We start from the raw sequence: 143,714 nt of genomic DNA on the forward strand, positions 1-143,714 counted from the left end.
ACTGGGTTTGGTTGTCCACCCAATACCTCCGCTCTCACTCGCCGCAAGAAAGCTTGCGCCTCGCTGCACGGGGCCTTTCCAGATTACGGCCCAGATTAACCCTGTTGCTTTTCGCCTGGCTCTCCCCCCCTCCATGAAGATCCATCCTGTTTTTCATTGGTCCTTGCTGTCCCCCCTGGTTTCTGGTGACCCTCGTTACTCAGTCGGCTCCCCCCCGCTGCCAGTGCTGGTGGAGGGGGAGGGGGAGTTTGAGGTCGTGGAGATTCTGGACTCCTGCCTTTCTCGCGGCCGCTTGCAATATCTGGTGGACTGGAAGGGGTACGGGCCTGATGAGCGATCCTGGGAACCCGTGGAAAATGTGCATGCTCCGTTGCTGCTGAGGTGCTTCCACCAGCTGTACCACCACAAACCCAGGGCCCCAGAGGAGGAGCACGAGGGGGGCCTCATGGGAGCGGGGATGATGTCAGGGTGGACACTAAGCCCATAGAATCCCAGAGTAGTTCTGATTCTGAGGAAGAGCAGCCGCTCCTGGGAGACGAGCGCGCTCATCCTTCCCAGGGCCAATAGCTGGCAGGGATTCCTCCCACTGGCATTCCTAGCATAGACAGCAGTCCCAGGAGTGAGAGAGCACGGGAAGCAGACTTGCTGGACGCACGACGCCGACGCAGGGAGCGGCACCAAATGGAGGGCGTGGAAAGGAGGCGTAGTGCCTGGTTGGCGCGCAAATAATGGTTGTGCCCAGAGGATCCAAGGGAAAAGGGGAGGGACTCTCCCTAGCCCATAAGTTCAGGGTCTACAAGTGATTCTCCTTTAAACGGGGACCAACTGTTCCAACTTAGGGCATAGGTACTCTGCTGCTCATATCTAGTTGCTAACAGTGGAGTTGTTAAGTTGTAAAAGAGGAATAAAGCTTTGAAAAGAATCCCTTTGTCTGTGTCTGGACTTGGCTACTGGATTAGACTGAGAGAGGCCTCCAAGGAGCCCTTGACAGTGACACCATGTGTGGATTTGGGCCTGAAAGACTTAGGAGAAATGTGGATGCATGGAGGGTATGTTGGTAAGCAAGCAGAATTCATGACATTGTACAACATCATCACTGATCGCGGGGCATGTCAGTTAAGGCACCTGACTTAGCTTCCAGTTTCCTGGATTTGTGGACCTTGAGTAAACATGAGATAGCTTGAACTCTGCTCTTAAACCAGCAAGCTTTTTTAATCATTGAATATAAATTACACTGGTTTAACAATAGACAAATTTAATTTGATGATGTCAAATGTTACTTAGCAGAGCTAAAAGTTAAAGACACATGTCAGTAATTTTTGAGGTGGGTTTGATTCTATGACATTATTGTAATATACATTAAAGATGGCTTTTAATTCTATATTAAGTGGTAGTGTTTGTTTATGGCGTATAGTATTCCTCCCATCTAGTCATGAGTTTGGTTGAGTTGGCTCACATTTAAGTGGCTGTTCGGGGCCATTTTTCAAGAATTCCAGGCTATTGCCTGGAACTGGTACCTGAACGTGATTTCTGTGGAAATTTTGTGGCTTATTGCATCCCTCCCATACAGTCATGTGTGACTGATGAATTTAGTTGATTTGGCTCACTTGGAAGTGGCAATTCTGGCCCATTTTTCAAGAATGCAGACTATTGCCTGGAATGGGTACCTGAACATGGTTTCTGTGGCTGTATTATGGCTTATTGCATCAGTCCCATGTGTGGCTGGTGAATTTGGTTGATTTGACTCATTTGGAAGTGGCTGTTCCGGCCCGGGCCATTCTGTTATGTTCCGGATGTGTTCTGGGCTTTAAGGGGTTAATAATACTATAAGTTTTCAAGGGATTATGTCCTAAAATATTGTTCTTAGGTGTCTCCAACACATGCCATAGTGCTTGGCATGTTTGTTTGTTTTTAAATAAAGGGTCCGTTCCGGCCTGTTCTGTTCCAGCTTTTACATCATCCCGATTATTAACCACTATAGAGTTATTAATCTCTACAGAGCTGGCATGGTATAGTACAGGGGTGGGCAACTCCAAGGGATCCAGGGGCTTCCAACCCCCCATGGGCTGCACTCTGCAGGGTGCATGCAAAACGATTGTTGTTTTTCCACTGAAATTCAGTGGCACATCGCTATGATGTGCTGCGAGGGTCAAATTTAGCTTGTGCTGAAGGTAGAATTTCTAACTTTTCACACTCCATAGTTGCTACAGAATGCTAAAAGGGTCAAGCTTCGCTTCAGCACAAGATAAATTTGTCCATTTTAGCACTCCGTATTGCTAATCCCACCATATTTTAAAGCCATTTTTGTTTGTTGCCACTGCTGAATTCGGCAGTGGGGGGCACATTGGTGGGGGCACATGGCCCACATTTGGCATAGTGGATAGAGCAGGGGTGGGCAACTTGTGTCCTACAATTCCCATCAGCCCTAGCCAGCATAGCCAATGGTGAGGGATGATGGGAGTTGAAGGCCAAAACATCTGGAGGGCAACAAGTTGCTCCAGCCATGGGTTAGAGTGAGTGTCAGGATAGGATGGGGGAGACTAGGTTCAAATCCCCCCCTCAGCCATGAAACTCACTGGGTGATCTTGGGCCAGTTACTCTTTCGCAGCCTAACCTACCTGACAGGGTCACTGTGAGGATAAAATGGATACAAAGGTGGGGGAGATCCATGTACATCACTTTGAGCTCCTTGAAGAAATGGCAGGATTAAAAAAAATGTCATAAATAAAAATAATAACAGTTTCAGTTTTCCTGGTCTTACAATAAACCAGTAAGTGGAACTATAAAGAAGGCGCCTTTTTTCCCTTTTTTTACCAAAAGCTGCAATTGTATTTTGGTTACTTTGATATTTGGCCATTTTAATTTAGCAATGGATACACTTCACACTATAATACACTGTACTGTCATAAACAGGCCCACATAAACTGTGAAACAAATAGCTGTGAACAGTATTATATTTAGCACTAGAAAGATGCCGACCAAATGGTGAAAACGTGTACGTTAAGATGGACATAGAGATCAGTGACAGCTAAGTGGGTGGGCAAACACCAGTCCAGCTTCCTTCTTTGTTCCAACTGTGTTTTCTTCCACCTTTCTTTTTTCTTGTTCCCTCTTCTCTTAGTCCCTTTGCTTCCTCTGCTCCTCCACCCTGGCTTCTTCCTTCTTTCCTGGGCCCCCAATGCCATCCTGCCCAGCTTCACTATCCTTTGAACTGTATCCCTGTCACAGGAGAATGAGTGGAGGAATGACTGACAGCAGAAGCCAGAGTGAAGTGATGGGCAGTTAGTGACTAGGGAGGCTGGAGAAATTCAAGACAGATGAGCTCGGATGTGTAAGAATCTGACCTGCAGAATTTGCTGTGGAGCGACCCCCCCCCCCCAGGCCACACAGAGTCCGTGGACTTTCAGGTGTTTTTTTTTTAACTTTCCCAAAATATACGCAAATATATTCGTAGAAAAATATGCAAGTATCTGCTGAGGGAAAGTTATATGGAATTGGAATGGAACTGGGGACAATATGCTAAATGATATGTACTAAGGTAAATTGTATAAATTGTTACGAAACCTCTTACACAATTATTTGTGTATTTTTCTGCGTGGCCAAAAAAAAAAATATCACAACTGTCTGTGAACGGACAATGGAACAAAAGGTGCCTGACAATCCATGAAGCACAGACAGAGTGGATTTTATACCATTCGTACATCCCTATTAGTGGCAGTTGGGAAAGTCAGTTCGGGTTCAGATGACACATTAACCCACAATGTGTTAAATAAACCTTGATGGTTTATTTAACCCATGATGGCTTAGCATGTTGTCTGCAAGCTCTTTTCCCACCCACAGTGGCTTATTTCCCCTAAATAAGCCTCCCTGGGAACCCACAGTCTGCAGTAAGGGTTATTTTACCTATGGTGGTTAGCACGTCATCCGCTGCACCAGCGTGGGGTACAGAGATTACCTACAGAGCTATTAGGCAAGAGCAGCCAAAAACGCTGCCATCGCTCTGCTCCTCTCAGGCGATCTGTCAGCAAATTTGTTTTCTTGCCACATTTACCTGTGTCACTGACTCCAAATCAGGTCACCCATCCACCCCTGCGTGCGGTTCCCAAACGGTTTCACATGTGGATAAATACTCACCTTTCCATGACAATGCAAAGTCCTGCATTTATCCAGTAATGCATGTGGTGGCTTCCCAACCTGTATATTAAATTTTGTCCCATTTCTGCAAACTTTCAAGGAATTAGAGTTCCCCCTTTTGTTGTTGTTGTTCTTGCTGCGCACAGGCGAAGAAAGGGGACTGGCCAAGGCTTGAAAATCCCCAAGGGAATCTGGGATACCTGCCCAGCCAGGCAGGAGGACCACGGGGGGTGGGGGGATAAACTATGCTGCATAGCTTCTTTGTCTTATTGTGTGAGCAGGCGCAGTAGGCTATTTGCAAAATAAGCTACTGTGTGTACCATGGCTTAATGTGACTTGACGTGTGAACAGCCCCAGTGAGTAGGATCAGAGACAGGGTCTGGGTTAGAACAGGGGTCCCCAACCCCCCGTGCCACAGACTGGTACCAGTCTGTGGCCCGATAGGGACTGGGCTGCAGTAGGGGTGTGAGAACCCCCCCTTACCTTGGGTCCCGGGGGGGGGGGAGGCGATTCGTCCCTCCCCCCCGCCCCGGAATCCTCACTGGCCCTGGCCAGCTCCGCTCCACAGCGAGTCTGCAGAGCTGCCAGCCGGCTCCGGCCCTGTTCTTTGCAGTAATAGCCAATACTGCAAAGAACAGGGATGTAAATGGCGTCCGCTATGCGGACGCCATTTGCATCCCAGCTGCTGGAAGTCCGCCCCCGGCCGGAGCTGGCCAGCAGCTCCGCAGTGAGTCCAGGGCCAACAAGGATTCTGGGGGGGGGGGGGACGGATCACCCCCCCCCTGCAGACCCAAGGTAAGGGGGGTTCCCACACCACTACTGTGGCCCAGTCCTATCCCCCCCCCCCGGTCTGTGGAAAAATTATCTTCCACGGACTGGTCCCTGGTCCCAAAAAGGTTGCAGGGAGAGCAGTTATTGAGAGCAGTGGTTATTAGAACCATTAGACATGACTTAACGACTGAACAACAACATCATATGACTACTTGTTCTAGATGTTGATATATTCAACAAATAAATATATGCTTAATCTTTTAACTTCCTGGTCTGGGTGGATTCTAAAGTTGGCATGTCTCACTCTGTGGGTTGGCTTTGGAGTACATAGTGAAGGAAATAAAGAGGAAAGGCCTACAGCTCTCTGCAAGTCAGTAAATGGTGGCAACTGGTTATTTGGGGGAGTATTAATGAGTCTGGATCCAGTGACCTCTAGTGGCCAAGACCTTGTAGGGAGCCCCTTGATATGTCACAATTTGGTGGCAAAGTAGTGAAGACTGAATTTGTGAGATTTAATTTTTTTTGGAAAAGTAGGATAAAAGCTTCCAGTTACTCAGAATTGTGATGGCAAGAACTTTTAAGGGGAAAAGGACACAGAACAATTACAATCAAGTATTTTGTGGTTTTGAGGGTATTTTGAGGGCCGTGGTGGCTTAGTGGTTAAGACGCTGAACTGCAGACTGGAAGGTCGGCAGGTCAGCAGTTCGAGACCCGGGTGCCGCGTGACAGAGTGAGCTCCTGTCTTCAGTCCCAGCTCCTGCCAACCTAGCAGTTCGAAAGCAAGAAATTGCAAGTAGATAAATAGGTACCGCCTTGGCGGGAAAGGTAACAGCGTTCCGTGCACCTCGGTGTTCAGTCATGCCGGCCACATGACCACAGAAGCGTCTTTGGACAGCGCTGGCTCTTCGGCTTAGAAACGGGGATGAGCACTGCACCCTAGAGTCGGACACGACTGGTTGGGAACACCTTTACCTTTTTTTTTTTATTTTGTGGTATTACTTTGATTTGGTTAAAGAGGTGTTTTAGGTTAGAGCAGCCTTCCCCAACCTGGTGCCCTTCGGATGTTTTGGACTACAACTCCCACCATTCCTTACCATAGACCATGCTGAATGGGGCTGATGGGAGTTGAAGTCCAAAACAGCTGGAAGATAGCAGGTTGGGGAAGGCTGGATTAGTGAATGCCATCAAAGAAAGCATCCAAGCCAAAGGAAACTGACAAAGATCCAGGAATAGTTGCTGACGCCATAGAGATTAGGAAGATAAAAGCAAATTTGAAGTTGGCACCTATGGAGAAAGATGCACAGCCTGAGCTTCAGCTGAGAGAGAACAAACTGGAGCCACAGTGGATGACAATCGAACAGAGTTGTGCAGCCCAGGCCCAACCTTGCATCCAGATGCTTAAAACCTTTCTCCGCCCAAATTGATATGATGTAACCCTCATACGACACAGAAGCTTTCTTTATCAGCTCTGAGAAACCACTCAGGGATTTTTAGTTACTTAATGATGAACGCTGGATATATCTATGATCTCATGTTTGATATGTATGTTCTCAGGTTTGTGGGGGTTTAAGTGAGCTTTGTGGAGAGCTGCAGCTGGAAGAGGCTAGAGAGACTATGATTTGTATAAGACACAAGTGAGGGAATGGTTTGCCTTATCACAGTCAAATTTGTTTTTTATTTGCACTGTCAAATTTGAGGGCTCTGAGGAAGAAGCCTAATGAGACATTAGTCAAGTGGGGTGCTGTGTGAACTGCCTAATGAGACACTGGTCCAAAGCCATAATGTAGGAATAGTAACATCCCTTACTATTCGCTTTACTGGAAGTCAGCAGTTCTACAAAGGAGACATACAAAACAAAGAGCCCACAAGTGAGCCAAGCAGCACAGATAGGTTCTTGCATTGCATGGAGGGGTAGTGGAACGGAGCCTGTAGTTTTCAGACTCCATGTCAGAAGACCTTGGCATCTTGTTGAAGGTGGTTCCAGTCAAGGAGGATACTGAAACAAGATTTTAGTTAAAGTTTTGGGGAAGACCTCCTTTTCCTGTGCCTATAGTCAGTGATGTGGGTTTTCTGGAAAATGTTGAATTGGAAAATATTCCTATGCAAATAAGTCTAAATTTGCATATGGTAATTTGCAGAAAATTTTCCATTTGCATTGGAAAATGTTCTGATGCCCTACAACATGATCTAATTTAGCATGTTTATTTTACTTGTATTTAGTAAACAAAGTTAAAAAACACCCCATGTTCATTTTTTGTCCAAAAACTCCACAAGTATTTGACCTGAAATATTTGATAAAAAATTAAAGCACGCTTAAGATGATTAAAATGTTATGTTATGTAGATTTTTTCCCTAGAATACTTGTAAAAATGGAAAGGCAATTAGGGATGTAAGAACTCACCCTAGCTCGGTTTCTCCAGGCACTCGCCGAAGCAGCACCCCTGCTCGCATCCCCCCCGGACCCATGCTCGGGCCGCCCACGTGCTCAGCGAGTTCCCCGGTATAATCCCTCTAATACTGCACTTATTTAGCTTTCCCAGCTCCAAACTGTGCATATTTAAATATGCACTTTTTTAACTTCCTGTTTTACGTAGAAATCAAAGGCACGAAAATGGTGGGCACTCACCGAACGGGATTGCGGTGAGTCCTGGAGAGCATGAGCGGGTATGAGCAGGGGGTGAACAAGGAGTGTCTCAGCGAGCGCAGGGGGCGCGTATGGGGGGAGCCTGACAAATTCCTGGACCCAGTCGGGTGCCCGCAACATTAGGGTATTAGGGTTAGGGTATTTTAGAAAATGTTTTTACTGTAGAATTTTATTGTTTTAAACTGTTTTATTGTATGCTGTACATTGCCCAGAGTGGCTGGGTGACCAGCCAGATGGGCGATTAATAAATTTAATAATAATAATAATAATAATAATAATAACAACAACAACATCCCTAAAGGCAATAGGATGTGTTTCCCTTGTATTTAATTGTTTAAATTAATAAAAAACAAAGGTGACAAAAATGACAAAGGTGACACATTAATTCAGCCTTCCCCAACCTGGTGCCTTTCAGATGTGTTGAACTACAACTCCCAGCACCTCACCCATGCTGATTGGGGATGCTGGGAGTTATAGTCCAACACACCTGGAGGGCACCAGGTTGGGGAAGGCTACACTAATTAATTCTAGCAACCCAAAGAACTGTGCATGATATGCTGACAACAACTCATCTAGTTCAAGAGAATTCAACTCTCTTCTACCGAGGTTGTTGGGGCACCTTCAGTTTCACTGTCACTACTTATTAGTTCCATTTCACACTAAGACATACATGTATTTCAGTTACATATATGTATTCTTTCACATACTTGCTAGGGATAAACATCCGAAACACATTCATTACAACTTTGAAACTGGCACACTTGCCTAATATTGTATTTGCAATTGGCATTCATTCATTGTTACTAATGAACTTATGAAATAGAAAAATTTCAATGGAAAAATAAAGCAATGGTCCATATAGTCCAGTATTGTCTATAGGGGTATCTCCACAACAACGGCAGGAGAAAAAAATGGTGGCTTACCCGGACTTTTCAAGGAACCAGCTTTGGTCCACGCAGGGCTCCATGAATGAGTGCACTGCACCATTCTAAGTCACTTCACAGGAACATACTTCTGGGTGAGATGGGGGGATTGGAATGAACATCATCAGAGTGGCAGGGGCCGCTCAACCAAATAATCTCCTCCCCCCCCTCCAGGCTCTCTACCTCCATCTTCTTCCCCTAAAGCTCCCGTAATGCGAAGCTTCACATTAATTACTTCCTTACAGCAACAAAGCAAACAGTAAAGAAACCCAGCATCGATGTTTAGGGAACAAGCCTCATTGACCACAATTACCTCCTTACTTCTGAGGAGACACCTGCTTCCACAACATATGCCCAATTCCCCCAATTTGGTTTTTATTTATTTCTCTCCCCAATCTCAGTATCGTGCATTTGCCAGCAAGTCCTTTAGGACTTGCTGGCAAATGCATGATAGTGAAATAGGGGGTGTAAGTATTGCCAGACAAAAGCGCTATTTCACTTTAATGCGCTACTTTAAAAAAAAAAAGTTAGAGGCTGCCCAGAGCACACCTATACTTTGTGGGGATGGCCACCAGAGTTTAATGGTAGGCAAGGTGAAGTAAGTGCCATGAGATAGCTCAGACCTCTGACAGCCAGCCCTGAAAGGCCGGAAACATCGGGGAAACACAGACAGGGAAAACATTGGGGAAACACATCAGTGAGGTCACGGCTAGTGAAAGACATACCCCTGGGCAGGGAAATCATGCTAGAGTAAATGCTGAGGGTGATGCACACCACAACAGGAGTACAGACAAGCCAAATGAAGGAAAACAATCAGACTAAAAGGGGTGTGTCTCTACCAGTAATTTACTCCAAGTTGGCTGAGTTTGGAAGTCGTTAAGGATACATGATGTCGTAGCCATCCAGCAGCCACCCTGGAGCTTATCACGGAATATTGGATTTCCCAAGACTGCTTAAAGTCTGATTATTTTCCTTAAGTCGGGTTCTCCCCAGTATAATTGTTGTGTGCCCCAACCCCCGCATTTACCTCAGGTACGCTAGCCCTGCCGAGGGGTGTGCTTTTCACCCTGACCCCGGTCATGGGGTGTTTACTATCCCTGTGTTTCCCAGCACAAACCAATTAGTGTTTACTCAGAAGTAACTCCCATTGTGATCAATGAGGCTTGTCCCCTGAATGCACACACCAGCATTTACAGAGATCCCCTCAACTGAAATAGCACATTTTAAAGCACTGCTTCCCTAAAGGCTGTAAAGCGTTTTCCCAAAGCTGCGATTCTCCATTGTTTGGTTTATTCCCTTTGGAAGTAAATAATTCACACCTTTGTTCCTGCACAGCATCAGGTTAGAAAGGGGGCTGGTTTCCCATTCCTTTGTTTCCCTGTCCCTATCTTTCCCAGCACAAACATATGTATGTCTACTCAGAAGTAACTCCCATTGTGGTGAATGAGGCTTGTTCCTGAAATGCACACTCCCAGAGTTACTGAGATTCCCACAAATTTAAATAACACATTTAGAGAGCCTTAATGTCAAAGCTTCAAAGCTTTGATTGATTGCAGCAAGGCACCAAGAACACTGTGTTCCTATAATGACTGTTTACTTAGGAAGGAAGTAATGGGGGGGGGGGGAGAGAGAGAGAGGAGATTGTTCACAGCCTCAGCAGCTTCAAGGCGGGCAGAATGCTGTGTTCCTGTGATGATTGTTGGTTTAAGGAAGTACGTAATTGGGGTGGGGTGGGGTGGGGTAGAGAGAGAGAGATGGAAAGTGATTTTTGGCAAGACACTGGAGGAAACCTCCCAGGATTTTATTGAAGGAGAAAGGCGAGGAGCGCCTCTTATTGGCTGAGCAGACCCTTTTAACCAGAGGTACTGGGGATCGGAACCTGTGATCTTTTGGGTCTTATGCATGAAAAGCATGTTCTCTATAGTCTGAACTATCACCTTTCTATGTGTAACGGGACATGGACAGATACTGTAAATCAGCTAACTCAACAACTAATTTTTATACAGCTTTTGATTATGATTTTTGAAAAATCTATGGAACCTCCTGAAGCAGGGCCAACTTTCTTCTTAATCCCTAATAACACAAATATGGGCCCTGTACTTCAAGATCCAGAAAAGCCTCCCCTGGACTTTATTAGCCTGTCTAAAAATAGAGGCATTTCTCTTTACCAAAAGTATCAGTGCTGAGAGTTATGGCGACTACTCACCTCAACTGCTCTGCACCTATGTATAGCTTTGTATATTTGTGACAACACAGACTAAATGAGAGCAGCTGCCCAGAGCAGCGAACACCTATCTGAATTTTTTTTAAAAAGCTCTACAACTACCTGCCTCCAAAAACAACTTCATTTATCCAGATGGCCTGGTAGGTGTCCAGCATTTCAGATATAACCAAGTATTTAGATAAACGGAAGTGCTATTTACATAGAGCAATATTTACGTAAAAGCTAAATATGGGATGCAATCTATACTTGGGTAAAGCCTATTTTCAAATAACATAAATTAGAAAGTTATATATTGAGTTATATTGCAATTTCCAAGAAACCAATGGGGTTACTTGTAGATGAGCGGTTCCCCAATTGTGTACCCAGTGGTAATTAGGTTAGGAAGATTTTCAAGCAGTGCCACTGATATATACATAAGCCTGTATGTGTTTCAGTGGAGGTATTAGTTTTCCTAAGTAAGCAAATGCTGGTGTCAGATTTATACTTTATAAAGCCTTCGACCCAGAAAAGGAGTATCAGAGTCCAACACTCTGCACTTACTATTATTTGTCTCCTTTTAAGATTTCCAGTGTAGCAGATTCCACAACTAAGGCAATTGATCAATTCCCTAACTTCTTAAAATTAAAAAAAAAAAAATCCCAAGTGTAATTTTTAATTTGAGGAAGAAGGCAGTTAAACCAGACACTCGCACTCAAAGCAGCAGCACCTGTGCCACAGGAAGCTTATCGTTCCCATTAGGGGGTCAAAGCGTTGCTCCTCAAAAAAACACAGTGGGCTAATTTGCACAGAAAGCTAAAACATAGTTTAATATGACTAGAATGAGCCTAGGATTCGCATGTTTCCCCCTTCCTCCTCCAGTGTGGCTGCGGAGAAAAGGTTAGTTAATCTAAAATCTCCTCCTTCCCTTGTGGAAATTTTAGTGTTCTGTGTGCAAACCAGGCCATGATGTGCTCTAGTGTGAATCTCTATTCCTATAGATTAAATCCATTCCCTCTTTTTCTCCCCGGAACTGGTTGTGGAGAACAGATAAGTGGGCTGGGCAAGACAGCGCCTTCATGTTTTTCAGTGCAAATCCAGGGGGCCAGTTATATATGCTGCTGTCACATGGAGGAGCATGGAAACAAGCCATGGCTTCTCTCCACATGACCACCAGTCACATTCTGCATACCCAATCACACCTCTTTTTCATTATGTAGAGAATTTCCATGCCGGCACCAGTCCTTACCAGGAACATAATGAAACAAAGGAAGAGAAAAAGACTTATACATATTGCAAATGGAAATGCTTGTTAAGAATTTTAATGAAAGAATGAAATTACATTTTAATCAATTTTAGCCTATTATTATTTATACTTGACTGTTGTGAACAGCTGTTCTTGTATTTTATTCCAGAGCACTAAGGATAGCCCAAACAAGTATGAAACTTTTGTTAAAAAAATGAAACTAAATAAAATACACATCATAACTATATAAAAACATCAATTGTTGTGCATGTTGGGATTAGGCATAAGACCTGCTCCTAAATTTGGGATAGATGTGTGTGGATCTTGATTTTTGCAAGGCTGATTTTTGCAAGGAGTCCTTACACCTGCCTTTACTAGGTATGCCACCACTTCACAAGAGCATTTGTGGCCATAATCAAATAATAAGCAATTCATTCATCCGTCCACTGATAATAACTGTTAAGTTATAAGCAACTACACAGGGAGACAACAGGTAGTGCTGTTGAGCTCAAGTGGTTATAGTCTCCTCACTGGCAAATCTACAACAAGCAGCACCCTTCCTTTGTTTATTCGGTCAGTCGCTTCCGACTCTTCGTGACTTCATGGACTAGTCACAGACATTTAGGGGCTAGTTGTGATTACACACTGGTGAGAAACTCTGCACCTGGTCAGAGGCACATTCATCTTTTTTACTTCATAGGTTTCAGAGCTGATCTCTGGCACTGAAAACAGATGCTCAGTGCTGTGGCCTGACAACAACTCTGCCATCATTACTTCAATTTGAAAGCTTCGGCTATTGAGCAGTATAGAAATGAAACGAAATGAATAAATAAACAAACACATACATACATGCAGCAGCAAAGGAACAGATAAGGGTTGCAGGTTTAATTTGAGTAAAGACCCCACCACTTCCTGTGACCTGGTCTACACATGTAACAGAATGAGGTGATGAAATGGACTGCTCCATCTCAGAATGCAAGGAAGAGATGCCATTTTTGAATGTTCCTGACCCTATCTCAAGGGTCAGCAGCTTGTGACCCTCCAGATGTTCCCATCATCCTTCATCGTTAGCTATGTTGTCTAGGGATGATGGGGGTTGTATGCCAAAACATCTGGAGGACCATAAGTTGTCTACGCCTGCCCTAACACAGGAGGGAAAGGTCTGGGTTAGAACCTGAGGTGCTAATTCTCCACGTTAGGGGAGTTTATTTTTAAATGCAGGGGGGCATTCAAAAGTGCTATCCCTGATTTATAGTCTGAATCTTATGCCACTGCCTATAGGATAGACCCAGCCTCAAGCGTTCTTATTTCAGTTGCATTCCCAGGCACTTCAGAACATCCCTCTCAAACAAAATCACTGCTGCAACAAAACAAAACACTCTCCTAACTTGAGCCCGCTCCTTTTGGCTATGTCTTAAATTCACCTTTGCTTCTAACGCGCAACACAGCGTTAAGACACACGCTCCCCTACGGCTCCACGCCCGCAGGCCGCCGATACTCAACTGCTTTAAAGCAAGCCGTGGAAGCCTTGGTGTAAGACTACGTTTCCCAGAAGCCTCGTCGAGCAGTTGTTCAGGGAACAGGAAGTGAAGTGTGCGCAGCAGATGCATGGTCAAAGGGTGGAGGAGCAGGAGGTTAGGGGTATATGGCTTATCAGCCGCCCGCCTGAGACGCTGGGCCTGTGCTGATGATCCTAATGCAGGCGGGATAAGGGCTGGCTGCCCCCAGATTCCGCGGAGGAATAGCATGGCGGCAGCAGGCAGCGAACAGAAAGAGTTGCTGGCTCTCATGCACCAGCACTTGGTCCAGACTGGCTATGCGAAAGCAGCAAAGGAGCTGTTGGAACAGAGCGGCCAGGTAACTGCACCGTCTCCCACGTGGGTTGAAATGTGGGGAACTGAGGCATTGCTGCCCTACCATAGTAATCCTTCTCGAGGCTCAGGTCATCAGCTAGGCAGTGCCAGCCACGTGGAAAACGAAACTGCTCTCTTACAAAGCCTTTCTTCCTGATCTGACGGGGTGTAGGAGTACTTGCCTGGCGAACAGGAATACTGTAGCTGAATGCTTTCTTTCCTCTTACTACCCCCATTAGGTCTGGAAGCAGATCATCCTGCAGTAGGGAAGAACTTGTACTGGGGCTGCATTTACTTCTTAAATCATACGTTCTGTATTTATCTTCATCTGTGGTGCCGATGTTCCATCTTCGTAATAATAGTTCTGGCCTGCCTTGCAGGGCTGTTTATAAGGACTATTTAGTTATAAACACACTTCTACCCAACCCTGATCTGTTCCTTTCAGGCACCTAAGCAGCTATCAAATAAGACAATACATATCTTGGGATTACTAGGATAATGTATATGAAGTACTTGGAACATGTTACATAAATGCTAGGCATGCTTATGTGTTTAAGCAGTCCTATGGAGTTGTATGGTATGGTTCATCATGTGACGGTGCTGCAGAATAAGGGACCACTTCTGAAATAAGAGACACTGGGCAAACTCTGACTTTAATTTTGCCACTTTGGGGCCTGTCTAATGAACCTTTCAGGAAGAAGGTTTTAGAAATGCACTGATTAGGAACATAGAAAGCTGCCTTATATCGAGTCAGACCCTTGCTCCATCTAGCCCAGTATGGTGGGCGCCGACTGGTAACAATGGCTCTCCAGCGTTTCAGGAAGGATTCTTTCCTAGCCCTACCTGAAAATGCCGGGGATTGAATCTGGGAGCTTCTGCATGCAAAGCATGTGCCCACAAGCCACATGGAGACTCATTGCTAGGTGAAAACAGGAAATTGGGTTCTAGCAGGATGGGTGTGAATGTCACAGTCCAAAAGAGTAACTGTAGCACAACTACTCCTGTCTGTACCCGTTGTATCACTTTACTTGAGGAACCTCTTCCCCCTATTTCCAATTTGGTTTTACCAGTTTGTTGATGAGGCAACAGTGACTGGATAAGCTGCTGCTTAGATATGCATCATAATTCATAAGTAATCTTGCAATTCCATTTCTTTGGAGAGTATTACTGTAAATCCAGATTAATGGCAGAGTTGCTATAGGTTAACTACTCAAGAGTAAAGTATTAATGTTTATGTGAGCCTTCCCCAACCTGGTGCCCTCCAGGTGTTTTGGACTTAAGCTACCATCAGCCCTAGCCAGTATGGCCAGTGGTCAGGAATGCTTGGAGGTGTAGTCCAAAATATCTGGAGGTCACCAGGTTGGAGAAGGCTGGTATATTGTGTTGATCTTTATGTTTTCACTGAACCTACTTGACTAATACTGCTCAAGTACCACCATACAGGATGATACGCATATCGAACAAGGACTGCCATCTTATATATGACTTGTGTTTATACCCTTGAACCTGCTAATTGGGTTCTTTAATAGTATAGGTGAGTGTGATGCTCACGCTCACATTAGGAGAAACCGTAGTTGATTTGCACATGCATCACTCAGTGACCAAGTTCTCATGGTGGATTTCCTGGTTTGAGCAGCACGAAACAATCCAGGAATGGGCTGTTCCTAGGCTGGGTTGTTGATTAAAATTAGAAATGGCTTATGTACAGCACTCTTCCCCGGCAATTAAACAACCCAGGAATTGCCACCATGATGTTCGAACCAGCTCAGCAACTTGTAGCTGAATGTGTGAACTATTAGGTAGAGGAAACGATTGAGTGTAAGGTGACCTGAAATAATCTGAACATGTCTGATCATGGAGGCTGGTTCATGGATGCAGGTTCACAGACGCACCTGTGAATTTGCCCTAAACCTGGAAAATCCAATTAAAGCAGATTTGCGACTTGCCCCATGTTTGTGAACCTGAAGCCAGTTCCTGATGAAGTACGTGAGTTTTACATTAACTGTAAACATGATGGATGTATATCATGGCTAAATATTGAATGTATTAAAAATATAAGCAATAGAGGAAGCAAAGCGTGCTGTTTGAATATAACCTCAAGAAACAAGGATTTTAGCCAATTTAATATTGACTCTGTTGCACACTTCAGCAAGTCACTTGTTCTCATTAGGTCTTGGTGGCCCATCCTAAAACTTGTTTACAGTTAGAGTGGTTTAGGCTCCAACCCAGAAACCACCGATGTGGTAAAGACTGATAGTTGCAGGTGATTTGAGGATGGGGAGTGGGGGGTTCAGAACGCGAAGAACGTGAACCCAGAACACACCAACTTCCAATGTTACTGCTGGTACTAATAGCCTTTTTTTCCCCACCAGATTTTAAAATAATGTCTATACCTTAAAATAGCTGACAATATAGTACAGCAAAACACTTTAAAAAGACTGGATATTTTTACCATGGTTGTCATGGAGGGTTGTATGTGTGGAAAACCCTTGCTTCATGCAAGTAGTGAGCTGGATGTTATTTCTGCCCTGAATTCTTTTACACCTGCACTAGCATTTTTCAGTTTGTCTGCTGGAGATTCTGTAGCCTCTCTTCCTCATCTCCAGTATGTTGTACTGTAAGCTCTAAGGCAGCCTTCCCCAACCTAGTGCCATCCTGATGTGTTGGACTACAACTCCCTCACGCCCAGCAAACATGGGCATTGGAAGGATGGTAGTTGTCATCCAACACCTCTGAAGGACACCAGGTTGGGGAAGGTTGCTCTAGATGAAACTCTTTTTCTCCTCCCACCTGTAACAAACATAGTGTTTTGGGACAGTGCTAGAGAGATCTGATGCGTATCATCCCTGATAGTTGCTTTGGACATTACCTTCCAAATCTTAACAGATTGGAACAAAAGCTAGAACTTAGGCAGTCAAAGTTGCTATCTGAAGGTGTTTTCTCCTGTGAAAGAGGAGGATGTTACTTGCATATGGGATGAGGCTAACCAGGCTTGAAGTCAGGAGACTTGATAGGGAGATTGTAAGGGCTTCCAAATTTTTTTTAAAAATAGATTAAAAAAAAAAGATTAAAGAAGTGGTTCACGGTTCAGGACTATCCACTAGCCCAATACAGGCTTTTACTAACCAGAAATAACCTTGTGGAGCAGTGTGTGTTAATTTGGGGGTTTTCAGACAAGCACCCCTTACACATTGATGGATTGAGTGGGGTTGTGTCCAGCTGCCACATCCCTCCCCCATGCCTGCTGTTGGCTGCATGTGAGAAGGGGCTCTGTGTGCATAGCAATGTATGTGCATAGCAATCGGGGCCGGTGTCAAGTATAGGCATGGTTGGGCACCTGCCAAGGTCCCACACCTCTGGAGGGGCTCACTAACAAGGGCCCCCTAGAGTTGCTCCTCCTCTTCACCACTGCAACCTGCCTGACTGTCTGGCCCAGACAAGACAACGGTGGTGGTAAAAAGGAAGAACAGTAGATGTCATTGCCTGCTTGTTCACTGGCTCCCTGCCTGTCGAGCAAGCAAGTGATAGGAGTGATGAGAAAGGGACTAATAGCAATAGCAGCTGGTGACAGTGGCCGTGAAAAGGTAGACTCACTGAGGGAGGGGGCCCACTGAGGATGCCTTTCCCAAGGGCCCTCAAAACCCTGGAGTTAGCACTGATAGCAGTAGAGCTCCTTCACGTGTGTGTGTCTGTGGGATGATCAAAGGGCTGGAGCAGGACAGATTACAACGTCTGGGACTGCTTAGCTTAGAGAAAAGGCAAGTGAGGAGACATGAAAGAGGTGTACAAAATTATGTATGGATTAGAGAAAGTGGATAAGGAGACATTTTTCTCCCTCTCTCATAAGACTAGAACTCGGGGGTCATCTCATGAAGCTGATTGGTGAGAGATTCAGGGCAGATAAAAGGAGGTAGTTCTGAATACACTGCATAGTTAAACTGTACTTCTTCACACAGCACATAGTTAAACTATGGAATCTGCTAACACAAGATGTAGTGATGGCCACCAAATTTGGATGGCTTTAAAGGGGGATTAGACAAATTCATGGAGGAGAAGGCTATCAATGGCTACTAATCATGATGGCTATATATTATCTCCAGTATCAGAGGCAGTATGCCTATGTGCTCCAGTTGATGGTGAACACAAGTGGAAGGATGCTGGTGCAGTCATGTCCCGCATGTGGGTTTTGTTTTGGGCAGCTGGTTGGCCACTGTGTGAAGACAGCCCTGGACTAGATGGACCCTTGGTCTGATCCAGCCTGGCTCTTCTTGTGTTTGTAATTGTTCAGTGAATTATTCACATTTTATATAAACCATTTCTAACATAGTTAAAAGTTATAACAATTTGCTAAAATTGTAATTAGCATAAATATGAAATCTGTTGATAAGTTGAATATAGTTCTAATGCTTTTTAATTGACCAGTTAGTACATCAAATCTATGTTTGACTGATCAAAAGTCCAACCTTTCTTGAAAGCCATAATCTCTGATATGGGACACCACCATCCCCTTTAATCCAGAGTATGTGTGGGCTGGTTGTCGGGAATGAACGAAACACACTCTGTGGATGCTAAGAGGCCATTATTATTTGCTTCCAATGTTCCAGGGCCAAGCCCTGTTCCAAGTGAGTTCTGTCCCTGATTTCACTGTTGTGTTGTAGCTCAAATTGTTTTGCAGCTATGTCTTTTGTGGGTGTGTCTCTGCAATCCTCAGGGCTAGAAATTCAAATGTCTTAATGAATGCTGAGTTTTTCAGTTCTCTTAAAAGCAAAACAGTATTATAGTTCGAATGTTGTTCACTCTAGACAGACATACTCGTGCTTTAGAATTGACTATATCATGAAACTGTTGCATTCCTACTGTTCAAGTTTCCTTTGGGTAAATATCGAGAAAAGACATTGTTTTGTACTGTGTGAAAGGCATTCCTGTATTTATATTCCATAAAAATCAGTTGGACTTATTTTTTTAATGTGTTTAGGATTACAAACTTAAGCTTCAATACTATCTATACACACTTACCCAAGAGTGTGTCCCATTGAACTCAAAGTGGCTTACTTCTCAATAGACTTGCATTGGATTGCATAGTTTGAGTCTTAAGCATATTTATTTATTTATTTATTTATTTATTTCATTTCTATACCGCCCAATAGCCGAAGCTCTCTGGGCGGTTCACAAAAATTAAATCCAAACAACACACAATAAAACAATTTAAAATATACAGAACATTGAAACCACAATATAACAATACAACCACAATGAAACTTAGCAGCAGTGCAGAAGTTTAAAATACAGATTTAAAACAGCAAAGATAAAAATTTAGAAAGCTAAAATGCTAAAATGCCTGGGAAAATAAAAAGGTCTTCACCTGGTGCCGAAAGGAATACAATGTAGGCGCCAGGTGAACCTCACTAGGGAGCTCATTCCAGAGCCGGGGTGCCACAGCAGAAAAAGCCCTCCTCCTAGTAGCCACCCGCCTCACTTCCTTTGGCAGGGGCTCACGGAGAAGGGCCGCTGATGATGATCTTAAGGTCCGGGGAGGCACATATGGGAGGAGGCGATCCTTCAGGTAACCTGGCCCCAAGCCGTTAAGGGCTTTGAATGTTAACACCAGCACTTTGAATCTGGCCCGGAAATGGACTGGCAGCCAGTGCAGCTGGAAAAGTACTGGCGTAATATGAGCTCGCAGGCCAGTCCCTGTTAACAATCTTGCTGCCCTATTTTGGACCAGCTGAAGTTTCCGGACCGTTTTCAAAGGCAGCCCCACGTATAACGCATTGCAGTAATCCAGACGAGAAGTTCTCAGAGCATGGATAACTAGCTAGGCTATCTCTGTCCAGATAAGGGCGTAGTTGGTATACCAGCCTAAGCTGATAAAAAGTGCTCCGTGCCACTGAGTTCACCTGTGCCTCAAGTGACAGCTCTGGATCCAAGAGCACCCCCAAACTACGAACCTGATCCTTTAGGGGGAGTGCAACCCCCTCCAGAACAGGTTGAATATCACCTAGCCGGGCAGACGAACCACCCACTAACAGTACCTCCGTCTTGTCTGGATTGAGTTTCAGTTTATTGGCCCTCATCCAGTCCATTACCGTGCCCAGGCACTGATTCAGAACAGTCACTGCCTCACCTGGTTTTGATGTAAAAGAGAGGTAGAGCTGGGTGTCATCTGCATATTGATGGCACCTCAGCCCACACCTCTGGATAACTTCCCCCAGCGGTTTCATGTAGATGTTAAACAGCATGGGGGATAAAATAGAGCCCTGTGGAACCCCATGGCACAATTACCATGGCACAGAGCAGTAATCCCCCAGCACCACCTTCTGGAATCGGCCATCCAAGTAGGAGTGGAACCACTGTAGTGCAGTGCCTCCTACTCCCAACCCAGACAACCTATCCAGAAGGATACCATGGTCGATGGTATCGAAAGCCGCTGAGAGGTCCAGGAGAATCAACAGGGTCGCACTCCCCCTGTCCCTCTCCCGGCAGAGGTCATCCCACAGGGCGACCAAGGCAGTTTCCATTCCAAAACCAGGCCTGAAGCCCGATTGAAATGGATCTAGATAATCCGTTTCATTCAAGAGTGCCTGGAGCTGTCCTGCAACCACCCGCTCAAGCACCTTGCCCAGGAAGGGGATGTTGGGCACTGGCCTATAATTGTTAACATCCTCTGGGTCCAGGTTGGGCTTTTTCAGGAGTGGTCTAATTACTGCCTCTTTTAAAGCAGCAGGCACCACTCCCTCTCTCAAGGAGGAATTTACAACCTCCTGGACCCAGCCGGACAACCCCTCCTTGTTTGATTTAATAAGCCATGAAGGGCAAGGGTCAAGCACACAAGTGGTCGATCGGACTTGGCCAAGCACCTTGTCCGCATCCTCAGGCCTCAGTAACTGAAACTCATCCAATAAAACTGGACCAGACAGTGCTCTGAACGCCTCTACCAATGGAACTGCATTAATGGTGGTGTCCAATTCATGACGAATCTGAGCGACTTTATCCTCAAAGTGCCGTGCAAACTCTTCACAGTGTGCTACCGAGGGTTCCACCGTCTCTCTCCCTGGCTCAGAATGTAACAGGCCGCGAACCACTTGGAAAATCTCCGCTGGACAGCACTGAGAAGATGCAGTGCTGGTGGAAAAGAACTGTCTCTTTGCCACCCTCACCGCCACAGAGTAGGCTCGATAGTGGGCTCTTACCTGTGTTCGGTCAGACTCAGCACGAGTTTTCCTCCACCTGCGTTCTAGCCGTCTCCCCTCTTGCTTCATTGCCCTCAGCTCAGGTGTATACCAAGGAGCTGGCCGGGCTCTGCTCAGAGGGAGAGGGCGCTTGGGCGCGATCGTGTCAACCGCCCGAGTCATCTCTGCATTCCACAGAGCGACCTGGGCTTCGACAGGAGCACCAGCCATACCAGCAGGAAAATCCCCCAGAACCCTCTGGAATCCATCGGAATCCATTAATCTCTGGGGGCGGACCATTTTAATAGGTCCCCCACCCTTGCAGAGGGGGAAGGCTGCCAGGAGTCTAAACCTCAGCAGGAAGTGATCTGACCATGACAAAGGGACAGATGTTAATTCCTCCACTTTCAGATCACCATCCTCCTGCCCAGTCGAGAAAACCAGATCAAGCGTGTGTCCTTTTGTATGCATTGGGCCGATGACATGTTGGGACAGCCCCATGGTTGTCATGGCGGCCATGAAGTCCTGAGCCGCCCCAGATACAGTGGCCTCAGCATGGAAGTTGAGATCCCCCAGGACCATCATCCTAGGGGTCCTCAACACCAAGTCTGAGACCACCTCCGTCAGCTCAGGCAAGGAGTCTGATGGGCAGCGGGGTGGGCGGTACACCAACAGAATCCCCAGTCTGTCCCGGGTACCCAACACAAGGCACAAACACTCAAGATCTGCACTCGAATGAGCAGGAAGCCTAGAGAGGGAGATTGAATTCCTATAGACCACGGCAACCCCCCCTCCCCGACCCTCAAGTCGGTGTTGGTGCTGCACCAAGTACCCAGGAGGGCACAGCTGGGAGAGAGTGACCCCTCCCAGTTCCCCCACCCAGGTCTCAGTAATACATGCCAGGTCAGCCCCCCCATCCACAATCAAATCATGGATGAGGGAGATTTTATTTTGGACCGACCTGGCATTCAGCAGCAGCACCACCAGACCCGAGGGCAGACTGGTAAGGCTGCCAGGAACCATCAGGTTGGGGGAAGAACCAGAAGAGGGGACAGCTGTAAGGTGTCTAGCCCCTCTTCTCCTCAGCTGGCCTGTTAATCCCCCAATGCCATACCTCCCCCTGCCCGTGACCACAGTTATGGTGGCACCTCTCTGACTCCCTGAGTTGCCCAATAGTCCTCCCAGGCACATATTAAAATGTTAAGATATAAATAGCACAACAGTTTAAAAAAATATAAAAGATAAAAGAGAACAGCAGCTAAGAAGGAGCAGATAAAGTCCACGTTTGCCCCTTTCCCCTTGTCTTTAAAGCTGCTGCCCTCTGCTGCTGCTATTTGCTGCTGGTATTGTGGCTGCTGGTGTCTCTGGAGAAGCAGGTGGGTAGGTCTTCAGGTCCTACGCGACTCCAAGTGCGACGCTAAGTGCGCACTTAGCGCGACATCGAGGCGCACGCCGAGGCGCTGCCTCTGGCAGCCCCGCCTTAAGTACCTGTGGGCGGGGGCAGAAGCAGGCTCAGGATCACCCGGTGCAGCTGCTGGCTGGTCCTCCTTTCCCAGGCTCCTTGCCTATTTGCTCAAATGTACAATTCCACTGAATTGTGTGGGCTTCTAGATTACAGCTGTAGCAACACCTTTTATTATTTGTATATAAACAAGACGGCAATTGTCTTTTTGTGGTTGATTTTCCCCAGAAACCACTCTCCAAGCTACTAACTAAGGAATAATCCCATGTTGTCCACAGCTCTGGATTAAAGCTGCTAACAAAAGATTCCAGGATTGTTGTTCCTGATATGAATAAAGACAAGAATTTGTTTTTCTTTTACAGAAAACCTTCCCATCGTCGCCCATCTCTCTCAGGGATATCTTCGTTCAGTGGAAGAAGTAAGTGTGTTTTTAACTATTATTGGTTGAGAGTTATTGTCTCCTTTTGTTAATAACCCAATTTTATTATGTTACTCTTTTATTTATGCACTTTCTTCAACTTTCCCATTCCCACTGGGAAATATTACCACAGGGCCAACATAACAGTCTAGCCTGAATAAAGTGTTCTTGACCAGTTTTGGCCTGCAATATAATGGGAAAAGGGGTCTAGTCAGTTCTTAAGATATATTTTTTTTGTTACAGTCAACAACTTACCTTGAAAATCTCTTACATTTGCCACTGACCATTGGGATGGCTATTTGGATCAGTTTGAAAATGAGTGCTATTGTTTTTCTGTGAAACTAATTGTTTTAACCTCTTCGAAGCTACTTGCGTCCAGAGTATCCTTTTCCACAAGAAAAAGAGACTGTAGAGCATGCTGGCCATGCTGGCTCGGCATAGTTCTGGGTGACTTCCACTTCCACACTGAGGCAGCCTCTGGAGCTCCAGCTTGGGACTTCATGGCCCCCATGACAATCATGGGGCTGTCTCAGTTTGTCATCGGCCCAACACATGAAGCAGGGCATACGCTTGATTTGGTTTTTGCTCCAAGCTGTGAGATGAGTAATCTGAAAATCGGGAGTGGGGGGTGTCCAAGTGACCCCGCTGTCATGATCAGGTCATTTCCTGGTGAGATTTGAACTCATGGCTTTACTTTTATTTCTTTATTAAATTTATTAATTGCCCATCTGGCTGGTCACCCAGGCACTCTGGGCGATGCACAGCATATAATAAAGCAGTTTAAAACAATAATATTCTACAATAAAAACATTTTCTAAAATACCCTAACCCACCCCAAATGCCTGCTGTCAGGGTGGACACTGAGCCCATAGAATCCCAGAGTAGTTCTGATTCTGAGGAAGATCAGTCGCTCCTGGGAGAGGAGCGTGCTCCTCTTTCCCAGGGCCAACAGCTGACAGAGTCCTCCCACCAGCATTCCTAGCTTAGATAGCAGTCCAGGGAGTGACAGAGTGCAGATAGCAGACTTGGTGGACGCACGACGCCGACACAGAGAGTGGCGCCAAATGGAGGGCGCAGAAAGGAGGCGTAGTGCCCGGTTGGCATGCAAACAACAGCTGCGCCCAGAGGATCCAAGGGAAAAGGGGAGGGACTCTCCCTAGTCCTTAAGTTCAGGGGTCTGCCAGTAATTCCCTTTCAAATGGGGACCAACTGTTCCAACTTAGGGCATAGGTACTGTGCTGCTCAGATCTAGTTGCAAACAGTAGAGTTGTTAAGTTGTTAAAGAAGAATAAAGCTTTGAAAGGAATCCCTTTGTCTGTGTCTGGACTTAGCTACTGGATTAGACTGAAAGAGGCCTCCAAGGAGCCCTTGACACCTGCCTGAACAACCACGTTTTTAATGCATGGGGGAAGCTCATTAAAGAGGGGGCATGGCGGAGTTCCCTAGGGAGGGAGTTCCACAGAGTGGGGGCCACTACAGAAAAGGCCCTCTCCCTCGTCCCCACCAGTCTAGCTGTCCTGGCTGATGGGACAGAGAGAAGGCCATCCGAGGCTGATCTTGTTAAGCGGCCTGTCTGGTGTTGCTGGAGGCGCTCCTTAAAATAGGCTGGGCCAGAACCATATAGGGTTTTAAAGGTCAAAACCAACACCTTGAATTTGGCCCGGAAAACAACTGGTAACCAGTGCAACTCCTTCAGCACTGGAGTGATGTGATCTTGCTGGCGGCTGCCTTTAATCAGGTGAGCCGCTGCATTCTGTACCAACTGCCTTCCGAACCGTCTTCAAGGATAACCCCACGTAGAGCGCATTACAGTAGTCTAAACAAGAGGAAACCAGGGCATGTACTACCGATGGGAGCAGATGGTCGGGAAGGAAGGGGCGCAACCTCCGTATCAGATGAAGTTGATACAGCGCTGTCCGGCTCACAGCTGACACCTGAGCCTCCATGGACAGCTGGGAGTCCAAAATGACCCCCAGGCTGCGGACCTGGTCTTTCAAGGGTAGCCGTACCCCATTCAACACCAGGTCAGCATCCCCCAGCCTCCTCTTGTCTCCCATCAAAAGTACCTTGGTCTTGTCAGGGTTCAGCTTCAGCTTATTCCTCCCCATCCAGCCACTCACCGTCTCCAGACATTTGGACAGGGATTCTACGGCCAACCTTGGTGAAGATTTGAACGAGAGGTAGAGCTGCATGTCATCCGCATATTGATGACACCGCACCCCAAACCTGATAGCCCCCAGCGGCTTCACATAGATGTTAAATAGCATCGGGGAGAGGATGGAACCCTGTGGCACCCCACAAGTGAGTGGCCACGGGTCCGAAACCTCCTCTCCCAGTGCTACCCTCTGGTACCTGCCGGAGAGGAAGGACTGGAACCACCACAATACGGTGTCTCCAGTGCCTAACCCCTCCAGGCAGTCCAGGAGGATACCGTGGTCAACGGTATCAAAAGCCGCTGAGAGGTCGAGGAGAACAAGGAAGGAGCATTCACCCTTATCCAGAGCCCTCCTCACATCATCCACCAAGGTAACCAAGGCCGTTTCTGTCCCATGCCCAAGCCTGAAGCCCGACTGAAATGGGTCTAGATAATCGGTTTCTTCCAAGTGTGCTTTCAACTGTATTGCCACCACCCACTCAATCACCTTGCCCAAAAATGGCAGATTTGAGACTGGGCGAAAGTTGTTCAGAACTTGGGGATCCAAGGAGGGCTTCTTTAAGAGCGGTCTTATCACTGCCTCCTTGAGGACTGATGGCATCACTCCCTCCTCAAGGGAGGCGTTCACCACTGCCCTGATCCCCTCACCCAGTCTCTCTCTGCAGCCCATAATGAGCCAAGATGGGCAAGGATCAAGTAAGCAGGTGGTCGGCCTTACAGATGAAAGCACGTTGTCCACTTCATCAGAAGGAAGAAGCTGGAACCGATCCCACAAAACTAGTTTGCCACAGGCTGCCTCTTGCTCACTAACTGTATCCACAGCGTGCGGAGTAGCACTTCTAATCTGATCAATTTTATCTGCAAAGTGCCTTGCCAAGGCCTCACAGGAGGCCTTAGAATGCTGCAGTGGTTCCGGAGCCACAGGACCGACCAGGCTTCGGACCACTTGGAACAGCCTCCTGGGACAGCACTCTGCAGATGCGATAGAGGCAGCATAATATTCCTTTTTTGCTGCCTTCACCGCCACGTGATAGGCTGAAGATACAGCTCTAGCCTGTGTCCGATCGTCTTTGGAGAGAGACTTCCGCCACCAGCGCTCTAGCCATCTCACCACCTGTTTCAGAACTCGTAACTGCAGATTGATTCATGGTGCAGTCTCAGGCCTATTCAGGGGGAGAGGGCGTTTCGGAGCCACGCATCCTAATGCTCCAGTGATTGCAGCATTCCACCCACTCACCAGGGTCTCGACCGAGTGGCCGTTGGCGCGCCCCAGAGAATCCCCAAGCGTGTTCAGGAATCCATTCGGATCCACAAGACGCCTGGGGCGGACCATTTTAATGGGTCCTCCACCCCTGCGGAGGGGTTGTGGAACTGAGAAGTCTAACGTCATGGTCAGATCACTATCTGGTGACAAGGGGGTGGTGGATATACTCCCGACTTCCAGATCACTCCCCGCTTCTCCAGAAACAAACACAAGGTCTAGTGCATGACCGGCTACGTGGGTGGGCCCAGTTAGAATATGGTGCAGCTCCCAGGAAGCCATGGTCTCCATGAAGTCCCGAGGTGTTCCTGTGAGGATGGCCTCTGAATGTACGTTGAAGTCCCCCAACATCAATAAGTTAGGGGACTGTACACGCACATCAGAGACCACCTCAAACACCTCAGCCAGGGAGTCAGTCGTGCAGCGGGGTGGACAGTACATGAGCAGAATCCCCAGACTGCCCTTCTGGCCCAACCTCCAGTACATGCACTCAGCAGATAACAGCCACTCCCCCTCCCCGATCCCCAGCCCTCAGCTGCTGTGCTTAAGAAAATCCGGCTGGACACATGGCTGCAAGAGTTGGAGCAGCAGCTTTGGCCATCCAGGTCTCCATAATACATGCCAGGTCTGCACCTTCATCCAGGATCATGTCATGGATGAGGGAGGTTTTCTGGGTAACAGACCTGGGTAACAGACCTTACTTCCCTCCTGCAGGGGTGGGGGACCCATTCAGATGGTCCATCCCAGGAGACTGATGGAATTTGATGGATTTCTGAACTCTCTTGGAGATTTCCCAGCGGAGAAGTTGGTGATCCAGCTGAGGCCCTAGCCTCACTGTGGAACAGTGAGATGTGGAGGGCCATCGACTCAGTTGCACCCGAGTGCCCTCTCCGGTGCAGTGGGACCCATTCTGGTCCCTGGTATACTGCGGAGCTACAGGCAATGAGACAGGCTAGAGCACAAATGGCACAAGTCTCAAAGCGAAGATGACCAAGCATGCTGTAGAGCACATAATTGTGCCTATTGTGTGGCAGTGTGGGCAGCAAAGAAGGCTTACTTTGCTGCATCCATTGCGTCCCCAAGTAGCTGTCCAGAGGAGCTCTTTCGGGTGATCCAGAGGCTGTCAACACCCTCCTCAGTGAATGGGGCCCTGGTCCCCTCAAGGACCCGCTGTGACCTTTTGGCATCACACTTTGAGGACAAAATCGTTTGTCTCTGCAGCAAACTTGATGCTGTTGTTAGAGCAGTTCCAGTCGAGGTGTCTGATGCCACCATCTGCCCGATTTTGTGGGATCAGTTTCAGTTGTTGCGGCCTGATGACGTCAATGAGGTGCTTGCAGCAATGCAACCGACCACATGCCCTCTCGATCCTTTCCCCTCCTGGCTAATAAAAGCTAGCCAAGGGGGTATGACTGGGTGGGTCCAGTGTGCGGTGAATGTTTCCCTTCAGGAAGTGGTGTTCCCTGCTGTCCTTAAGGAGGCAGCAGTGTGACCACTCCTGAAGAGGCCTGCTCTGGACCCAATGATATTAGACAACTACTGCCCAGTTGCAAATGCCCCCTTTCTGGGGAAGGTTCTGGAGAGTGTAGTGGCGGAACAACTGCAGGCACACTTGGGGGATACTGATTGTCTAGACCCATTTCAGTCCGAGTTTTGTTCTGGTGACGGGATTGAATCAGCTTTGGTCGCCCTGATGGATGACCCTTATCGACAGAGGGACAGGGGAGTGCAACCGTGTTAATTCTGTTCTGTCTCTCATTGGCTTTTGATATCACTGACCATGGTATCCCCCTGGATCGACTCTGTGGGATGGGTATCAGAGGCCCTGTGTTACAGTGGTTCTGGTCCTACCTACAGGGCCGATCTCAGAGAGTAACATTGGGTGACCGTTCCTCAGCCCCTTGGCAGTTGAGCTACGGGGTTCCGCAGGGTACCAGCATGTCCCGAATGTTATTTAACATCTACATGAAGCCTCTGGGAACGTTTGTTAGGGGATTTGGAGGCAAGTCCCATCAGTTTGTTGATGACACACAGCTCTATCTCCCTGTGACATCTGAATCAGGAGAGGCTGTGCAAGTCCTGGACCAGTGCCTGAACTCCGTAGTGGGCTGGATGAGGGCCAGTAAACTGAAGCTGAATCCTGGCAAGACGGAAGCCCTGTGAGTGAGTGGTTCCTGAGTCTGGGAGACAGGCTCATTACCTGTTCTGGATGGGGTTGCACTCCCTCTGAAAGTTCAGGTCTGTAGTTTGGGAGTACTCCTAGATCCATCACTGTCGCTGGAAGCCCAAGTGGCCATGCCGGCTCAGAGTGCCTTTTACCAGCTTTGGCTGGTTCACCAAATATGACCTCTCCTAGACAGGGATAGCTTGGCCACAGTGGTACAGGCGCTAGTAACCTCAAGACTGGATTACTGCAATGTGCTCTATGTGGGGCTGCCCTTAAGGCTGCTTTGGAAGTTAGAGCTTGTGCAGAACACGGCAGCTCAGCTCTTGTTGGGAGCTGCCCCTTTTCAGCATGGAACTCCTTGCTGGGGGAACTGCACTGGCTGCCTATTCACTACCGGGCCAGGTTTAAGGTTTTAGTACTTGTGTACAAAGCCCTAAACAACTCAGGCCCAGGATACCCAAGAGAGTGCCTTCTCCCTTACCAACCTGCCCAGTCACTGAGGTCATCGGAGGGCTTGCTCCTGGTGGTTCCACATGGACCTATGACCCAATTGGAGTCCACCAGGAGAAGAGCCTTCAGTGTGGTGTTCCCCTTTCTTTGGAACTCCCTGCCCTTGGAGGTCAGGCAGGCACCAACACTGTTTCTGGCGCCTCCTGAAAACAGCACTGTTCCAGGAGGCATTCCTTAATTGACCAATTACGGTTTTTATTGTTATTGTGTTTTTAAACAAGTATAATGTTAATACGTGTTTTACTCTTTTTATTCTTTTACTGTTTTATTTCTTGTGTTCACCACTCCAAAATCTGTTCTAGATGTGGAGTGGTATATAAATATTGTAAATAAATACATACGTATATAGATACATAATGGGAGTTTAGTGAAAATATCTGGAGCGTACCAGGTTGGACAAGGCTGCATTACAGAAATGCAGTGGCTTTCAAATTCCTGCTGCCCATAGCAAGGGAAACTTGTAGTTCTCCACTGCTTGGTGGGAAGCTTCACTCTCTACTTCCACTGAACCCGAAACCACAGACTGCCAAGACACAGCTTTGGGAAGCATAGAGCATCCATACACACCTATCTCTTACCATACACATCAGGAATAGTAAAATGTTGCTTGGGAATTATACTCCAGAAGGCGAAAGATAAAGGGCTGGTTCGCACAATACAGCCACCTCATCTTGGGTTATTTAACCCATGATGAGATGTGGTGTGTGCCAGGCATGTGTGGCTGCCATTTTGATTGTGCAACCTCCAATTGGGGGTTGCACCGTGTCATTCGAACCCAGTCATCAAGGGTTAATCGAGGTTTAGACAACTTTCGCTTAACCCCTGTTGCAAACCGTGGGTATAGTGATGTTTGTTTAACCCTTGAATAAACCATGATGACCAGGTTTGGACAACAGTCAAAATGGCTGTGTGATGCGCCCGGCACGCGCTGCAGTTCATCGTGGGTTAAATAACCCACGATGAGCTGGTCATGTCATGCGAACTAGGTCCATGAGTTAAAGGAAGCACAATACAGTGTTCTCAACTTGCAGTACATTACTTCTGCAAGGCGTCACCCAATACATCCAAATTATAGTCAATATTATTGGAAGGGGTGTAGTCAAATTGGTTCAGACTTCCATCTTAGGTGGGAACGTTCAACAGTGCAGGAACATGGTAGCTGATTAGTTTTTCCACGTTACACCACTGGTAACTCCTAAAGCTATGCTTTTTCATCTTTTTGAACCTAAATACCCTGGTTTCCTGTGTAAATACCTTCTTAAGAAATTATATACAACTGCAAATTCATGTACAGCATGTAATTGGATGTCTCTGAAGCAATTATCTAAAGAGCGGTGGCTTGATAACATTTGGGAGACCATGACTATGTATAAACTTACTCAGCAAGTAAGTTTTTTGCTGTAAGCAAAACCCCCCAATTTTAAGAAATATATTATAGCACCATGGTTTCCATTTATTCCTATGTAGAAGCCCTTTAAACTTTTGATCAAATTCCAACCAAGTACAGTTGCCTATATTTTTTCTGACTAACACACACGCGCGCACACATTTGCACATTCTCCTTTTGTATGCTGGATAACTTGTATTTTCAGTCATTCATTAGATAGTAAGCTCTTACTTTGACTGTTTTACTGTAGCTGTTCCACAAGCATATTGGTGATAGCCTAAGAAATATAATTAGATAATTTCTTTGTTTGGTGCTCTGCTTATATTATGTATCTTTTTTATTGCCTTTATTTTTTAAACTTTATTTCAAAGTAGAATAAAATTTCATGGAAAAAAGAAAAGACATTCCCTTTGTTACTTTCTTCCCATTCATTTTCATTTTTTACAGTTTGCATTGCATTAGAGGCATTTGCCTGCATCTGATACTTTGTCTGGACACAGTGTAGAGTTCATGGATAGGTCACGGCATGGAGGGAAGGCAGAGCAATGAAACTCAGCGGAAAGCTCTTTTAGTTTAGTAGCAGTCCTGCTCTGTGCACCTTTCTTAGTTGGCTCTAAGATGAGAGGACCCTTTGTCCAATCTGTCTGAAATTTTGCAGGGGTAAGAGAAGGCCAATTTCATGCCCTTTGGATGGGAAATGGCTAAGTAACAGGCAGCAAAAGACTGGCTTCCACTGGAGTAAATGGAAAGCAAAAATGAAACCACCTTTCGTATTGCATACCCCTATTAGACACTTCACATTTGGACTGTTCAGACAACCCTTGTCATGCATTCTTTGAGTGTGTGTGGCTGTGCTTGCTAGCCTTGTTGGCTGTGCGTTCAGCATGTATAAGAAGAGGCTCTACATGTGTACCAACACATACATGTAGAACTCCCCCGTGCAAAGGGGGCGGGGATCCTGGATGAACTGGGATCCTTCCTTGTGTGGAGGAACACTGCACGCGTAGAGTCCCTCTCAAATATGCAGGAGCAGGGCTAGTCTGTGTGGTCCCACACCCTCATTCATTCATTCATTCATTCAAAGAAAGCATGGGGGATAGTTTGAACGCACTACAATGAACCCCAAACACTTGTGGGTTATTCTTTCTTCTCCTGGGTCCTTGCAGCTTCCTTTGTATGAAGGTTACATAACACCTCTGGGACAAGCAAAAAAACACAAAGCTCTTCTGCTCATTTCATGAAATGTGCTATATTATACACTTATTCCTTTTACTAAAACAAAAGCCATATGAGGGAAACAGCTAGATGAATACATGACTTTATCAGACTCATTCCTTCTCACTCAGTTGATTGTTGTCCTCTTCTTGACCTTTTTGCACGTCCTCTGTTACGTCCAACGGAGAGTATGAAGTGGACTGGGGGAAAAGTGATATGGTTTTGTCTATAAATTACCATGCTCAAATAAGAAACTGTGTGCATAATGTACTTGATTATGTCTAATGTGATGGTCACAACTTTGACTTGTTCAGCTTTCCATTTCATTTTAATGTTTGTACTCTGCTTTCCATTCAAAGGGGAAGCCCAAAGCAACTTTCTGTGTACTCCTTAAATTTCTTATTTGTATTCTATCCATCAAGCGAAATGAGAATCTACTCAACCAAGTAGTACTATATCAGGCTTCCTGAACCTGGTGCCTTCCAGAAATTTTGGACTACAGTGGCCATTATCCCCAGCAGCATGACCAATCGGGTTCAGGCAGGCTGTACTCTGTAATATAGAACACTTCCTAAAGTGAAGTGTTTTCTTCTGTGATCCTCCCTCACTGAGCAGTGTAGCCTGGTAATTTCGCTATCTCCACAGTTGATGTTTCTTAAGGGTGCAGTGTGGGTCTTCCAGCAGGAAACTGCTAGGCCAAACTAACTGTGCTCTTGAATGATGCTGACTGTTGAGTCAGGGTTTGGGGTTTTTTTTGTTGTCCCCGGCTTATTCTGTCCCTCTTGCTACCCTCATTGATTTAGCCCTGAGAACCATTGCATGTAGGGGTGTTTCACCTTTTACACTCCTCTGTTTACTTCGACCTGTCTACCTAGCATGAGGGTGAGTGGTTCATTTATTCAAGCCCTTTTGTCTTTCTCCAGTATACTGTTTGAGGCTCAAATATTTTTACTTGACTAGTAGAGAATCGGTATTACAGTCTTGGAAAAACTCCAGGTTCAAATTAGCCATGCACATAGGATGAAACTATTACTAGGTTTAATTAAGTTCTCCATCCCAATTTCACGGTCTTGAATATGGTCGGCGTAGCTTTATTCTTATCACTAGTAAGTCAGTGTTGAAGTCTTATTAGCCATAACATCTTGTGTGGGAGTTTGCATAAACAAGAACCACTTGAGTCCCACTTTTTGTGTAAGACAAAGAAGTGCCAACCTTTTTCTTGTTGTGGCAAGCAAAGGGCAGCAGTGGTTTCTATCCAGAAGAGGCATGAGGCTCAATATTGTTGAACACCTTTTCCTTTTTAAGTTGGCTGCCCTTCTTCACACCAGCTTAACACGCTTGTACAATCTGTCCGACAGAACTTCCTCGCAAACCCTCAAACGAAAGGCAGATGATATCAGCAGAGGTACTCCGGCAAAGATCAGAGTTCCTGACCCCAAGAGTAGCTCGGAGAGCTCAGAGGAGGAGGAAACAGCAAACATAAAAAGTAAGAGCCAATCTTGCCCCAGCAGTTGGATGAGACATGCCAGTGATACGCTTTTGAGAGGAAAGATGCTTGTGTGGAATGGGCAGAAGAAACCAAATTTGAAATGCCTTCATGGTAAAAACTTGTAGTTTTCACAGTGCAATACTTTGGCAGGTGGCAGAGAGAAAAGAAAGAAGGAAGGGCTAGTTATGGGTGTGGGGACAGGGGCTAAATATAAGTTATTTATTTATGTATTTATTTAAAGGATTTTTACCCTGCTCTTCAGCCAAAAAGGCTCCCAGAGCAGTTTACAAAGATCAGAAATAAGATAGGCTTTCAGTTGCAGGTTTACAGTCTAAAAGACAAAACACCAAAAGAAAAGGGATTGGGAGGGAGGATGAAAAAAGCAAACTCAGCATTAGATTTTTAGTTACAAAGTTCAGCAAGGGAAACACTATATTCTCATAATCCTGCTCCTGCAGTGCTTGTTGAGAGTTCTCCTTTCCTTCCTTGAGACTTCTGCAGACACTGAGGGTGCAATCCTATGCATGTTTAGACTGAAAAGCCCTACAACTGCTGGAGAATGCTGGGATCTGTAGGACTTTTTTTTGGTCTAAACATGCGTAGGATTGCACCCTGAGTTACACATTTTCAGACTTACAGCATTCAACAAACGCAATTGCCAACAGATGCTCAGGGCGGGAGTTTGCATTGCACCAGCTAAATTAGACTGCCAGAAAAATCTGGAGTGGTTTTTGGAGAGTCTGTTCTCAAGTTCTGAATGGCATTGGCAAGGGTTTTATCTCTTCCCTTTCTGGGAATATTGCAGACCTGATTTGTGGGCTGAAGTGGGTATGTGTGCTGGCATTTAATTCTGTCTGTGGTGCTGCTTGGTATTATATTTTAATTTCTCTTCCTGTCCATGTGCAAAGCTGCTTTCCCCCATGTAGTCTCCTTTTGCTTCCTTCCCCCAGCAGTATCCTCCTCCTGGAACTCAGCTGCTGCTGCTAAAGAACATTGGTTGCCCCAGCCTCCACCCCTCAACCTCAGAATATATCCCTTCCAAATACCTCCTGACAAACTCCTGCCACTTCATTCCAATTGCATGTAGATTTTTTAAATGAAAAACAGGAAGGTTTTCTTTGTAAACTGATTGACTGACTGGATGAGAGATGGCAGGGGACAATTTCAAATCTCTCTTTTATTTCATTTAGTTGTTAGTGCTTGCTTCATTCTCTGTGTCTGTCTTTACAGCCTTTCTCCATTCCCCAACTGCAACTGCCTTCTCTCCTTGTTTCCGCACCAGAAAGAGAAGAAAAAAATACCAACTTCCTTTATGTTGTTCTCTAGAGTCTGATTACAATAAGAGACAAAAACAAGAATAAAAGACTGGGTTGTGAAAGGGGGCTGCTGCAGGGAAGGAAGAAAAATCTGGAATGGATTTCTTGGGAGAGAGGGAATGCCAGTGCCTCCTAGCCATTTTTATCCCTTACTTTTAAAACAGGTGTTTGCTGGGCTTGCAAGGGAAGAAGGGCCAATGTTTAATTTTCAGAAAGAGATCTGCAGGGGTCAACAATGTTATCTGCATGATTAGCCCTTAATTCTGTAGGAGGGACAGGCTGCCACTTGCCGGATAGAAAGGGAAAGGCACTCTGCATGTGTTCAGAGGCACTTTACTGTATTCTTACTGGCTAGTAGAAATTTTGCCTACTAAGCCTGGACATAATTTGTGGACCCCTGCAACCTTTATTGATTCCCTAGATAATCCACAACGGCATGTATCAGAAACAGCAAAACTGAGAATTCAGGACTCGAAAGTCACTTGCCAAGTGCATGCTTCTTTTCTATTTTGGTACATGTCCTATCTTACTTCTGCCCAAAGGGATTTAACATGAATGTCTTAGGCTGAGTCCAGCAGCTGGCAAGCGATGCTCTAAAGCCAGATTTATACATTACCCAGTAGGGAGTAATAATCTACCTGAAAACTGAACCATTGGATGCAGTTCATGTGTAAAGCAGTTTGTGTTGAGATCCTCAGCCAAAGAGGAGCTCATTTCCTCTTGCATACCACCAAAATAAGTGATGCTGGTGTGATTGAAACCACTTCAGTCATGTAGGGAGCCATTGCTCAAATTGCTTTCCCATGTAGGGCTACCACCAGCCAGCTTCATCAGACTTTGCTCTTCCCCCAAATATCATCCATGCCAGCAGTAATTCTGTCAGGCTGTAGAAGAGGGAGAGACAGGAAGAAGGGCTAACATCAGCTCAGCTGAGATACCAGCCATTTTTGGCTCCTTTTGACTTTGAGATATCTCCATTCCAGCTGATTGTGCTACAAAGGTCAACAAGGTGCATTCCAGCTGGTCTTTGTAAAAACCTCTTAACCTTAAGTATTGGTGCCTCATTTTTCTTTTCTCTTCCTATCCATTTTTTCCTTTGTGTCAACTCTTTTTAGATTGCACCCCAGAGGACAAAGGATGTCTTGTTTTTATAGATATGTAAGTCTGGGAACCTTTCCAGCTGAAGGGTAGGATATTAATGCCTTAAATTAAAAAATAAATAGAATGACACCTGTATAGTTCCATTTTCAAGCACCTTATTGTAACACTATTCTTAAATGTATGTTTTGAGCTTTAAATGCTGTTTGAAAAGAGTTAATACAAACCAGGGAACACCTTATCACTAACCATGGAATGGGTGGTTGCTAATGGAGGGGGTTTGCTCTGTAGGGCGGTAGGAAACTTTATGTGATACTTCCTAGAATTCCGTCACACTCTGTCTTTGAAGAGAGAGAGGTTTTATGCAACTTCAGTGTCCCGAGGTAGAGGGAAACGGAAGTCTGCAAATTTCTACACATTATGCCTCCCCCCTCACCTGTGTTTGCAGCTAACCTGCCTGTGAAAAACAGCTCCATGGCTAAAGCAGAGAGTAGCAGTGAGGATGAGGATTCATCTTCTGAAGAGGAAGCAGTCGCTGGAAAGACAGTAAGGAGGCATTGTTCGTTGCTGCTTGTGCTGGAAAGATGTGTGTATGTGTGTGTAACTAGAATAGTTGATTATGAGTATGAAAACTGGCTTCATAGTTTTTTCATAAATTTAGTGGCCTGTTTCTCATATAACAGCAACCCTGAGTAAAGTTTGTTGAATCATGGGTTGTTGTTACGTGCAAACCCTGCACAGTGTTAACCACGAACAACCCATAATTCATAACTCAAAAACAAACCATGGGCTCTCTTCCTGGATTGTTAGTGGTTTAACAGTCCATAGTAAACTGTAGTGCAGGATTTGCATGTAACGACAACCCATGACTCCAGTACAACCCACAATTCATCAATAACCCATACCCTGGGTTGTTGTTATGTGTGAACCAGGTCATTATGTTTTTGAAGACATTTGGAAAATTTTATTTTCTCAGGTAGAGATTAGGAGAGGATTTGAACTTCCAGAAAGGAAGTCCATATGCTTACTGTCACATATGCTTCTAATAGATAAGTGCTTTCACTCCAGTGGCTAAGCAAACTGTGAGTTGCTTGTGTTAACCAAGATGTGTGAGAATTACCCATTAAAAAACTACACATGCTTTGCAGGACCAACAGGTGTTGTACTGACATTGAATATTGTCAGTTTTTAAAAACATTGAGAAAAGGTTTCTATAAAAATGTACTTTGAAATTTTTCTAACAATATTTACATGATATAGAATACAAGAACATGCAAGAGCATAACACACAATTCTGGAAAGCTTAATGGTGACAAGAGAAATATATTTCAAAAACTTCCTAAGGATTTATAAAGAGCATGTCTTTAAATCAAAATCTTACCCAGCAGTTCAGTACAGTGCCAGTGCAGAGTTCTTTAGATCCAGAGCTGACCCAAGACATTTTTCTGCCTGCCTGTGGCAAAGGACAGGGTGGTGCCCTGGTTCCCCAATTCCATGTACAGAAAACAACTGGACTGGTAGTTGAAACTACCTATAACAGGACAGCGTGGTCCACTGCACCTGAGGGCAGCAGGCTACTTTAGGGGAGTCAGGTCACTCTTCACTTCCAGCACCTGATGCTCGAGATGTCCATCTCATTCTAATGGCAGGGCCAGTCCTGAATGTAATCTATTAACCTATTTTGAATTGGCAGCATTCCACCCAGTCCAGAGGTGCCAGTTGTCATGGGCTTATTGAAGCTTCTGTGTGAACATGAGGTCTCTGGAGCAGAATCCGGGTCAGGAAGATGGTCTGTGTACAGGACATGTATAAGATTCACTCAGCAGTATTCCATAAAAATGACTTGGAAAATCTAATCTAATTTCTTCGTTTGTTCCTGCCCACCCCCTTTTCTAGGTGAAAAATCCTGTGACAATAAACAAATCTGACTTTCTGCAACTTGCTGCTCAGAAAACAAATTCCTTCCCAGGCAAAGGGGTGGCTGTAGCTGCTGTCCAGGCAAAAGGGCGACAGAACAAAGCAACTCCAAATAAGCCTCCTCCTCCTCCAACTGTAACAAAAGCAGGACAGAATAAAGTCCTTTCGGGCAAACAAGGACTTGCTTCGCAGACTCCTGTTGTAGCAGGACAGAACACAGCACAGGGAGCTACTGCAAAGAAAGCAGCGAACTCTGAAAGTGACAGCAGCTCATCTGAGAGTGAGGAAGAAGAAACACTGACAGTCGTAAAAACTCCACCTCCAAAGCTAGGTAAGAAGTCACTTGGCTCGAGGTGTGTATTGCAGGGCACTGCACACAAATTGTTCCGGCTCTCAGACTCGCATCTTTGCTCTTGGCTTGCAGTGAGATTGGCCTGTAGTGGCTTCCAAATAATGCTGTAGGCCTGCTAGTTTCTGCACTTTTTGTGAGTGGATGATATCAAAAGTAATTAAACCCCCCTCGCTGTCAGGTGGAGCATATCGGTTCCAACCAGATAAAACAATCTTAAAGGATCTGAAGGCCACAAACTGTAGTTAAACGTATGTGCGTGCGCATGCAGCTTTGGGGGTTAAAGTCATAACAGTTATACTGAGCTGTCTAAAATGTATTTTCCCAGGCTGTCAATTTCCATTCTGATGGCAATCCAGATACTGTGTCTCTTGGTTGTTCGTTCTTTCTTTCTTTCTTTCTTTCCTAAGACAAAGCTTTAAAGAAAATAGTTTTTCAATATTAGGACTGGGACATGTAAAGAGTTTGGGGTTTTGGTTCCAGCTGCTACCATTAACTCTGAGAACACAAAACTGCTAAGTTATGACCTGATTCTGCTATGAATTATAAACATACTTAAGACATGGGTCTTAAAAACATAGCTAGCTTTCATGGAGGAAAAATACCCTAATATTGTGTATGTAGTTGGCATGAGCTCAGGCATGAGACCGACTCACATGTTCTGGACATGCTAACCGCAGCCTAAAGGCTCTTTTCAGTGACAAAAGACATGTAAATAGAATCATAGCTTTATGGCATGGGCTTCTCTCTCATCTCCAGGGCTGAGTAACAAGCAGCCAAGCCATACCTGTCAAAGTACAAATATTTTAGATAACTGAAATTATGTCTGATTAGTGTGGTTGAAGGCTGGGGGCAGGGGAGATGTCATTGTGAAAGTACCTTAAAACATGATAGGTGGAATTATGGGAGTTCTAACAAAAAAGATCTTAGGGCTTCCAACTTTTTGATCTTGGTAACCTTCATGCCACATTTAATGTTCTCTTAAGTTAAATGAGTTCAATGTAAATGCCGTTACTCCATATTTTAGCTCCACAGAAAGCAGAGAGTAGCAGTGAGGACTCAAGTGAAGATTCTGACTCCGAAGAAGAAGAAGAAGAAACAAGTGCAGCAACAGTCCAGGTAATGGCTCCTAAAGGTTCCTTTAATGCAGGGGTGGACTACCTTATATAAATATATGGCGGTTGACCAATGAGAGAAGTCAGTTGGGGGCAGCATCTGTCAGTGGGCAGAGTGAGATCCAAAAGTGCCCAGCTCTCTCTCTGTCCTCCGTCCACCTTCTGTATCTTGCCTCCACTATACCCCTCCATCGCATAGCCAGCTAGAGGGGGCTGGTTAAGGCTTGTCTTTGCACCTGCCAGGTAGTTGGAGGTCTTTGCACCTGCCAGGCATATAGGCAGAGAAAGCACCTTGAGGAAGTAGCACCCAACGCTTCCCCTCATCAGCCTTTTCAGAGGGAAAAGCCAAAAGTGCACACCACCAAAGGCACATGGAGTACCCTTGTGCAGCAGCACCTAATGCTCCTGGCACACCTAGTCTTTCCCAAGGGGCAGGGGCAGGCTGTGGGTGCTGTGGGCTGCAGCTTCCTTTGGGAGGTGGGTGCTTCATCAGGTGCTCTATGGATATGCCTGTGGGCCTGACTTACACTCAAGGATGTGGAATTGCATTGGAACATCCCTATCCTGCCTGTTCTCCCTGCCACTGGCTGAGAATGAGAAAGTTTGGACATTGTGATGATCCCTTATGTACAGTTGGTAGGAGAGCTGGCAGAGCCACCCAGGAGTATATTAGTATTCTTTAGCTCTATTTGTCTTCTTGAATTGAAGCTATTATAGTCAAAACTGGGATGGCACTCCTCTCTGGAATGGGATGTTAAAAATTGGTTGGTCCTGCTTTCTGGATCAGAGGAGGAGTCAACACCATCCGTCCTGTTCTTCTACCAACCAAAAAGAAGGGATCTTCATGGCGAGTCAAACTTCTTAATGGCCAAACACCCATTTTCAAGTTTGGCAGAATAACTACAAGTCTCCAAAACTGCTCAGGATTTGGATCCAACTTGCAGTTCAGTTTCTTGGAGGATCTTGACCCTGTACAGCTTTCTAAGCAAAGGCATCTCTGCCTTGGTGAGCAGAGAAGTCCTCTAGCTACCATGTGCTGATGCTGCCTATTCGGTACCCTTCCTTCTAGGTCAAACCTGCTGTTCGAAGTGCACAGGACAATACAACATTGGCAAAAAGATTACCAGCCATTCCTGTACCTTCCAAAGGAAATGCAGTAAAGGTATCTCCAGCAAAGACAACAGCGAACCAGATCAGAGCAGCATCTGGAAATGCAGCTAGAACCACAGAGCCAACAGACAGTTCAGAGACTAGTGACTCATCTGACAGCGAGGATGAAGAACCCCTCTCAGTAGCACAGGTGAGATGCGTTGGGGACAGTTGTCCCTAAGGTCTGGAGCCATCAGGCACAAGGGGCTGTAGTTTGAAAATGGGCTGCACTCGGACATCACATTCCCCGTTTGCCAAACTGTGCTTTGGAGGATCAGCAATATGATGTCTGAATGTAACTGTAATCAATATTTAATGTGAACTTTTAACATTAAAATGCATTGTTCTTCAACATTAAATTCTTTAATTTTGTAGTTTTGCTTGGTTGTATTTATAACTGTGTTTTACATAATTCTGTTCTTATGTTGTGAAATATTTGGAAATGTGATGTAAAATGTTCTCAAAGGTGTTTTATTGTATTACTTATTTAAAGGAGCCCTGTACTGAAAACACAAATACACAACTATCAGGGAATGGAATGTCCGTGGATGCTTCCTATAGCCCCCAAACAAGAAATCCAGTCTCAAAAGTTGCTTCTGATCTATTCTGTTAGAATATTTAAAAGTTTAACATGTGAACCACTTGAGTTCTTGAATTATTTTTATCAATACCATTCTTTTAATTTAACAATAGACACAGTCACCTGGAAAACCTCAGGCCTTCATAGCATCGGTGAAAAATGCACCATCAAGTCTACCATCAAACAAGGCAGTCTCTATGCCAGCTCTGTTGAAACAAATGCCAAAGCCATCTGTGACAGCCTTGGCGAAACTGCCGCCACCTGCAAAGGCTGCTGGGAGTGCAAAGAAAGCAGAGAGCTCGGAGAGCAGCGAGTCATCATCTGAGAGTGAAGATGAGGCTTCCCCAATTCCAGTGAGCCAGAAGGTTAGAAACTATTGCTCTTATATGGAATAATGGGACTGGCTGTCTTGCTTTCCATGTGGGCTGAAGTTTGAAGGATAATGCATCTTTTGTGCATAAAACCTCAGCTTTGCAGAGTGTGGTTGCTTTTCCCTATCCTCCATCCTTTACCTTGACTGTTTAGAGCCTCCTTCAGCATGTGGACAGTTAGATGATTACATCAACCTTCACCTCCCCATCCTCCGTCTTTGGTGATTTTTGCTAGATGGACTTTTCAGCCCATCTAGTGAGTGCGCTTTGGATGGGGTGTGGAGGAGGCTCAGGATATCTCATATCCTGGCCTCTCCAGTCTCCTCCCCTCCCTGTCCACCAGAACACCCCATTTCCTCCTCCAAGATTGCTTTTCTGACCTCAGAGGGCAACTAGCTGCAATGGATCGAGGGGTCAGATCTCTGACTCCCTCTTCTGAAGTCGGAGCACTGTCTCCAACCTCGGAAGGATTTTTCCAAGCAATCCTATGGTCCCTGGGACCCTCTCCCAGGGACCATAGAATCGTTCACCTATTTATTTATTATATTTTATTTTTAATCTGCCCAGTAACCAATGTTCTCTGGGTTGATTACAAAACATGTACAACATCTATAATTTCATGGCCAATGAATACTTTGTTAGATTATTGTTTTGCTTTGAACCTGCACCAGGCTCAAAGCAAAACAGTCAAAGTATTCATTGGGCATAAAATAATAAATGTTGTCGTTCAGTCGTGTCCGACTCTTCGTGACCCCATGGACCGTAGCACGCCAGGCCTTCCTGTCCTGCGCTCTCTCCCGGAGCGTGCTCAAGTCCATATTCATTGAATCAGTGATGCTATCTAGCAATTTCATCCTCTGCCGTCCCCTTCTTCTTTTGCTTTCAGTCTTTCCCAGCATCAGGGTCTTTTCCAGAGAGTTTTCTCTTCGCATTAGGCGGCCAAAATATTTGAGCTTCAGCTTCAGTATCTGTCCTTCCAATGAGCACTCAGGGTTGATTTCCTTTAGGATGGACTGATTTGACCTCCTTGCAGTCCAGGGGACTCGTAACAGTGTTCTCCAGCACCACAGTTCAAAAGCATCAATTCTTCGGCGCTCAGCCTTCCTTATAGTCCAGCTCTCACAGCCATACGTTGCTACTGGGAAAACCATAGCTTTGATTAGACGGACTTTTGTCGGCAAGGTGATGTCTCTGCTTCTTACTATGCTGTCTAGGTTTGCCATAGCTTTCCTCCCAAGGAGCAAGCGTCTTTTAATTTCATGGCTACAGTCACCGTCTGCGGTGATCTTGGAGCCCAAGAAAGTAAAATCTGTCACTGCTTCCATGTCTTCCCCTTCTATATGCCAGGAGGTGATGGGGCCAGATGCCATGATCTTTGTTTTGTTAATGTTGAGTTTCAAACCAGCTTTTGCACTCTCCACTTTCACCCTCAACAAGAGGCTCTTTATATCCTCTTCGCTTTCTGCCATTAGGGTGGTATCATATGCGTATCTGAGATTGTTGATCATTCTCCCAGCAATCTTAATTCTGACCTGTGATTCATCCAACCCAGCGTTTCTCATGATGTACTCTGCATATAAGTTAAATAAGCAGGGAGACAATATGAAGCCTTGTCGTACTCCTTTCCCAGTTTTGAACCAATCGGTTGTTCCATGTCTGGTTCTTACTGTTGCTTCTTGACCCTCGTACAGGTTTCTCAGGAGACAGGTAAGGTGGTCTGGTACTCCCATCTCTTTCAGAATTTGCCACAGTTTGTTGTGATCCACACAATCAAAGGCTTTAGCGTAGTCAATGAAGCAGAAATAGACGTTTTTCTGGAATTTTCTTGCTTTCTCCACGATCCAGCGAAAGTTGGCGATTTGATCTCTAGTTCCTCTGCCTCTTCGAAACCCAGCTTGTACTTCCGGTAGTTCCTGGTTTGCATACTGGTGAAGCCTAGCTTGTAGGATTTTGGGCATAACCTTGCTGGCATGTGAAATGAGCGCAATTGTACGGTAGTTTGAAAACTCTTTGGCGTTGCCCTTCTTTGGAATTGGAATGTAAACTGACCTTTTCCAGTCTTGTGGCCACTGTTGAGTGTTCCAAATTTGTTGGCATATTGAGTGCAGCACTTTAACAGCATCATCTTTTAGGATTTTAAATAGCTCAGCTGGAATACTGTCATCTCTGCTAGCTTTGTTAGTAATGCTTCCTAAGGCCCACTTGACTTCACTCTCTAGGATGTCCAGCTCAAGTTCAGTGACTGCACTATCATGGCTATCAGAGACGTTCAGATCTTTCCTGTATAGTTCTTCTGTGTATTCTTGCCACCTCTTCTTAATCTCATCTGCTTCTGTTAGGTCCCGGCCTTCTTTGTCCTTTATCCTGCCCGTCTTTGCACAAAATGTTCCATTGAGATCTCCGATTTTCTTGAAGAGATCTCTAACCTTTCCCATTCTGTTGTTTTCCTCGATTTCTTTGCGTTGTTCATTTAAGAAGGCCCTCTTGTCTCTCCTTGCTATTCTCTGGAACTCTGCATTCAGTTGGATATATCTTCCCCTTTCTCCCTTGCTTTTTGCTTCCCTTCTTTCCTCAGCTACTTGTAAAGCCTCATCAGACAGCCCCTTTGCTTTCTTGCATTTCTTGTTCTTTGGGATGGATTTAGCTGCTGCCTCCTGAACAGTGTTGCGGACCTCCATCCATAGTTCTTCAGGCACTCTGTCTATCAGGTCTAATCCCTTAAATCTATTCCTCACGTCCACTGTATATTCATCAGGGATATGATTGAGGTCATACCTGAATGGTTTAGTGGTTTTCCCTAAGTTCTTCAATTTAAGCTGAAATTTTGCAAGAAGCAGCTCATGATCTGAGCCACAGTCAGCTCCAGGTCTTGTTTTTACTGACTGTATAGAGCTTCTCCATCTTTGGCTGCAAAGGACATAATCAATCTGATTTTGATATTGACCATCTGGTGATGTCCATGTGTAGAGAGTCGCCTCTTGTGCTGTTGGAAAAGAGTGTTTGCTATGATCAGCGTGTTCTCTTGGCAAAACTCTATTAGCCTTTGTTCTGCTTCATTTTGTACACCAAGGCCATGCTTGCCTGTTATCCCAGTGATTTCTTGACTTCCTACTTTAGCATTCCAATCCCCTATGATGAAGAGGACATCTTTTTTTGGTGTTAGTTCTAGAAGGTGTTGTAGGTCTTCATAGAACTGAACAACCTCAGCTTCTTCGGCCTCAGTGGTTGGGGCATAGACTTGAATTACTGTGATGTTGAATGGTTTGCCTTGGATTCGTACTGAGATCATTCTGTTGTTTTTAAGATTGTACCCCAGTACTGCTTTTCCCACCCTTTTGTTGACTGTGAGTGCTACTGCATTTCTTCTAAGGGATTCTTGCCCACAGTAGTAGATATGATGGTCACCTGAATTAAATTTGCCCATGCTTGTCCATTTTAGTTTGCTGATTCCCAAGATGTCGATGTTCAATCTTGCCATCTCAAGTTTGACCACCTCCAGCTTGCCTTGATTCGTTGATCTTACATTCCAGGTTCCTAAACAATATTGTTCTTTACAGCATCGGATTTTCTTTTCACCACCAGACACATCCACAGCTGAGTGTCCTTTCAGCTTTGGCCCAGCCGCTTCACTCTTTCTGGCTCTACTTGGAAATACCCTCTGCTCTTCCCCAGTAGTATATTGGACACCTTCCGACCTGAGGGGCTCATCTTCCGGTGTCATATCTTTTAGCCTTGTGATACGTTCCATGGGGTTTTCTTGGCAAGAATACTGGAGTGGGTTGCCATTTCCTTCTCCAGTGGGCCACATTTTGTCAGAACTGTCTGCCATGACCTGTCCGTCTTGGGTGGCCCTGCACGGCATAGTTTATGGCTTCACTGAGTTACGCAAGCCCCTTCGCCACAACAAGGCAGTGATCCATGAAGGGGAAAATAATAGATACTGGTACTGCAAAATAAATGCAGGTACTACATACACACTTATGGGCAGAATCCAATGGAGTACTTATGCCCCGCTGATTCCTTTCCACCCTGCCGATTCCCTTCCACAAGCGATGGGTCCCACCAGTTCCATTACGCAAGTGGAAACCACCACTTACACGAGGGAGATTTAGTGCTTCCTAGAGAAAGCCCCCAAATAAGTGGAAATGCTGGTTTCTGGAAGGAGGCAGGGTGGCAGAGCTCCCTTATGCAAACTCCCCCAACCTTCCTCTTTCCAGAAACTAGTGGTTCCACTTATTTTGGATTGCATAGGAAGTGCTAAATCGCCATTGTGCAAGCAGTGAGGGCTGCTTGCATATTGAAATTGGCATAAGAGAATCAGCAGGGGTGTAAGCTGATTCTGCCCAAAATGTGGACAGAGTTAAATGAAGACCTAATGGGTTTCTCTAAATAAAAATTTTAAAGACATTGTACTTCTAAAAAAATAAATGTTCTTCATATTCACCTGTCTAGACAACTTCATTTGACATGTCAGTTTCTAAGAGCCTCCCTCACTTTTTCTTAGGAACTACAGCTTCCTTGTGAGTGGTTTGGGAATCTTTCTGTAGCTGAGTTATGGAGATTTTTGCAACAACAAATAAAGGAGCCAGAAGCTTTCTGTGCTTATAGGTTAGATTTATATGACTTAGGGCGCAATCCTATCTGGATAGGAATTTGGAGGTGACTGCCTATCCAAAGCAAGGCCTATCTTGGAGGTGACCGCCTATCCAAAGCAAGGCCTAGTGTTCCCTCCGCACCTCTCCTGCCCTGCTTTTTCTGCTAGCCAGCCATTTACGGCTGTCTAGCCGCAGGGGGACCGAGTGGGAGAGGAGGCTGCTGTACGACAAAGAAGGATGTGTTGTTCAGGCAGGTCCACTCTCCCTGCCCTGGAACGCTCCCAGCCCTGCCCCTTTTCAGCTGCTCCGTGCTGCTTCTGAGCAAGGAGGATGGGGCTTCTCCACACTGCCCCTGAGGCAGCGCGGACGTGGGAGGAGATCAGTTTTCCAGGAACTGACCTCAGAGCGTAGGCTCCAAGGTCAGTTCCCAGAAAACAGCATATCCTGTGGCCATTAGCCGCTGTCTAGTGGCCATAGGATTGCTCCCTCCAAACATCAAACAGCAAGAAGGACGGATTAAGATAATTGTGACCGATTGCATTGGAAGCCATTGCCCCGTTCTTGTTCATCAGCTTGTTTTCTCTGTGCCTTCTCAGAGGTTCAGACTTTAGGAACTACAGTAATTTGTTATATCAGTCTGTTCCTAGAGACTGGAAGCTGCTGCGTAATTGGCTTTTCTTGGTTCTTTCAAAATAATATACATAGTCCATCAGTTGGAATGCAAAACAAGTAATACTTCTGTTCACATTTCAATATTTGTTTGAATCCACCATCCACTCTTCCTTTGTGGAATTTTTATTTTATTGGCGGGGGAAGGGGAGGAGGTACTTCTGGGGTCTATGGTTAATTCTCCACCTCTATAAACAAGATCCAAACAAACACAGAAAACTGGAAATGGCTTCATTCGGTTTTGGGGGGGGGTGCAGGGGGTAGGTGGTGGGTAAGTGAATTGGCACGATTAAAATGAGCATCACATCTTTAAGATTTTGGATATTGGTTCAGCTGGTGAGGTGTTTGCATATTTCCTTCGAGATAGGGAAGCAAACAAGCATGACCTTGAATGAGCAGTCGGCTTGTGCTTCTCATCAGACATTCCCGGCACTACCCTGGACCACATCTTTGCATGCGGCTGCCGCTAGCAGTGCTTTATGTGATGGAAATCAGAGAGCCGCTGCCTTCAGAACACAGCTTAAAACCGTTACCTTGCCTAAGCCACAAAACAGCACAAACTCATTTATCCTCATAGTCTTGGACGGGGCATCCAAAATAATCGGAGCTTTTGAAAACGGTTGGGCTGTGGTGGAGGCAGGGGAGGAGGGTGTGTGTGAAATCCTGATAGCTAAAACTTTGGGGAAACTGAGGCTTTGTAGTTCAGACCCTAACCGAAGGATTGTCCTCTTGCAGTGCAATTTGGTTAATTTTTCATTGACCCGTCTAGGAGAGCAGGGAGGCCAACAAACTTTCAACGTACAGGAGCAAAACTTTGCCTTTGGTCAGGGATGCTCCTTTTCCTGACTGTTTCACTTCAGCACAAAAGTGTGTTCTATTTCAGGATCTAAAAAAGCTAAATAGCTGTGATCATGTTATCAGTGCCAGTCTTCTTGTTGTTGTTCACTTGTTAAGTCAGGGCCAACTCTTCGTGACCCCATGGACCATAGCACACCAGGCCTTCCTATCCTACGCTCTCTCCTGGAGTGTGCTCAGGTTCATATTCATTGCATCGGTGATGCTATCTAGCCATCTCATCCTCTGTCGTCCCCTTCTCCTTTTGCCTTCAATCTTTCCCAGCATCAGGGTCTTTTCCAGGGAGTTTTCTCTCCGCATTAGGTGGCCAAAATATTTGAGCTTCAGCTTCAGTATCTGTCCTTCCAATGAGCACTCAGGGTTGATTTCCTTTAGGACTGACTGATTTGACCTCCTTGCAGTTCAGGGGACTCGTAAGAGTCTTCTCCAGCAACACAGTTCGAAAGCAGCAAAGAATCTGTTGGCGTTCACTGTGGAGTTGCCATGCCTCATTCACTCGCTTTTTACCACTTGATGTCATTATCCATTTCTTCTGTCCTTTTATATTATTGCAGAAAATCTGGCCTGCGCAATTTCCAGAGGTACAGGTGCCAACACTGTGCTTCTGTCCCTTTGAAGAAGGGTGGTTTTGACTTGGGGAGTGACAATCCTGAGCAAGCGAACCTATCTCAATTCAGCCCACATTCACTGTGACCTTTGTAATTGGCACCATTTTATCACCCCATTGATTTTTGTTAAGAAAATGATTTTTAATTAGCTCTAAAATGCTTTCCAGCTATATTTCTTTTCAGTGTTGAAATATTAGCAAAATACTGCTTAAATGAAAGAGTGTTACAGTGCTATTAACGCTATAATACTAATTTTTGGTCGCCATTTTAGCAATGTGTTTTTTTCCTAATTAAACACATCCAACCTACACTTCTGATCCGGGCAAGTATGAAGAGCAATTCATTTAATGGCAGTCACCCTTAAATGAACAAGCACTTCACACTAAATAATTGGGGGGGGGTTAAAGGATCATTTGGACACACACACACACACACACACACACCCCCGCGCGCGCGCAAATGGCTGCTCAGGTGATCTTGGAGGGCAAATACAGATGTTTCCGAACTTTGAACTTTAGGCCTATTTGACCTTGATTTTGAATGCAATACCTCATTTATGGGCAAATAGGGTTGGAGAAAGCCCTTCAGCCTCTGCCGTCAACCCTTTGAGGGTTTCATTAACTTTTTCTCAAGAACTGATGATGACTTCAGCTGGAAATGAGGAAAACTGGCTAAAGGCACAATCTTATTCATGTTTGGACAGATAAAAATTGGGCAGACACTCCCAGCATTCCCTAGCCTACCAAAAGTGGTAGGACTTTTATCTATCCGAACATGCATAGGATTGCACCTTAAAACATGCTTTGTGATAGAAGACTAAATGGAACTCTTCCTAGGGTGGCCTGGCAGATTTAGCTTGGTTTTTCATGCTGAAGTTTCCACTCATTTCTCTATTTGAGGATGAACAAAAGATTCAGCGGCAGGAATTCTGCAGTGACACTAAAAGTTCTCCCTCCTTTTCCCCTTGCCCCTCCAAATGTACATGTGCCACAGACTGTTTGCATGAACCATCTGCGTTAGTTTTATGAGCAAACTTTATTCCATGTCCTACAGGCATATCTGGAAATTTGGCATACATTTGTGCTCATGCCACAGGCGTAGAGGAGACTAGAATCTAGCTGGTGTGACCTATTCCTTTGTGAGTGTGTTTGGCATAGAATATGGTACCCCAATGCAAAGGAATGGGCTAAATGTCCTTTTCAGCCCTTCAACGCCCCTGCCCCCTCTCTATCTGCTCTCTTAAATTTAATCTCTAGAGAGGAGAAAGCTTTAAAATATGCAGGCTGTGACTATTAAACTCTTACCCCACCCTACCCCCAACAGAGAGCAGGACCTGGTTGGTACTTCAGATCGTGGCTCAAGGACTTACATTTTGTGGTACGCCACAGTTCTGTGCTTTTTGTAGACCCTGGGTCCAGTATTCATGTCTCAAGAGACCCATGTTTCTCCTTCCAGCTCTATCAAAACTGTACTGTCTTCCTCCCCCCCTGCCCCACATTTTTAAAACTTGAATGATTCTGATCACAGAACATGCCTCTTCTTGCAACCGGTTGTCAGAGCTGTGTTGCACAGGACTCTACTCCATGTTATTGTGTTCCCTTCTTGCCACACAACGGGATGAGACTTCTAAGAAAGAACTCCTGCTGCTACAGGGCCACCAGCCCAGGTATCGGCTTGGTTAATAGATAAAAGCTGCTCAGAAAACTGCTGTCTTTTTTCCTCCTCCAAAGCCTTGTTCTACTCCCCAGAGCTCTTTAAAATGCAGCAGAACAGATGCCGAGCTTTTTGAAAAGGCTGCTTTGATTTTCCTTCCTTTGGGGGGGCCTTTGAACTTTGGTGTAATTCAGCCAACTATAACTTGTATTGCTTGCTGCATGGCGTCCTTCTAGGGCAATTGAATGGCTGGCTGTATTTCATAAAAAATGCTGCTGCTTTTTTCTTCCCCCTGCCCTTTCCAAAATGAGCTCTTTTCTATGCACCTCCACACATGCTTGAGTTTTACTCTCTGCCCAGCAGCTCCTTTTAAGCACTGTCAAGGAAAAGCATTTTGAAACTGCAGATATTTGTCTCGTGCCATTCGAGAAGCAATAGAGTTAGTGTGAGAGATTAACCTATTTGAACGTTACGAAAGAGTTGATGTTCAGACCCTTTAAGGTGGGGAGCCTGGTGCCTCTTAAGTTCAAATTAAGCCTATGCATCTGCTTTAAATCATGCTTCAGTTTGCCAAAGGATTTCCCTCCTGTGAGTCTCTCTTGAATTTAAACGTAAAAAAAACACAAGTTCATGGGGGCTTCATTTTCATAGAGTCTTCTGTTGTATAGGTTTTGAGCGTCAATATCCTTTAAGTGATGGTTTGTTTGTAACATGAGTTTTAGAACAGATACACACTTTGGTACTGTTGTCTGACTTATCTGCTGCAACTGCTGTTCACACAGTAGGATGCTCTGGTATCTGGTTTGATAGAAGCTCTTTCATCCTGTGGGTGCAGCAACTGTAACAAGCTCTGCAATGAAGGGAGGCTAGAATTCTGCAAACTAACTCCATTCAGGGGTGTGTGTCATGGACTCATAGAATAGTAGGGTTGGAAGGGGCCTATAAGACAATCGAGTCCAACCCCCTGTCAAGGTTAGAGACCTTGTGGTGTAAGGTAGAGGAGTGCTGAAAGGACCAGGAGCTCACCCTCAAAAAACAGGTAATCGGTTGAAGCAGAAGGATTATGTCCTAATCCACAGTCGGTTAGTTTAAGCAAAATAAAGGTAGGGTGTGGTGTCCAGTACCATGCAATATTACTACAGAACTGCTCTGCATAGACAACTGCCTTTATCATGGGCATTTCAGAATAGCAGTAGATGTAAAACCTGGGAGGTTTCTGCCGTATCGCATGTCTCCCATCCCCCCTGTTTTGCCGCTAGCCAAAGTATGTGAGAAGGTACTCCTATCTCCCTCTCCTTGTCAGACTAAAGAACTCTAGAAGAATGAAGGTGTAGAAGAGATTTGGCTAGAGTCCTATTTAAAAACAACATAAAAACACAACTAGATCAACATCTTTGGTAAAAACAACTTGTGCTTCTCAGCGAACGCACAGCACTCTGGGATGTGGAGTGACTATTCAGAGCCATGTTCTACGGCAGACTTGCCCAGACAGGTACCCTCTAGATGTGTTGGATGGCAACTCCCATAATTCCCTGCCCGCATGGCCATGCATGTGGGCTGGGAATTATGGGAGTTGCAGTCCAAGACACCCAGAGGATGCCTGGTTAGGGAAGGCTGTACTGAGGGGTTCATAAAATAGCTTGGCTAACTAATTTTGTAGTTGTGTGTTACACTGTTGATAACTGTACTAACTCTGTCACAACTCAACATGGTCCTTATGGCAAATCACATTTTACCTTTTGGTGTGAGATGAAGGCTGTTTACTGGGAGCTGTGACCAAGCACCAGCCATTAAATGTGTGCTGGTTGTAGTGGAATTGTTAGAGCCCACGCTTTGCATGCAGAAGGTTCCAGGTTCAATCCCTTGCATCTCCAGGCAGGACTCGGAGAGGTTCCAGTCTAAAACCTTCGAGAGCTGCTGCAGACAGTACTGAGTTAGATGGGCCAATAGTATGACTTCAGTACATGGCAGGTTCTTAACACTCCCTGAAAATATGTGTTCCTTCCACAAAGCTCACTGGGTGACCATGGGTTAGTCTTGAACTCTCAACCTAACCTACTGCACAGGCTTCTTCTGAGGACAGAATGGCAAAACACCAGTATAAAAACTTGGACATAAGAGTTAAAGTGGGAGGTGACTGGAACATAAACCAGAGGTTTAAAACAAACATGTGTATGCTGTGTAGGATCACCTGGGACCATCCTGCTCTAAAAGCCTTCTCTTTCTCCCCCCCCCCCATGTAAAGTGTTGGCCTAAAGGAATATTTCTTCACATCTAGTCCCAAATTCTTAGTTTCAAGGAATGCAAATAGTGACCTCGTGTCAATCCCATTTAACAACTGAGGTGATCATTCTTGACATCCTTTCTCATGCTAGGGATGTGCTTTTTTGGCCCTGTTGGCAGGTGGGGGATGGGAAGTGCCTAAGAAACCAGTGGGGCTCAACTGGAGCCTTTCAACTATGACAATAAATCACTGACTGGTGTGTGGGGGGTGCGTTGTTGTTTTTCCTGTGGTGCAGAACTTGCAGACTCCTCAGCCTCTAACTGGAGCTAAACAAAATTGGGCTGATAAACCAGACTCCCTCGTGAAAGCTGCATCAAGTGCTTTGAAAGGGCAGGAAGCGGCGAGCGAGAGCAGCAGCTCATCTGACAGTGAGGATGAAACTGTTCCAGCAGTGCCCAAACTGCCACCTCCATCCGGTAAGAAGCCTCTAGTTTTCGTTGGCGCTCAGGGCCTTTTGTTTTCAGCTTCCCTTTAAATGTCTTTGTTTGAGCAGCCTGTAGTGGCGGGGGCGCATGACAGTGGATGCACACAAAATGCATCCTGAGGATGCACACAAACTGCATTCAAGTGCCAAAACATAGGACTCTAAAGTCTTTAGAGTAACTCTTTAGTTACTCTAAAACTGACGTGAGCGACTTGTTAGTGTTTGCAGTTCTGTATTCTTTTCGTATTTTGTTTCAGAACATCCTTCCAAATTGGCTAAAGAACTGTTCTTTAAAGGGGAAAGGGGGTGCTCTTTGTTTCCAATTCCTTGTAGTATTGCTAGGCCCAGATCTGCTTCTAAGTGATGAGCTCTTTTGGAGACTGAAGAAAACAAACTTAACAAACTGCTTTATACTTACTGGAATCTCCATGTAGGAACATCGTAAGCAGGTTTAAAATTGGTCTGGAATGTGCTGTGTTCTGTGACATTGAAGGATATGGTATGAGACCCTCTGATTCAAGGGAGGGTAACCACTTTTGGTCCAGGATTAACCACCACCAAGACCAAGCTGGATGATGTCAAAGAGTGGGGCCTCACCCCCAACACCCCTGCCCTCCCAGGATGTACCCTGTCCACTTTTTCTTTTTTAATCTCCATGCGGTGAGAGGCATGGAGCTCCATGCTTTCTCTACATGGAGAAAGGGGCTCAGACGGGGCTTTCAGGACCCAGCTCCTGCAAGCCCCAGTCAAGTCGGGCTGCACCTTCATTTGTTAGTTTGTTAACTGATTAATGCTGTGCCATCTCCAAGGTCTTGCATTTTGCTGTTGCTGGGTTAAGACTAATTGGAATCTGCCATATGTCCTGTGATTTGAATTTTCTTATTACCCTGACTGAAGGCTGTAAGGTGCTGACCACTAGCAAAACTGGCTTGGCTTACACCTGTCAGGGCTTACTCTGCCCTTTTTCCCTGTCCTCTATTTTGGTAGCAAGGCTATCCACATTTTAAACCTAGAATCTAGATGAGCCATTAGACTTGTATTAACTTCTATTCTATTACTAGAATAGACCTCTATTCTAGTAAATGTAGGTCTCTTGCTCTAGCTATCCTTTGGTAGAATTTCCTTCTGCTGTTTTTATTGCATATAATAATACTGCTGTCAGTGTTATAGTCATGCCATATAAACATGTTCTTATATTTACATCTTGTATTTTTCCTCTGTGTTGTAGTTTAAAATGTCATGCTTTATTAGCACAACTTTACCGTTTCATTCTTCCCTGGTATTTAAGCTTAATAACTGTAATGGGTGGGCTGTGGCTCTGTGGCAGAGCGCCTGCTTTACATGCAGAAGGTCCCAGGTTCAGTCCCTGGCATCTCCAGGTAGGCGAGGTAAAATCCCTGCCTGAAACACCGGAGAGCCGCTGCCAGTCAGTGTCGACAGTACTGGGCTGGATGAACCAAAGGTCTGACTTGATATAAGGCAGCTTCCTATATTTCTGTAGCCTCTGAACTGTGGTAAATAGCCTTGACTAGAGCCTGCTTATTGGTTCGCCTTCCCACACACTGATCCACTTTACTTGGAAGTAAGTCCCATTGATTTCAGTGGGTCTTACTTCATAGGAAATAATGACGCTTTCTCTGAACTGTTTTGCTCTTCCACATGTCTTCTCTTGCCTTGACCTCTGCTCCACCTGCACGCCTCACATTTTTCAGGTAACCCAAGAGTGTGTGGGCAAGTCACTCTCTTTCAGCCTCAAATACTGAACAATGAAGTGAGACAAGGAGCATCTTATTTTGATTCCTTTAAACTGGCTATCAAGAAAATATAGAAATATTCCCATAAATATTGTAAATATTGACAGATGTGAATTGCCTGTAGCTCAAGACCTCAGTGCCTTCCCTTTCTTCCTACTCCTAGAGAAGTATGGTAGCCTGTTAATCTTTTTAATGAAGAGAGTTGCATTCTACAACCTAATGCATTCACTCCAAGTGGGCTCCACTGTGTACAGTTAGATACAGCCGGTGGCATGTGGTCACAGGAACAATTCCAGTGATGGTATTGGTGATGCATATTACACAGACCTTAAGAGGAAGGATTTCATATCCAGGTATTCCCTGTGTGGTCGTGCGCTGCAGGAGAGCAGAGCTCCATCAAAATGAGATTAAATCCTGTGCTGTTGTTGCCATTTTGATATCAGACATTAGAATAGTACCAGAGGAGTCATTTCTCTGAGTCACATTAAAGCTGCTGCCCTGGGCAGAGTAAGGTCTGCCTAAGTTCATTGATTTCAATGGGTTTAGTCATGCCAACTTTGAACAGGATTAGGCTGTAAGTCTAATAATAGTACAGTGCCTTTAGTTCTTGTGCCACATATGCTGACACAGGACATCCCAATGTTCAAGGACTGTTTTTCAGCAAAAAGTATACACTAAATCATCTTGCATATCTAACTGATTCATAACAGGACCAGAATTTTTTTTTCTGGAATCTTAGTCATATTGACAAAGGGGAAGCCCCTGAGGGACGAACTGTTCACAAGAACGCTTGCTCCTCTGGGAAATTCCTACAGAAGCAACTTCTTTCCATGGAACATTAGAGCTAATATCAGAAGTTTCTGATGTAATATGAATTCGAGTATATTAGGCATTTGTGTTCAACACTCTGAAATCTGTTCTAGATATGGAGCAGTATATAAACATTGTAAGTGGCCATCAGAGTCACTGCAGGCTTTTAAGAAGGCCTTGAAAACATATTATTTTACCTTGGCCTTCTCTTGATATGACTGCTATTGTTGCTGTTACTGCTGTTAACATTGTTGCTGGTTTTATTGTTGGCTTTTATTGTTTTTCTGTTTTTATCACTTTTAATATCTTAACTGTTTTTATGTATTTTATTGCTGTAAGCCGCCTTGGGAGGGCTTCTGCCCTGAAAGGTGGCCAAGAAATGTTATAAATAAATAAATAAATAAATAGATGTTTAGTGATGGAAAGACTATGAGAGTGAGTGTGTACCTCTCTTTGGAGCATACCGTGGTCTTTTGCAGAATTCTTTCATGCAAAAACTTAACAGTGAAAGCCAATAGAATACACTCAGTGGACAAACAAACCTTCATGGTTTTTTTGATGTTGGTGATGTTTATCTGCCTAGGTTTTATCTTTTGTATACATCATACTTTACTGCCATTTTATTGTATTTTATTATAGTTTATTATTGTTAGGTACCATGAGCAGTATTTGATGGAAAGGCAGGATGCAAATTTAATAAATAAGAATTTGTGCACCAGCCTTCCTATTTGGAGCTTGGGGTGGTATACTTTGAGGGTAACCATTTTTTTTCTTTACGGAGACAGTGAGAACCAAGGTTAGGATGAGGGAGAGAGGGAGACTTATTATTTGTTACATTTATATCCCACCTTTCCTCCAAGGAGCACAAGGCAGCATACATGTCCCTCCTCCCATTTTATCCACAGGTTAGACTAGTGCTAAACCAAGAGGAATCTTCTTGCAGCGAATTCTCTTCATAACACCAGTGCGGTGGATTTGCTTATTTAAAGGCTTTCAACTCACAAGGTCTTCCCTGTTGTAGGTTTGGCAGGCTGCATAGTGAGGAAAATATCAGGCATCAGCTTGTCTGTCATCAGCAGGTAGTTGCTAATAAGGTCTAGACTTCACTGCTTTAAACTGGATTCCAACTGACTTCTTGCTTATTGATTCAGAAATTTGAGGGAAAGTTATTTCTCAGTTCAGTGTCCAGTTATTCTAGCATGACTGTGGAACCGGTAATTATGGCTTCCTTCCTTCCTGTTTTTCTTCAACCGGTACCAGGAAATTGTAGGCAAGTATTGATCAGACCAGTCTTGAAGAGAGTAGTGGCCATTCCTAAGAGATGTGGGGGGTCGCTCCTGCCTGTGGAGACACCCCCTACCACCACCATTTTCCTTTTTGAGATATTTTTATTTATAGTACTGGCCACCTATAGAACAAAAATGCTCTCACAAGGCAGCTTATAAAATACATCAATGCACAAAAAAAATCCAATCAGCAACTTAATAACTAATAAAAACCAAACAGCGGGCCTAAAGCAAACCAAATGTAAACATTAAAACCAATAGTGCTCTAAAACAATTTCCATCAAGCAGTCCTATAAAACTCCTAGGAGAAGGCCACTGAGAATAAATGTGTCTCCAGGGCTCTTCTGAAGGACTGCAAAGATAAGAAGAAATGGCCAAGGCTGTGCATGCTAAGCATATGAGGTCTTATCTGAAGTTTTAGTCTTTTGACTGGCTGTCTTGTTTCCCATGATTTTCTCCTGCAGCCAAGGCGAACACTTTAGCTCAGCCAGCACGTGCCACAAAGCCCCAGCCTCCGGCAGGACCACTTCCCAAGGCCCAGGCGAGTGAAGACAGCAGCCAGGATTCTAGTGATGAGTCTGACTCGGAGGAAGACACGGTGTTCACTCAGGTGACTGAGGAGAGAACCGAGGGGAGGGAAGACATAATCTGTACAACTGCAGCTGTGCTCAGCAAGTTGATCCTAAGTCCACAGTACAAAGCCGGAAGGGTGTGCTTGGGACCATGAATGCTGAACCTTCTTTTAAAAAGTGGATACCTGGATATACATACCTATTGGGGAATTTGGTGTTTACAGAATTGCTGTGCTGATCACAGCACAGAAATGTGTATAATGAGTATGTCAGCGGTGGGTTGCGAATACTGGTCTGGCTTTGAGATTGCAAGGAGGTCTACATAGTGCTTGCAGATGGTTGGACTGCTCATTGAGCAGTCTCATTCTCTCTTCCCCGCCTGCCTGCCATTCCTGGTCCACATTTTAAGATTCCAGAATTGACAGGTGTGCTTCCCAACATGGTTCTTGGTCAGCATACCTGCTCAAAGGTGCTGCTCCTTTCAAGTTGCAAAAAGAGAGAGAAATCTGATAGAACCAATGCTGGAGTTGCCCAGACAGTTCCTTATGGTGTATAAAACAGTGGTTTTTATTTTGCACAGCTGTCAGATCTGAAACTCAGACTTGTTTTAATTAAGAAACCTGTTTTTTAAAAAGATTGTTTTTGTTAATATAAGCACAGCTTATAAATTGCAGCTGGGGTGTGTGTGTGTGTGTGTGTGTGTGTACTGGATACATAAAATATCCTTTATATTATTGTGCCAGATGTAAGTATATGAAAAACACATGAGAGCCCACAAAAAAATCCAGTCTGTAGTGTGGGGCAGGACCTTAATACTCTTGCTAGCATTTTCTCTAAAAATAAAAAAAATAGGAGGAAGGCTTGCAGCTTACATATGGGATTACAGAAAAACCTTTTCCTCCAAAGCGTGTTTTCAAGACAGTAGTCTTGTTACAGCACAATCCTCTCCGTACCTACTCTGAAGTAAGCCCCACTGGATTCAATGGGACTTACCCCCAGGTAAGTGTGTATAGGAGTTCAGCCTTAAGTGCCTCCGCTTTCCTCACACCCCCTCCCCTTGTTGTCATCCTGCCATTTGGGGGAAGCAGTTGGTCTTGTCAGTTGAGGTACTGATTAAATGTTACTGATTCTGAACACTCTTAAAAAGCTGAGGTGTGAGAGTGATGGTGCAATCCTTTATTTATGTATTTATTACATTTTTATACTTCCCAATAGCCAAAGCTGTCTGGGCAGTTCATACCTATTCAGAAGTAAATGCCATTGAGTTCAGTGAGACTTACTCTCAGGAAAGTTGGTGTAGGATTGCAGCTTGAGAGAACGCCCCCCCCCAAAAAATTATCTGTCTGAAACATACTATGTGAAGCATATCCCTCTACATAAATTTACGTCCATAATTCTGATTGGAGGATTTAAATCTCTATGAATTTGGAATGTCTCTACAAGAAAGGAGAGATGTGGAGAGCTGGAAGCATTTGTGCAGTGCTACGTCTACTCCACTCCAAGAAAAAGCTTAATCTAGCATGCATAGATTTAGGCCCTTCTACAAATACATCCTTAATATTCATGGTTTATTCTACATTCTATTAATGATGAAGAGAGGCACAGAGCTTTGCAGAGCGCTAAGTCCCACCTTCTGGCTACTTGGGAATCCTGTTCAGATTCTTCTGTTTCTCTCATTGATCTTGGAACAGAGGAGTACTGCACAAATGCTGAGGTTTCTCCAGTCACTTCATATGTTTCTTTATGCATGTCTTCTCTCTCACACTCACTCACAAGCTTATCTTTACAGTCACAGGGGAATGAAACTTGCTTTTTTAAAGGGGAAAAAGTGACAGCTGAGAATTCCTCAGGGTACCGTATTCTGTTCTCAGTACCAGCTTTTTTGCTTTCATGTGGCGCAATTCTAGAATCATGGAGTAAATACAGTTCCATCTATGGGTAAGGGCTGCAAGTTTGGGGGGCAGGCCATTGTCAGGGTATTTATATACTGTATTTTCTGCAAATACATTTTGCTCTGAAGCAGTTCAGAGTAAATAGTTTAATTGCAGTAGTAGCATAATGGTCATAATACATAATAATTATAATACCACTACAATATAACATTGACAATTCAACAACTAGTTCATTTACTGAGGTTTAAATGAGTATCAAACATACCAGTAGGTCAATTATCAATATCAAATACGGATAACATTAACACTGTATCAACATTAAGCGATCTATTCAGGTGTTCATATTAAGAGACCTAACACCAAGATACCTATCCCAAATCAAACTGGCAGCAAAAGAGAAAGAAAACTTTCAAAACTGAACCACCCTGAGTGGCAGCTATCTCCAGCCAAACATGGCTAAGCATATTATAGCCCTATACACAAAACACAACCAAACTGTCCAGTTAAAGGCCCCACTCTTGGCCTAGATGAGACTCCACCCTCTCTCACTGGGATCTCAACTATAGACCCCAAAGAGAAGACATAACCATGTCACATCAGACAGCCCCACCCTCCAGCAACAGAAGGAGGCCTTCCTCCTCCAGGGGTTCCTTGTCTTGAGCCAAGAAAGGCCACCATCATTCCCATGGCAACTCCCCTCCTGGCTGTCACTAGGAGAGGTGAGGTGGGAAAAGCCCCTCCTCTGGCAGACATCCTCACTGCTGCTGCTGACCTTGATAATGGATATTTACAGACCCCCTGGGGAGCCTTCACACACCCCAAAGAGTATCCCCAAGAGTGATGATGTTGGTCTCTGATGACTGCCCAAAGGTTTTTATAACTGGAGCCAAAAGGCCTTAAAGTCCCTTCAAGGTTCTTTCTGGTGGCAGCACCCATACAGAGGCTTCAAGCGCCCATGGGTTGAGGCAAGGCAAGTGGAAATAGCCACCTCCTGATGGCGATTGCAGCGCGTCTCTCTCCCCTCACGGTTCCTTCTGGCAGCACCTCCCTTCTGGAGGCTCTTGGGACCTGTGGCTTGGAGCAAGAGGAGGCAGGTAAGAACAGGACAGGGAGCGGCTCCGACACACCCCTTGATGATAGCAGAGCCCACCCCAACAAATACTCCCTTTGGAAGTGTGCAGGCAAGGTCTCTCGAAGTCTGCAAACCTAAGATTTCAACAGAAAGCCTTGTGGGTTTCCCCCTTTGTCTGTTTTATAAAAAAATGTTGAAATTCTCAGGAGGTCAAACACCATGTTGGTTGCCATCTTGTAAGTGCTTTGTGGCTTTACGATCTGTACTGTGTCTGCCCTTCCAGCCTTCTTATGAGGTAAAGCCCTATATGGCTCAGTCCCCAGATCACTAAAGGAGTGCCTGCTCCAATACCAACCTGTCCATGTATTGAGGGTGATCTTCAGAAGCTCTTCTCCAGATGCCCCTGCCATCTGAGGTAGGGCAGGTGGTGACCAGAGAGACAGGGCCTTCTCCGGCATGGTGCCCTATTTGGGGAACTCCCTCCCCAGGGAAGCCTACCTAGCAACGTTTTGGTGCCAGGCAAATACGTTCCTATTCTTCAAGGCATTTTAATGTATTTCTTCTCAAAATGTTGCTGTTATATTTGTATCTCTTATTTTATTTTTGTGAACTGCCCTAGAACTTCTGCTGAAAGGCAGTATATAATTTTAAAAAAATGAATAGAATGAAGAGGTCCCATTCTACAAATGGAGCGCTGAGGCTGAATATGTAACGAGCCCTGAGAGAAGTACAACTTCACTGTATTGGAAGATTGTGTATTAATAAGTCTGGTGCCCACTTCCCTCCCTCCCTTCTCAGTGAGCCCTGATTAAACTTGGAAGTTTTCAAATAACCATAGTTCTCCTGTTAAGTCCAAACCAGGAAAATATGGTTAACGGGTTCAGAACAAGCTAGGATCTTAAACCATGGTTTGAAGTTGGTTTAAGACCCTGGTTTGTTCCAAGCCTGATAACTATTGTTTCCTAGTTTGGACTGAATGGAAAATTATGGTTAAATGAAGACGTCCTGGCTTATTGTGGCACACTGAGGATGGAAAGGGCAGTGTGAGGATGGAGCGCATGGGCAGAAGGCTTGTGCATAGCTTAGCTTATCCAGCTTAGCTTAGGTATGATTGTCCACGTGCAGCCGCTGTCTCCACATTTCTGTTTCTGTCCTGTTCCGCTTGCCATCACACAGATATGGCAAACCTGTGTGTCGAACGCTACCACACTCCAATTTCCACAATTCCTAGGTTGTATCCAGGGCCCAGAAAACTATTGAAACAATGTGGTAGATGTGGTAGTAGGGGGTCCTTCCATTTGCATTACTGATTTAATTTCCTTGAATCAGGAGTGTTTGACTTCTTTTTTGTGTTCCTACACATTAGAGCCTCTATTCTTGCCACAGTCTAATTATATAATAATCTTCCTTTGCTAGAAACCAGCTCAGGTGATACGGAAACCTGCACCTGCTCCTGTGAAAGCCCTGACTGCAAAGAGTGCAGGTGCCACCTCAGGCAGGGCAGGCAGTGCCCAGTCAGCAGGAAAAGGGACAGCAAGCCTGGCAAAGTCAGCAGCTTCTTCTCTTCAGAAAGCCTCAGAGAGCTCGGAGACAGACAGCTCTGATTCTTCAGAGGGCGAGGAGACCGGGAAGCCAGCAAAAGCGGTACAAGCACAAGCAATTCAGTAGCACAGAAGCAGCATGCAGTATTCTAGGCAGGCCATTCTAACAGTGGCTCAAATGTCAATGGTGAAGCTGCCTGGGCCAGCACTGCTGGCATATGTTCTCTTCTCATTAACTTCTTGGAGAAGTGACATCATTAACGCACCATCAGTATACATCGTGCTTAGTAGCTTTAGTCTTGCCTGGTGCAGAAAGTACAGGTGTCGTACACACATTCCCTGGCACTGATTTCCCTAACTTAGGGTGCAATCCTATGACTTCCACCCTTGATGTTCATAAGCCTCTGAGCCTGGACACTTATGAGCATCCAGTGTAGAGCGGGAGGAGTGGCAGAGGCAATCTTCACCAATACCAGTCCTCCCGCTCTGCATTTTTGCTACGCTGTCTTTTTTTCCCATCTAGCTAGGGTGTTCTAGAGGGGGAGGGAAGGAGGCTGGAGAGGCCTGGGGATAGCTCATATCCTGGCATCTCCAGTCCCATCCCTGCCCACCGGAGCATCCCCTTTTCCCCCTCTCCAGGGTTGAGTTCCTGGCTTCGGAGAGGCAGCGGGGGGAGGGGGGGCACAGATTCTTGGATCCAAAGTCAGAGTGCTGTTTCTCACCTTGGATCCAGGAATCTGAAGTATCCTATCTCCCACCCCACCCCAATGCTCTCTAGGGACCATAGGATTGCTCGTTTATTTATTATATTTTTAATCTGCCCAATAACCAATGTTCTCTGGGCAGATTACGAGCAGTTAAAAGACTAACTTGATCCCACCTCCTTTCCACTCATATCGCCTTTCAGTAAAGATCTTACATGCCTCCTCATAAAGGCAGGAACTCAGTAAGGAAGCTCAGCTGATCTATATAATTATTAGTTAATGATTACATAAACCAGCTTAGCTTCCTCACTGAGTACCTGTGAGGCAGCTGGCGATAGGGAACTGAGGCGCACTGAAGATTTGGTTGGGTATATGTGCGTGCATTTTTGATACTGTTTCCTTAGCCAGAAGAAGATCTGTTATTTCTAAGAATGGTTGGTTGTGGGGCTTCTCTCTCCTTTTTTAATGTGCATCTCTGCTTTCTTACTCTTCCTCCACAGCCCCCTATTCACCCCTTTTTTAAGCAGATGACAGGTAAAGGAGCCATTTTTTCCGGAAAGGCCAACTCTAGTACATCAGACTCCATTTCCAACAAATGCCAAGCTCCTGCCACAATCACAGCAGAGAAAGTGGAGCAGAGCCCCTCCAAAAAGGCCAAATTGAGCCAGGGCCAGCCTCTGCCTGCGAAGCCGACTGGACTCTTCACAAGCAAGCAGGATCTGGGAAGCAGCAGTTCCTCAGACAGCGAGGAGGAGGAGGCGGCAGCGGCATTGACGACAGCCAGACAGATTCCACAGCCTGGTAAGATGGACAAGGCTCGACCTTGGGGAAGGCTTCAGTAATATCGGCCACCTAGCAAGCCCGGTAGAGAGTATGTGTTAGAACCACAGCTTGTTGTGCACAAAAGATGGCATTTCTCCCATGTCCAGAGGTTCTTTCTGGAGCGGAGAAGGGTTGAAGCTCACTCGTGGCATGTTTACATGATAACTGCAGAAATTATTTACCTTCTGAAAAGAAGTTGCTGCAGCTCAAGCCTCCTCAAAGCCACACCACCTTCCCTGAAAGGGCTTCTCCGCCCCACCCCACTCCCAATCTCAGATGTTTAGATGTAGGCAGGGAGGGAGAGGCACTCTGTAAATGCTTAAGTGCACACTTCATGCAAGCTAAGGCTGGACCACTGGCATTGTAAAAAGGTGATAAAGCAGAACTTTGGCTCAAGTTAACGTCTTTAATTCCACTCTCCCCCCAGTGGGTGTTTCTTGTTAAAATACACTCTTCATATACAGCCGTAGGTAGTGTCTCAGTGGAAGCAATTCCTTGCTTATATCTTTGTTTTGCCTTGTAAGGGAGGTGTTTTGAAGGCACCAGAGAGGAATTTCATGGCTAACTCACTCCTCCACCTGCCCCCTGCATCTCACAACAAGATTTTCTTATTTTTAAAAACTGTGCAGAGTTGCCTCCAGAGAAACCTTTAGTGTGCTAAAACATATTTAGGAGACAAGTTCTAGACTTGTGAGATCTGCAGAATTTGGCATAATTCCTATAATAAATACCTGTGGGCACTAGAATCTAGCAATAACCACCAATTGGGATAGTCAGAACAGTTCTAGGGCCAAGCGGCTGCCTGTAGTGATTTCAGGAGGTCTTGACTGTAATCTGCTTCTTTATTACTACCTGGGACAATTATCTGTTGTCCCAGTTTCTCCTTCAGTGTCTACCTTGAAAAAAAAAGTGTTGGAATTCTATAGCACAGCAAAAGCAACCTTTGTAGTTGCCATCACATTAGAAAGTTTTGAGCCCTTCTTGACTAGTAACTTGACAAAGTTTGACGCGAGTGGGGAACAATGTGGTGTATGAAAAGTTCCCAGTTCATCTACTCTTTATGCCATAGCAGTTTTGCAGTTGATAAAAAGGATCTCAGAGGACATCTCTTCTCTCTCTTAGCAGGCTCACCACAGAAACAAGGAGTGATAAAAGAACCAGAGAGCTCATCTGAAGAGTCCAGTGATGAAGACCAGGAGCCTTCGCAGGTATGGCTTCCTTATTTAGGTACCAGGTGCTGAGAAGAAAGCTGCAAACATTGGCACAAATTCCTTTAGGCTGCTTTGGACATTTGTCCTCTCCTAAACACTGTGTGTTTACACCAAGATTTTTTAAGATGGATGGTAGTAGCACCAGGTTGTCTCTACAGATATAATGCGGCTACTTAAGATGGACTTAACCACGCATCTTTTGTTTCTGTTGAGGACCACGTTCCCTCAGGAGGCATCTGAAAAGGGCCTCTTGCCAGCAGTGGACAGAGCCAGATCCAAAAGTGGGTGGGCAACCTCTTCTCTCTCTACTCCTCATCCGCCCCACCCAGCAGGTTGTTGGGGGAGGGACAGATCACTATTGCCAAGGTCTGATCACTTGTAGAGGGCTTTTGAAATTAGTCCAAGGGCCACAGGTTCCCAACCCCTGCATAGAACCAGATTTTCTACATAATTTTCACTCACCGGGTTAGTATGTTAGACTTGGACCTGGGGATCAGTTCACAGGTCAACCATGGATCCCAGCTGGAGGCACAATAGCACTGTTTCAACTCCCTAAGAGGAGGCTGCTATGAGCATGAATGGAATTGGTCATAAAGCATTTAGGGCTTGTAAAGGTGATTGTCAATAAGAGTGCTTACAGCTGCCCACTGAGGCCTGGTGAAGGAGGCTCTCCTCATTTAATTCTTTTTCAAACTGTCAGATTAATGGGATGAGGGTTGCTTTTGAAAGCGTATGCTCCAGTTCACTTACCTCACATAAGCCCAAATGAACCTACTTCCCTTCAGGCTAGAATCTGAAGGTGGTGACTTGGAGAGGAGGCAGGGGCAGCATAGAATCATAGAATAGTAGGGTTGGAAGGGGCCTACAAGGCCATCGAGTCCAACCCCCTGCTCAATGCAGGAATCCAAGTCGAGCATCCCTGGCAGATGGCCATCCAGCCTCATCTTGAATGCCTCTAGTGTGGGAGAGCCCACCACCTCCCTAAGTAATTGGTTCCATTGTCGTATTGTTCTCACAGTCAGAGAGTTTTTCCTGATGCTCAGCTGGAATCTGGGTTCCTGTCACTTGAGCCCATTATTCCGTGTCCTGCACTCTGGGGTGAGCGAGAAGAGATCCCAGCCTTCCTCTCTGTGACAACCTTTCAAGTGCTTGAAGAGCGCTGTCATATCTCCCCTCAGTCTTCTCAAGGCTAAACATGCCCAGTTCTTTCAGTCTCCTCATAGGGCTTTGTTTCCAGTCCCCTGATCATCGTTGTTGATGTGAAGTGCAGTGAAGTGAAGTGCACATCACAGCATGATGTGAAGTGCCGGGTTCAAACATGGAAAACAGGTTCAGTTGATAGAGTTCACTGCATCACCTTGGATATGTCATACGCTTGCAACTTAAAATACTTTTATTTATCTGATACTGAAATCATATGACGAATTAAGTGATAATTTAAAAAAAGGTGTATATGATAGTTAGTCCAGTTAAATGTAAAAAATATGAACATTGCATTGATTATTCATTGTACACAGGGAAACATTTAGGAATAGCATTTGGGGTCTGTAGTGACTCCCACTATTAACTTCTATGGGATATTGTAGACCACAATACCTTAATGGCACACTGTTTTCTTTAACTTAAAACCACACACATACACAACTGAATGTTTAACATGTCTTTAAGGTTGCAGTCTAAATTAGCTGTTGCTGGGGACATTTAGACCCCTAAAACTTTGGAGCCGCAGTGTTTGTTTTCCTTCCTTATTCTGACTTGGCCTTGTTTGCACATAAGAGTAAGTCAGGAGTCTGGGTTTATAATACATTTTGGAGGGAAAAAATCAGGATCCTGGGTTCGGAAGTCCATTTCTGGTTAGTTTTACCTGCACATGTGAAGGGAGAAGCAAAGCAAGAGCAAGCTGCATGCACAAGCACACTGCTCTTTCATAGTAAACCAGGATAAGGCAGGAATCCTGGCTTACTGTCATGTGAGAACATGGCCAGAGTCTTTAAACAACAAACACACACGTGCGCACACTCACACACAGAACTGGCTCTTCATTGTCAGAGAATCCATGGAGTATGAAATGGCAAAGGTTAAGGGAAAAAGGACACCAAAATATGCAGAGGTGCAGCAAGGTTAAATGAGTTAAGGATAAAATGGATTGGGTCTTTAAGAACATAAGAAGAGCCATGCTGGATCAGACCAAGGGTCCATCTAGTCCAGCATTCTGGTCACACAGTGGCCAACCAGCTGTCGACCAGGAACCCATAAGCAGGACACGAGTGCAACAGCACCCTCCCACCCATGTTCCCCAGCAACTGGTTTATACAGGCATATTGCCTCTGATACTGGAGGTAGCACTTAGCCATCAGGACTAGTAGCTATTGATAGCCTTCTCCTCCAGGTATTTATCTTAACCTCCTTTTAAAGCCATCCAAATTGGTGGCCATCACCACATCTTTAAAGCACGGTTTATATTTACACTGGGTGTAGGCACTAATAATCAGATTAAGTATGGAAATATATTCACAAAGGATACGGTCTGCTTAAATGCACCTGCTGAATTGCAGGGCCACAGAGTGAGAGGAGCACCCCATTGCGGATGGTGCTTTTCTGACCTTCTGTTAACCAGCTTGGCCTGAATAAAGGGCAGGTCCCGGGTGAAAACTGTAGGGTAATGAAATAGTTGAACAAGGGGAGCCGTGTTATGCACACAGCAGCAATTTTTACTTGTAATTTAAGCCATGTCTAAGCTATAAAACATGCTTTTATGAGCAATGTATAGTATGTGCTATACATCTGTGACGCATTAGACTTGCATGCAACCTTGGGAGTGTGCTAATGACCAACCACCTCCCCTATGCATGCTTAACAGGGAGAGAACAGAGAATCAAATTTACTGTATATGTCATAAACTCATAAAACACTCACATAAATGGTCTCTCTCCTCCCCAAATGAAAAATTGAAGTGTTTGAGAGCTTTCTTCTTCTTCTTTCGTTGTGCCTTTCTTCAGCTACTCTAATCCCAGCCTACAAGCTGCTTCCATGCTTCAACCCACACACTAGAGAGCCATGGCGTTGCCTTCACCAGGCAGAAAGCAGAGGTGTAGAGGAGCTTACATGGGCTTAATTGTGGAATTTGTAGCTTAGTCATAAAGCAATATGTCAGCTTTTCACCCCTGAATCCACAACATGCCTCCCTCAAATCTGTAGCCAGAGTTTAACAAGTAAGATCATGGATCCAGGAAGTTTGGAGAGGGAGCAGGAAACAGTTAAGTTTTTGGAGACATATTTTGCCATGAAGATGCAGGAGAACGTGAGTCACAGTGGAATGAAGGCTGGTCGTAACTCTCTCCAAAGGTTTTCTTCCCTAGTATCTCCTATATTGTGTGTGTGTGTGTGTGTGTGTGTGTGTGTGTGTGTGTGTGAGAGAGAGAGAGAGAGAGAGAGAGAGAGTGTGCCTCTCTTGCACATTCACACCACTGTTAGCTTTCCTTATCCTCAGGAATTAGCAACCTGTCCTGCCAGCTCATTCTTCTCCCGTTTTCCACCTGTGCGCCGTATCCCGTTAAAGTTCAGAGTAACAGATTGGAAAACCATATTCCTGGAGTTTGTGTGTCAGCACTGCTGACAAAAGGTGTTGGGTTTAGTGGCCACCTGATGATTCTTTTAGAAAGACTACTTTGAAGTGTCACTCGGTAACTACTCCTTCCTAACCCTTGTATGTGTACTCTTTCTCTCTGCAGTCCCTCTTAAAAGGTTTCTCAGGTCATGTGAAGATCCCAACATCCACTGGGGCAAAGAGCGCTCCCCCTGTGCTATCTAAACAGAGTTCTGGAAAAACTGGTATTCCTGTCATCAGTGCCCTTGCAAAGCCTTCTGGGAAAGCAACCCCTGCTGACAGCTCATCAAGCAACAGCAGTGATTCTGACACAGATGCTGAGGAAACAGTCGGAGCGAAGGCAGGTTAGTTTTGTAGGAGGAATCCTTGCCGAAGGCAGAAAGAGAGAGGAACACTCAAGTAACTCTGTAACTGGATTATGTGGGCACAAGCCTCCACAAATGGACCTGCCAGAAGCAAATGCCCCCTGAGCTCCTGTTCCCACCCTTTCCCTGTGAGCTGTTCTCACAGCTGCCTCTTTGCTCTTAAGATGGCAGTTGTGTTGTGATGCCGTCTTGTGGCACAGTGGTTGTTTTTCCTCAGAGAAGCAGCTGAATACCAGGAAATTAGCCCGCTCCCTTCTGCTAGTACAGCATTTGCTCAGCTTTTCCTTTAAATGTATGGAACAGTGGTGCTTGTTTCTTTAAACAGGGATCTGTATTTCATGGGATGTCTTGCTAAATCTCATTTAGGACTCTCCTAGGCTTAGATGTTTTAATGCGGGAGTGGGGCAACCTGGGGCCTTCCAGATGTTGGACTCCAACTCCTGTCAGGGGTCCACAAATCAATCTCAATCTCTCTCTCTCATGCACACATCCTCCCCATGTGACAGATCTCAGGGGAGCTTGCAAGCCATTGTGAGATTGAAAGACAGCATGACAAATGGTCATGGATTATCAGAGTTGCAGTCCAACAACATTTAGAAGGCTGCAGCTTCCTCATCCCTGATTTAGTGTATCTTCTCCATTTTTTGCCAACAAGATGGTTTAAAAGTGGGGAGCCCCATGTACTAAGTTCAACTTTTCTGAGTGAGGGTTGCCCGCACAAAACTTTACAAGTTTGGCACGCTGGAGCTCGAGTGTCTGGAATGCAAGGCTTCCATTCTGCTGTCCATACCGGTCAGGCCTATCCATTTATGTCCTGGGAGACACTAAGATTCTGTGATCAAGACAAATGATTAAGGGCTAGCCGACAGCCCCACCACTAAAGCTTCTGCTGCCATCTCTTGGCGATCCCCAGAAACACAGCAGTCTATTTTTACCTTGAGTGCTGCTTTTACGCATCCCTTGGGCTGGTTGCCTGAAGGGAATAACTGATCAGTGTTGGCTTTGCAGATTAGTCCCAAGTGTACCAGCCAAGTGAGGGTTTGGCATAGCTTTGTGTCAAATGTCCTTCCCCTTTCCTGCTGCCTACTGAAATTGTTCTACAGCTTTCTGAATGAACAAATCATGAAGTCTTGGCAAAGAAAATAGCAAAGAGGAACTTTATGTCTTGCTAAAAGCTGGAGAAAAATGGGCTGCAGAAAATGGTCATTTGGTTGGGTCCCCTGTTGGTTGCATGGCTGCACTGAGCAGGAGTTAATGCTGAGGTGACATGAAGGTTCAAAGGATCTATCTTGGGTCTGGTGCCAGTCATTTTATTAACAAACTGAAGAGTAAATGAAATCCACATCTTTGAAATGTTAGTACTAATTGAATAACATATGAACACTGTGGATAATGTTTTACTACATAGACCAGCCTTCTCCAACCTGGTGCTGTCCAGATGTTTTGGACCACAACTCCCAGCATTCCCAAACAATGGCCATTCTGGCTTGGGGGTTCTGAGAGTTGAAGTCCAAAACATCTGGAGGGCACCAGGCTGGGGAAGGCTGGCATAGATCCTTTTACATCTATATTGTGGCTCTTTTCCATTATGAAACCCAGGGTGACCTACATGGGGTTCCCAGGTGTTCTCCCATCCAGGCACTGACCAGATCCAGAAACCCACTTTGGCTTCAGAAAAGCTGCTGCATCATGTGCCTTCAGACCAGTGATTCTTGGTAAAGTGCGAGGGGCTAATCACATTTCAGACGCCTGCCAGGCTGATGCCTTTGTGAAACTAGGGGACAGAACAGCACAGTGCATGATGGGATGGGTGGAGCATGACCTCTTTGGGGAAAGCTTCAGGTCAATTTGGACATGCTAAAGCACAGTGCTTCTCAGTGCAGGTGGTAAAATGCCTGAAATGCCTGTTTTGGGTTCCTTGCTTTAAAGTTGTTATGCCACCAAAAAGCAGCCCAGCCATTGATGGTTTCCTGGAGCAACTCACCACTGGCCTCACCCCTGCCCCTGTACAAGAGCAGTGTACATTTCAAAAGCCATGGGGCTTGTCATGTGAAGTGTGCACCCAGAACCACTCTCTTCACCAAAGGAAACAAATCTCTCATGCAGGTTGCATATGCATAAGTCCAGCCTTCCCTCACCCTCTTTCAACATTTCATCATAAGCTTAGTTATTAATTTATTAATTAATTAATAACTTAGTTATTAATTTGGTGGGTGATATGATTTACCTGTAAGCTGCACTGTTTATGAGATGGAAGCACTCGATAGGCGTAAGCTTCTCAGTGGCTACTAAGACTGCAAAGAACACTTGTCACCATTTGTTTCCATTTGTTTCTACAGGGATTAGCTCCTTGCCCTATTCTGGAAGGGAAATGGTTGCGGCCAAGATGAGTAAGGGGGCTGTGGCAGGGAAAAGAGGACCAGGCGTTAAGTCCAAAGCCTCCACAGCAAAGAAATCTGCAGCAAAGGCTCAGAGCAATGGCAAAGCAAAAGGAACAGTTGCAGTACAATTGCCACTGCCCTTGTCCAAAGCTTGCCCTGCGGGAGTCAGCTCTGAGAGTGAAGAGGAAGAGGCTGTCGCCCACATTCCTGGTGCAGGAGCCCCGGAAGATGCACGAGCCACCCCTGTCGTAGCAGTCAAGACTCCAAAAGCAACAAAGTCATCTAAGGCTGGAGTGAAAGAGAAGCCATCCAAGAAACGGAAACCGGCAGCTGGGGACACTGGCACAGGGGAACCAAAAAGGAAGAAGCTTAAAGCGCAGAGTGACCTAGAGAAGCTGACGAAGAAGAAGAAGGCAAAGAAGAAATCGAAGTCTCCGAGCAGCACCAAAACACCAAAGGAAAAAGCTGGCAAAGAAAAGAAAGCCAAAAAGAGTAAGCGCACCACCTGCACACACACGTCTGAACTCCATGCAAATCGATGTTCCCTGCCCTCTTTTGTTTCTTCTATTTAGCACACTCTGCTGCCCTCAGATGGGCTCATGTGGTATTGCTTACCAGCAACAAATCTTAATCTGCACTTGTGTTAGTAACCAAAAGGAAGCCTTCAACATTTCAGACAGAACGTTACTCTATAGAGGAGGGCCTATGTAGCGGGTCCCGCCCTGGTATCCTCACCCAAGTCCAAAGATGGCTTTGGGTTTCCCAGAAGCTAACATTGCTGCTGGCCTTTGAAGGGGGATGAGCACAGCAAGAGGAACAGTGCAGCAAATGAATCACCTCCCATCCCATTCCCCTTGGGCTTTATAGTCCATGGGTGACAGCCCTGCCATAGTACCCCTTGGTTCTACCTCTGCTTCCAGCTTCAGACCCCAAAGGGAAGCATTAAGGGGAATGGGCCAAGAGATAGTCTCATCTGCTTGTGCTCAGCAAGAACCTATTCTCTCCTCTTCTGCTCCTCCTGCAGTCAGTTTTCCCAGTGGAAGATCTGGCTCTACTCACAACCATCCGTGTGCCTCTAGTTCTTTTTAGCTTCTTCCTCCTCCTCCCTTCCCTCATGCCTGGACTTATTCCTGCTGTGACCACCAGCCCGTCTCTGTCCTAGTTCCAGGCCACATGGAAGGCTGAGCTATGATTAGACTGTCTCCAGTAACATGATCCAAACCCAGGTATCAGGAGCTCCTTTCTTTCTGTTCCTGCTAAACCAGTGTGGACCCAGTATTGTTTTGGATACACCTATTTAGTTTGTCCCTTTAACTCATGAGACTATGCTACACACAGTCCAAGCTGCATTGCTTGTTTTTTGGTCATGTTGTATTTTTTTTTTATTGCAAGCTGCTTTGGCTGTTGATTTTAATGGAAAAGCAGCATATAAATATAACTCAAAAGCAAAATGAAAAACAAGCTTAATCTTTGCTAGCACTTTATCCCCATATAAACTGGCCCATCATATTGGCCTCTTTTGGTGCCTTCCCCAGCATGCGGGTGCATGGTTTGGGGTTGGTTCATGGACAAGCGCTTTGAGCGGCAAAATCTTTCCTGTTAAGGTTGTGGCACTGCTTAAAACATCATTCTGCAGCATGCATCTGAGCAGGAGCTCTGTCTTTTGCAAGTGCATCTAGGGACAAAAGCCACATCTGGGCATCATGTCCCATAAAAAGCACAACCCTCACAGCTGGGGTGTGTCTGCACATGCAGGAAGGGTGTATTCACTCTCAGCACCGACCTTCTCCCCCCACCCCCTCCACATAGCAAGGCAGACAACAGGGAGGAGGAGAAGGCTTGACTATTTCAAATGACAGGGCATTTGCATAGCCAGAGAGCTAGGAAATGGCAGCCTTCACTGTTATGGAAAAGGGAGTTCCGCCTTTAAAATTGGAATGGAGGCTATTTCCCTAGCTTCACAGACAGAGCAAAAATGCATGCTTCAGTTCCAAGAGCTGCTGGGGTGTTGTTGTTGTTGTTGTTGTTGCATGAAACAGTTAATTGGGTAAGTCATGAATATCTGTGCAGATGACTCAACAATATTAAACCTGTATTTAATCGCTGAGAACTGCTGTTCTCACAGAGAACAAGCGAGTTACTGGACCGCTCTTAAATACTCTGTTGGAAGGGCAGCTCTGGCCTGTGTGTAGCTCCTGCTAAAGCTTTGTATGTTGCTCTTCTTTCACTCTGCTGGCTCATAAGCGGCAGTTGCAGCCTTCCTCTAGCAAAGGATGAGAAAGGGAAATGGAGTGGGTGGAAAGAGAGCCAGGGGACGGTTTTTGATAGAGCTGACTAACCATAGCAGGGCACGTTTGGGGGGCACAGACTCTGGCAGGCTTAACATAATACCTCCCCACCTTTTTGAAAAAGCCATGTATGCACAGTTTTCTTGCAGTACTTCCTTTGATTGGTGTCTGCAAAAATGGGGCTTGATCCAGAAACTTGATCCAGAAACGGGGGGATCATATCTTTAATGTAAAAGGAAATGGGGTGTCCAGTATCTGCGCTCATGCCTGTTCTTAATCAGCCAGGCAAGGCAGACCTTCAGCTGGTCCCTCGACAGACCTGACTCTAACCTGAGCCGCCGCCACCACCACCTGTTTTCCCCCTTGGGCACGGTGCTAGTGATTGAGGGCCCGCTGAGCCACATGTTCTGAGAACACTTCTGTCATAGTGTTTCACCAGCCTGGGTAACTAGAGGTGATGTTCTGCATGCCACATCTGAGTGATCCCAAACACCTTACTGCATTGATTCAGGAAACACCCCGGCAGGACAGAACCTGCTTCCAAGGGCATCCCCTATATCTGGACCTCCTCTACCAAAAGAGGATCCATGGGCAAAGGGCCGGCCTTTATTATCTCTGCTGGCGATAATGGCCTCTTGAAATTGTGGGAATGTGTTTCTGGTGCTTCCCCCTAGACTACCTTGCCACAATATGGTGCCCTCCAGATGTATTGGATGTCAACCACCTGGCTGAGGATGATGGAGAGTCTTTTTTTTATTTATTTGCCTTATTTATTTATTTATTTATTTATTTCCCCCCACCGCCACCTTTCTGCTGAGAAGATGGCACTCAATGTGGCTTAAATCCATAGATAAGAACTCAATTAAAACAGTAATAAAACAAATATATTAAAACCACAGTGAAACACAACACTGACTAAAAATAGATCCGCTTATACGCCAAAGTCCTGCTTGAATAAAAAGGCCTTTGCCTGCAGGCGGAAGGACAGCAGAGAGGGAGCCAACCCAATACACCAGGCAGGGGGAGGCTGGTCTAGACCTAGGCCATCCACAGCTCCCTCTTGGGTCCCCCATTAAGAACATAGGAATCTGCCCTATACTGAGTCAGACCCTGGCTCCATCTAGCACAGTATTGCTGACACTGACTGGCAGCAGCGGCTCTCCAGGGTTTCAGGCAGGATTCTTTCCCAGCCCTACTCAGCCATGGAAGCTCTCTGGGTGACTTTGGGCCAGTCACAGACTCTCAGCCCAGCCCACCTCACAGGGCTGTTGTTGTGAGGATAAAATGGAGAGGAGGAGGATAATGTAAGCCGCCTTGGGTTCCTTGCAAGAGGAAAAAAGGCGGGGTATAAATGCAATAAATAAAATAAATAAATGCCAAGCATGTGCTCTATCACACTGAGCCATGGGCTCTCCAAGGAATGCATTCATGGACAAGTTGCTAAGGGAGAGCGGGATGTCTCTTTTGACTACTAGGCCCCAAGTTTCAAGCAACAACATCCACCAGAGCAGCCAAACCTTGGGCTAAATACATTCCCATCTTTGATTTTACCCAGTAAATGTTGAATCCCCTGGCAAGAGTAAAAGAAGGTTCCCGGAGTATTGTTGGTTCTTAACATGATCCTGTTTAAAGCTTGTCAGGTCAACCCACTTCCATGCAGCCCAGGACTTGCTTTTCACGCTCAGTATACTCTTGCTGCGCCCTGTTGAGCAGCTAGGCTATATAAGCATTGGGCCTGTGGTTCCCTCTCTGTTAACCACTAAGACAAAATCAGCCGTCCCCTCCTTGTCCATGGCCACTTCTAAGTAGAAGGCATCTTAAGATCAGGTGTTGACCCGAGGGCTGACTTGAGGTTTTTCTCTTGCCCTTTGGTGCCCCCCTGTCCAAACCCAAACTGCCTCCTCTTTCAGGAGCCTTTGCAGGGAAAGCAGCAGCAGTCTTGATGACCTCAAGAACGAATTCTCCAGAGAAGCTCAGCAGGCTTAAAAATCTCCACAATCTGTAGGAAGTGGGAGCCTTGTTGTTGTTGTTGTTCAGTCGTTCAGTCATGTCCGACTCTTCGTGACCCCATGGACCATAGCACGCCAGGCCTTCCTGTCCTGCGCTCTCTCCCGGAGTGTGCTCAAGTTCATATTCATTGCATCCGTGATGCTATCTAGCCATCTCATCCTCTGCCGTCCCCTTCTCCTTTTGCCTTCAGTCTTTCCCAGCATCAGGGTCTTTTCCAGGGACTTTTCTCTTCGCATTAGGTGGCCAAAATATTGGAGCTTCAGCTTCAGTATCTGTCCTTCCAATGAGCACTCAGGGTTGATTTCCTTTAGGATGGACTGATTTGACCTCCTTGCAGTCCAGGGGACTCGTAAGAGTCTTCTCCAGCACCACAGTTCGAAAGCATCAATTCTTCGGCGCTCAGCCTTCCTTATAGTCCAGCTCTCACAGCCATACATTACTACTGGGAAAACCATAGCTTTGATTAGACGGACCTTTGTCGGCAAGGTGATGTCTCTGCTTCTTACTATGCTGTCTAGGTTGGCCATAGCTTTCCTCCCAAGGAGCAAGCGTCTTTTAATTTCATGGGAGCCTAGGAATGAATTAATCTCTCTGCCTCTCCACTGCTCTCCTTCCCTCTCCCATGGGCACCCCTTGGAAAGATACTTCTTGCTTATATATCTGTGCTTTTTCACCATTTTGGTTTTGAGGGCTGCCTCCCTTGGTGCTTGCAACAGAATTGATAAAATCTCTCCCTTTTGCTCTCTAGTGTGAGTGTATATATCCAGACATTATTCACAGCAGCCCGCCTAGGAATGCTGGCTGTGTCAGCTGCCTGGAAGGGGGGTGAACAGATTATTTTATTCAGGGTGATCTGAACCAAGTGCGGGACTCATCATGTATCTGTCACCACTTGGAACTCCAACAACTTTGTCATCAATAAACTTTAATAAAAACACATATACTGATGACAATAATAAACAGTAAGCTCAGATAAATGAAAATAAAACACAACATAAGATGTAGGCTGATAATACTAATCTTAGGTACTCGGAGGAAACACCACCTCCTTGTGTTGAGTGATCTAAATGTAGATATTTCCTTAATCTAGGAAAAATTCCATGGAGCTCTGCAGATGATAACCTAGTGACTGAATAGCTTGTTCCGCTTGAGCCTCCCTTTTTATAGACAGCCAAGCAGACTTCAGTTACTCTGGTTAAGAACATCCTCTAAACAGAAAACAACCATTTTCTAACTAAAAACAAACACAAAATGGCTAGACAGTTTTCATTCATTTACACCAATATCGATATTCCAGGACTTATTTCTGCAATACACATCCCTTTGATGTGAAGCTGAATGTTGGTGGGAAAATAGTTGACTTAATGCTAGATATTTGCAGAACAGACACCCATCCACCACTCAGCTGCAGTTTTAATCTCTATCGTGAAGACTTCTTGTAGCTGTAGTAGTAGTAGTAATAATAATAATAATAATCCCCTTCAATTGCTTCAGAACCCATTTTCTCGTGACAATACTGGTGCAGTATCCTTGGGGAATCTGGTGTAAGAGTTCCTGCATTTAAAATCCTTAAAGTTGGGTGTGTTGTTTTGTGACTGACTATAGCACTGTTTTTGAAAAGCTGTGGTCTTACTCTTCTCTTCCTCACCCCCCGGCCTTTATGTTTTGTAGAGAAAAAAAGCAAAAAGCTGGCATCTCTTACTGAAGATGGGTCACAGAAGAAAAAGAAGAAAAAGAAGGTAAGAGGACATTAGGGAAGCTTGATCCTCTAATGTAAACCTATCTTTGACTACTTTTACGTATTACAGTGCCTTAGAATGGTGCTGGATGGAACCAACTGTTCTCTGTCTGCGCGCGCGCGTGTGTGTGTGCACGCGCCTGTGTACAGTGATTCTCATCAGCCTTTAGGATTTTACAAGGAATCCCTTTCAAATCACCATCAAATTCAAGTTTGCATTGAGGGGATATATGTAGGGGGGGGGGTGTACACACACATGTGAGAGAGAAGAGAAGGCTGGGTGCGAGGGAAAGAGCAGTCCTATGTAGGTCTACTCAGAACTTGAGACCTGCTGAGTTCTGTGGGACCTCCTCTCATGTAAGTGTGTACAGGATTTCAGTGGTGCCCGTGATATTTTCTCAAAATTCCAAATGTTCCCATGGGCCCAAAAAGGCTGGAGAGCCCTGCTTTAGAGAAATAAAGGCCAAATGTATCAGATCAGAAGGAGGTAAGGGAAGCTCTTTAGTGTGGGTATTATGTCGCAGAGGGGATATAGGAACAATATCCCCCAGTCAGGGATGCAAATGTACAGAATTAACGAATGCAGATGTCGTTTTTATTTTATTTCCTTTATATCCTGCTTAGAGCAGCTTACAGCAGTTTTCTAAATGTTAATAATCCTGTCCCCAATGGGCACACAGTCCTAAGGTACATGGCTCTGCTCCTCAGTGATTTGCCGCCGCCTCAAAACCATAACCTGTGAAGAGGGGTGGAGGTTTATTTTTTCCTTCTCAAACTTTATTTTTAGGGGACAGGTTTTCTTGAACATGAGAAAGGCCACCCTTTCCCTTGCACTTGTGTTGGGTGGGAAGACTTGCCCTCGCTCAGATGCAGCATCCAATTTGAGAACCCTCTGCTATGAGCTGGCATGTCGGGTGGAGGGATGGGTGAGGCTCCCAGCTCAGTTCTCTCCCTCCCATGCTAGCTTTGCATGTGTAGTGAATGACCTAACTTTGGGGCACATTCAGACATGTGTGTGTTTCCTCTTTCTCTCTCTCTCATGTACACGCACGGGCACGCACACACACAGTCCTGAGGCAGGACGGTGCCACACAAATTGCATCATGTTCCCTGGATGAGCTTGAACTTGTTTGGATGAGCTTCAACTCTGGCCACCTTGGAAATATTCAGAGTACAGTTAGAGTAGGCATCGCCTGCATGTCGGCACTTGGACTGAAGCTACGTGCAAAACAGTTCAGCTGGTTCCAATCTCCGTGTGCGTGCAGTGTGATGGAAAACTTCTACTGAACCAAGCCCATAAAATACTTTACTTTGCTCAGTCATGGTACACTCTCATACTGTGGGGCTCTGTTCTGTATGAATATTGTGATGGCACATAACAAAGCTGTTATAATCTTTTTACGACAGGAAACATCTGATCCTCCAAAACTTTGTCACTTTTCGGCCACACAGGTTTGGGATATGCATTTAACCCAGGAGGCAATCTTAAATTAAAAAGAAGAAAAGAGCAGTAGTGCTAGTTTTCCTTAACATGGCTATACTAGCAGGTGTCCTGAAAGATAAACTGGGCTGGACTGGCAGTTGGACACATAGTTTTTCTGCAGCTTGTATTCTTCACCAGGATGTCACAGGAGGTTTTTTGCTTTGGATGTCCTCCGGCATGCGGCCATGAGCAGGGAGCACTTGCTCAATTCTGACACAATTCCTCCCAGGGAGTTTACCCTCCTTCAGCCCAAATGGTAAACCAAACAGTGAGTCTTGAGGCTGACCCCCCACCCTTTCCAGAACTACATTTTGCATTGGAGCATGAGATGTCTTTGGATGTCCTTTCCCAATGTGCTTTTTATTTCTTAAAACAGGGCACTTGGCCAGTGTGCGAGATGGAGGCAGGAGAGAGGGTTTGTCAGGATTCCCCTTATGACCTGGCAACTCCTTAAGGATCTCTTGCCTCCTTAAGAGTCCCACCTTCTTTCTTTTAAACTTCCCTTCCCAATAATGCAGGGTTTACGCTGTAGGCGTGGGGCGACTGACACTCCAGACACCTGAGTGTTAACCACAACAGTTTACTGGTAAATTAAAGCAAGCAAATCACAACTAAAGGTATCAACATAACAGAGCTGAGTGATACAAAAGGCATTAAGAGAAAATAAAGGTTGCAAAGATGCAAGTTCCTTTACCCTAGCTGCGCTTAGACTTCTCCAGACTGCTTCTTCCTGCTCTCTCTTCAAGCTCTGGTCTTCTCTCTCTTTCTCACTGACTCTCTCCCTTTTTATCCCTTCCTTCCCCCAAAACCAAAAGTACTGTTTCAAACCTGGAGAAATGAAACCTGACACAGGAAAATCAAACTTAACCAGGGAAATGAAACTACTCTTCTCAGGGATACCCCCTCCCAACAAAAAAACCCAGGCCTCTAGGTAAAAAGGTAAAAAGGTAAAAAACCTTTTTACCTTTCCTTGCCTCTGTAGGCCTCAAACCTTCACAGGGGTGCATGGGTGGCTGACTCTAGGAAGAATTGTAAGGACTTATTTCACCATCTGAACCTGGGTCTGTGTTCTTTATGCTATGAAATGAGACAAGGATCTCCAAGGCAGCATCCACTGTGTGTGTGTGTGTGTGAGAGAGAGAGAGAGAGAGAGAGAGAGAGACCCACACAAATCTAAGTACCCTGTTTTGGATTTCTTTCAGAAAACTGGTGACCTTGAGGGAACAGCGTGAGCATGTAAGTAACGTTAAGTGCTCCACTGATTTATTTCGTGTTAACATGGCAAATCTTAGATTTATGTCTCTCTCTTTCTGGCTAGAATCTTTTGCTTAGAAAAAACACTCATTCAAGGGAGCTGGGGTTTTCTTTCCCTCTATGAACACTGTTAATTTTAAAGCAGCCTGCCCCATGTTGGATTACATCTCCCATAATCCCTGACTATTGCCATGCTGGCTGGAGCTGATGGGAGTTGCAGTCTGTCCATCAATAGCTGGAGGGACCCAGGCTCGAAAAGGCTGGTCGAGGGATATGCATATTTGTATTTTCTTTTAAAATATTTATGAGCTGCCTTTTTGGACCACATCCACCCAAGGCAATGAACAAAATACAAGTATAAAAATACAACAATATAAATAATATAAATAATGTACATATAAATGATATGCTTGTGTTGGCAGAAAAATCCACCATGATGCTTTTAGGCCCATTCCTTTAATAACTAAACCTACAGGTGGAAAAGGATATGGGGTGAATGGTGAGGGGTTTTCCCCTTCAAGTACGAGAATTTAGCTGAGGTTTCAGCTTGTCTATTTTCACTGCTTGGAAGAGGATAGGTAAAAATGTATATTTTCCACAATAACAATTCTTTTCAAACTTGTGATGACTATGTGATGGCTCTGTGTATGAGAGTGGGTGGGGCTGAATTTCTGGACCAAAACCTATTGGACCAATTTTAATGTTTACAGGTTTATGCATTTAAGCTGCCTCAAATCTGCTTGATGGGGTGGGATGCCGATACATAATAAATACATAAAGTGCAGCAACTGTAATGTCATAGACATTTTGCCTGAATTAGATCTCTTCCCAGTGGCTCTCCATGAAGCCTCCCGCCCCCTCGACACAGCTGAAGAGGGATTAATAAAAGACTCTCTTGTGTACCTTGTCCCCAGAACTGACCCTACAACAAGAAAAAAATGTTCCCCCTCCATTCCTGTTCTTTCCATAGGCAAATGTGGTAGAATACCAGCACCACCTCCCAGCACCTCAGATCAGCATTGAGGGTTCTCGGTTTATGTATGCATTCTATTTTTTAGTCCACTGAATAGCAAAAGTTCTCTGGGCTAGTTACATGATACCATTAGAATAAAATATGCAATAAATAACATCAGACAATACCAAGCAGCATCAGAGATCACCACTACAACCTGTTTTTTGGCTTTCGGGGGGGCGGGAGGGGAGGTTCTCTGGTAGCCTTCTATGCCATCTTAGGTAACTTTTGTCCTCTTTAGAGTTCAGGAGGGGAAACCTTACACTGCAACTGAACTGAAAATCAAGATCTTTCTTTTCCTTTCCTTTTTGGAGCACATCCTTTATCCATTTACCTTTAAGAAGACATTAAAAACAATTGTGTGACACAATCTGGAATAGGTCAGCTGAAGACTTATAAAAGCCTACAAGACTTCTTGCTTTGAGACGCAGGCTTGAGAATCCTCCTATGTGACAAGGTCCCTTTGTGTGGACAGTCAGGTGAAAGGAAGCTAAGTCATTGGCAGGAGAAAGAGGTGCTCCTCTTTAATGTGTGAATGCAAATAGTTGGCAGTTGCTCATAATAATGTTTGCAATCCACCCAGAGAACAGTAGTTATTGGGCAGATTAGAAATGTAATAAACACATAAAAATAAGATAAAATAATACAGTTGCAGACTGTGTTTCCCTTCTCGTTACTAGGCCCACCACTTACTGGCATGATCTCTCTCCTTGTAGTATAGAACTTTTTATCATTTCCTCTTCCCAACTCCCCTTTTCTTACAGTGGCTTCATAGGACGAAGTGAAGACTGGGAGCGTTCAGCAGAAAGGAACTGTTTTATCTTTTTTAAACAAAAGAAGACCTGAATGTCAAAGATTTGAATTTAAATCTTAATTTATAACTATTTTTTAACAGTGACTTTTAGAGCTAAGCATTGCTTGCAATTGACCTGGGTAAGGGGTTGGGAAGGTACACTGATTTCATTGCCAAGAGAGAAGATGTGAATACTGTCACTATGGAAATGGAATATGTGGGGATCGGGAGATGGCTTTGATTGCTCAATCTCTAATGCAGTAATTTCTTTAATTGCTATCTTCACTTCCTCCTCTACCCCCATTCAACCCTTAGGAGTTATATTTTTGAAAGGAAAACATCACCCTCCCTCTTCATCCTACCAGATTTCCAGTTAACTTTTATTTTAACCTTAAAGGAGGAGGAGGCCCACTGACTCTAGTCTGTATCTATCCTTCCTTCTGGTATTTGTGCTCCATATGTACGAAGCTTTGTTGTACCAAGATTGGCTTTTTGTCTCACCTTTTTTCTCTCTCTCCCTTTTTTTAAAAAATAGAACACAATAAAAGATTGACTGGAAAAAAGAGTGTGCGTATCTTTGGAAACTAAAACTGTACAAATCTCTCAGCAGCTTGAATGTACCTGAGGAATTTGGCTAACTAGACACACCTGTGATTTTGTATTGAAGCCGATCATGTGTTTTGCCTTTGTCTTTTTTCTTTTCATTTTGAAAGAGGAGCACGTTTCCAGGTCTCACAGTTTGAGGGAAAGGTTTAGGAAAACATATCTCAGGGCGGACCAGAGGACTAGTGGTTGTTCTAGAGAGTCCCGCCAGCTACTCTCCCACTGCAGCTGGAAAGCAGGGCCAGTGGGGCTCTCTGGAGCACCCACTGTATGCTGCTGGGCAGGCAAAAGCTCCAGAATGTCCCACCAACCCCGCTCTCCCCCTGTAGGAGGTGAGCAACTGACAGGGCTCTCCAGAGCACCTGGTGTAGTATCACCTCACTGGAGTGAAGTGGCAGCTGGGAGCTCTCTTTGTAGGGAGGGAGCATGCAGTTAGACATTTCTCCCACTCTGTCAGAGGGAATTCACCCCACCTCGTGGGTGGGTTGGACCTGAGCAGAGGCCATTTTGTGAGCAGCAGCCACTTTTTTACCTTAGTTTGGCCTCTGAAAATTAACTTAATTAATTTGCTGCAACCATTCTTATCTCTAATCAGAGATCTCCACTGAGCCGTGGATAAGCCCCACTCTTTACTTCAGTCCTGGTGCACGTGGGATAAGGGCTGAGCTGCAGAATGGTCAGTATCCCCATCATCATGCACTGGGCAGGGAAGTTTAAAACTCCCCACCCAGTGCACCAGGATGAAGATGAACGTGCTTCCTCCCTAGGTGATCTGCATGGATCTGAACATCTTCCAGATGAGGTTGCTCACATCCATGCTGACTCAGAAACCATTATTTTCACAGAGTGTATTGTACTAGTGGACCTTCTAATGTTATTATGGTTACCTTTCAGTTTGCACAGTCTGAGGACATGGACAAAATACTTTGAGGACTGAGGACCCCCCCCCCTTGTTCTCTGGACTGTTGCTCATCTTGATTGTGAAAGGAGCCAGGGCTGGGCTGGATGCTTGGACCTCAAAGGTGATTAAGGCTTTCTTGAGGGAGGTGAGAGAGAGCTTTGGCTATTGGGCGGTATAGAAATGAAATAAATAAATAAATAAATTAAATAGGTGGTGGTTCCCACTAGCTTAAAGGAAGCAGTAGTGAAGCCACTCTTGAAGAGACCAATCATTTCTGACAATTCCTGCCTTGTGTCAAGTTTGGTAGAGAATTTCCTGAACCTGGGAATGGCCACTGAGAAGACCCTCCTTCACATCGCCACCAAACACATCTCGGAAGGCGGTGGTCTCGAAAGAAGGTCTTAAGACCCAAGCAGGCTCTTATGGGAGAAGGCAGTCTTTCAGGTAGCCTGGTCCCAAGCTGTATAGGGCTTTATAGGTCATACGCAGCACTTTGAAGTCTGCCCAGAAACAGACCAGTAGCCAGTGAAGCAGCTGTAACAAAGGAGTCACATGCTCCCTGTAGCCGGCCCCAGTCAATGGTTTGGCTTCAGCATTCTGGACCAGCTGAAGTTTCTGAAAGCAGCTACGTGTAGAGCACATTCCAGTAGAACTAACGGATGTAACTAAGGCATGCGTAACCATGCCCCCACACCCCGGCAGCTGCTTTTCTAAGACAGGAAAGGCAGGGGTGCAGCACCTAAGTGGTAAGCCACACTTCTCCAGGGGTCCTGTCCACTTTCTTAGGCTGTACAAATGGAAAAGTATCCATCGTAACTGGACAATCGGGGGCAAAGTTTCATCCACCACACCTGTATCAATTATGGCATCCAAGTCAGCATGGATATGATCAATTTTTATCTGCAAAGTGTCACACAACTTGGTCACAGTGGGCTAGAGGGTTGTACCTTTAAAGGTGGCTTAAAATACATTTTAAAAATTAATTTTCTTCACTTTAGGACAAATTATATTTTTTAACGGTACCACTGTGCTTGTGGTAGGGATTAATAGTTGTACTTGTATGTCATTGAGTGGAATGAATGAATGAATTTGAGGGAACGTTTCCTTTAAGCCACAAGTAATTTTGCAAAGAATGTTCTGGAACGCTGCTGGAGTGATAACGGGTCAATCAATCCAATGGACAAGAGTGCTTCATTAGTGGGTTATTTTTATTTTTCAAAAGCTTGAAATTAAAATCATCACCTTGGTGATTTTGTTAACAACTCTTATACATTCAAGCAACATACATAATTAGAAAATACATAATTAGCATGCTACCGGCTACAATTTGGCATAGTACTGTCAAAGCATCCTTTTCTAGCAGTATATTAATAAACCACATGCTATTTGCTTACCTAACTGAAGAAACATATTACCACTTTAGATGAGAAAGAAGAAGCCTATACTTTGTCTTGATTAATGTTGATAGCCTTACCTGTAGCTCTGCTATTTTTATCTAAGAAATGCCCTTAAAGCAGACCCTAGGCTTAGCTGGCATTGTCATAGCTATGCAACCAACTCCACAGGGAACAGAGCCTGGGTGTCCTGGATTCACATAAGTATAGAATCTGTCTGTATCATCTTTAAGCCTTACATAAGTAATATCTCTTTCCATCTGGAGGCTGTTCATTCATGCCAATAACAGGCTATAATCCTATGCATGTTTAGACAGAAAAGTCCTATAACTCCCAGCATGCCCTAGCCAGCATGGCTGGCTGGAGCATGCTGGGAGTTGTAGGATGTTTTTCTGTCTAAACATGCAGAGGATTGCAGGCCTGTCCTGTCTCTTGTAGGGCTGGTTTAAAATCAGGAGCAGTCAAATGGAGACAGACTGAATAAGAGTATATATTTTTTATGCCCTGTTTGAGGGGAAACAACTCGCCTCGCAGAAGATGTTGTACTATCAGTGCCATTGTTGTGGAAAGGTTACAGTGAATGCTCTGCTACTCATGTAGCCTGTTAGCTACAAACATTGCTGCCGGCTTTAGTCAGCCAAAATGATCCTCTCTCCATGAGCTGAATATTAAGGAAAACACCCTCTCTCGCTCAGAACCTTTTACTGTTGAAGCCTTGGTCAGACAAGAGTTACTCCTTTGAAAAGGTAATTCAGGACTGAGCTCAGCAGGCAATGATATGTAATCAATTCCCTTTCCCCCCTTCCATTAAGGATAATGCTTAAGCCTAGGAATTTAGAAGTGGTTGCTGCTAATCTAATTCAAGAAATCAATACAGAAGCATGGCAGAAACTAGCGCAAGCTGGAGAAGATAAGCTGAGCTTCTTGAGCTGATGTGGCTCCTTGGTTGGGCATTTTCTAAGGAAATAAGAGAAAGAAAGACAGGTGAATGATAGCTAATATAAACCCAGAAATGTTTCCTGTTAATGGAAAGTTAAACAAAACAGTTTTTCACCATGCCATGCAAGGTTAGCGATGACCCCCCCCCCTTTTTTTTGAGAGAGAGAGATGGATGGGAATGTTTCACCATCACAAAGTGTGATTTTATATGCCGGAGTAATATCCAGGACTGGTGCAGAACCTGCAGTGCAGCAGTCCAATCTGGCCCTTGCAGCTCTTGGTGTTCCTCCAGGGGGCGGGGCTTGGGCTCTAGCCCCACCCCCTGGAGGAATCTCCTCAGAGGGCATCTCTTCTGGCATCTCTGCCCCACCAGCTGTTATCCCCAATCTCAGCAGGGATGAGAGATCTCAGATTGGAGATCGCAGTGGGGACGAAGGGTCACTCACCCTGGCGTGGGTGAATCCCAACACCTACCAGCCATCATCCTTGCTATCTCCAGTCAGGGGCAGGAGCAATGGGACTTGCCTGTGCCGGGGAGAGGGGCTGCCCTTGCTGGGGACAGTGACTGCTCTTCCCTGCATGGACGCGTCCCAAGGCCCAGGCTGCCCCGCATCCCTGCTGTGGGATGGCCTGGGTCTCTGTGCTGGGGGGAGGCGCCATTCCATGATTCCTTCCAGCACCGAGAAAAGGGGGTAACATACCCCTGATGTCATCTGGCCTGTGAGGGGGCCACCCCACCCCAAAACAGTTCTACATCCTTGCTCTATGGATTATTCCAGTAAAGATCACCTATTGTGTACTGAAACATCCTCTTACCTTTCCCCTGCCAGCTAATGGTGCTTTTCTATATAAAAATAAGCAAAAACCAGAATATTCAGATTTAGAATAGATAGTGCAATTTTAGCAAGTGTGGCAAAATAAACACATTTTACAGTGGGGATGTGCCCCGTTTAGCTTTTATACCCTTCGTCCTGTTCCCCATACACTCTGCCTTTGATACCCAAAGAATGTCTCCATGCCAGAAGTTTGAAAGAATTTGGGTGTGCATCATAGGTACATCCAGCTTCTACAATCCACCAGCACCTGTAATTTCATGCCATATTGGTCCCCAGTCAGCACTTGTCTGTTTACATAAGGGGTAACTACAGGATCCATGAGGCCCATGCAATCTATGTAGGTGAATAACATTTCTGAAACTATGAAAAAGGCCATCTGAATTTCACAAGATTTTTTGTATATTTAGGTGACAGCACCAGCACTGAACTGCAAGGTGCCTTCAAAATGCATTCCTAGGCCATCATGACCTAATCCAGCTCCTTTCATGGAGGATAAGCCTATCAATGGCTACTTGTCATGGTGAGTGTATGCAAGATCCAAGATCAGAGGCAGCAGGCTACTGAATAACACCAGTTACTAGGGCGATTGTCCTACTTGTGGATTTTCCAGAGACAACTGCTTGACTGCTGTGGGAAACGGGATACTACTGGTCTAGATAGGCCAGGGGTCTCTAAAACATATGGGCTTGTGGACACATTTGGGAAAAGTGTCATGGCTGCCATCACAAAATGGCTGCCATGGGGCAGGTTGCCCAATCATAAAATGGCTGCCATGATGGCCACAGCCAGTTACAAAACACCCATTTCACAGAAAGGCAAACTGGTTATGTTATAAGACTACTAATAAGCCCAATATCCTGAATATGTGGCAGAGGTAGAGACAATCCAAAAACACAAACCCACTCCTCTCATTCAGGATCAAACCGCCCAACCCCAAACTCTCTCGCGCCGCACTCCCAGCACACAAGATCTTCTCACCTCACACTCCCGGGACACAAGGACCACTCAGCCCAGTCCCTCGTTACTCTCTTTTTAAGGATCATCCCCCAACACTCAGCCTTACTCTCTCACACACAAACGTGCACACCCTTCCCGCTTTCTCCCCCCGTCGGGGCACCACGCAGGCCTCCGTAACCTGCCCCATTGCTCTCCACAGCTCTTCCAACCCCAGCACCGGTCTCCCTGCTTCCTCTTCCCACCCCCAGCCTCCCGCTGCCATCCCTGAGCCCCCCCAGCTACCAGGCAGTAGCGCTGGGGGCCCTTTTTTCCAGGCGCCTGAGAGTACCTCGAAGCAAAGCTCCGGCCTTAGGCCCCTGCCGTCTTTACTCCCTAAGAATGAGCCCCAGAGGCGTTCTGGGAATAAAGAGGGCAGGCCGCTTGAGACCAGTGCTTCACTCCCAGCCACGGGATAACAACATAAAATACATCCCAGGTATGAGTAGGGCACTTTGCAGGCGCAGGGGAGCTGTTTGCAAGTGCAGTGCATTGCCTGCCCCTGCAATAGGCCTTTGGTCTGATCCTGCACAGCTGTTACATTACCTTGAGTCTTCCACTAGATGAGCTCCAGCCCCGAAGAGGTCACATTCTCAGGATCCAGAGTTTTCCCCTTTCCTGCAGAGAGAGGGGGAGAGGGCAAGGGTCAGTGCTTTCCAGTGTCCTAGGAGAGCCCTTTGTCTCCCTCCTCACCACCTCTAGGAAGTTTCCTATTACCAGTTGTGCTTTCATATTCAGCAGCAACTGTTTGTTTTTGCTGCGCTTCAATTTTTAATCTACGCAAGTCTTTAGTCATCAACAAATTTATGAATATTTGGGTATATGTTCCACAGCTCGTAGATGGAAAAGTCATTTGAAATCTGTCAAGCAGGCACTCGCTGAGTCACATCTTTGGTCCATTCAGCTGAAAAGTGTGTACTAGTGGCAGGTAGAGATACTGATGGAATTATTTAAGGAGGCCTCTTTTGCAGAGGCTGCGGCTAATTGCACAAATTTTCTTTTTTGAGACGACAACACTATAATCATAATGACACAACTGAAGACATTAAAGACATTGGGTTGTATCCAATTGCATTGTTCCGTCAAGAAGGAGGGAACTGCTGGTAGGATGGATGTCCCACTCCCCCCTACAGCCCCTCATGCATGCCCCCCAAATCTGTGATGCAGGATTGGGGAGCTGTGGAGCATATTTGGGGCAAACGTGGGGGGCTGCAGGGGAGAGGAGAGGACAGGGAAGTCCTATAGCTCCAGTGGAATTCCATTCTTGTGTTAGTTGGATCCAACCCAGTGCCCCCTTAACTATTGATAAGCCAGCTTCCCCATGAATGCAAAGAACATCTCAGTGCCTATTCACCCCTTTCCCCTTGACAGCACAAACAAGCTCTTTACCAGTGCAGTCCAGATGTCCACGGACTTTAGTGCCCTCAATCATTGTGCCATTTTTGTAGACACACCAGCAATACCCAGTGCTGCCGTGGCATTGCTTAGGCAGATAGTCGCCATTCCCATCACACTGGGCACAGAATCTTCCAGGGTGGACCCCCTTAGTACACTCTTCTTGCTGGCATTGGGTCTTCACTTAAAAAAAGAATGAGGAAATTGAGTGTGTGCAGTCGACAGCTTGCCACTGTCAGCGCCCTTTAATGCACTCGTAAATGACTACAGACAGCTCCCTTATCCAAGTGCAATGCAGGAAGAAGGTGCATGTAGTGCAGGGGTGTGGAACCTGAGTCCCACCAGGTGCTGTGGGAATCGAGCGCCCATCAGTCCCAGCCAACATGGACAGTTTTCTAGGATGCTCCATCTGGAGGCCCACAGTTTCCCCAATCTTGACGTAGAGCACCCAGTGAAACAAATGGCTGGTTTATAGATGCAGCAAGAACCAGATGTGAAGCTTTTCCTGCACCGCAGGACTATATACTCCCTGCACATAGACAACTAGCATGTCAGGGAGAAGAGTTCAACAGTGCATTCTCCCTGCCCAGCTATTTTTCTGCATGCAGAGAGTATGTCAGATGGGGCAGGGTGCGTTCAAGCACACAACCTTCTCTCCCAACTTTACTCCACACACAAGCAGCTTGAAATAGATTGGTCCAGGAAAAGCATTACCTTTGGATTTGACTGAATGGATAATATAAAAATGGGCTGTTCCATTGTGGTTGCACCATGGGAGAGGAGAGGGGTAAGGAAAGAATGCTTTTTGTAACAATATACCAGTTTAATTAGGACAGCTATTTTATTGGGATGACTCCCAGGGAACCCATTTAGCCTAATGAGAGCAAATGCTAATGAGTACTGCTTAATAGAGGCAGTATTAATATAAATTCTGCTAATGGGGATGTGTCCGACCACTGCTGAGTGGCTAATTGGTATGAAAATTTCAGCTTCAGGCTTTCATTCCAGAAACCATTGAAATCACAGATGTAGGAATCATTCTTTTGAAATGTTATGTTTGTGCCCAAATTTGGTACAGAAAAGTTGTTGGCCATGTTGATGTCCAAGTTCAGGATCTTTAATAAGTCCTGTGGGGCTGCAGGGTGGGGGGTGGGGGCTGCTGAACTTATTAAGATGTTTCAGTGAGTATCTGTCTATCTGTCTATCTTGGAAGTGAGTCTTAATTCAAACAAGTATTCCTTCCATCCTCACGGGTACATCCTCTGGCTCAGATAATTGCAGCTTTCAATGAATTGCCCTCTGCCAATCCGTTTGAGTGCATTGTTCAGGCTTGTGATTTCCCTGACTATGTTTTTCTTCTTTTATGCTGTGATGAGCGGAGAGAGACTCAAAAACCAGTGGTTCCATATAGCACAAAGAGCTCATCAGCCTACCAATGCTCAATTTCAGATCAGCAGAGTGCCCCTTTGCAGTCGTGTCTCCTTGGAAGAGATAGCAAATGGATTTGGGCTCAAGCTGTTCCCAACATTAAGCATGGTGCAGTAGCAAAATTACCAATATTGCAACATGTATAATAAGCTGGGGGATTTTCTGCATCCTCTGCTACAAAAGACATTCATTTTAATTCCGCATTAATAATCTTTTAACCCCAAAAGACACCCACAGTGATGTACAATTTGTTTTAAAAGTAACTAAGATATGGAACAAACAACAATATAAAAACACTCTATATTTAGACTCAAGATGCATAGGTTGCTGCAAGGCCTCTCTGCATGATGAATTCAACAGCTGCAGTGCCATCACTGAGACAGCCTTATTCTTAGCCCCACAAGTTCTCCCATTAGGTGGGAACCCAGAGCATTGACTCCACAGAGCAGATCCCAAAGGACATAAAGGCCAACATGGGAGGAAATGTTACTGTGGATATACCCTGGGCCCAGGCCATATAAAGGTCATCACCGTTGGCAGCTGGAGCCCACTGGGGCTGATGGAGCTGGTAGAGGACAATAGAAGTTCATATGTGGCACTTGTCAGGTGCACACTGGAGCAAATGTACCTGCTCACGGGGGATCTCTCTGCCACAAGTGGGTGGGGGACAGGCGGGGGGGGGGGTCACTGCCCCATTTGCCCCAAATATAGAGCTGCCTATGCTCATCACCTACACTTTGAACAGGGCCCAGAGGAATCAGGGCAGCGAAGGCTGATGAGATGAGCCAAAATAACTCTAATACGTTGTTACGATATTATGAAGTCCCATTGATTACAAGGGAGGAGACTCAAGCAGATTTTTTAACTCTTCCATTTACACCAAAAGGGACTTTTCAACTGGCTGGATCATTGTCCTGTGTGTTTAAAATAAAATGGTGCTGATCCGTTAATTGTACCCAAATGGGCCATGTGTTCTGGCACCACCCTTCAGCAGCCATCTGGAGCTACTGCTTTCTGAAATATGTTGTGAGGTGGTTTGGAATTAGGGAAATGACGGGCGCATGAGTGGTATGCAGGAGGAAGGGAAAAGAAGCCACTGTGGCTTCTTTTCCTCTACTGATTGTCCAAACCCGGTCCATGGGTTCTCTTCATGGGTTTATCATGGTTAACAAACCACAGTTTGCTAGCACAGCTGGGTTCAGACAGCATGATAACCCACGTTTCAACAACCCACGGTTCAACGACAACCCACATTGAACCGATGCTCAGCCCTTGAGTGTGGGTTATTCTGTTGCCTGAACCAACTGCACGTCTTTTGGAGTGCCATAAAACTGTGACAAACAGAATTTCGTGTCGTGATCTGGCTGGAATACAACAGAACCAGCATTTAGGTTCAGACAATTTGCCCTGCAGTCCTAACATACCTTTTCCTTCTGCTTTCTCATTTTGGGCCAATTGGAAGAGGAGCCACTTGTGCATCCAGGTTTCAAAAGCCTGCAAGAGACCAGATATTGTTAAGAAAAGGCATCTCTATGAGTTAGTTTAAAGAAAAATAAAGACCAGGATAATTATAATTTTAAACATCGAGGGAGCAATCTTAGGTCCCAGTGAGGAGTGCTGAGGGGCCCACAGTATGGTTGAGATGTCTCTTTCTGTCCGGGGAGAAGGAGGGCATGTGCAGAGGCCTCACTAGAGCAGTGGCGGAGACCTCTGCTGCCATGGCTGAGCCACCCGCAGCATTCTGCAGGCATTGGGGACCAGAATGAAGCAGCCTGGAGGCTTCTTGGGGGAGGACATGGATCTGCAGGCCCCCTCATTCCCCCAACAGGTACCCAAACAGGCCCTGTAACTACATCTGCCCCACAGCTGGCACTGGTAATGCCCTCTTATTGGTTTCAACTGGCCAGCTGAGCTGCTGTGAGCCAGCAGGGCTTTGGAAGTGGTGGACACTCCGCCATGGAACTCCTTCTCCAGGTAAGTAGCATAGCTCTGCCCAACATAAAGTTACACCTGTCTAACTGGTAAATCATCATTGTGAGATCCACCCTATGTTACATTGGTGGTGTGGACACCACTCTACATAGTAAGCCATTGTGTAAAGGGTTCCCATATGGTTCAGCCAGTTTTAACTCCACTAGTAAATCTAAGACTTTGCTGCCAGTTCCCAAACGCAGCTCCAAGATTCCTGGGTGGCTAGCAAGTGAAACAGAGACCTCTTCAAATCCTACACATGAGCAACCCGACCCAAAAATGAACTAGAAGGCATTGAGTACTGCAGTGGATATATGTAGTATACCTCCTCAACTCTCTTGACATTCTATTGCATATTTCCTACCGAGAAGAGAAAATAGATACTGCTCACTTGTTAATGCTATGAAATGTAATATTCTACGTTGTCTATATTACTGAGCTTAAAAAACACATGGGTGACAAGCTTGAAAAAATATATAAACAATTGTTTTAAATGCCCTAAAGTATGTTATTCCCCCCCCCCCGATTACTAGGTTCTTATTGTCATATTTTTCTTCACCTGATTGTCTGCTGACTTAATGTCCTCCTAATTGCCTTCACAGTACACCATCACCTCCTGAGCATAAGAAGAAAAGGGCTGAGATCCCTTACAAAGTCTTAGGTTTCCATGGTAATAGGTCCCAAGGAAATAGACAGCATGATGACAGAGAGCAAATGTTGCTGTGAAATGGAAAGAACTTCTACCACACAAGAGCTCTCCATTGGAGATACGCCATTCTCTTTAAGACAGGAGAGAAAGAGGAGGCTTCAAAACAGCCTTTCTAGGAATGATGGCAGCACTTACCTGCCAATCCTCATAACCCAGGTGTGTCCTCAGCTGACTCATGTTGTCTAGGAAGCTGTTCTTCAGTTCAGGAAACTTTCTGGTTGGGTTTCCACGCTGTTGGGAGATATATATTAGCAAAGAATAAATATTGCAGGAAGATTTGAAAGAGGTCACCTAGTGTAGACCGATATTGCTGAAGCAAGGCTAAGACTATGCTCAAAGGATAGGACAAGTCTGGACTGGTAGTGTATGGAAAGGACTACTTGATCTTAGAGATTCAACCAGGTGGAGTAACAGTGAGGGTCACTAGACCTGACAGTAGCAGAATCGTATGTTAGAACTGGGTTTCCATCACATTCTTGTAAGACAGGGTACTGATGGAAAGTGGAAATGGTGTAGGTGGGAGGGATTGCTGAACATTCACCTCTCCACCCATGGTTTCTGCCACAGAACTGCTTCCCCCAGCTGTTCCCCTGCTTTGATGGGGTTCCAAGTCTGGATGTAACTCTTCACAGGAGAAAACCAGTTAGGCCAAAGTGGTTTCAGGGAGAACACGCAAACAGGAAGAAGGATTCAGCATCCCTTCCTCCTCCTTCTGTGCTTGACATTGCTCACCCCACCCCACTTTATAGGGATTTGGCACAACCCACTTTCTAACATATGGGTTGTAGTGTCATAACCTGCAGCTAGAGCATGAACCTAAGATAAGCAAGGATCAGAATAATTATTCACAGCATGCACAAAAACTCCTAGTGTCCGAACATTTGTTACCTAAAAGGTCTTATTATCTCAATCCATCTTTCTCGGCATTGTACCATAGAAAGAGCAGCCCAGTTTATCTAAATATCTGACCATCAAAATGTTTGGCATGCACGCCCCCCCCCCTGCCCCCCAAGTCATTTGGAAGAATTAATTTGTGCAGCATTTATTTGCCTCCTTTAGGTGGGGGAGGATTTTCAAAGTATCTACACATCGGCACCGTGCACTTTTCACAATTAATGTTATGGCGCTTAGACTATGGTCTCTGGACAGGATCCAAAGATTTTGTATGCACATTTGTGGAGGCAGTGCACATGTAGCTGCAAGTGTGTGCTGTTGCTTCTGATGCGGCAGGCTCCCACTGCTGAAGAAAAAAGCCGGTGTTCAACTGAGCAGTGTAAACTGGTGCGCCAAGAGCAACAATGCACAGGCACCTTCCTCAAGGTTCCCCACTTTGGATGGATTCCTCCATATACACTGTATCTACAGCCACAGGTCACTGCTGGTTCTGATTTCTAACAACACACACACAAATATTATGGCTCAAAAGCAGGGGCACCTTAACCATTCTTATGAATGTGAAGAATTCCCTAGATGTATCAAATCTCAGGTGTGTCTAGTTCAACTTCTGCCTCCAGAAGTTTGAATCCATACTTCAGATTGAGTCCCAGCAGCCTGAGTCATGCTACGATGCACTTTCATACAGGCAAAAAAAGAAGTTGAGACTCTTACCAAGAGCAGGCGTTTGACTTGGTCTTCAGTGCTATTAGTCAGCTTGGCTTCCTCCTCCAAAGACTGCAGGAGAGATAACAATAAGCAAGTTCAAATCTAAAGGTGAGATCTAGAATCAGCTTCAATTTCCCTTGAGTTATTATAGTAGGGACGGGAAGGGATACATCTAGTTTTGAGGGGGACAGTGACATTAAGGGCGCAATCCCATGCATATTTAGATAGAAAAAAGTCCTACAACTCCCAGCATGCCCTGGCCAACATGGACTTTTTTTCTGTCTAAACATGCATAGGATTGCATCTTAAGAGCATATATACACAACAAACATGAATTCATGTGCTCTTTCCCTGGTTAGTCCTGGGAAATGCAGTTTTGCGAGGCGTGGTCTAGGTCTGTGGTCTAGGGATCTCCAACTGAATATTGTCAGCTCTCTTAGCAGCCTACAGTTCTCAGGATTCTTTAGAGGAAGCCATGATAGATGGCTATAAAAGAGATATCAGTGTGTACCAGACAAGAGCTCTAATGAATGAGCTTGGACACAGCAAGTAGTTTTTAAAACCCTGATCTTTCCCCTTAGCCATAATAATTAGCATTGAAGCAAATATCACTCCGATGTACAAATCAAGTAGGGTGTTTGTGGTAAGCATCTGATCAAAAGCTGCCCACTTTTGAAACTCCACTCCACCGCGGACTCCTCTGACTGAATTTCCAAAACCTAAACCTCTTCAAGGACAGCTCCAGGAGGAGGTAAGATTGGGCATGAGCACTTTCTCAGTCCCTAAGGCTGGCAAAGGCAGGGCCCATAACATAACCTCAGCATCAGCACCTTTTCCATTATGGAAGAGCATCCAGGAAAGGCAGAGGCAGTGTTGGGGAACTCTCTGTTTGCACACTCTGCCGCTTTCAGGGATCCCAATAAGGCTGCCTTGCTCATGGGCATCCAGAATTCTGGAGCCAGCACTGCACCTCCTCTTCCTTCGATCCTTTGCCCAATTCCAAACAGCCTATAATTGGTGCCCCCCTGCCACGCCCCCCCGCCATCTTCCATATACTGTAGCAGCCTGATACATTGGGTTGGTTATTCAAGTTAGCTCCACTTAGGTCCCATTGAAGTCAATGTAAATATTAGTTACTATTTTTTATTTTAATTAATAATTACTATTATTATTATTATTATTCCCCACCTTTTTTCCTCTGAGGAACCCAAGGCAGCTTACGTGATCCTCTTCCTCTCCATTTTATCCTCACAACAACCCTGCGAGGTAGGTTAGGCTGAGAGTCAGTGACTGGCCCAAAGTCACCCAGTGAGCTTCCTGGCTGACTGGGGACTAGAACCCAGGTCTACTGAGGCCCAATCCATCACTCTAACCACTACGCCACACTGGATGTCATGATTATTTAAGTTCCGCTAATTCTGTTAATTCTGCTCTATCTCTCATCGGCTTTGGATACCATCGACCATGGTATCCTCCTGGATCGACTCCGTGGGATGGGTACTGGAGGCACTGTGTTACAGTAGTTCCGTTCCTACCTACGGGGCCGATTTGAGAGAGTAAAATTGGGTGACTATTCCTCGGCCCCTTGGCAATTGAGCTATGGGGTGCCGCAGGGTACCATCTTGTCCCCAATGTTGTTTAACATCTACATGAAGCCGCTGGGAGCATTCGTTAGGGGATTTGGAGGCAAGTCCCATCAGTATGCGGATGACACACAGCTCTATCTCCCTGTGACATCTGAATCGGGAGAGGCTGTGCAAGCCCTGGATCAGTGCCTAAACTCAGTAATGAGCTGGATGAGGGCCAATAAACTGAAGCTGAATCCTGGCAAGACAAAAGCCCTGTGGGTGAGTGGTTCCTGGGTCCGGGAGATAGGCTCATTGCCTATTCTGGACGGGGTTGCACTCCCTCTGAAAGATCAGGTCGGTAGTCTGGGGGTACTCCTAGATCCATCATTGTCGCTGGAGGTCCAAGTGGTTGCGGCAGTTCGGAGTGCCTTTTACCCGCTTCGGCTGGTTCGCCAGCTACGGCCTCTCCTGGACAGCTTGACCACGGTGGTACAGGCATTAGTAACCTCAAGACAGGATTACTGCAATGCACTCTATGTGGGGCTGCCTTTAAGGCTGGTCCAGAAGCTGGAGCTAGTGCAGAATGCAGCAGCTCGGCTGTTGTTGGGAGCAGACCCTTTTCAGCATGTAATTCCTCCGCTGAGGGAACTGCACTGGCTGCCTATTCGCTACCAGACCAGGTTTAAGGTATTAGTACTAGCGTACAAAGCCCTAAACAACTTGGGACCAGGATACCTGAGAGAGCGCCTCCTTCTTTACCAACCTGCCCAGTCACTGAGGTCATCGGAGGGCATGTTCCTGGTGGTTCCACATGGACCCATGGCCTGGTTGGAATCCACCAGGAAAAGAGCCTTCAGTGTGGTGGCCCCCTCCCTGTGGAATTACCTGCCTTTAGACGTCAGGCAGGCGCCAACATTGTGTTCCTTCCGGCGCCTCCTGAAGACGTTGTTATTTCAAGAGGCCTTCCTTGCATGACCAGCCGTGGTTTGTTAAATTCCAGTTTGTTGGGGTTTGTCTTTTTTTAAAAAATGTTTTAACTCTTTCAACCTGCTGTTTTATTATTTTACCATGTTGTTCACTGCTCTGAAATCTTCTGATATGGAGCGGTATATAAATATTGTAAATAAAATAAATAAATACAATTCCATTGATTTTAATTACGTTAATCTGAATCTAGCCCATTAACTAGAGCTTCCAACCAAGGGCTTCCACCCATATGTCCTTAAACCAGCTGGTAACCTTTGTCACCATCCTTTGAACAGAATCATAGAATCATAGAATAGTAGGGTTGGAAGGGGCCTACAAGGCCATCGAGTCCAACCCCCTGTTCAATGCAGGAATCCAAGTCAGAGCATCCCTGACAAATGGCTGTCCAGCCTCGTCTTGAAGGCCTCCAGTGTGGGAGAGCCCACCACCTCCCCAGATAATTCCTCCCCAGAACTCTAAGGAATATTGGCAAACCATTCCTGTGCCCTGCAAAGTGACCAAAAACATGCTGAGAGCAGGGCCGGCCTAATGGGCTGCCTGCTTCATTCGTGTCAGCTGGCCTAGATGAGCCAGCTTGCTCTCTGTGCTCTGAAAACGTTGTTTTAGGAAGAATCTGTCTTCAGAGCTTAATTTGAAGCTGGACTAGTCAGTTTCAAGAGCAGTCTTCCCCAATCTGGTACCCTCCAGATGTGTTAGACCGCAACTCCTATCATCCCCAGCCAGCATGGCCATTGATAGGAGTTGCTGTCCCAACACATCTGGAATGCTGCTCAAAAGCCTAAAATGTCTTTCTAAAGCTGGTGCGAGGCCTAAGAACTGGATACTTCATACTTTTGTCAGGACAGCTTATTTTTGTGCCAGCAGCCTGGTAGGAAAGGAAATCCAGAAGAACAGTGAATGTTTTCCCCTATATACCTGCCTGGTACCGTCTTGATGTTGTAGCGGGCAAATTTTATGGATCAAAAAGTGAGGTTACAACAAGGCAATATTCGAACCTGACACCTCCTGTCTACACATCCTGTCATATTTACCTCAGGGTCTCTCAGGGCTAGGGGCATCATATTCACCATGGCCATCTTCATATTGTTAGCCGGCTTGGTCTCTGTGGGAGGAAAGAGTGGTGTAAAACATGTAGGGAGGTTCAAAATGTAATCTCCCACAAGGACATTTCCCTCACACAGATGAGTCAATGGCTGGATTTGCACAATCAGCCGGGGAAACAATGCGGTATGTGTTGTTTCCCCCGCCCCCACATGTGCAGCTTGCGTGACCAGCAGTTACCTAATTACCTGCAGCACAGCAGGGGTGGCTTCCAACCCACCCCACAACCCATGGCTTGGTGTAGGTGTTGTGGGGCGGGTTAGAAGCTATCACCGCCATGCCATGCGCCAGCTTTGGATGACATGGCAACCCACGACGCAGCGCAAGTAATTAGGTAAACGCCAGTTGCATGAGTGGCTTGTGTGAGGGCGAGGGAAACAACCCATACTGCATTGTTTCCCTCACTGATCATGTGAGCCAAACAAAGAGAACAATTTCTTTTTTTTGCACTTGGATGCAGTCTAGGGAAACAGCTGAAGCACCCCGACCGCAGGGCATGTGGGTCTTTTGGCTTGTTTCCTTTGAAAATGAGACCCTCCCCCATTACAAACTGCTTTCGAAATCTTACCACCACCACCAAATTCCCCTCCAAGAAACAGTGCCAAAGCTCAGATGGATTTATGCAAAGTAAGAGAGAATATCATGCCCTGCAGTTAAAAAAAAAAAATAAAGTGAAAAAACGACTAACTGTGAGGGAGTTTATTGGCCAGGGATTCCAGTTGCAGATCCTGGGTGTTCTTGGTCAGCTTCGAAATCTGGTTGTTATGCTGATATACAAAGTAGACAGTAACTGCCTGGCCAGCAATCAGCAAGGCCACCAGGATGGAAAAGGCACTGTAGGCAGTTCCGCGACTGCAAGAACTCCTGCAAGATACAAGAGAAGCATATCAGTGCTCACCCAATTATCCAAACATCTTCTTTGCACTTGGCTTCTTTGCATCCAGGACTGGCCCTGCCATTAGGGAGAATGAAGCAACCCCCTCAGGCAGCAAATGCAGGGGGGTAGCAATGACCACTCCCCAGCCATTTCTTGCTGTTGGAGGACAGAGTTGTGTACACCAAACAGCCAGCCCTGCCCTCCCTAAAACAGTCTGTTGCCCCTGTGTGTGGTGAAGAATGCTGTCCCATCACCAGTGTTGAAGTAAAATTGAACTGCCAGTCTAGTTCACTTCTGGAGGTGGTGGTGGTGGATCAGATTTTGCCTCAGACAGCAAAATGCCTTGCATTGGCCTGGCTCACATCTGGGCAGTCATGAGTGCATTGTGTTAGATCAGGTCTGAAATCAACTGCAGGAACTTATTTATGCAAATAACTCAGGCGCAGCATATCTCCTGCTTGTAACACAAACTGAATGCTGTGACTTGTTTTATTCACAGCCAAAGCATGTGAGATGGCAGGAGAAATCTGTGATTGGATCTCCCGCATTTTTATTTAAAGCCAAAAACAGCCATGGCAAGAAGTGGCAGAGTGGATCACGGCCATGTGCTGGGGGGGGGGGGAGTTTTACATACATACATACATACACACACAACCCTCATTTTCTTGATCTAACTCACTCTCTCCCCAAACTTACATTGACCTATATGGCTACCTGTATGTTTTCTTCTGTGGGCAAATAGCAGCTGGGGAGAAGATCTAAATTGGGAAAATAGCATAGAAGGTTAAAAGCCTCTTCCTCTGGATAGAATTAAAGTCCTACTTAGAACAGACCAATTTAAATGAATGGGACCTAAGTTAATCACGACCAACTTAAGTCCCATTCATTTCAATGGGTCTACTCTAAGTAGGTCTTTAGTTGGATTCTACCCTTTGTCTCCTCGCAGATGCTTTAAACTAGTTTTTTTTTAAAAAAAATATGGGAGATCTGCTCATGGATCTCCTGGCCCTAAGATAGTGGTTTTGAAATTTTGGGGTTCCTCAGAAGGTTATTGGAGGCTCCTGAGATGAGAAGATGAGTCGATGATGGACAGCAACAAGTTCCTCTAGAGGCAACATGACCACAGCTACCGACTGTCCTTAAAAATATGTAGTTGCAGGGGAGTGTGAGGTGCAATCCAGGGTGGATGCTCAGTTCATGCAGAGCAATGGTGAGACCCCAGCAGACCTGACCAGCACCCTTTGTGAACTGAGTGTGTACCCTACTGATATTATGGAAAGCTGCCTTATACCAAGTCCAACTATTTGTCCTTCTAGCCCAGGATTGTCTATTTCAACTGTGAAGACTGTTCAGGGTCTCAATCACGGAGAGCTTTCCTCATCCCCTTTTACCTGCCATGCACGTGCTTTACTACTGAGCTATGGCCAGTGGTGCAGTTAAGTAATTTCAGACAGCTTGGGGAAACTCCCAAGTTGTACTCAATCAGTATCTATTTTACTGGTGATATCACGCATTGCTAGGCGGACAGAATTTGAGAGTAGGGCTTATGCACCACCACCACCACCACCACCAGATGCTCATGTGTTTTACTTCACCAACTGTAAAATGTGGCATGGCAGCCCTGCTGTGTTTGGGGGCTCTCCTGCTCATTCTGCTGGGTGCAGGGCCGGCCCTACCATTAGGCAGAAGGAGGCAGTTGCCTCAGGTGGCAGATGCTGAGAGGCAGCAGCAACACGATGGAGGAGAGAGCTGTGTGCCACAGGGCCTGCCCTGAGCCCCCTAAGCTAGTCTGCTGCCTTCAGGTGTTATAGAGGATGCTGTCCATCACCAGCGTTGAAGGAAGCTTTAACTGTCAGTCTAGTCAGCTTTTGTACGTGGAATGGGAAAGGGCGCCATCCTTGTTCTTCGCTTCAGGCAGCAAAATATCTTGGCCTGGCCTTGGCTGGGTAGTGCCCTGGATATCAGCCTCAAAGTCCTGCCTTGATGGCACCACTGGCTATGGTGTCTCCTCTTCCCAGAGAAATATCTGAGGAACCAAATGGCCCCCCAGAATACAGTTTGGAAGTCACTAATATAGTTAAAAGCAAAAAAGGGTTAAGCAAAAAAATAAAATACACCCAGTTGTAAAACTAATTCCTGAGTAAAATAAGGGACAGAAAGGAAGAAGCCCACATTTGCTCGTCAGGATTGTCTCCCTTGTTCCAGGGACTCCATTCCCTTTAGCAATTCAATTTCTATTTGCACTGGAGACTGGTGGCTCTGATTTCGGTGGGGCTGTAAATCCATTCTGTGTTTCAGTCAGAACCAGCCAGAACTCTGAAGTAGCTATCCAAGGTGCTGGACCTGGCCCCCAAAATAGCTGCAGCAGCTTGGATAGCTCCTGTAGAATTCTGGCTGGTTCTGACTGAAATCCAGGGTTTATTTACAGCTCTACTGAAACTGGCACACCAGCATCCACTGTCCATTCCTAAAGAAAAAAATCTGCCCTCTCAAATGAAGAGCCCCTTGGGGAAATTCCCAAAGTATAGCCAATCATTATCTGTTTTACTGGTCACATCACATGTAGCTAGGTAGACAGAACTTGAGAGCAGAAGCGAAGAAATGTTTGCCTGATGGGCTTTCAACTACACAGGCTGCCCTGTCTTTCTTGTCTACCAGAACCAATGATAAAAACTGCATGGTTGTAATAATGATTCTATAATGATTCTCAGTTTTCACAGTGCGTGGGTTAGTCTTGAGAATGTCAGACTGAGATATATGGATGTATCTCCATCTCTGTAGCCAGGCAGGTGGGTCAGTAACACTTTTCCTCACACCATTTTCTCAATAAAAATTGCCGCTGAAACCTGCTATTTGCCCCATTAATAAAAACGTACAAATTACAAAACAGCAACTAATGAGGTAAATAGCAGCTGGAGTGGGTTCATTTGGAACAAAATGGTGCAAGGGAAAAGGGTTAACCCCTCTCTGTGCCATGGTCCTAGCTCAGTTCCTACTCCCACCCACCACAGCTACTCATTACAAAAACTTATGAGAGGTAGAGAGGCATTCGTGCATGAGCTGTCTGTTGTAACAGGTAGTTTGACCTGCAGCCAGTGGTGCCATCAGGACAGGACTTTGGGGCCGCAGTCCAGGGCCCCACTCAGCAGAATGAGCAGGAGGGGCCCCAAATGCAGCAGGGCTGCCTTGCCACGTTTTGAAGTTAGTGAAGTAACACACATCTTACAATCTAAAGAAGGGATCTGCCCCACAAGACCATTAAGTCCCCATTACATGCACAGCTTGTAACTGATCCTAACTTCTTTTTTTACTTTAGTGTTAGCATATGGGGCTCCAATGCGGATTGAGATCATCACGGGTGGGACTGGGGGTTAAATCTTCCCATCTAAGCCATTTCCTGCCCTCCACAGCTCCTGCATGGGGATAAAAGAAAGAAAAACATGTGTGCCAATGGAGGTTTTCTTGTCTTTCTTTAGTCCCCGCGTCAGGGTGGGTGGGTGAATTTAGGCGGTGAAGTGGCTGGGTGGGAAGGTTTAACTCCCCTACCTGTCTGCAGTGGTCCCGATCAGGGTCCCACATGCTCACACTAAAGTAAAAAATGTGAGGATCAGCTAGACGCTATGCATTTAATGTAGCGTGTAGTTTATACCTAAAATTGCCTAACTGCACCGCTATTACATCAGTAATTGTCACGTGTATTTATTAGGTCTGTCACTAGATTAAGACATTTTAGTTGATCAGTCATATGAGTTTGATTCAATTAAGTGTTCCAATCTGCATAAATTTGCACATGACTAAAGCAACCATTTTGAAATAAAGACGCATTCTTCAGATGAGGCATGCATGTTTCACGCAGCAGCAGGCTCCACTATAGATGTGGCACATGATTTGTGCCTCGCCTCTTCTGCACAGGTGTTCAGGAGAACAGTAAAGACCTTTCTTTTTTAAGCTTGCTTCAGCTGAATTTGTAATTGGCTTGTATGCTCAAAGCAACTTTGCAAAGTATTTTGCCTGCTTGCTGCTGTGACTGCTATATCTTGTACCTGACTGTGTTCTCATCTGTGTTCTGTTTTATGAAGGCGCCGCCCTGAAAAGCAGCTTAAAAAAGACATCCATCCATCCATCCATCCATCCATCCGAGGCATTCCTTCTTGTGCTTCAAGGAATGTCTCTTGAAATCTAGTGCCAATGGACCACATTGTTTTGTAAGTGATTGTATTAAAATAATTAGCTTTTAAAAATGAGTGCCCAATTATTCAGAGCACCTTCTTAATTCTACAAAACACTAAAGTCTTACTATTGATTCCTCCACAACCCTCATGTTAATTCAGAACTTTAATGCACAAGCTGAAGATATTCTCTTTAGAATGTTCTGGATCTGATCCATAAGGAGAACATAATGCTTGTTGCTTTTAAAACACAATTTCCAGTATATGTTAGCTCTTTAGCTGCAGGCAAACCATCTGTAAATAAGTACAGATGCGAACTGTTTGAGCACCCTTCTCCCTAGCAACTTCGATGTCATCATGTCTCTATTATCTGATTGGCTCTGGCTGTTTGGCTTGGCCAGTTGCCAGCACCACAGTGGCGTGATTCCCCGAAACGGACACTAATGTTAAGAAAATATTATTCACCATATAAAATTAGAAGCCAAAGAATCTGATAACATACAATAGAGAACTGAGGCACAGTAATAAATATGGGTGTGGTGTAGGAGCTAGAGAGTTTTGAAACCCAGGTTCAAATGCCTGTTCATCTATGAAACTTATCCTAAACTACCTTGCAGAGATGTTGCGAAATTAATTTGGGGGGACCACCCAACAATTGTTCATTTCACATGCCAGCAAGGTGATGCTCAAAATCCTACAAGCTAGGCTTCAGCAGTATGTGAACCGAGAACTACCGGAAGTACAAGCTGGGTTTAGAAGAGGCAGAGGAACTAGAGATCAAATCGCCAACATTCGCTGCATCATGGAGAAAGCAAGAGAATTCCAGAAAAACATCTATTTCTGCTTCATTGACTATGCTAAAGCCTTTGATTGTGTGGATCACAACAAACTGTGGCAAATTCTTAAAGTGATGGGAGTACCAGACCACCTTACCTGTCTCCTGAGAAACCTGTATGAGGGTCAAGAAGCAACAGTCAGAACCAGACATGGAACAACTGATTGGTTCAAAATTGGGAAAGGAGTACGACAAGGCTGCATATTGTCACCCTGCTTATTTAACTTATATGCAGAGTACATCATGAGAAATGCCGGGTTGGATGAATCAGAGGTCGGAATTAAGATTGCTGGGAGAATTATCAACAACCTCCGATATGCAGACGATACCACCCTAATGGCAGAAAGCGAAGAGGATCTCAAGAGCCTCTTGTTGAGGGTGAAAGAGGAGAGTGCAAAAGCTGGTTTGAAACTCAACATTAAAAAAACGAAGATCATGGCATCTGGCCCCATCACTTCCTGGCATATAGAAGGGGAAGAAATGGAAGCAGTGACAGATTTTACTTTCTTGGGCTCCAAGATCACCGCAGACGGTGACTGTAGCCATGAAATTAAAAGACGCTTGCTCCTTGGGAGGAAAGCTATGGCCAACCTAGACAGCATAGTAAGAAGCAGAGACATCACCTTGCCGACAAAGGTCCGTCTAATCAAAGCTAAGGTTTTCCCAGTAGTAATGTATGGCTGTGAGAGCTGGACTATAAGGAAGGCTGAGCGCCGAAGAATTGATGCTTTCGAACTGTGGTGCTGGAGAAGACTCTTACGAGTCCCCTGGACTGCAAGGAGGTCAAATCAGTCCATCCTAAAGGAAATCAACCCTGTCTGCTCATTGGAAGGACAGATAATGAAGCTGAAGCTCCAATATTTTGGCCACCTAATGCGAAGAGAAAACTCCCTGGAAAAGACCCTGATGCTGGGAAAGACTGAAGGCAAAAGGAGAAGGGGACGGCAGAGGATGAGATGGCTAGATAGCATCACGGATGCAATGAATATGAACTTGAGCACGCTCCGGGAGAGAGCGCAGGACAGGAAGGCCTGGCGTGCTATGGTCCATGGGGTCACGAAGAGTCGGACACGACTGAACGACTGAACAACAACCCAACAATTGTATAATATTTTGCTCTTCAGGGATGAAAAACAGCCCAAATATTCAGCCAGTTCTAGCACGTAACTAAAAGCGGCTATAGCTTTTGGGGGCAAGTGTGCAAAGCCTGAAATTCAGCATGAGGAGAAATATAAAGTAGCTTTGCCCAACCTCACTGGCTTACAAAGCACCAAACGCCATGGCATGATTTTTTTTCTCGATAGGTTGAGACGCACACCATGGAATGAGCATGCAACTGAAGCCAACAGACATGATGAAACCAGGCTGTTGGGCATGAAACAATTGAGGGGCAAGAAACACACAGATATACACCTCTTTTTCTGTGGACATGACAGACAGCAGACAAGACAGGAATCACCTGCGCAGTGCAGCCCTATCTGTGTTTACTCAGAAGTATGTCCCACTGTGCACAAACAGGCTACCTCCCAGGTAAGTGTGCAGCTTTAGTTATTTTTCCCACCTCTAGCTTACCAAATCTTTTGCCATGCTACCTCTGTTCCCATTTCAGAGGCAAAACTATCCCATCAGCTCCCTTTCTACAGAGGGATTAGAAGCCAACCACCATGTCCTAAAATGCTTCTGCCCACCTAGCTGGGTTCTACTTAAATCCCCACCACTTCTCTCCTCCTGTGTTGCTGCAGCCTGCCTGGAAAGACCAGGCAATTACAATGTATCTCTCTGCCTGTTCCAGCCTCATGTGCCTTTCCATGGTGCGGAGAGGTCACGGTGGGACACACTGGTGTAGATCCACCCCATGCAAATAACTGAAAGTGCAAGATAAATAGAGGGGAATAAAAACAGCACAAATACTTAGAAGTACCGTGCTGGCTGTCCTGGCTGGAGAAGGTTGTTCCTCTCATCCTCCATGGTGTTGGGTCTTCTCAGGGGTCTACCTCTGCTGCTGTGGTGGGAGGAGGTGGTGTTCTACCTGGCACCAGCACTGATGCAGTGGAGTCTGTCCTAGCCTTCAGAAGCTTCTTGAAACACAGTAGTGGGAAGTGAAAGTTGCACAGCTTAAATAACTGGAAAGCCCCTTCAATCTCTCTCGTCCTCCCTCCGCCCACACCAGTGCCATTAGCAGGTCTTAGAGTGGGCTACGTTGTTCCAGGTTGAGGTTTTGAAGAAATCTCATAGGACAATCAAATGACATCACCAGTTGGCAGGCAGAGCTCCTCATGTGTCTGTTTCACCACATAGATGTGTTGAAAGTGCCTTAGCCAGGCCAGAGATTTCCTGCACTGGTGTGTTTGTCAAACAAAGCTGCCCCCAGGTCTGTTCTTTTGGATGGGTGGGTGGTGGGGAGATATTTCAATCAGATTGGAAAGAATACTAAATTGCTATATTTTTCTTAAGCAGATGCTTGTTAATTCCTCTCAACATGTCGTTCAGCAAATAATCCTTATAGATTTCAGTGCTCAGGGACTCAGAAGCACTGCAAAATTCATACAGCTTTATTCTGTTAGATATGGCCCCCTCTAGACCAGCCATTTTGTCTCTAGCATTACCAAAAATTGTTCCTCTTGCTGGAAGTGCTTTTCCAATTATTCCTGTGGACGAACATTGCTGGTGTTTTAAAATGTTACATTGGAATTGGTTAACTATGTGAATTGTTCCAGGATGATCTCATAAGCAGCAACTGGCATTACTATAGTACCTTATTCATGATCCATCCCTCAATGGGAATAATTCTTATAGGTTGAAGTCCTTATGGGACCCAGCCCCAATAATGGGTTCTGGACAGCAGTGTAGGAACTCTCAACTTCAAGTGCCTTGTCTTCAGTTAATTATCACCACTGCAAGAAGAGACAACAGTCTGGTTATCAGTTTAAAAATATATAATTTTTATCCTGCCACCCTTGGAGGGGAGATATAGAAAGTACCCCTATGACTAGAACCCTGCCCCTCTGAAAGATAGCAGGGTTTGGTAAACCTGTGTCTACACTGTGTAGAGTGTGTAAAAGCTAGACCAGAACAGTGGGTTTAATTTAATCATTGCAACAAAAACACACACACCCCGCCGCGCAAACAGTGTGTTAGACCAGGGCTTTTCAAACTGTGTGCCATGACACATTAGTGTGTCGGCGGCAGTGTGTAGGTGTGTTGCGCGAAATGCAGAAAATTGTGCGGAAGGGCACCGCGGAGCTCCCTTACTTGTGTTTGCTTCCCTTGGCCCCTCCCCCGGAACTTCCTAAAGCAGCTAATGTTAAAGGAGCTTAGCTGCTAAGGCTTCGCAGCTAAGGCTTAGGTGCTTTAACATTAGCTGCTTTAGGATCATGTGGCGTCGGACGCACGTGATTGGCGGTGTTGGAGCGGTACGGTGAGGAGTGTGGTAACGCTGGCTGTACGAGGAGTGTGGAGAATTTGAAGTTAGCGGAGCAATTAGTTGAGCAATTTGCAATCAGCTCGGGCGAGAGGCTTCCCCGCATCCTCAGTGCGGCTGCAGGGCAGTGAGGGAGAACAACGGCCCGCTGGGCGCCCCCAGAGCAGGGAGGGCTGCGCCGGGCAGGCAGGGAGCTTCGAGCCTGCGCTCCCCGGAAAGGTAGAGGCGCGGGGTGAAGAGAGGGGAAGGGAGGCACTGCCCTGGGAGCAGAGCTCGGCCGACGCCAGCACGGAGAAGTGGCAGCGGCCACCAGCCCTGCATGGTTTCGGGCATGCCCTTCGCAGACTTCCGCACTGTGCTGCCACGCGGCCAGGCCAGAACCACGCAGGTGGAAACGCTGCCTGGGACTGGGACTGCACCGAGCAGGCTGTCCGCCATCTTGGCCAGTCAGAACGGCGCTCAATGGAGGCCAGAAGCCTCGGAATCAGCGTGCTCCCAAGCACCCAGGCGAGCGCAGCTGCAGGCTGTCACCCAGTCAACCCACCTGCTGCTGGCTGAAGGGAGGCCACCCTCCCAAACCCAATGTGGCAAACAGCAAGCCACCCACCACGTGGCACGTATGATTTGATTTCTGCCATTTATTTTCAACAAAGTTAAAGACACTGAAACGTGGAAGCTTAAAAATGCTTGATGACAAAATGCGAGTGTCTTTATCTAATATTCCACCAAATATTGAAAAGCTGTGTTCATCCCATCAACCTCATACATCCCATTAAAATGGTAAGTAGTTGTTGGTGTTATTCAACTTTTTAAAATTCTTGCACATATTTACATACTGTTACTCATAAATGACAACAATGTATATTATCTTACAAATCATATATTTTTAAAAATATAAATGAAAGGTTTTCATGAGATATGTTGTATCCCCATACATTTCATTATTACAATTTATGTATGTGTCCATATCTCTTATAACAGGTTAGTTTAACCTCCGGTTTGCTAGTAAAGCTGAATTACCGTGTCACGAAATGATGCATGTCTAAAAAGTGTGTCACCAACATGAAAAGTTTGGAAAGCTCTGTGTTAGACAATCGAAAGCAATATACCGGGACTGAGAATCATGTACTAGCAACTTTTTACAACCACTTTTGCAGCCAAAACCTATTAACAATAATAAAAACTAAACTCAAGACATCACAGCATGCAAAATAAATAAAAATATATATATTAAAAAAGACATCACAGCATGGAATGCCCGGTCGCAACCAACATTCAGTAGCAGTGCCTGTGCTACTACTACAGGAGAAACAGAGTAAACGCTTGCTCCTGGACGCTTTACTCATAGGTGCAAGAACAAGAGAGCCTCGGGGATGTACCTGCTGGTCCCCATGTAAGTATCAACTTTAGACTGAAATTCTTAGCGGACTCCAATGCAGAGTCTGTGCAGCTGAGAATTTGGAATTAGGCATCTCCCTAGACTGTGGTAGCATACATAATCCAGCATCACAAATAGCGAAAGCGTGATAAAGATTCCAGACAGGTAGCCGTGTTAGTCTGTTGCAAAAAAACACAGAGTGCCGTGGCACCTTAAACGCTAACAAAGGCATTGCAGCATAAACTTCCAAGTGCCAAAGGCTACTTTGTCAGGTGCATGAAGCATAGTCCTCAGTTGATACACCCACAAAAAGGGGTTCAGAGAGACAGAAAACCAGGGGTTGGGGCAGGGATATAAAGTGCGGCCAGAAGGACCAGCAATGCAATAGAAAGATGCAGAGTCAAATGCAAACACGCTCCATTCATCTTGTTTTCCTCCATCCATTGCTGCTTGGGAAGGAGCCACATCCACCCAGATTGGAGCTTCTACCATTCTCGCCAGGTCTTGTCTACAACAGACGCTGCATAGTAGCCATGCAGCGCATCTCTCCGTTGCTGGGCCTTGGCATATTTTAATAGCCACATTGACACAGTTATATGCAGAGACTCCATACAAACACACAATTCAGCTGAGTGTCTTGGTGCACCTTAAAGGGTAACACATAGGGGGGGCCACTTATGAATGGCCAAAAAAGAGGAAATACATCACCAGAGAAGAGGAGGCTGATTTGCATAAAATTTGCATATGCTGATTTATATGTATATATGTCAGTTTAGAAATAATTACTTTAAAGAAAAATACAGCACATCTCACCATAGTGTAGAAGTCTGTGACCAGGTGACCTGTGTGCCTTGCTCAGCCTGCTGTCCGGTGCATTGCTGGGCCTTGGCATATTTTAATAATGGGCAACTTCAAGGCCCAGCTCTTCCTTCTGATGGTTCTTTATCTTTATACTGGACTTGGACTTCAAATAGAGGATGCCTTCAAATATAGGACTGTCCTCTGTAACAGAGGACACCTGGACACCCTAGGCCACTAACATATTTATTCTGGTATAAGCTTTTGCAGACTACAGCCCACGTTATCAGATACAACCGGTGATTCAGCTAGAGCAGGGGTGTTGAACCTCTTTCAGCCCAAGAGCCAAACTCCATTTTGGAGATGCTCTTGGGGGCCTCATTCCAGTGGTGGGCAGTGCAAAAGGGGTGGGGCCAAAAATACCGGCCTATTGTAGCTTAAAGCTCTTACTGCCAGGAACTGAGCCTCAGGACAGTATGCAGGGGATTCCGCCTTTTAGAATGGATTTTTAAAACTGCACAAAAACCAGGAAACCACCAAAAGATCGGTGGTCAGGTGAAAGGGGGAAGGGATGTGGCCTTCTGGGGAGCCCTGAAGGGCCAGATTTGGCCCCCGGGCCTGAGGTTCTACACCCCTGAGCTAGAGAGTGTCTAATAGGACAGACAGTATGCAGGCAAGCTACCGTTAGGCGGGGTGAGCTGACCACCACAGGCAGTGGATGCTGGGGTGTGGGAAGTAGGAGGAAAGTGTTAAGAGGATGGAAGAGTGTGTGGCACCCAGCTTGCCCGTAACCTCCCTAAGCTAGCCTGCTGTTCTCAGGTGCCATGGAGGATGCTGTCCTGTTGCTAGTGTTGAAGTGAGGTTCAGCTAGCAGTCCGGTTGGCTTCTGTACATGGAATAGGTGGTCATTTCCTCCTTTGCCTCAGGCAGCAAAATGTCTTGGCTGGCAAAACCTGGTGAAATTTTAGGGGTTGGGGAATAAGGAAGATTTCCAGGAGTCCAAGAATAAGATTTCAGTGACTGCATACCTACTTGCACCATCACATGATGAGCAAAAACTGAATAATGCAAAAGCAGCAAACACGTGCTCACTGGCTTACTTTATATAATTTACACAGCTCAGACAAATCAGCTTTTCTGGGTGTAGATTTCGGTTGTAAAAAACCAAAGCATGCACAGACCTGCATCTCAATCCTACCAAACGAAACAGAGAGCATGAGAAGACTCATCTTCATTAACCCAGCTAAATTTAAATGATTGCTGTAGAGGGTCAGCTGCACAAAGGGTGGCCCCATTTTGAATTCTTAAAGGCTCTGTCATAATTTCACACAGGATAACATTTGGCATCCAGGGCAGCTCTCTAAAAGATATTACATGCTTTTAAGGTCTTCAGTGTTAGGCCATTTTCAAGGCAATGCTTTCAGTCCATTCTGCCTAGACTGAGCTGGTTCTTTGTTCCATGGAAGAAGCAACAAAACACCAAATAGTTTCACACTGTGAGTTGTGCTGCTGTTCCCATCACCTGTGCTATGCAATTCTCTGGCCCGTAACAGTAATATTAACTACAAGCACCCCTCACCAAATATTTGTGGAACACCGTGTTCTATGTATGGTTAACAAAATTGGTTGAGTAGGAAGCGACAGAGGAAGAGGGTGGGTCAAGTTTCCACCTACAAAACCTTTGTTGTTCATCTCCCCTCCCCCACACCCACCATCTATCCGCCTGCAAAAGCTGATGCATAAACATTGTGATAGGAACACATGGAACAGTAACATGTGTACACCTGTACTCTGAAGTGAAGCAGCATTGTTATTGTGGTGGTGGCTTGGCCATCCACAGTACCATGGGTCGGGAGGGGCTGTCGCCCACTGATAGAGCAGCGGTTGTGCATGCAGAAGGTCCCAGGTTCGATCCCTGGCATCTCCATGTAGGGCTAGAAAAATTCCTTCTGAAACCCTGGAGAACTGCTGCCAGTCAGGGTTGACAATTCTGAGCTAGATGGAGCAGCGGTCTGTCTCAGTCTAAGTCAGCTTCCTGTGTTCCTATATACCATGCACTGGAATGGCTACATCAGTTCAAATACATCCATGTACTTCATAAAACCATGGAGCCACGTTCTACCAAGTCATACCACTGCTGCATCTAGTCCAGTATTGCCTGCTCTGACTATTGGCTCTTTGAGCTCACAGGCAAAAGTGTTTCCCATCCTTCAGTCACTGGCGATGCCAGGAGTTGAAACTGCAACCATATCCATAAAAAACGAACCCTTTCACTGAGCTATATGGGTCCTCCTAGTATCTTCCATGTAGCCAAGTAAGTAATAAACATCAAGACACCTTGTAACAAAAGAGCCAGTCCCCTCCACCCCTTTATGGTAGGCTTCCCCAAGTTGGTGCCCTCCAGAAGCTGGAGGATGATGGGTGATGTAAAATCCAATGTATGTGGAGACCACCAACCTGGGGAAGGCTGCTCTAAAGAATTCCTGCTCTGCCAACAGCCTTCCATCTCCATTGGAGGGAAGACATCACAAGTCCAAAGCACGTCCTGGAAGCAAGAAGCATTTAGCAGCCATCTTCTGGGCTTCAGCTTACCTGCAAATTCTCATGCGGACACACACTATTCAACTTTTGATTGGATTCTGACCTCTTTGCCCAGCCAAATACCCCTCCTTCACCTTAAAGAGTAAGTTTTCCCAAAGCTTTGTCTCTTTCAGGAATGCCAGCTATGATCTGCAGGGGATGACCTGTGCCATGGGAATGAAAGGAGAAACCTTCTAAGTTACTACGTCTGCCTGAAAAACATATAGTGCAGCTGCTAAATGTTTCCTTTCCCCACTTAAGGCAACTGCCTATTTATTTCACTCTTACACTAATTTAAATAAATCTGTTCTTTTAACTTGAACTCCCAAGCTAATTACTTTTTTTTTTTTTTTTTTACATAGACATTGAACTTGGTTTAACCCACACTTAACCATCTTGGCCATGCGCTAAAGCAGGGGTGGACAACTTTTGGCCCTCCAGATGTTTTGACCTACAACTCCTATCATCCCTCACCACTGGCTATGCTGGACAGGGCAGAGGGGAGTTGCAGGCCCAAACATCTGGAGGACCACAAGTTGCCCATCCCCCACTCAAAAGCTTTGGGAAGGTCCTGGGAACTACAGATTGAACTCTGGCTGCCTGTAAGCAAGACAGGAGTTATGAAGAGTCCCCGACTTCACCGCCATACTATAAACACCACAATCACTTTCCCACCCAGACCTAAGGGTTTTTGAAGAGAAAGTTGTGGCAGCTACCCAAGAATAAAAACATGAAGAGCATCTTGCAGCCTGTTCTACTTTGAAGGAAGGTAGAGCGTACACACTCTTTCATCACACACCTCTCATTAGAGAATAGGTTAATACTGAAATAACAGATCCTCAGATAGTGATGATATTAAACTCTAACATCAAAGGAAAGTATAAAAGCTGTTCTATAATAAATCAGTAATTGCACAAGGCAAATGGTGGGGCACTCCCCTGAGGTCAATCTCAATATACTTTCTTTAAAAACAACAACCACCACCTGTTTCTTAGCAAATGATCTCAAATCAGCTACTTTTGATGGGAATGGAGATGTTAAGGTATTAAGAAGTTAATACCTCCTCAAACAGGACCCATAGGAAGGGATGGAACCCGACTGTTACACTGTATCGGCAATACAACCAGCTATGCTCTCAAAACGCAGAGAGAAGTACAGAGTAGGTCTTTTGTGAAGGACTTTCTACCTAGTAACTCCAAAAATCAGTATGCAGCAGATTTCTCATTGGCTGGAACCTGGCCACCATTTCCAGTCTTGAATTTTGGCTTGCTACCACAGCAATTTTGTGATTTTCGTTCCGCCACTCGCTTCCACATAAAAACGAAGAAAAAAATGAGGAAGGCATTTTATTTCAAAATGCTTTTTCCATGAAATGATTCATGAAAGGAAAGTTCAAGAGGATCATGAAAGCAGAAGACGTTTCGAAAGTGATCTAGCTAGCATTAAGCCCAAAGATCAGAACACACCTATGAGCAACTTTCTGTCATTGCACATTCTCATCAAACCTAGACACAAAAGCAGAAATAAGCTTCACTCGAGCTCTTGTGACACTTTACATATAATTTCTCCAAAACCCAAAGAGATCTTATTTATAAAGGCAAATATGTAGCCTCAGACTAGCAGACTACCAAAACTGCACTACAGAAGAAAAAAAAAGCCCTTAAAGGGAAACATCTGTAGCATTCAAAATAGCAGAATCCGTAATTTAAAATGAACACCACTGTCTGAAGTGCAGTCCAAAATACCAGTTCCCTGATTCATGTTTTACAAACCAGCAGGCTTCAGTTGTTTAGAAAAGACTACTTTGTTATTGGTTGGAGACAAAGGAGATAATCAAGAAGGGTCCAGTGTTTATTTGGCATGCTGGAGCTAGAATTAGACTTGATTCAAAACTAAACATGAGCACTGCTGCATGCAAAGAGCTTATTTATGTATGTGTTCAAGTTCCATACAGCCACTAATTTTTAAGAGGTGCTTACCACATGCTCGAGCAGCCTAAGTAATGGGCTGCCTGATAGGGAATAAACTGAATCTCAGCCTTGTTCAGATACTGTTGATAGGTGGTTTGCCCAGGAAAGTGTTAATTGGTGGGGCTGCTTTTCCCCTTATGGAGCAGGTTCACAGCTGGTGGGTGGTTAATTCAGGCTCTTACTTGAGATGGTCCAGGTGGCATCTGTAGCAGAAGGGACCTTGTGCTGTCATAGCCTGGTGCACCAGCAGCAACCCCTTCTAGATCTGGACACATAGACTGACCGCAGCTATCCATGCCCTGCTTTAACATCCAGACTAAGTTGGCTGTAACTAATGGAGCGGTCTTTGAAGACTTCTCAGAAAATTCATACAATCCAAAACGTAACAACTAAGGTGTTGAAAGATTGAACATCCCTTATCAGCGTTAAAGTGACTTCACTAGCTTCCTGTTTCCAGGTACAATACAAAATGTTTTTTAAAAATAATAGTTGAAAATACCTTTTTTTAGCTTGTGACCAGGTACATGCCTAAGTACTTTTTAAAATTACCTTTAAAACAGGGGTGGGGAAGCACGGGCCTGGGGTCACCCAATGGCTACGTCTCCTTACCCTGGCCCAATCCCTTTTTCCCAACCACTGATCATTGGTGGTTTCATGGCTTTTATGCAGTTTTTTCACCTATGCATATTTAGACAGGAAAATGTCCTACAACTCCCAGCATGCCCCAGCCAGCTATGTAGGACTTTTTTCTGTCTGAACATGCATAAGATTGCACCCTAAAAGGTTGAAATGCCTCTCCTGAGGCTTAGGTACAAGCAGTAAGAACTTTAAACTACAATATGCTGGGATTTTTGCCCCTCCCCCCTTGCCTTTGCCCCCACTCACCGCTTGAATGCAGCCACCCAAGAGCTTCTCCAAATTTGAATTTGGTTCTTGGGCTGAAAGAGGCCCCCTAACCCTACTTTGAAACCTTTTTGTGGCTTGGGATCAGGGTATCTTAAAGAGCGCCTGCTCTAACAAAAACCTGTTATTTGTTGCTCAGTCGTTAAACAAAAACCTGACCACCTGTTAAAATCTCCAGGGGTCCTGCTCCGGAAATCTCACATTCAGAAGTTAGAAAATTGGATGGAACTATGGAACTCCCTCCATGGCAATGCTGACAAGGCACTAAAACTAATCTTTAGGTGCCAGATTAAAGGTCCTTTGCCTGTGTTTTTAATAAACTGGGCCCAATTTTAGCACATTCTTTTATCACTGCTTCCCCCCCCCCCCATTTAAGCTGCCAGCTAGGTAACATTATTTTTTAACAGTTTTATGATTTGTTTTAATGAAGGAAACTGCCTTGTGAATCTTTGATAAATTAAAAATGCAGGCTATAATGCTCTAAATAAATGCAGCATTAGTAAGCAAGCAAACTGGCTATGGCCTTATGCATATTCAAGTACCTTTCAAACCCCCCAGCTGGGTTTGCACATCACGATAAGCCACCATGGTATAGAAGTTATTCACAGTAGCTTATAATCTACCATGACATATCGTGTTGTCTGCAAAGTTTTCCCCTGCCATGATGGCTTATTAAGCCAAAATAAGTCACTCTGATAAGTCATAGTCTGCAGTGAAGTTTATTTAAGCCATCATGGCTTATTGTGTCATCTGGTGCTCCACAGTGACTTAAAGAGTGGTTTAAAGATTGCCTAGAGCCGCTTGGCAGCAGTGGTCAAAACCGCTGTCACCACTCTGCTCCAGCTGGCACATCTGTTTCTGACATCTGCCTAGCAGCCAGGTACAGATAGCCAATGAGAAATGCTCTAAACCACCCGAAATATTGAAACACCACTACCGTGACACAGCGCAAAGTAAAAATAAAAAGCAGCATCATATAGTGCCGATCACCCCATATCAAAGTGCGCAACTGTGAAACAGCACTACTGCAATAGGCTTCTTTTCCTGCTCTACACTGTGTCAAGTGTGCTACTGCCAGTGGGGGAAAGTAAAGGAATGGGGGGCAAGGGAAGGGATGCAGGGTTCTGATGGAGCATCCAGTGCCTGCCTACCAGGGGAAGCTGTGTGTGAAGCTTTGTCCCGATCCCGCAAACCTCCAAGGGTTTATTGTTGTGGTGCATACAACATTTTCACTCCTTTAGGCAGCTTGAGGGAGCTGCAGCGTGAAGGCAGGAAGTGGTATCCAGCGCAAAGAACGCTGGGATACCATCCTGGCTAAGTGGGAGGACTGTAGAGGGAGGAGGGGCGAAAGCAGGCAAAATAAGCTACACATCGTAGTTTATTTGGTCATTTTGGACTCCCAGCTGTCCATGGAGGCTCAGGTGTCAGCTGTGAGCCGGACAGCGCTGTATCAACTCCATCTGATACGGCGGCTGCACCCCTTCCTTCCTGACCATCTGCTCCCATCGGTAGTACATGCCCTGGTCTCCTCTCGCTTAGACTACTGTAATGTGCTCTACGTGGGGTTACCCTTGAAGATGGTTCGGAAACTGCAGCTGGTACAGAACGCGGCGGCTCGCCTGATTAAAGGCAGCCGCCGGCGAGATCACATCACTCCAGTGCTGAAGGTGTTGCACTGGTTACCAGTTGTTTTCCGGGCCAAATTCAAGGTGTTGGTTTTGACCTTTAAAACCCTATATGGTTCCGGCCCAGCCCATCTTAAGGAGCACCTCCAGCAGCACCAGACAGGCCGCTTAACAAGATCAGCCTCGGATGGCCTTCTCTCTGTCCCATCAGCCAGGACAGCTAGACTGGTGGGGACAAGGGAGAGGGCCTTTTCTGTGGTGGCCCCCACTCTGTGGAACTCCCTACCTAGGGAACTCCGCCATGCCCCCTCTTTAATGAGCTTCTGTCGTGCATTAAAAACGCTGTTGTTCAGGCAGGCATTTGGGGTGGGTTAGGGTATTTTAGAAAATGTTTTTATTGTAGAATTTTATTGTTTTAAACTGTTTTTATTGTATGTTGTACATCGCCCAGAGTGGCTGGGTGACCAGCCAGATGGGCGATTAATAAATTTAATAATAAATAAATAAATAAATAAATAAAATTGCGTGGGGGATACAGGAACTTATAAACCACCATGGCTTAAAGTGACATGCAAACCCACCCTGTGTGAAGCACCTCCATGGGTAAATGCTTCTTGCCGAGTGGTGCCACATCTGAATTGCCCAATCCCCAGTTTTAAACCAAGACCAAGGCTGCAATACTATGTATACTTACATGGGAAAAAATCTCACTGAACACAATGAGTTATTTCTGAGTAAACACGCTTAAGATTTTGTTATAGAAGCAACTAATTGAATAGTCTCATCCAAAACTGTGACTATCCTCTAAGCTTTCCCTCAGTAAATACATATCCTTCAAAATTAAACATCTTAAATGGTTTAAACCATCCAAATGATAGTAAATAGTTGTCATTATAAAAGAAACTGATAAAAGTAAAAGGCAAGTACATCTAGAAGGGCAGATTAGAAGAAAAAAGCAGACCTACTTTAAATTGGGATCCCTCCAGTACAGGATTTCAAAGCTCTGCTAGCTAGATCTCTGTAAGTTTGTGTGCAGCAAATAAGACTAGTCCAGGATTGTTAGGCAAGACTACAGTACCAGATTTGTATACCAGCCCATCACATTCTTTAGTAAAACTCTTTGAGAGATGTAGTTGTCCAGGGAAACAACAGTCCAATCTACATAAGGAATGTGGGTGTTTTTCATCTCTACTTTTACAGTCAGGGCCAGATATATTGAGGTTGAAAGGAAACACACCCAGATGGGAGCGAAGTCAGGACTTTCAGCTGTAATTCAAGGGGTTTGACAAAAGCGGGGCCCTCCCCATTCAGGAATTACAGCCAGTGGGAAACACCCCCCCCATCGTTGGTGGCTCATAAGTAATGGAACGAATGGCTAACAAGCCGCTGCATGGCCAGGTGTGGCCTGTTTCCTGGGCACCCCATGACCAATCAAGCAGATAAAAGGCCTGGAGGTGGTTCTGAGTGTTACATTTGCATTTGGTAGCTGTTCACTGGAACTCCCAACATGAGGTCCAAAGAGGTGTCCATGCGAGTGAAGGAAGCCATCATTAGGCTGAGGAAACAAAATAAACCCATCAGAGAGATAGCAGAAACAGTGGGAGTGGCCAACACAACAGTTTGGAACATCCTGAAAAAGAAGGAATTAACTGGCAAGCTCAGCAACAGCAAAAGGCCTGGAAGACCACGGAAGACAACTGAAGTGGATGACCGCAGAATTCTGCTCATGGTGAAGAGGAACCCTTTCACAACATCTAGCCAGGTCAAGAACGCTCTTGCAGAGGTAGGTATGTCATTGTCAACATCTACAGTCAAGAGACCGCTTTATGAATGTAAATACAGAGGCTTCACAACAAGGTGCAAACCACTGGGAACGCTCAAGAACCAAAAGGCCAGATTAGCCTTTGTCAGCAAACACCTAAAAAAGCCTGCCCTGTTCTGGAATAAGATTCTTTGGACTGATAAAACCAAGATTAACTTGTACCAGAATGATAGGAAAAGTATGGAGAAGGAAAGGAACAGCTCATGATCCAAAGCCTACCACATCATCTGTCAAACATGGCGAAGGCAGCATTATGGCATGGGCATGTATGGCTGCCAATGGAACTGGGTCACTGGTGTTTATTGATGACCTGACTCCTGATAAAAGCAGCAGGATGAATTCTGAAGCGTATAGGGCTTTACTTTCTGCTCAGATTCAGCCAAATGCTGCCAAACTGATAGGACACCGCTTCATAATGCAGATGGATAATGACCCAAAACATACAGCAAAAGCTACCCAAGAGTTTCTCAAGGCAAAGAAGTGGGAAGTTCTTCAATGGGCAAGTCAGTCACCTGATCTCAACCCAAAAGAGCATGCTTTTCACTTAACGAAGACAAGACTAAAGGCAGAAAGTCCCACAAACAAGCAGCAGCTGAAGGCAGCTGCAGTAAAGGCCTGGCAAAGCATCTCAAGGGAGGAACTCAGCATTTGGTCATGTCCACTGGTTCCAGACATCAGGCAGTCATTGACTGCAAAGGATTTCCATCCAGGTATTAAAGGTGATCCGTAAGTTTGAAATGATGTTGGTTTGTTCCATTACTTATGAGCCACCAACGATGGGGGTGTGTGTATCCCACTGGCTGTACTTCCTGAATGGGGAGGGCCCCACTTTTGCCAAATCCCTTGAATTACAGCTGAAAGTCCTGACTTCGCTCCCATCTGGGTGTGTTTCCTTTCAACTTCAATGTGGTGGTGTACAGAGGCCAACTGCCAAAACAGTTATCCTTGTTCCAATATTTCTGGACCTGACTGTATTTATTTATTTATTATTAAATTTATTAATCACCCATCTGGCTGGTCACCCAGCCGCTCTGGGCGATTTATTGTATGCTGTACAACAGTTTAAAACAATAAAATTCTACAATAAAAACATTTTCTAAAATACCCTAACCCACCCCAAAAGCTACTACCATTATCCTCCACCTTCAAAGCTACAGTATAGAAGATACTGTTCTTAGTTTGTAACAAGATCTTTTTATTTTGTGCTAAGTAGCATAGAGTAGCTTCATAGAAAAGTAACTCCAAGGGGGAAAGCGACAGCAGAAATGCCTCCAGGAGCCATTAACACAGAGAAAAAAGCTCCCCACAGATAATTCTTTCATGTAAATAATTATTGGGGAAAGGCCCAATGGCAACTGAAGGTTATACTTTGTAGGAGACCATCAGTGTAGAAACTTACATAACAGAACAAATGAGAACAGAGGTTTATTGGAAAGCTTTAATGATGAAAGATAACAGCCATTGTTTACAGACGACGACCACGGCGACCGCCCTTTCTGCGGGTGCTGTCTGAAGGAATGGGGGTGACATCCTCTGTGGAGAGAGAAATATGCCATTTCTGAATGTGAGATGGTTTCCAGTTACATCAATACACAACCCCCCCCCCCCCAAATAAACCACAAGACCTCAGAAGCCACTGGATATTGACGATATGAAAAATACTTTCAATACAGAAGGCTAGTGTTCAAAATATAACATTAAGAGCCCAATTCAGTGTAGGTTCATGGGACAGATCACTACTTAAAATGATTTTTAGGTTGACTTTAAGGGTAAAACTCTTTCTACCATGCTACGATATACTTCCCCTTTATAGCTTCTAAATTGAGGATGTGAAAATTAAAGACAAGTCTGCAGAAGCTCTAGGACTTTCTCTCCACTTCATCAAAACAGAAGACCCAACTACTAGGAAAAGCTTAAACAATGTGTAATGCAGCTTTCAAGAAGAGGCAGGTCACCATCTTACCAAGTGCAGCTTAACATAGGGTAGTCATCTTGCCTAGTTTGTAATATTCCTATACTTAGGGAGCAATCCAGTGCGGAGAGGCAACCGCCTCTGAACTCAAGAGGCGACCGCCTATCCAATGCACAGCGGGATGAGTGCAGAGGGGATCCTCTCCTCTGCACTCCAGCTGCCCTGTATTTGTGGCCGGCAGTTGATGTTGGCTGTCTAGCTGCAGGACATTTGAGTGCGGGGTGGAGAGGCTGGACGATGCATAGGAAGTGTCATACGGGCACTTCTGCACTCCCCGCCCCACCCCTGGGAATGCCCCCTTTTGCCCTGCTCCGCACTTCCTTTACGAGCCCAGAGACAATCTGTGCCTCCTACAAGGCAGCGGGGGAGGGAGTGGAGAGGCAGTTCTCTGGGAACTGACCTTGGAGCACAGGCTCCAAGGCTGGTTCCTGGAAACTGACTGATCCTGTGGCTGTCTAGCAGCCATAGGATTACACCCTTACTCTTATACACAGCACCCTTACGTACATCCCACAAAAGTAGTCTTTCAAAACATTATCATGGTAAAAACAAGCTTCAACAAGATAGAAGTAATGGAACAATGAGAAACAGCCATGGTTTATAGGAGAGAGAGCTTCCAAGAAGATACATCTGAAGAATGTATTTTCACTAGTCAACTCACCAATGCGTCCAATCTTCATACCAGATCGAGCCAGAGCCCTGAGGGCTGACTGGGCTCCAGGTCCAGGAGTCTTTGTTCTGCACCGGAAAAAAGGGAGAGCTATGAATCATATTTACCAATTATCTGTGAAATCAAGCCTGTCTTTCTATGAACAAATGGTACACCATCTGTTGACTCCAGAATAGGGATGGGCAAATCTCTCCACCTCAATTTTGCCCAGGTTCTTATTTTCCTACTGCCTTCATTCTGTCCTATTTCCGCATTGGACTGTACTTTTCTTTTATTTTTGGACCACACAAATGTTTGTGTGTGAACTTTTTCAACAGTATGCATTTTGTGTGCATTTCCCAAACATGCACATTTTTTGTATGCACTGTTTCAAACGTATGAATTTGGGTGCACGTTTTCAACTTATGCATTTTTGTAAGCTTTTTGTGTGTGAACTGCAGCACAAATTTTGGAGTATGGATTTTGACAAGTGAGTTGCAGTTCAGGAAGCACAAATTTGGTAAAGACTGCATTCAAATGCGAACTGAGCAAATGTCTCACCAAACCCTACTCTACAATAATTCATTTGCGGGAGTGAAGTGGTGACAAAGACAATTACTGGGGGAGTAAGGATGGAGTGTTTTGCTATTGTCCCAGACCAGTATGTTATACCTGGGAGCAGGGTGCACCAGACGGAGGCGGGGAGAGAAAGTGGAAGAACAGGTTGGCTTCAAGCTTGCTTACTGGCCACTGTTAGCAGGGTGCTGGAGTAGATGAACCCTTAGCCTGATCCAGTAGGGTTCTTCTCATATGCTTTTGACAGCTGTGTTCATTCCCAGCTAACTTCACAGGTTTTTCCTTGCTGAGCTGGAAATTGAGGGAGGCATTTTGTGCTAACCACTTGCAGGTTTTTCATTCAACCTAATCATTTGAACTACTGCAATCTATTTGACAGATCAGTAGCTGTGATTCATGAAGCTATGCTAGATTTTCTTGTCAGAGGGGCTTGCAGTCCCTTGGGAACCATCCCCAACATATACTAGTCATCCATGTGAATTCTTTAGAACTCCTCTTTGGTTATCCTCTCCTCTATAGTCTGTCCTCCTCAGAATTCGGAAGGCCTTCCTCTTTACTGTCTCTGGCTACAAGCTCTTTTGCATATGGACCATCTGAGTGAAATACACACAACTGTTTCTAAGCAACCATTCAAAGGCAGCAAAACTAGTAGCAGCTGTACTGGTTTCTACTCAATGCCATTGTTATGTAGTAAGGGCAATATCTTCCATTAACTCATATTAATCAAAACCACATCATGGCCTATCTAAAAGTTCAATTCCTTCAGGTAAGAGAGAAAAGCAATAAAATATCCACAAAGATTAATGCCACATTATAGGTATATACATTTAGTGACAACAGAGCATTCTCACTGCTCCTGCATACATAACCCCAAACTTTGTGGTACAGAATAACGCTATTAGAATGTTTCTAGTCTCTGAGCAATACAGTATGGTATGCTACATGATATGGAGAGTTAAAAAGGTAGATGCTGAGCGCTTTTAATATTATTTAGTTCCACTCCACACACAAAAATGTTTAAAGTGCCTCCAAGGCTGCGATTCAGCTCCTTGCCAGGATGCATGTATGTCAGAAAGAAATGAAGTACATTGCTGCACATACCTATTTCCACCAGTAGCCCGCAGCTTGATGTGAAGGGCAGTGATTCCCAGCTCCTTGCATCTCTGGGCTACATCCTGGGCAGCCAGCATAGCAGCATAAGGAGAAGACTCGTCTCTGTCGGCCTTTACTTTCATGCCACCAGTTACCCGGCAGATTGTTTCCCTGAGAAAACAAAAGCAACCAATACATTAGTGGAGGAACTGATGTCTAGTCTCACTTTCACAGGACATAAATCGCACACAGTTATTGGATAAAAAGAGAAGTGTATTTAGCTTCTTTACAAAATTGCTTCTAAAATAGTTTAGCTGTCCTGTAAGTTCTCTTATCACTCTAGTGTGGCTGAACAGCTTATAAAATTCTAAACAAGGAAAAGTCTCCAATGCATTTTGAGGTTTGTGGCTCTTGTCTCTGATCGAATCTGCCTGCAATACCAGTGCAATGATATGCACTGTGGCGATTACAATGCTACACATACATATGTCAATGTAGGTATGTTTAGGATAAGGGTAAGCAAACTGTTACCCACCAGATATTTTGGACTACAACTCCCATAATCACTGACCATGCTGGCTGGGACATAAGGGAACAGTAGCCCAAAATATATGGAAGGTACCAAGCCAGCTACTAATGGTTTAGGAGGTCTGAGGTGTCAAAGTTTGCCAAACTTTGGGGAGCAGCACAACACAATCTGTGATCCACCAAACAAAATGCAGATCACCAGCCCTGTACTGCAGTCTGCTAGGTGCATGGCAATTTTCATTTTTGCAGACTCAAAACAGGCAACAAGAACTGGAGATTTACTGAGCTCATGTTGGAGAGCTGTGCATGGCTGGAGGATTGCATTCAGCTTAGCTGGAGATAGGCCTTTTATAAAGGGGTGATGCCATGAAAACCTGTTGTGCACAGTCTCCGATACCTCATCCTTTGAGAATCTAAATATTATCTAATCAATTTATATTTATTAGTCTGGGAGAGCTGACTGAAAATCTACAGTGTGTTGGATAAGCACAGAAATGTATGTTGGTATCTAGATATGCTTACTTTTGAGCATTCCAACCCCTTCTACATGCACATTTCCATTTTTTAAATCATGTAAGGAAGGCAGTCACAAATACGTGCTACTCACTTGCCAGACAGGTCAGTTACATGGACAAAAGTGTCATTGAAGGAAGCAAAGATGTGGCAGACCCCAAACACATTCTCGCCTTCAGCAACCTGTGGTCCCAAACTGATAACCTGTTCTTCCTTCTTTTCCTTACCCTTACGAGGTGCCATTTCTGTGTAAGAAAAGCAACAGATTATGGATGAGACAGAAGACCATAAAGTACTTTCTCTTGGAGAAGATCTTTCAAAAGCTGCCCATTAAGCTGGTTCACACCCATTTAATATAAGCGAATCCTTTCTACGTGGGGGCTGACTTCCAGTTCTGACAGTCAGTACAGACACTCAAGGCTGGAGAGCCCTCTTCTAACCAGCACCTTGCTTCACACTCCCAGCAACCCAAGTCCCAGCATTCAGTCACCCTTGAAGCAACCCAGCTTTTCCTTGGCAGAGAGAACAAGGAAATCACTGCACTGGCTTTTTTATATCCCTTTCTTGTGAGAGCTGCTCTTGCCTGCATCTGGAAAAAGCAGAGGAACAGTTCCTTGCTCCTCAGGCAAAGAAAAGCTGGGGATGCTTTAAAAGGTGAGTGACCAATGATGGAGGCTTTCAGTTTACCAGAAGCATGAGGCAAGGCATGCCCTGAAGACACCTGTACTGGCTGTTAGAAGTGCCAGAAAGGCATCTGTACACATGTTAGAATAATTTTGTCCAGCTGCAGGCATATGATTCAGTACCACAGATTCTACTGTATTCTCTGCAAGATGCTTGCTTTTCCTCTGCTCCTTCACTACATGTCTACTCAAAAAAAGGAGGATTAAGAAAAGATAGTGGATCTCACATCAATAAAAAAAAAAATAAATTGTCACATCAGTCATGGGATGGCAACTCATGCCCAGACTGCAACTAAGGATGCCTAGAGGATGAAATCTAAGGGTGCAAATAGATTCCCTCTTCCTTCCTCTGATGCATCCGCTGCTAGAGAGAGAATAGATGGACTGATATAAGCTCTTATACTTCTGAGGAAAAATATCAAGTGATGTTTACTTCCAGCAGTTTAGTAAGGTCCTAATACTTCCAGCACAGTTTAGTAAGGTCCCAATCTTGATTATGACACATGCAATACAGTTTACTAAAATAAACAGTATTATAAGGCCACTAAATAACCAAAACTTGGGCACAATAAAATCATACTAATTGCACTGACCCTTCTTCAAAGAATTTTGAGTCATGTCTTGATGAAACATAAGATATGGAAACCAAAAATATTAACATGATGTACTCCACTTTTTAAAAAACTATCTCAGGACAATGGTCTGCACATCTCTATAGTGTAATATCCAGCATAATAAAGATACTTTATCTTAGGATGCAATACACTTGTCTGGGGTTGGGTTCACACAGAAGAGAAGAATGCTAGTCAAGTAGCACACAACCTGGTTTGCACGTAACAATAAACTACTCTTTGAATCATCGCAGGGTGAAATTCCCTGCAGGGTTTCTTGTTGCGGCCACTATCTGAATATTTGAGCTGCAGCAAGGTGCAACATAGTATGTTGTTACGTGTGAACTTGGTGAGGGTGGGTTATTGGGGTGGTTGACAAGCGACTCAGAAACCATGGTCTGTTTTAGGGTTGCAGGTGGCTTGTTAAACATCCAAACAACCCACCCTCACCGGGTTCACACATAACAACAAGCTATGGTGCGCTCCCCACTGCAGCTTGAATATTCAAAATTGCAGCCACCGCAACAAGAAGCCCTGCCGGGAAATTCACCCACGGTGGCTTCTTGTTACGTATGAACCATGATTATATTCACATTCCTACAGGGACAACCCCCTACTCCCCAATAAGTAATCTTAGGGCAGCAGCACATGAGGATGCCACTAAAAACATCATACTAGTGGATGAGTTTCCTACTGCTTCTGCTTTTAACATTTAGAACTAACTTATATGCAGAGTACATCATGAGAAACGCTGGGTTGGATGAATCACAGATTGCAATTAAGATTGCCGGGAGAATTATCAACAACCTCCGATATGCAGATGATACCACCCTAATGGCAGAAAGCGAAGAGGATCTAAAGAGCCTCTTGTTGAGGGTGAAAGAGGAGAGTGCAAAAGCTGGTTTGAAACTCAACATTAACAAAACGAAGATCATGGCATCTGGCCCCATCACTTCCTGGCATATAGAAGGGGAAGAAATGGAAGCAGTGACAGATTTTATTTTCTTGGGCTCCAAGATCACCGCAGACGGTGACTGTAGCCATGAAATTAAAAGATGCTTGCTCCTTGGGAGGAAAGCTATGGCAAACCTAGACAGCATAGTAAGAAGCAGAGACATCACCTTGCCGACAGAGGTTCGTCTAATCAAAGCTATGGTTTTCCCAGTAGTAATGTATGGCTGTGAGAGCTGGACTATAAGGAAGGCTGAGCGCCGAAGAATTGATGCTTTCGAACTGTGGTGCTGGAGAAGACTCTTACGAGTCCCCTGGACTGCAAGGAGGTCCAATCAGTCCATCCTAAAGGAAATCAACCCTGAGTGCTCATTGGAAGGACAGATACTGAAGCTGAAGCTCAAATATTTTGGCCACCTAATGCGAAGAGAAAACTCTCTGGAAAAGACCCTGAGGCTGGGAAAGACTGAAGGAAAAGGAGAAGGGGACGGCAGAGGATGAGATGGCTAGACAGCATCACCGATGCAATGAATATGAACTTGAGCACGCTCCGGGAGAGAGCGCAGGACAGGAAGGCCTGGCATGCTATGGTCCATGGGGTCACGAAGAGTCGGACACGACTGAACAACAATGATATGGGGCATACCATCAAATGCCAAATGTCCATTCACCTGCTAGCAGTCACCAAAAACATGAAGCAGGGGCACAGAGATGGTGGCATCCCACTTAAGTACTTCTAAACAAAGGGGGTGTGTGTGTGTGTGTGTATGTGTGTGTGTATAGAATTTACAAAGATACTCCTGTTGTCAAAAGCTACTCTAGCCACTTCTTTGAATGTTGAATTAAAACTGAATAAGGGACATTATACCCTGAATGTATGGGAACCTGGATGGCAAGTGATTGAGCAAAGATCTTGGAATATGGCATCTCATCTAGAATGCAACAACTTCAGCATTATTATTTTTAAACAACATTCCTAGTCCATATGGTTGCAGAGTCACGTCTAAATAAGAATTCTCATGACTGGAAAGTAAGATATATATCTATGCCTCTCTGCCATCAAAAGCCTAGACCTGGCGTGAACCTTTTGTTATTTCTGTCTCTTTTGTTCTAAAAAAATCCCACTCTCCAGTGAATATATTGCAATTACCATTGATTTTAAGTAAATATAATGTACACTGAATAACGTAAAACATAAAACTCCACATTTTGCCAAGCTGTGAGAGCTATTTCAACTGAGGAAAAATGCATGTTGTTTCTACAGCACAATGCATTTCCAGATGCACAATGCCAAGAACTTGGAGATGTAAATTTAAGTGTAGAGATAAGAGCTACAGCCCTGCAGAATGTATTACTTAGGGTGTGATCCTATGCAGAAAATTTTTGAGATATGTCTTAATGAAACATAAGACATGGAAACCAAAAATATTAACATGATTTACTCTTTTTAAAAAAACTATCTCAGGGCAATGGTCTGCACATCTCTATAGTGCAATATCCAGCACTGTTACAAAATGTGTTGATTCTATGCTAATTATATTAGCCAGCCGGCATTGCTGGGGAATGCTGGGAGTTGTAGGGCTTTTTTCTGTCTAAGCCTGCATAGGATTGCACCCTTAAATCCCTTTGCCTTGTAAAGGATTTAAGTGGCCCAAGTCTGTGCATGATTGCAGCCTTACGAACAAAATAGGTTTTAAAGCATGTGCATGATTTCTGAATACAAGAGATGGCCTGAAACCCAGAAATCCTACCAGACCGTCTCCAACCAGGAAAAAAAAAACACTTTGTAGGGATCAGAAATGCGGTATTTCAAGCCACAGAGTCAAAACAATTCAAAACTAATAAACAAACCCGAACCACTGCAGCTTTTCAGAACCTTCCCCCTTCACAAAGGAGGGGGCCAGCTAGTCCGCTAGACGGCAAACTCAGCCACAGATCTAAGAGGGGGGCCTCGGAAAAACCTTTCCGCCTCGCGTCCCGCTTTTAACTAGACTACAGAGGCCTGCATCGGGGCAGGCGGCGCAACCCGGCAGGCAGGCCTTCCCGGAGACTCAGAACGGGCGCCGTGAGACGAGCCCGGACAACCAGCGCCGCCTTGCCCGCAGCGCCTCATTCCTAGGGGCACAAGACCCCCGCCGGCCCCCGAGCAGCGCCCCGGGCAGCCCCGTCTCCCCTCCCCGTGCAGCCGGGGCAGGGGAGCCCGGCGAAAGAGCGGAGAGGCCTGGGCAGAGCCGGGCTCGCGAGGATGGGGGCGGATAGAGGGTCCCCCCGGCCACTTACTCGAGCGTCGCGACAGGCGGCAGCCAGCGCCGGAAAGGAAGGGGCCGACGTCACGGGGACAGAGGTCACTTCGTATTACCCGGAAACGATACCTCCGAGAAAGGAGGGCTACTTCCCCACAGCTTAGCTTGCGTCGTTCGCCTGTTTTAAATAACTTGAAATTTTACCCGAGATTGCGGAGCCTGAGCGGGAATGAGAGTGATGAAAGGGGGAAAAAACGAGCAAACCGTGTGTGTTTTTTTAAACAGAGCTAGGACTGTGACCCATCCAAAGATGGCGGCAGGGAGCTGGGAAACCCTCGCTAAAGATGGCGGCGATCGCCAAAGCGGGGGGAAAACTTGTATGCTCTTCTCGCTTTGTTCGATGAGAGCTTGTCATCAAGAGGTCGGACGTCTGCTCTGACGTCAGCGCGCTCACACGCGCTCCCCGAAGGAGGCGCTCTCCAAGCTTTGTACGGGGGCCCGTCGTAAAGATGGGGAGCGGGGGCTACAAAGACGGTTGTGTCGCCCTGCTCAAAGATGGCTGCTTAGCCTAAGCGGGACTTGCTGGCCGGGCGGTTAGGGCTTCTGTGTTCGCGCAGGGCTCCTCCCACCGCTTCAGTGACGTAAACCTGTAAATGTTTAAAACGTGAAGGCAGTTGAAAACGGCACGTTTTCAGACGGTGTGGCAGAATTATATCGTAAATTGGTTTATCGTTGTGCAGATATACAGCTAATGGGTCTGCTGGGGTGGTGCCAGAAAACCTCTTCAGTGCCTGCATGTATCCATCTTGAGGAGACCGTGACTGCGCTTAAGGAAGTATGCCTCGCTTTTGAAATTTTGGTCTGGCAGCCCTATTTTCTGAGTCCGAAAAATCTGCTGGCTAAGCAACTTGAAATGTGTGTCCATGGCAAAAGCCAATTTCCTGTCCAGAGAATGAAGTACATTCACTTTACAATAATATAACAAGGAGTTTGGTATGCATGATCAGTTGCGTGTATTATATTTTAAAAGCTGTATGAATTACAGTGGAAATAAAATCAGTGAGCATGGACGTGCATTTCTGCAATAACCAAAGTACAGATGTCTGGGAAAATACAAAACCCATCTCTGTGCTGTGACCTGTGACCCCCATCCTGCCATCATCATCATTTAAAAGTGCCTAAAAGTTAGGTTTTACATCCCTTTCATGGATCACTGCCTTGTTGTGGCGAAGGGGCTTGCGTAACTCAGTGAGGCCCTAAGCTATGCTGTGCAGGGCCACCCAAGACGGACAGGTCATGGCAGAGAGTTCTGACAAAATGTGGCCCACTGGAGAAGGAAATGGCAACCCACTCCAGTATTCTTGCCAAGAAAACCCTATGGAACGTATCACAAGGCTAAAAGAGATGATGCAGGAAGATGAGCCCCTCAGGTCGGAAGGTGTACAATATACTACTGGGGAAGAGCAGAGGGAATTTCCAAGTAGCGCCAGAAAGAGCGAAGTGGCTGGGCCAAAGCCGAAAGGACACTCAGCTGTGGATGTGTCGTGGTGAAAAGAAAATCCGATGCTGTAAAGAACAATATTGTTTAGGAACCAGGAATGTTAGATCAATGAATCAAGGTAAGCTGGAGGTGGTCAAACATGAGATGGCAAGATTGAAGATCGACATCTTGGGAGTCAGCGAACTAAAATGGACAAGCATGGGCAAATTGAATTCAGGTGACCATCATATCTACTACTGTGGGCAAGAATCCCTTAGAAGAAATGGAGTAGCACTCATAGTCCACAAAAGGGTGGGAAAAGCAGTACTGGGGTACAATCTTAAAAACGACAGAATGATCTCGGTACGAATCCAAGGCAAACCATTCAACATCACAGTAATTCAAGTCTGTGCCCCAACCACTGATGCCGAAGAAGCTGAGGTTGATCGTTTCTATAAAGACCTACAACACCTTCTAGAACTAACACCCCAAAAAGATGTCCTCTTCATCATAGGGGATTGGAATGCTAAAGTAGGAAGTCAAGAAATCACTGGGATAACAGGCAGGCATGGTCTTGGTGTACAAAATGAAGCAGGACAAAGGCTAATAGAGTTTTGCCAAGAGTACACGCTGATCATAGCAAACACTCTTTTCCAACAGCACAAGAGGCGACTCTACACATGGACGTCACCAGATGGTCAGTATCGAAATCAGATTGATTATGTCCTTTGCAGCCAAAGATGGAGAAGCTCTATACAGTCGGTCAAAACAAGACCTGGAGCTGACTGTGGCTCAGATCATGAGCTGCTTCTTGCAAAATTTCGGCTTAAATTGAAGAACGTTGGGAAAACCACTAAACTGGTCAGGTATGACCTCAATCATGTCCCTGATGAATATACAGTGGAGGTGAGGAATAGATTTCAGGGATTAGACCTGATAGACAGAGTGCCTGAGGAACTCTGGACGGAGGTCCGTAACATTGTTCAGGAGGCAGCAACGAAATCCATCCCAAAGAAAAAGAAATGCAAGGAAGCCAAGTGGCTGTCTGATGAGGCTTTACAAGTAGCTGAAGAAAGAAGGGAAGCAAAAAGCAAAGGAGAAAGGGAAAGATGTCTCCAACTGAATGCAGAGTTCCAGAGAATAGCAAGGAGAGACAAGAAGGCCTTCTTAAATGAACAATGCAAAGAAATTGAGGAAAACAACAGAATGGGAAAGACTAGCGATCTCTTCAAGAAAATTGGAGATCTCAAGGGAACGTTTTGTGCCAAGACGGGCATGATAAAGGACAAAGAAGGCAAGGACCTAACAGAAGCAGATGAGATTAAGAAAAGGTGGAAAGAATACACAGAAGAACTCTACAGGAAAGATCTGAATGTCCCTGATAGCCATGATAGTGCGGTCACTGAACTTGCGCCGGACATCCTAGAGAGGTCAAGTGGGCCTGAGGAAGGATTACTAACAACAAAGCTAGTGGAGATGACAGTATTCCAGCTGAGCTATTTTAAAATCCCAAAAGATGATGCTGTTAAAGTGCTGCACTCAATATGCCAACAAATTTGGAACACTCAACAGTGGCCACAAGACTGGAAAAGATTAGTTTACATTCCAATGCCAAAGAAGGGCAATGCCAAAGAGTGTTCAAGCTATCGTACAATTGCGCTCATTTCACATGCCAGCAAGGTTATGCTCAATATCCTACAAGCTAGGCTTCAGCAGTATGTGAACCGAGAACTACCGGAAGTACGAGCTGGGTTTCGAAGAGACAGAGGAACTAGAGATCAAATCGTCAACTTTCGCTGGATCATGGAGAAAGCAAGAGAATTCCAGAAAAATGTATATTTCTGCTTCATTGACTACGCTAAAGCCTTTGATTGTGTGGATCACAACAAACTGTGGCAAATTCTTAAAGTGATTGGTGTACCAGACCACCTTACCTGCCTCCTGAGAAACCTGTACGAGGGTCAAGAAGCAGCAGTAAGAACCAGACATGGAACAACCAATTGGTTCAAAACTGGGAAAGGAGTACGACAAGGATGCATATTGTCGCCCTGCTTATTTAACTTATATGCAGAGTACATCATGAGAAATGCTGGGTTGGATGAATCAGAGGTCGGAATTAAGATTGCCGGGAGAATGATCAACAGCCTCAGATACGCAGACGATACCACCCTAATGGCAGAAAGCGAAGAGGATCTAAAGAGCCTCCTGTTGAGGGTGAAAGTGGAGAGTGCAAAAGCTGGTTTGAAACTCAACATTAAAAAGCTAAGATCATGGCATCTGGCCCCATCACTTCCTGGCATATGGAAGGAGAAGAAATGGAAGCAGTGACAGATTTTATTTTGTTGGGCTCCAAGATCACTGCAGGCTGTGACTGTAGCCATGAAATTAAAAGATGCTTTCTCCTTGGGAGGAAAGCTATGGCAAACCTAGACAGCATAGTAAGAAGCAGAGACATCACCTTGCCGACAAAGGTTCATATAATCAAAGCTATGTTTTTCCCAGTGGTAACGTATGGCTGTGAGAGCTGGACTATAAGGAAGGCTGAGCGCCGAAGAATTGATGCTTTCTAACTGTGGTGCTGGAGAAGACTCTTACGAGTCCCCTGGACTGCAAGGAGGTCAAATCAGTCCATCCTAAAGGAAATCAACCCTGAGTGCTCATTGGAAGGACAGATGCTGAAGCTGAAGCTCCAATATTTTGGCCACCTAATGCAAAGAGAAAACTCTCTGGAAAAGACCCTGATGCTGGGAAAGATTGAAGGCAAAAGGAGAAGGGGATGGCAGAGGATGAGATGGCTAGATAGCATCACTGATGCAATGAATATGGACTTGAGCATGCTCCGGGAGAGAGCGCAGGACAGGAAGGCCTGGCGTGCTGTGGTCCATGGGGTCACGAAGAGTCGGACACGACTGAAGCAACAAAAGTTAGGTGCTGGGCATAAATATAATTGCATGGGCATCTGTCTGGAGGCTCACATTTAAATAAAGAGATGAAATAAAGGGGAACAAATACTCAAGAAGGAAAAGTGCACTTGCTTTGTTGTTGTTTATTCAGTCAGTCGCTTCCGACTCTTCATGACTTCATGGACCAGCCCACGCCAGAGCTTCCTGTCGGCCGTCGCCACCCCCAGCTCCCCCAAGGTCGAGTCCGTCACGTCCAGAATATCATCTATCCACCTTGCCCTTGGTCGGCCCCTCTTCCTTTGGCCTTCCACTTTCCCTAGCATCAGCATCTTCTCCAGGGTATCCTGTCTTCTCATTATGTGGCCAAAGTACTTCAGTTTTGCCTTTAAGATCATTCCCTCAAGTGAGCAGTCTGGCTTTATTTCCTGGAGTATGGACTGGTTTGATCTTCTTGTAGTCCAAGGCACTCTCAGAATTTTCCTCCAGCACCACAGTTCAAAAGCATCTATCTTCCTTCGCTCAGCCTTCCTTCTGGTCCAGCTCTCGCAGCCATAGTTGACTGCGGGGAATACCATTGCTTGAACTATGCAGACCTTTGTTTTCAGTGTGATGTCTCTGTTCTTAACTATTTTATCAAGATTTGTCATTGCTGTCCTCCCAAGAAGTAAACGTCTTCTGATTTCCTGGCTGCAGTCAGCGTCTGCAGTAATCTTTCTGCCTAGAAAGACAAAGTCTGTCACTGCCTCCACGTTTTCTCCCTCTATTTGCCAGTTATCAATCAAGCTGGTTGCCATAATCTTGGTTTTTTCGAGGTTTAACTGCTACCCAGCTTTTGCACTTTCTTCTTTCACCTTCGTCATGAGGCTCTTCAGCTCCTCCTCACTTTCAGCCATCAAAGTGGTATCATCTGCATATCGGAGATTGTTAATGTTTCTTTCAGTGATTTTAACTCCAGCCTTGGCTTCATCAAGCCCAGCACGTTGCATGATGTGTTCTGCGTACAGGTTGAATAGGTAGGGTGAGAGTATACAACCCTGCCGTACTCCTTTCCCAATCTTAAACCAGTCTGTTGTTCCGTGGTCTGTTCTTACTGTTGCTACTTGGTCGTTATACAGATTCCTCAGGAGGCAGACAAGATGACTTGGTATCCCCATCCCACCAAGAACTTGCCACAATTTGTTATGATCCACACAGTCAAAGGCTTTAGAATAGTCAATAAAACAGAAAGATGTTTTTCTGAAACTCCCTGGCTTTTTCCATTATCCAGCGGATATTGGCAATTTGGTCTCTAGTTCCTCTGCCTTTTCTAAACCCAGCTTGTACATCTGGCAATTCTTGTTCCATGAATTGCTGGAGTCTACCTTGCAAGATCTTGAGCATTACCTTACTGCTATGTGAAATAAGTGCCACTGTTCGATAGTTTGAACATTCTTTGGTGCTTCCCTTTTTGGGTATGGGGATATAAGTTGGTTTTTTCCAATCTGTTGGCCATTCTTGTGTTTTCCAAATTTGCTGGCATATGGCATGCATCAACTTGACAGCATCATCTTGCAAGATTTTAAACAGTTCAGTTGGGATACCATCATCTCCTGCTGCCTTGTTATTAGCAATGCTTCTTAAGGCCCATTCAACCTCACTCTTCAGGATATCTGGCTCTAGCTCACTGACCACACCATCAAATCTATCCCCGATATTATTATCCTTCCTATACAGATCTTCCGTATATTCTTGCCACCTTTTCTTGATCTCTTCTGCTAGGTCCTTGCCATCTTTGTTTTTGATCATACCCATTTTTGCCTGGAATTTACCTCCGATGTTTCTAATTTTCTGGAAGAGGTCTCTTGTCCTTCCTATTCTATTATCTTCTTCCGCTTCCGCGCATTGCTTGTTTAAAAATAATTCCTTATCTCTTCTGGCTAACCTCTGGAATTTTGCATTTAATTGGGCATATCTCCCCCTATCACTGTTGCCTTTTGCTTTCCTTCTTTCTTGGGCTGCTTCCAGTGTCTTAGCAGACAGCCATCTTGCCTTCTTGGTTTCCTTTTTCTTTGGGACGTTGTTTGTTGCCACCTCCTGAACAATGTTGCGAACTTCTGTCCATAGTTCTTCCGGGACCCTATCTACTAAATCTAGTCCCTTAAATCTATTCTTCACCTCCACTGCATATTCATGAGGAATATTAGTGAGCTCATATCTAACTGATCTGTGGGTCTTCCCTATTCTCTTTAGTCTGGTTCTAAATTGTGCAATAAGAAGCTCGTGATCTGAACTACAATCAGCTCCAGGTCTTGTTTTTACCAACTGCATAGATGTCCGCCACCTTTGGCTACAAAGGATGTAGTCAATCTGATTTCGGTGTTGACCGTCTGGTGAAGTCCATGTATAAAGTCGTCTCTTAGGTTGTTGAAAGAGAGTGTTTGTTATGCACAGTGAGTTGTCTTGACAAAGTTCTATTAGCCTATGTCCTGCTTCATTTTGTTCTCCCAGACCATGCTTGCCTGTAATTCCAGGTGTTGTTTGACTACCCACCTTAGCATTCCAGTCTCCTGTAATGAAAATAACATCTTTTTTTGGCGTACTATCCAGTAGGTGCTGCAGATCCTCATAGAACTGATCTACTTCTGCTTCTTCAGCATCTGTGGTTGGGGCATATATTTGGATCACTCTGATGTTAAATGGCTTACCCTGAATTCAAACTGAGATCATTCTGTCATTTTTTGGATTGTATCCAAGCACTGCTTTAGCCACTTTATTAATTATGACTAATTGTAGTGTTCCCCGCCCCCCACCCCAAGAAAAACCATATATAATAATTAGCCTAACATAGATAAAAGAAGAGAACATCAAAATAGAACACCAACAAAAGAAAAATTTAGGATCCAATCCTATCTTGATAGTTGGCAGCTTCGAAAGTCGGAGGCTGCCGAGTATCCAGTGCAGGGCATCCGGAGCTCAAAGGCAATCCTCACCTCCATGGTCCAGCCACCCTGCATTTTCCCTAGGCAGGTGATTTCGCTTGCATAAAGCAGCTTCCGAGGTCTCCCCACCCCCCGGGCTGTCCCCTTCTTGCCATCTCCACACTCCATTTCCAAGCGCAGAGATGTAGCCAGTGTAGAGAGAACCGCAGCAGTTACAAGGAGGCGGGGAGCCCTGGTTCTGACCTTGAATCCCTGAAACCAAAATATCCTGTGTCCCCCGACGTTGTCTAGGGGACATAGGATTACACCCTTAATTTCTTAAATAGAGACACATCAGATAGCTTCAAAGAGAGGATGTACACCATGTTTCGGCCATCCCCTATGTACATAAATGTAGAGGATGTGTTTCCATGATGTTGCATACTTCCACACATATGGCCCCACATATATGGCCAGAGAGCCAGTGTGGTATCGTGGCTAGAGTGCTGGACTGGGGGTTGGGAGATCCAGGTTCTAGTCCCCATGAAAGCTCACTGGCTGACTTTGGGCCAGTCACAGACTCTCAGCCCAACCTACCTCACAGGGTTGTTGTAAAGATGAAATGGAGAGGAGGAGGATAATGTAAGCTGCCTTGGGTTCCTTGCAAGAGGAAAAAAGGCAGGATATATGCAATAAATAAGTAATATGTACCTTCTGCTCATCTGAGATACCTCACAGTGTTCACATCAACACTTGAGCCCATGGTGCTTGGGTGATTCTTACATAGTTTATAGGGACTCATCAGTTTGGGGGTTAGAGCTGAGGCAGAGAGTCCAGATCACAGAATAGCCTTGCAATTGGATTACTGCTACTATTTGCAAGGGATCTGTCATGCCTCACCTTTTCTCTGCTTTGAGATGCAAGGTACCTCATTACACCTCTTCATACATCTTGATATGTTTATGAGCCAGCAACTTGGAAAGGCTGTTACAGCTTAGTCTGCTGCATGGGCTGACCATCAGCAACAAAACATACTAGCTTTAGGGTGGTTTCAGATCAGTACATTCTACATATAGGATGTAAGTCACTGATATGGCTCCCCAAAAGAGCTGCAGAGGGTATTCATTTATTCACTGATGTTTTGGCCCACTGTTTTGCAAAGGCTTAGGGACATCATAGCAACAGATTAATATAGAAAATGAATAGTTAAACATTAAAGGAAATCCTATTTCTCTTCACCTGTACTCTAGCAGCTTAAGTTAACTTCACCAAGTCAAAATAAAGGGCTTGGGGTACTTCTAAAAAATGTTCAGTCTTACGGATGTTCAGGAGAAAGTAAATCCAGAAGTGCAGCATGGGGGATACCACTAGATGGGGCCTGGCTAGCTTTCTGGTCTTGGTGTGCAGGTCATGATCTCAAGAAGATACATTTGATCTTTTTTCATGGGGTATTGTAGGATCTTCAGGGCATTAGCTAAGTTGATTATTCATGATAACTATTTAAAAATATATTCTCTAAGATAGGGGTGCTGAACCTCTTTCTGCTCAAGGGCTGAATTCCATTTTGGAGAAGGGGGGCTGCATTCCAGTGGTGGATGGGGCGGAAGGCAAAAGGGGCAAAGCCAAAAAGCCAGACTATTTTAGTGTAATGCTCTTACTGCCAGTAACTAAGCCTTCAGAGGGGTTAGTTCAACCTCCAAAGTGGACAAAAGCTGGGACACCACCAAATGATCATTGGCTGGGGGGAAAGGGGAATGGGCATGGCTTTCTGGGGACCCCCAGGCCGGCTGGATTTGACCCCCAGGCCGGCTGGATTTGACCCCCAGGCCGGCTGGATTTGACCCCCAGGCCGGCTGGATTTGACCCCCAGGCCGGCTGGATTTGACCCCCAGGCCGGCTGGATTTGACCCCCAGGCCGGCTGGATTTGACCCCCAGGCCTGAAGTTCTGCACCCCTGCTCTAAGAAGGGAGCTTTGGAAAAGCTTGAATTTAATTGAATTCCGACTCTGCTCCCATTCTGCAGGCCAGAGCACTGGCCAGTGCAATCCTATTCATCCCAACTCAGAAGAAAGCCCCACTGAACTCAATGGGACTCGCTCCCAGGTAAGTGTTTTTAAGCCTTATTGCAGCATTACTGAATTATATGGCCTCTGCCCTACTCTTCCACCACTCCTGGGAATGAGGCATCACCTATGAGCAGCCTAAATATACCTTGCTGAAAGTATGGGTCATCTGTGGCTCAACTGAAGTCAATAGAAAAGTTATTATGCACTTCAGTAGCACCATGTTGACAAACGGAAATCTATCCATCACTGCTACCTCTCAAAATCATATACCTCATAGAATAGGCAGCTCATGGAAACTGCAGGTGTTTTGAATTCTCCCAAGTACAAGAAACAGAACAACCAGGACTCTTGGCCCAGAAGTAACCATGTCACAGCAGAAATCAACAATCAGTTCCAGTCCCATTATTACTTTTCCCATTTAAAGTAACTCAAGCAACATTTTACATCTCATTTATCTTTCAAGGTGATTTGCTGGATGATTTTTCAGCAGGATGGCTCTGCCACCTCTCATTCTTCTGGAAGAAATTTTCATTTATTTGCTTCAATCGTGAGAGAGAGTTTTGCCAAACATTTCAAGGAAAAGGAAAGGTTCCTCCTGTGCAAGCACCAGGTCATTACTGACCCCTAGAGGGATGCCGCTTACACTGGCGTTTTCATGGCAGACTATAGCGGGGTGGTTTGCCATTGCCTTCCCCAGTCGTGACTACCTTTCCCCCACAAGCTGGGTACTCATTTTACCGACCTCGGAAGGATGGAAGGCTGAGTTGACCTGAGCCGGCTACCTGGGACTCAGCTTCCGCTGGGATTGAACTCAGGATGTGGGGAGAGTTTCGGTTGCAATATTGCCGCCTACCACTGCACCACACAAGGCTCAAACATTTCAAGGGACCTTTCAAATATCGTGGGAGAGGCTGATGCCTTCTTCATACAGGTTGTCACAGTTTGGCAGTCCTGGTTGGATTTACACAGGGGAGTGGGAAGCCATGTTGTAATCACTGATTGGTGAACTTGAATGGACACTCTTCCATCCCCTGTTTCTCTGAAGATTAAGTAGCTATAATTTTAACAACCTGACTGTCATTTCATTTTGGGACTTGGGGCTGGAAAAAAAATCTGGAGTGACAAAAACTGACAGGATCAAAAATTCTATCTTAGCACATTTACAGGCTGCATCTTCTTGAAAAGTAAGAGCAGCCACAGAATTTTTTCCTGGTTGAATTGGATCCTTCCCTCCAACTTATTGAAATAATATAAAGACAAGCAAAAACATTATTTATTGGACAGGTTTAATCCCAATTTCCACTCTTACGTTGCAAAGGATTGCAACAGATCCCTCACCGCTGATACCTGGGGATTGCTGGATCCCATTGAGAGGGTTCAAGGCTAGTTCTGATATTGATATTAATGGTGTCTGCAATAAGTGATTTAACTGGCCTGGTGCAGCCAATCATATGTTCTTGTTGTGTTCAATGGGACTTACTTATACAGGTACTGCGTCCTTAGTTGCTTTCTCACAAAACCTTAGGGATACCCACTAAGGAAACCATGTTGGTCCATCTGAAAATGTTCTGAATCCAGAATCAGGCAGTACCTTTATTAGGACTAACTAGCCCACTGTTTGACCTGGAGGGAAAGGAAGCGGGATGGTTTCATTTCAAATTAAGCCAGACTCAATTTAGCCTATGGTCCATTCACCATCTTTATAACTGCGCTATTTCCATCTTACCCTTCCCTGAGCCAGAGCTTGTTTGTGGAGCTGGAAGAGGCAGCAGGCAGGCAGTGCAGATGCAGGCAAGCACTTGGATAGATGGCTTCATCTTCCTACAAGGCCTAAGCCTGTCAGAGGCTTTGCTGGAATTGGGCTTCAGCAGCAGGAGGAAAAGGAAGCTGCGAGTTCCACAAGCAGCTCTAGCCTGGGTTGCAATGCTGGTGTAACCCTGCTCCATGTAGGTGTCAGAACTTGACTTCCCGGAGGCAAGGCACAAGTCACAGTGAAACCTTTTATTGCAGTAATTCCAGTAATTAGCTGTAAGCCTTTACAGTCCCAATAAAGATATACAGTTAACTGATCACAACGTAAGTCTTTGACCAGACTCATTTCATGAGCGTCACAACAGAAGACCCAAACAGCTCTGGGTTCAGCACACAGAATAAATCTAAATAGGTTCAGAGAGTTCTTGTGAAAGTGGGGAGGCTTTCCAGGTGACCAAAGTGTTGCTTCCAGCAGAGTCTACTGCTGATTGCTCTGGTTTAAATACAGGAGAGTGGCCACTAAAGATCAGTATTGATCCTGGCAGGGAAACCTGGCTCTCAGGCGGTTGCTGTGCCTCACCAGATGCCTCTGAAATGACCTCTTTGGTTGATGATGCACTAAAGGATACACGCTTAAAACTCCCTCTCCTGCAGAGACCTCCGGTTGCCCTGCTCCCATGGAAGGCTCCCCTGGTTGAGAAGCAGAGGCCTCTGTCAAGGTCAGATCTCCCGGCTTTGGAAGACAGGCCATATCAGCGTCCTGTGTCTCAACCCTTCCGGACTTCTAAACCATTGAGAGGCCTGATAGAACTGAGTTCTCCGGTGCCTGGCTTCCCATAGCTGGGCCTGACTCTCTACAGCATCTCTGTCTGACTCAGAGTCGGTGTCACAGACTATAGCTCCCCCTAAACAGGGGCCAGGTCTCACAATAGGTGTAACCCAATAACCTTCACAATTTTGGTGTAACCGTGCTCCATGTAGCATACCGGGGTGGTTTTATATCCATTGAAAAGAAGTGATATGGTTTTAGGTCCACCTGAAGAGAAGTGGGATAGCATCCCACTCGACCCCACCCCATGTCAAGCACTTGACCCCAACCAAAATGTTCAGGACCTGGTGTAGCGGGCACATAAAGATGGCATGTGGTTGCTTCACCGCATTCCTTGACATTGGCAGCTTTGCTCTGGAACTGCACGTGTCATTTGCCATGTGCAGAAACAGTCGTACTTTTAAAACTAAATCCAAGCAAAACATACACTGGTCTTATCACAGTTAGAAGTCTCCTAGGCAGCAGTCTTTGCTGTTAACCTTTCCCAATGGTACACGTCTCTTTGTGTTAAAGAGATTTCTATTAAAAACAAGATAGGAATGTAATGCAATTAATATCAGATGAAGGCCCTGCGAGACAATGCCATAACACAGCTATAGCCTTCTTGTGAAAATTGATCTATGCTGGCATATAAGAGGGGTCTTTAAGAATAATGAAACTGTATGTGGGGATTTTAATGTATGTCATAATTCTCTGAAACATTTTCTCAAGGATCTAATTGGTGGCGATTTTAATCCACATCACTCTCTGTAGAGACATAAGGCTATGGCTGTGAATGGTGTAGATTTTGTGGAGAGAATGACAGAACTGGGTCTGCCATTTTATTTCTTCCTTAAGCAAGTCACCACAGGGAAATTTCTTTGCTTCTTCTAATGCAATAGAGCTTAGATTTATCAGGTTTTATACTAAGACAATCTAAGGACTATTTCCTGTCCTCAGGCGAGTTTGGTTAAAGGAAGCTGGATATGGAGATTCCACGTTTGTAAAAGCTTTGGGTTTTAATGAATCTGACGGCTGATGTTGAGGGTTGATAGAAGGCAGATACTTGATGGTGCTGAAGAGGAAGAACTTCAGTAGCAGCTGAGGGAGATTAGAACTTTCTGGAATCATTGGACAAAGAATAGAACAAATTCTGTGTTTGTGTAATTCCATTGACTTTAGTGGGCCTAAGACAGTGCTTAAGACGGTTGCGTTCTGTCTCTGTATTTTGACTTTGTCAGGTTTTGTGATTAATTAAAAACCCAGGATCAGAAACCAATAGGTGGATGGTGCTGTTCCCATTACACCCACTAGAGGGTATGTGAGACATTGCTGGATTAAAACCACCACCACCACCAATCTCCTTAATGGTAACAATATAATCAAGGGACAGTTGCAGTGAGGAGCTACAGAACTGGAATTTGTTAACGAATTTGACCCTGTGTCTTGGGGCTTGTGGGTGGTTTTCCAGCAATAAAAAGTAATTGCATTCCATTTAGTATTGTGGCAATGGTTTTCATTGTCGTGTTTTGTACTACAGTCACGTTTCACATCCCAGCTATTTGAATGTATTCTTTAGTTCTCGCTATACAGGCTTGGTTTCTCCTTAACTTGTCATGTTGGTAAACAACCATAAGAATGGAAGAAAAAGCACAGCCATATCAGCTCATAGAATATTTTAAAGTCCCAGAGGAAATTTAGGACTTTTTAACAGGAAATGCCAGTAATTTAATGCGGGATCTTATACATGCAAAGCACGCTCTACCACTGAACTATGAACAATCTCTGCAAAGAGGCTGCTTTCTCTTTCTCTGACTCTCCCCCTCCTCTCCCCCTCCCATTTCAATTCACTGGAATTAAATGAAAAGAAATAGTTCCCATATTTCAGCCTTCCCCAAACAGCATGGCCATCAGCCATGCTGGCTAGGGGTTGACGGGAGTTGTAGTCCAACTCATCTGGACAGTGCCAGGTTGGGGATGGCTGGACTCTTTATTTGTTCAGTCCGTTGGAGAGGAGCATGTAGTAATTCACGCTGCTGGTACATGACACAGAGGAAAACATTAAGAAGGTTGAGGGGTGATGAAGCAGCGAATGTTAGAGGAGCCAGGTAGATTGGCCTAGCAGCTTAGGGTGTGTCAGACTGGAGTTTGGACTAGGACATGTGGATTCAAATGCCAGTTCAACATGTCGATCTCAAGAGGAGGCCTTGGGCAAGTTGTTGCCTCTGCATTTCAGTTCTCCACCAGCTACATGGGAATGATCGTAGCATACAGGATATTTGGTTGTGATAAAGATCCTAAAGGAAATAAGGATAATAGAGCACTTAGCATAAAGGTGGCGTAGAAATGAGAGACTTAAAAAACTCCCAAACAATTTGAGGCATCGGCTACCTTTTCTATGTGCAGCCAGGAATTTTGTTTCAATAGTTTGATTTAGTGTGGCAGCCTCTGTGTTTGTGTGTGAGGGTGGGATAGGATGGTATCTGCATTTGCATATTCTAATTAGTTCACTGTATGCAAATTTAAAAGGAGCCCATTGCCTGACACTGAAGGAGCCAGGTGGCGAAAACAAGATACCAGTTAGATTGCTTTGAAAATAATGTAGCAATTTTAAGCTAACTGTATTCAGATGTGCTAGCAGGTTCCTAAGCAGCAGATACTTATCCAACAGCAGAATGCATTATTGGGTTCCTAGAATTCAAGGGAAATCTGGCATTATGGGAACTCAGCCTTCATCATTTTGAGTACCTGGATTCATTTATAGATAATAATGGCCGATGGTTACTCAGATTCTGGAAATCCAACCTGGTGGTTATCTGTGCGGTAAACAGGACTGTGCCAAAAGTTAATCCACATACATTTTTAGGTTGAAAGGTGACTTCCAGAGGGCCTGGAAAAACTCTTTACTATATCCACCCCCACCCCCCCAAGTTGGTTGTATCTTTTTCTATTGTATCTTTTTCACAGCAATACCAGGCATTGTTTCCCCTCTGCTGGTGCTTGGTGCCATTTTCTCTCTCTCCAACTTTCTGCTTCCCTGAGTGATCCTAGGCAATCAGGGATTATCATAAGTGAATGTAAAGATGTCATGGCACCACACATCAATCAGGTTTGGATTCAAACCCCAGGTCAATGTGAGGATCAAAAAAGATTGACTTGGGCAAACTGCTGCTTCTCCATTTCAGTTCTTCACCAGCAGCATGGGAAGGATAGTAACACACAGGATGTTTAGTCATGGTAAGTATCATAAAGGAAATAAGCATAGTTAACTGTGTCACTACTGAGCAAAAGCAACGACAGTTGCATTGTGCTTGCTCTAAAGTGGTGTGGATTTTTTGCTCTATGAGTTACTGTAAACTGCCCTGGAAGTTTTTGAATTGAAAGGTGGATTAGATATGTTTCCACATCCTTTATATTAGGGGGATATGGGGGGGGGGCACAGGAGAATTCGGTCCCAAGGGCCAAATTAAATTTCAGTGCAGCTCTTGGGGGCTGCTTTCCAGTGGTTGGTGGGGCCAAAGGCAAAAGGGGAGTGGCCAAAATACCAGCATATTGTAGCTTAAAGGTCTTACTGCCAGTAAGTAACTCTTAGGAGAAGCATTTCAACCTTTTCGAATGGGGGGAAAACTGCAAAAGCCAGGAAATTACCAAACGATCAGTGGCTGGGGAATGGTGTGGAGCCTGGGGAAGGGGAGTGGCCATCTGGGAAGCCCTGGAGGGCTGGCTCTGGCCCATGGGCCTGAGGTTCTGCACCCTGTTCTGTGTCAAAGTAATCAGGCCAGTGCTTCCTGTCATGCCTTATTGCAGCAGTTATACTGGCTGGACATCTTGTTGGAGAGGGGCCATAGCTCAGTGTGATAGAGCACATGCTTTGCATGCAGGAGGTCCCAGGTTCAATCCCCGGCTTCTCCAGGTAGGGCAAGGAAAGAAAGAACCCTGTCTGAAACCCTGGAGAGCTGCTGCCAGAGTGTTGACAATACTGGGCTAGATGGTCTGACTTCCTATGCTGTAGTGCAGCAAAAGAGAGAATTTTAGCCTGTTTGCCCTGGTAATGGGGACACATTCTTTCCCTATCACTGATTTAGAGAAGGGTGAGCCCTGCAAACATATTCACCTACTTTCTAGCCCGCTCCCTAAACTGCCAAAGGACAGCACTTTCTGTAACGTTCATGGGAAGGACTCGCACATTTTGACTCAGCCTGTACTCCCCTCTTAGTGTGGAACCCTCTCTTATTTCTATCTCTCTGCCGACTCCTTTGCTTTTAGAAGCAACCTTAAGAATTCTATTAACTAGCCATTATTAGAGCATCCGCTGTTGGTTCTCCTATTTCTTTCCTCCACCATTTCCCCTTTTTAAACAGATTTAAAAATTGTGTTTGTTTTTAAAAATGCTTTTCCTGCATTTTTCATTATTTTTATCTAAAGCGTCAAAACACCTTTTCGCGATAGTGAAGCACTATATAAAATGAAAAGCTAATCATAGGCACCAAGTTGTGTACAGCATTGAACCCCCGATTGTCAAAACATGTTAAAGTTATGCAAACCTGAGTTTCATGGTCCTGTTTCACATAGAATCTAGGTAGCTATTGCAGAATGCCATGGT

The 143,714-nt window shown here is 45.3% G+C and overlaps 3 protein-coding genes across 10 annotated transcripts; 1 reads left to right on the forward strand and 2 right to left on the reverse strand.

Annotated features, from left to right (window-relative positions):
- Positions 1 to 13,526: 13,526 nt before the first annotated feature.
- Positions 13,527 to 81,139, forward strand: TCOF1 (treacle ribosome biogenesis factor 1). Of its 3 annotated transcripts, none has more exons than XM_084839151.1 (18): positions 13,527 to 13,775; positions 22,765 to 22,820; positions 32,874 to 33,001; positions 35,867 to 35,964; positions 37,315 to 37,666; positions 38,712 to 38,803; positions 39,869 to 40,099; positions 40,642 to 40,893; positions 51,799 to 51,979; positions 56,302 to 56,447; positions 60,790 to 61,017; positions 62,119 to 62,419; positions 63,563 to 63,648; positions 67,383 to 67,602; positions 69,963 to 70,496; positions 75,974 to 76,041; positions 78,726 to 78,759; positions 80,554 to 81,139. In XM_084839151.1, the coding sequence occupies exons 1-17, from the start codon at positions 13,527 to 13,529 to the stop codon at positions 78,753 to 78,755; spliced, it is 3,252 nt and encodes a 1,083-aa protein (XP_084695277.1). In that variant the 3' UTR covers positions 78,756 to 78,759; positions 80,554 to 81,139. The 3 variants fall into 3 exon arrangements, with proteins under 3 accessions (XP_084695277.1, XP_084695279.1, XP_084695280.1); XM_084839153.1 differs by having other exon boundaries at positions 63,566 to 63,648; XM_084839154.1 differs by lacking the exon at positions 32,874 to 33,001.
- Positions 81,140 to 83,276: 2,137 nt separating this feature from the next.
- Positions 83,277 to 104,978, reverse strand: CD74 (CD74 molecule). 6 transcript variants are annotated; one of them, XR_014788425.1, is made up of 11 exons: positions 104,812 to 104,978; positions 97,698 to 97,873; positions 96,940 to 97,010; positions 93,360 to 93,422; positions 91,887 to 91,982; positions 90,496 to 90,565; positions 87,638 to 87,826; positions 86,795 to 86,866; positions 85,236 to 85,263; positions 84,367 to 84,437; positions 83,277 to 83,823 (listed from the first exon to the last, which is right to left on the reverse strand). XR_014788425.1 is itself a non-coding variant. In XM_084839156.1 (10 exons), exons 1-8 carry the CDS (start codon positions 104,856 to 104,858, stop codon positions 86,808 to 86,810), a joined length of 771 nt encoding a protein of 256 aa, XP_084695282.1. In that variant the 5' UTR covers positions 104,859 to 104,978; the 3' UTR covers positions 83,277 to 84,437; positions 85,236 to 85,263; positions 86,795 to 86,807. The 6 variants fall into 6 exon arrangements, 2 of the variants coding, with proteins under 2 accessions (XP_084695282.1, XP_084695281.1); XR_014788423.1 differs by having other exon boundaries at positions 83,887 to 84,437; XR_014788424.1 differs by lacking the exon at positions 85,236 to 85,263.
- Positions 104,979 to 118,811: 13,833 nt separating this feature from the next.
- Positions 118,812 to 127,285, reverse strand: RPS14 (ribosomal protein S14). Its single transcript, XM_084839158.1, has 5 exons — positions 127,243 to 127,285; positions 122,812 to 122,962; positions 121,686 to 121,847; positions 120,021 to 120,097; positions 118,812 to 118,920 (listed from the first exon to the last, which is right to left on the reverse strand). The coding sequence occupies exons 2-5, from the start codon at positions 122,958 to 122,960 to the stop codon at positions 118,853 to 118,855; spliced, it is 456 nt and encodes a 151-aa protein (XP_084695284.1). The 5' UTR covers positions 122,961 to 122,962; positions 127,243 to 127,285; the 3' UTR covers positions 118,812 to 118,852.
- Between the last annotated feature and the right edge of the window lie 16,429 nt (positions 127,286 to 143,714).

Source organism: Heloderma suspectum, chromosome 2 (assembly GCF_057233095.1).
Source record: "Heloderma suspectum isolate Gila_16-S chromosome 2, 16-S_ref, whole genome shotgun sequence".
Classification (NCBI taxonomy): Eukaryota; Metazoa; Chordata; class Lepidosauria; order Squamata; family Helodermatidae; genus Heloderma; species Heloderma suspectum.

Coding starts and splice junctions, on each gene's coding strand:
- TCOF1 (XM_084839151.1), top strand. CDS start 13,527: ATGGTCAAAGGGTGGAGGAGCAGGAGGTTAGGGGTATATGGCTTATCA. Junction 51,980..56,301: donor CAAACTGCCACCTCCATCCG/GTAAGAAGCCTC, acceptor TTTCTCCTGCAG/CCAAGGCGAACACTTTAGCT. Junction 56,448..60,789: donor AAGACACGGTGTTCACTCAG/GTGACTGAGGAG, acceptor TTCCTTTGCTAG/AAACCAGCTCAGGTGATACG.
- CD74 (XM_084839155.1), bottom strand. CDS start 104,858: ATGGAGGATGAGAGGAACAACCTTCTCCAGCCAGGACAGCCAGCACG. Junction 91,983..93,359: donor AAGTCAAACGCCTGCTCTTG/GTAAGAGTCTCA, acceptor ATCTCCCAACAG/CGTGGAAACCCAACCAGAAA. Junction 86,867..87,637: donor TGGACATCTGGACTGCACTG/GTAAAGAGCTTG, acceptor CTCTCTCTGCAG/GAAAGGGGAAAACTCTGGAT.
- RPS14 (XM_084839158.1), bottom strand. CDS start 122,960: ATGGCACCTCGTAAGGGTAAGGAAAAGAAGGAAGAACAGGTTATCAGT. Junction 121,848..122,811: donor GTAACTGACCTGTCTGGCAA/GTGAGTAGCACG, acceptor TTGTTTTCTCAG/GGAAACAATCTGCCGGGTAA. Junction 118,921..120,020: donor TATGAAGATTGGACGCATTG/GTGAGTTGACTA, acceptor CTCTCTCCACAG/AGGATGTCACCCCCATTCCT.